The following is a 135,469-nucleotide window of genomic DNA, read 5'->3' on the forward strand; positions in this document are numbered from 1 at the left end:
TCAAGTTTATATTTTACTGTCGTTACATCACTGCTGACTGTGTGCTTCACTGTTGGAAAACAAGTAGTTTGGCTGAGTGTGGGCACACCCAATTTCCTGGAGCGTGTAGCTCCAATAATAAAGTCTTAAATTGAATCAGGTTCAGGCCCCTTCATTTATATGAGCTCCCATACTAAGCCTAGTTTGGTCCCCATACATCTTCATACTTTTTTTTCAATCCATTTCTCCGACGACGCACATCATCAAAAGAATTTTGTTCATTTCCAAAATGATTTTGTGGGTTGCAGAACAGCATAAACAACAATTACTTGAGTCAAGAGTCTTAAGAATGGTGCTTTTTCGGGAAGATATCTGAAACCAAAAGCTTTGCAGAAAATGCTGGGCTTGTGAATGAAGATCAACAAATCTATAAAAAAGCATGGGTAACACCAGGACACTCTGTTGATAGTGCAAAAGATTAAAAAGCCCTCTTTGTATTGGCTGGGTGGTACACATGTAAAACATGAGTGTATATTATCTCAACAGTTCTGTCAGGGTCACAGAACAAGGATGAAAGGAAATCAGGACATTTAGCCAGAGTACCATCAGCTGCATACACACATTCTGAGTAATAGAATGATAGAAACGGGTTAACACCAAGAGTACAAGGTCTACAGTAAAACAAAAAGGAAACAAGGTCATCAATTCAAATAAATCATACTTTTAGGGTCTTGCGCTTTTTTAATGGATGTTTTATCGTCATTCACATGCAAAGCATTACCTCCAAGGCTTTTTGTCAGTTACTTTCTGGGATAATGTACGCTCCTCTGACAAAACCATCCTCTCTACTACTACTAATACTACTGCTAGCCCACAATATTTTACATAGTTTATAAATTAGATAGTTATAAGTAAGTTCAGATCTTTTTTTTACTCATATAAATGACTTTGGCGAATAGGTGCAGAGGGAGGGCCACCACTGTGTTGTGCCATTAGTCACTGACGAGCAACACTGAATACAGTACAGTTAAAGTGCCTTGCTCATGGGCAGCTCAGTGGTATTTGGGGGAAGGGAGAGCTGTCTATCCACTTCACCCACCCAGTTTTTCCCAGCTCATCGTGGGATTTAAACCAATCACTTCTCTATCCATTAGACTAGCACCTCCCCCTACATTACAGGGACCTGGAGCATAACATAGCTGGTTGCTTCCTATAAATTTTGTTCCAGTATAAAAAAGTTCCTGTCAAAAAACATAGATTTTTCTCCTGAATAATCTAGGGCCCATTTTAATCTTTCTGCAATGCAACTTCCAACTCATACTCAGAAAACCTCTGCCTCAAACCTCTTTGTCAGCTCTTGTTTTGTTTTTAAATAAAATGTTATGTTGCTAGCCTCCTTTGATAGTCCAATGCTGATTAGACATTGGTTCAGCACAGATTATGTGGGCTTTATGTAGCTGGAGATGTTAGCTGTCCCCAGAGGCTAATGTTCCTGGGAGGAGAAAGAACATACATCGTACATTTGTACTGTAGCTATCATTACAGCCTAAACTGATCTTAGCTTTACTCCATTTAACTACCCTTTGCATTCACTGAAAAGTATCTAATTATAATTCAGCGTAATCATCTGTTTACATTCCCTACTACCTCCAACCAGCTGTTGTGTGTTCTATACAGAGCCTGTCTTTTCTTTCTTTGTCTCTGTCCCTCTCTCTTTCTCTCTCTCTTTATGCATCCCACAGTTTCTTAACATTGTTGATAAACAATCTCTCAACACCCCAGTCACACTTCATCATTTGTCATAATGGAATGCTACACATTTTACCCCCACGGTCTCTTTGCCCCAGGGCCAATTTTGACATAGCTGCAGTGTGAATGTTTCATTCTCATGGTGTGGAGCACTACTGTGTTTGTGTGTGTGTGTGTCAGAGACAGAGAGGGTATAGTTTGTGAGTCTGAGAAGGGCACAGAGCTGAGAGACAGCAGGCCAGAGAAAGGGGAGTGAGGGCACTTCCCCCAAAAGGAAATCAAAGTTAAAAGAATGATAAAAGTGGGGTTTCCTGCCAGCTGGTTTGTGTTCTGTACAGGAATCCCATTCTTCCTCTGGGTTTTTGCTGAGACAACAATCGCACCACTTCCTGTTTTGGTGACCATGACACTTAACCCTCTCTCTGGGGCAGCGTTGTTATATTTGCCATGGGCAGGTAAACTCACAGCTGCTATCAGCCAGCGTGGCAGAATGCTGCATCAAATGTTGAAATACACTGAAATGAAAGTGATCATCAGAAGAGAGGTGTTTGAATACACAATATACCTTCTACTGAAATTACCTTCCGGTTTCTGAATATGCCTTTTTTAAGTTTAGGTTAAGTCGACACTAAGTCGATCACTTGTCTCATTTCAGATGGATTTATTTCGCTTCATGAAGTCACCACCTCCTGTGATCTGATCAGTCGTTGCTTTCACTCAGAGCGATTAAGAACAGACTAAATCCACAGCTGTGCTCCACCGAAATCCTTCTTATTGTCTCAGGCAGTTATGTAGTTATCCTAGATGATTATTTTCCATTAGCTTAACTTGGAGACAGAGTTTCTCATAGGTCTGAATCCTCTTCCTGCCAAACTGCTGAGCCAGCATCGTAGGATGCAGGCAGAAGTTAATAAAAGAAAATAAACAATAATGTGTAAAGCGTGGGTTCAGTTGCTCGTCACATCGCCTTTTATAAGCTAGTAAAAGCAGCATAGGAGAAACCAGGTCACCACTCAATTTAGAAGTGATTGTACTTTTGCTCTATCTGTTTTATTGTGTTTATTTCTTACACTGCTCTAGCACTAAAAAGTGGAAGATTTTAGCTGTTTACATGATAGCACTAGTTACAGGATAACAGAATACTGATCAGAGTCATCATCAAGAATAATGGAAGCATGAGCAGCAGTTATAGTAACTCACACTTTGGCTTGTGTTCGTCAGGGATTCTCATGTACAGTGTCATTGGGGTCAGCAGTCACACACTGAGGCTTAGGGAACTAGAACAGGATGATTCAGCACACGCTGAGAGCAACACATCACCGGGGAGGGAGGGATCAGAGGGTCAGAGGTCAGATTTTCACTACAGCATGATGCCCTATTAGCGCACCAGGGCCAGCAGATTTTGTTGGCTCATAATAAACACTAAACTCCTCTCATATGGCCTCCTCAGGTACAGGTCGCACACTCCTCAAACTATACATCATCACATTAATACTGTAAATCAAATAATCCTACCTAGGTTACAATAGAGAATATCAAAAACGACATCACAATGAAATGTATCGAGGCTGTGCCGGTGGCTCAGTCTGCTAATGTGAACATTATACACCAGTGACTGCCTGGGTTTGAGTTCCAGCTCATGCTATGTTGCCATAACCTCGTCTCTCTTCACTGTAACTATTCTGGAAAACTCATAAGATAGTTGAGGAGAGTGGGCGGCCAAAAGGACTCCAAAACGGAGCACAGTTCCACTGATCAAACCACCAAACTCAGATCAACCCCCCTGTCTCTTACACCCACATCTGACTGGCAGCTATCTCTTGCTCTTATCTACAGCGGTTGAGTCGGTATGTGGTTTAACTAATTGCTCCTCGTAATGACACCAGTTCTCGTCACGTCTGAACAACAGAAATTTCTCCGCGATGTCAGACAGACTGACAGAGGAGACCGACAGACAGACAGAGACGCTGTGAAGCTGCGAGTGCTGGCACAGAGCACTGGATTTGGTGTCAAGAGATCAGGGACTGACACTGCCGGCTTTGTGTTAAGCTTGAATGGGCACCTTAGGGAGAGACTGCAGTTCTGAATGGGCACCATTGGGGAAAGCCCTAGTGGTGGGAATGGAGGCTGGTAATTAAGGCAGTCATTGTACGTCTGTAGGATCTGCTAGACAGAGAGGTCAGGAAGGCAGCCCTGTATTGTTCCCCCAGTAGGGACCTCACTGCATCACAGTGGTGCGTCAGACTGGAGTATGTTTGGATAGTGCTTTGGATCTTAGGAGGAAAAAAAAAAATTACAAAAACAAACCACAGTGATGACCGTAAAGCCTGTGTGCCTGTATGTCAACATGTGGAGTATAGTCTTTACAGTTAACATATAGGGCCACCTCTATGGTTTTCATTTGATAATTGTTTTTTTTTCTTCAAGTTCAAGCTAATTGAATTAATTCTCTGGCAAGCCACTAAGGAGCCCCAGCCCCCCTCACGAGTGTGTTAACCATATCGTTAAACTAGATCAAAACACACTTGTGGTCAATATGTGAAGTCACAGGGGACCTAGTGATGTGTTTCTGTGTGTGTGTGTGTGTGTGTGTGTGTGTGTGTGTGTGTGTGTGTGTGTGTGTGTGTGTGTGTGTGTGTGCCCAAGAGAATACTGGTGGTAAAGTTATTTATTTGAAATTCTATAGGCCTTATTTTTTTCACAGCACTCAGTTAAGCAATGCTTTTGTAACTGTTAGACAGCATCAATTGAAAACAGATTTCCATCCAAAGTCAGCGACTGCCTCTTCACTTCTTATAAAAATAACCTGTATTTCTTCTAGAAATTCTCTCTTTTGTGTGTGTGTGTGTGTGTGTGTGTGTGCGCATGTCTCTCTCTCTCTCTCTCTCTCTCTCTCTCTCTCTCGCTCTCTCACACCCTGCACTGCTCTGTTGTGTGTCGGGAAGTTTCTGGCAGGGAGGAGGGTCGGGGGGGAGGTGCACCATGGGAATGTTTTTACAGGGTGACCCCTGATCTTCCTTCCAGTCGCTGTGAAGGCTCTGAAGGCCCTGTGTCTGTCTCTGCTCTAACACACACTCAGTCAGGTTACCAGAAGGGGAGAGAGAGAGAGAGAAAGGGAGCAACAGAGAGAGTCACAGAGTGTAAGGGGCTATCATCTAAACAGATAAGGCGTATCAGGGTTGCTGGAGACATACTGTAACAGACAGCTTTTCTCTTTCACAGTGACACAGCAGACAGCCGTCTACACTGGCTATTTTGTTTTTGAGCAGTTATACAGAGAAAGGGCCTTTATAGCAAGGGCATTGAGAAACCATATAGGGCCATAGGTCCGATATAGCATAGACACAAATGTAGCAATGAATTTAGCACCACACGTGTACAGTAGATCTGAGTGATGACTTACAGAAATATACACACACACACTCAAAAATACATGCACACGCACTTGCAGGCATTATACAGTACATGCATGACGGACAACAGTAGTATTTCATTCCTGTGGTGTGTGATGAGATGTTTTGTGCACCTCTGTATGCCTCAGTCAGCCGCCCAACCTGCTCTTGTCATTCACTGGCCTGGTAACCCAACGCTGCCGTGCAGCTGCACCGCTCATTGGGGTTAGCAGGGCCATGGCTAAGGCCAAGGCTAGGAGAGGGCAGGGGGAAATTCACACCCCACAGCCCCACTGCTCTATGATCAGCATTAGCCCTTAGCGCCTAGTAAATTTGGTAAGTGTAGGGGTCTGGAAAGCTTATCCTGCGTCTGTGAAAAGAGGCAGCTCCCACATCAGGCAGGTGTGATGATGGAATTGAGCGTCTGGGTTCAACCAGGACGGATTCCAAGGCCCAGTTGGCCTGTACTGATGTGTTCTATGAATGAAGCATGAAGAGAGAGAGGATTCTGTCAAAAACATCAGATTTTTTATAATGAGAGAGTGTTATTGGTACGAACCAAAACACCCAACTGCTTATTCTCTCAAGGGTATACATCAGTCATCCAAAAACATGACATTGAGATCCGTGGCCGATTAGGGAAGCAGGGTTTTGGAAATCTAGGAATCTGGGAATCGGGTTTTGGCAAAGAGGGATCTGGCATGGTGATATGCCTCTGCAGCTGTCTTGGACACGAATGACGGGGGCCTGTTACTGCGGAGAAAACCTTCGACGTACACACACATACACACATGCACGCACGTATAAGCATACAATCACACACACATATGCACACACACATGCATGTATGCACACATGCACGTGTTGGCTGCACGCATTTTATAGCAAGACTATTCACAGAAACGGTTAGTGGGAGTAACACGAGTATTGTGGTCTGTTGGGAGAGTAGAGAAATTTCATGTTAATCGATGCATTTTTTTGTGGAATTTCCTTGGAAATAAATATCCTCTCATTATTTTGTTGGGCAAAATCAAACATGAGCGTATTAATTGTCATAACAGGGAAATCAGCTGCTTAGAACAACACATAATACGAGACCCTAACCTCAGGTTTATCATAACATCCAGAAATTAAAAGTCACCAAGTTTCATTTATAAGCAGTAACATTATTAAAGAGGACTTAGCTGAGATTTGTTTTAATCTAAAATCAACAGATCAACATATTGTCAGACTTCTACAGAAACCATGTAACTCCAATTTTGCCTTTTTTCACTTTTTTTTTTCATTGTAACTGAAAGCTGACATTGTTCCCCACAAGTAGAAAATGTTTCATGATCCTGCTACTAAGCCAAACCACTGAAAATGTATTGTGAAATCTCAAAAATGCATGGATGTCCATGGGAACAAAAGCCACTTCTATTCAATTGGTAAAAAAATTTCTTCTTGGAGATTTGAGGTATATCATGTTTTACATTGTCCTTATGCGTTTGTTATTAATTGTGAATGCTGCAGGAGTGCAGAAACTGTGCCTGTATTTCTTTGCTTTTTGGTTTATTTGAAAGGGACAAGTGCAAATAACACTGATACCATAACAATTTCAGGATCCAACATACTGTTCCTGTGTATATAGCTGAAGCAGTGTGCAACACCATTTCCTCAATGGGCATTGATGACATTTAGAAACGCAAAACACCTTTTTGATAATATTTTCTGACACAGCCTCTGCTTATCTGCAGGACTGATAGCTCTGGGTTGTCAGTTTATCTGCAATACAACTGTCATGATTCACCTTTTCGCTGTGCGATATCTCTGCACGTCTGGGAACAGACTAAACAGAAGTGATATGCCTGGTACTGTTACAAGACTTCTCTAGGATCTGAGAAAGTGTTTATTTTAGACGCTTGTGCTGTTTTAAGGTCATTACCGAAAGCAGTTTTTTTCTGTGCTGTGGCGCAATATCAGTCTCTTCCAGTAGAAAGACACATACACACACATGCACGTACACACACTGCCAGGCGGAGGCCATTTCCTAGAATGAACTATTTCGTCGTCTCCGTGGGGCTGGAAATGGACTTGTGGTTATTCTTTAAAACAGTTGGAGTGGTTGTCCTCTGAAAATCCAGCCCCTGTATCACGGTGAGATAACAAACCCATTTACAGAGACTTGTGACCTCAGCGGTTAAACCCCAAAACCCACAGCGGAAAACGTGTAACCCTGAGCAAGACTGTCTCATCAAAAATATACAGCTTCGGGTCATTTTAAATGCATTCCTGTCCACCTTATATAGACTGCAGTATCAGCTTGGAGTTATTTGTTGCACTATCTTGCCTCAGAAACTGTTTAAATTCCATGTGGATTTATGATCCTTTGATGAAATTTTGTTGTTATGATTGAGGTTTTTAAATAACTGTGGATTCGATTATATGTACTGTATGTGACAGTCTTGTGGTTTTGGATTCTTTCTTACATATCACATTTTTCACTTCTCTCTGTCTCCGTCTGATACCCTTCCTGCTGTCTCGTGTGTAAACGGCTTCCCCTCACGCAGCACATCCCAGGGAAGATATACAGTATGCAGCAAAAGACTTTATGACAGCACAAATGCCTCTTTGGCATATTTAGACTGGGAAGCAACTGGGATGTGCTATTGTGAGTAAACCGCTTTTTATAGTGTAATGAAATGCCAAGCGCACATCAATAGCTAAAATAAAGGGCTTCTAGAATATGAAACCTTTTTAAGAATAGCACCCTGACCCACATGGGTGCAGGTTCAGGCAGAGTGAGGGGTGATGGGAAACTAAGAGGGGAAAGTCATATCTGGTGGACTCACATACCTTTTTCTGACTGGGCAACTAATCTTAGAGAAAATAATGTATCTTGGTCGGTGGGCCTATTTTATTAATACATAAAGGCATTTGAATAGATTGACAGCTTACGTATTAATAACAATTCAATATATCATAATAATATATAATATCAATTTAAAGCTTTTTTAAAAAGTGTTAAAATTGTACATATACATTCCACAGAGATTTTCCCCAGCTGCAGCAGAACAGAGTGCAGCATTGCAAGTGCATATCATAGAGGTGTAAAGTGTTACTAATGGCTTCTTGAAAGTAGCACTGTTATGCCAGCTTTCTGCTTGTCACCACACTTGTATTAGGCGAGTGATTAACCTACATTTAAATGTCAGTTCAAGTTGTGACTTTTCGTCCTTAATCTAGCTCTAAAATACAGAAGGCAATGAGCAGGGATGAGACATTATGTGATAGAAACATCAAAATTTGCATTAGAGACTGTGCAGCAGTGGCGGGTTGCTGTCATAATGTACTAATCTGCTTTTGGATTATCACATTTACAAATTGTCACATTTTACTTAAATCGGTGTGTCATTTTTGAGCTGTATTTCTGAAAAGTACAAAATGTGTTTCTCTGACTAGATGTGATTGTAATGCCCATAAATCTGAAAATCTGTCTGCTTCCAGTGATTTCCTGCATGGTCTGTTACTGAACCCACAGTGTATACTGTAAATAAATACTGAGGTCTATGGGTAAGCGCAAAAGCCATTGTTATGAGCAGGGTTTTTATGTTTTTTGAGGCAGGTTTGTAGGATCATTACTTCAAATTGTATGACCTAGACGGGTTTGGAGAAGTTTCATAAACTACACCCTTTGGTAGACATTCAGTTTCTGAAGTCTGAAAGTGCCCTCTATGGCCTTTTGGCAGTGTATGTGTACGTGTCTGTGTGTAAGAGAGAGTGTGCATTCACACGTGAATGTGTGTGTATGCGGGTTCAGGTGTCTATGAGTGCACAAACCCGAAGCCTGTGTGTGACTGAGGTTATATACAGTACATGATTGTGTAATGAGTTTATATTTAGAGACAACTGTACAAGATAAGAATGCTTATCTCAGCAGATGTGGAGCAATGAAGCAAAGGGATGAATATGAGGCAGTAGAGAGCCACTAGTGGGATAATAAAATTTGACTTGACTTGACTTGACAGTGTTCACCACCACTAGGTCTCATCCACATACAGCACAGTCATGTTTGTTTGAAATATCAGCCTTTTGAGCGGACCTACATATTTTAAGCATGCTTTACTGCTAATGTGGTGTATTGCAATTTTTTAGCATCTGTCTGTTAGCTTCAGAATAAATCCCTGATATGTTGGCCTCATGGTCAGAACATTACATGCCCAGCCCATAACAGCTTGATACTGAGTGAACTGAGAATATGGTAAGCCTAATAATCACCTCTGCAAAATGAATGCACAAGCAATGTTAAACCATATCCATGCTGAAAAAATTCATGTTCATACAGATTGACTAAAACAAGTTATTTTCTACTGTATTTAACAGATTGGAGAACTGTAAAAATGGCCGCTGTCTTCACCACTGTGTTTACAACCATCACAGAGTTTGCATAAGTGTGAGATTCATACTTGAAAGTGTTTAAAAGGTCTCTGAACTACATCTTAGAGCTTTCAGCAGTGAATCAGAGAAAGACAAAACCACATGATTAATAGATATATGGTTACTGAAGCACTATTATGAAAAGTGCAGGAAATATTTCCCTGTCCTGTCTCAGAAGAGGATCAACCATGATTGATGCTTTGATCTTTTTTGATGTTTCACCGAGGAGAGCCAGTTCTCAGGTTCAAACCACATCCAGATTCCTGCCATTCCCCCTTGTAGCATTCACCAGACCGCTAAGGCTAGCACGCTAGCTGAAACCACATTAAAGCAATTAGGAGTCTTATCAGAAGTGCTACGCTTAATGAGCAAACCAAACAAAAGCTCCAAAGGACTAAAAAAGCTAACATTGTGGACTGAATCCGATCCGTGTGTCTTTGTACTATATCTGTAAATCTATCTTTTTCTGAACCGCAGCCAAACTAAATACAGATCTGGAGATGAGGAGACAAGCGCAGACACAGATATGTATGCTTACGCACGCACATACACACACACACCCACACACGCACACACACACACACACACAAACCACACACACACACACACACACACAGAAATGCAGCACACACACAGGTTTAGGTCCAGAGGGCTGGTTTGGTGTTCTTGTGTTGCTTTCTGAGTGATGTCCTGGGGGATGCGGAGAGGCAGAGAGGGGCCTGAGCTCCTCCGCTGCTCCTTTGTTTACACTGATGGTTTCCAGATGCTAGCTAGTGATCGGGGCGCTGCGGAACGCTGGGGAGCAGCCCAGCAGTTTGGGGCCCGTGCCAGCAAACCAGGATTAAGGCAACACTATCTGGGATACTTGGAAAACATGGCTTCGCTTTGTAACAACTCAAGAATACGCTCCAAAGGCCAAGAGCTGCGTTTCAGAAAGTGATTATGAATAATCACTTTGCATGTGGTGGTCTTGCACATAAGAGAAAGTGTCACAAACATTCTCCTCACTTGTCAGAGTGGCACGTTTTGTTGTGGAGAATTGCAACGTGTACTGACGTCTTTGGTTATTAGATAAGTGCAATCATTTGTCACAAAATATACACTTGGATTAATAGCATCTGATTGTAATAAACATATTTGTTTTGCTCAGTGGTTTAGCTGTATGCTTCTTTAAACAGGCCTGTACCCCAGCCAAGCCTTTGTTTTGAATGCTGATTGAAAAGATAGATATTTGGTACCCTGTATTTCCCTTAACTTTTTTCTCTATGGCAGCCTGAGTGTATTGTCTGTCTCTCAGTCCATCTACACAGCCCCGCTCAGGGGGGATTGTTTTGATAAACAGAGGTGCATTGTGCTTGAGAGAGGGCATATTTATCACTTTAACAGCACACCTGTTCCTCCCGTCACTTTCAGCCTCAGCCACTTTTCTTCACAGGCATTAGAAAGAGACAGCTGCACCAGCAAAGGAGCCATCCAGAGAGAGAGAGAGGGAGAGAGAGAGGGAGAGGGAGAGAGAGAGGGAGAGAGAGGGAGGGAGAGATGGCAGAGAAAAAGAGAGAGGGACTCGGGAAACAGTGGCCGTATTTAGAGCTTGTAGTGCATGGTGGGATTGATAAATAGCCCCCATAATGCACCTGGCTGAGGTTCTGGCACGGGATTGGGCTGTCCAGTCCAGCAGCGGAAACAGCCAATAAAAAAAATACTTGTTTAGTGGGCAGTGGGACACAGCTGAGGGGGTGACAGTGTCATTCTTGTGAGAGACTTGAAGCGGTGGCCATCTGCATGCCCTGACTTGGCCCTCAGTCCTGACTGACAGGCTGACGACTGCCTCTTCAACTTTGTAGTCTGTGGGGGTAGTGATGTCAGCCAACATGGGCACTGTGGGTCAAGTGCATGAGATGATTTTACTAACACACAGTACTGGCAAAGCAGACAACTCCTCCCTGAATCTAGTAGCTGAAGTTGGATTGCTGTGTGACCTGGGTCAGACAGTATTTGCAAATACTTTTATTGCTTCTTTCAGCCTACTTGCAGTTGCCAGATGGGTAAGGTTTGCCACGTAGGACAATATAATGAACGTTTATACAGAATTACAGGAGAGTATCTGAATTTTTTACATGTTTACATGTTTACACTATCCTAATTGCCTTGATGTGGTTAACTTAATCCATCTTGTATGCTAGGAATTGTTTGCAACTACTATTTGCCCCAAGTGAAGCAAACAATGTCTCTACTCCATCCTGTGTTGTCTGACAAAACATATCCCAGGCTCTTCCTCTGACACTTTCTTTCTCCTTGGTAAGCGGGAGGCTTATTTGTATGTTGTGTCTCAGTAAGGAGCACACTGACCTGTCTGGGGCTCAGTTATCATGTAACTCATCAGATCAGCCCCACACTGCAATGATGGGAACTGCAAAAGATGCCAAAGAATCTCGTATTATCATATTCATCAAGTCTGCGTACTGGTGATATCATAGCTAAGAGCCTTGGCTTAGTCGTGGGTCATTACTTTGTTTACTGATCTCAAGTTTACGTTAGAAAAGCCATGTAAATGAACGAATAAACAATGCAATATTAATTTCCTTTACATTGCACTTAAGGTTGTTGTTTAATTCTTTCTGCAGAATCTTCCAGACCATCATTTCTCTCTCAAGTGTTTAGGCTTATGAGAAAAATTGCAAACATTCAGAGGCCTCCTCTGCATTTTTCATCTATGGCTGAGTTGCATTTCCCAACAAAGACCCTGCTTCCCAAATTGAGACCAGAGAAGTGGTTGCATGCAATTACTACCAACCATTTTCCAAAGCCTCAAAGTTGTTTTACCCACCAAATCCCTTGTTTTCTCATAGAATCAGACAAACCACAGAATGGCATGTAACATTTGCATAAAAATTGAGCTTAAGTTCCCAAACTTTATTGTCAGCACTGTCTCCTTGTATTTGTTGTGTGTGGACTGACTGTGGGCAATGTCTGGAGCCCAAATCAAATCTAGGTAGATGTCTCCTCTAATATGGAGATAGATACTCAGAAAGTATGAAATTCCATATCCACAGCCTTGAAAGTAGCGGTCTCTGGAATTATGCCTTTAAGGTTTGGATTGGAAGGGACATCTAATATTAAACCAAGGCTAACCTATCCTGTTCCTGGAGACAGAGGATTAGGGTTCAGGGTTTGGGCGAGTGTCTGAAAGCATACAGTCTGGTGTCTGTCCACTGGTCATTACTCTTAGTCTGGAATGTAAGAACAACACAAATGTAAGATCACCTTTAGGCCTCAGACAGTGGTCTGGATCCGATTTTTCCAGTGGTCAGTAATAGACATCTTTTTTTATGATTTACATTGGAGCAGAATTTCAAATGGTTTCAAGACAAAGTGAAATTTCAATTGCTGGTGTGCTAAGCCGCTGCAATTTCAGAGTTCTGATGCCTGAGTGCGCATACCTCTTAATCAATTTTATGGTATTACCTGAATTACCCTGAAATTGAAGGACACCGGAGTGGGCGTTGTCTAGACTAGGACTGTGCGCTTAAACGTACCGCTTCCAATTAACACCAGTCTACCTGCAATAGCCCACATGCTTCAGATTCCTGGTGATGGGGAATCTAATCTCATTCTGTTTTTACAACACTCAACACATGTCTCTTTAAAATCTGCCCCCCCAGAGAAACGTCTCCACATTCCTCCACATGATAATGAGTTCAATCCACTGTAGCTGAGGCCATAGCTACAGCGGTTGGTTAACGCTATTTTATCCCCCACCCCTCTCTCTCTCTCTCTCTCTCTCTCTCTCTCTCTCTCTCTCTCTCTCTCTCTCTCTCTCTCTCTCTCCCTGAAACGTATGGCCTAATTGAAAGCAGAGCAGCGATTTTACGATGGCTCTCAGTGTTTCTCTTGTGTTCTGCCCCTATGGAGGCCATCTGCTTTGGATTTAGATTTCCTCCTCCTTCTCTCCCTCTGTTTCTCCTTCTCTTTCTCCTCCCTCCTTGCTCGGCCTGAGAGGGTTTGATTGGAGGGTCTCTCCCCAGCTGGCTCGGATGACTGTAGGCTTGTGGTATTTGTCCACTTTTATTTTTCTTTGTGTGTGTGTGTGTGTGTGTCTGTGTGTGGATGTTGGAGCCTGATTCCAGACCAGCAGGTTTCAGACCCCCTTTGCCACAGTATCCTGGGGGAGCAGCAGACTGTTTCACATCCAGCTCTTTCTCTCTCATTCTTTCTCCGTCCTAATGAGCACTCCCCTGTTGCCGTGCATCTTACTCTCTCGTGCCCTGCCTACACCTCATTTCATTTTTGTTCCTCTGTCTCTTGCTCAACCCTGTTTATTCTATTCAGTACAGTATGTGAGCTCATTAATCCTGTGATGTAAGCCATGGAATGATCTGTGTCCTTGTAGCGTGGCTAAACTCTGAGTAGGAGTAGTGCAGGAAACCGTGTGCTGAGACTTTCCAGTTGTGTCTCAGGGGTGTATGAAAACCTGTGGATGTGGAATTCGTTGTGTGTGTGTGTGTGTGTGTGTGTTTGTGTCTGGGTGTTGGCGAGGGAGAGGCGAGAGAGAGAGCGGGGGAGAGATTGTGTTAGTGTATTTGCATGTGTGTGCGTGTGTCTATGTATTGTCTAGAGATAGAGACTGTATCAGTGAATCTGCATGTGTGTGTGAGTGTATCACATGCATGTGAGTATATTTCATGTATGTGCATTAACTTGTTGTGTGTGTGTGTGTGTGATGTGATGACTCACAGCCTCCCTGCTGTGTTCTGGGCTACAGGAGGATGCGCTCTAAACACACTGACCCTTATCTCAACACCCGGGGCTCCGGCCTCAGGCACATATACAAACATTGACTTAGTGCAAGCCGGCACTGTCGAAGTGATACGACAAACACCGCTCGCCATCTCCTGGCACGGACGCCATCGACCGATTCTCTATTTCAAAGCTTTGTTTCCACTCGACGGACACCTAAAACACTCTAAATGGGACAGATATGTCCATTTAGCTCTTACCTTGGCCCGAGCTTGAATGGCTTTATTTGTGCAGAGCAAAGGAAAACAAAACACATCCTCCCGTGTCGGCTCATCCTCCAGCATGTTGTGTGGTTGCGGTGACGCAGGTCCATTAAATTGGTCATTGTACTGTGTGTGTATTGTGAATGGTTTGTAAATGTCGGTTTAAAGGAAGTTATTTTCCTGGAAATCAGGCCTAACTAAAACATTTACTTATTCATTCTAGTGTTTACAGCTGGGGGTTTTGATTTGTTATCCATTGCACCAATGTAAATGGAAAGATTATGTATGTGAAAAAACCACAGCTTTCTTCATCAGTCACTGACTGGTGTGTGCCCTGAATCTATGTTTCCCAGCCTGTCCCTGCTGGCAGTGGTAGCACAATGGTCCAGATGTTATTGTGACATTCATTCCCACTTGTTTGGGTGGCCGCTGGAATGTGCTGTGCCAACTGTGCCTGTAAAGTTTATGACTTCAGAACCGAAACCCTCTCATCATCTGAGAAGACCTCCATGAGTGGCAGTGTGTCGCAATAGCCTCACAACAACCGCCCACAACGTTAGCACTACTCTGAGATTTATAACTCCAAGTGTCCGCATAAGTGTTGCGTTGTTTTGCAGCCATGAAAACTATGTGCGCGTGTGACAGGAGTGCCATAATTTCCTCAAGAAATTGGTTCATTCAGCGCTTTCTCCCCTGCGTTCACAACCTCGTTGAATGTGTTACTGTCCACCTTAATAATGTATCATCTCCACTAATTTGATATTATTCTAAATTAACTTATATGTATATATACCTCAATTGGATTTGATAACTTAATTGGGGCTTGCTTGATTGAAACCTCCCATTGTGAATGTGATTTCCTCACTTCATCCACATAACCAGCTGCTTCAATACTGTATAGTTGTTGGTTATTAGTTGTTGTATAGTGCATCTACTTTTCATTTGGGCTGGACAGATAATCCATTTGCTGCGTGCACACAAACAGAGTCACTGTATCTTGATATTGATTGTAAAGGGGGCTTGGCTGACCTGAGAGCACTCAGCTGCAGACCACGATGTGCATCCAAGGGCCAAGGCCAGACCCCGAAACCAGCATGGAGCGGGAGTGGAATGGTCATAAGGAGGATAAGTGCTGTTTCTATCCTGCTGAGTCCTGGCAGCAGTATCAGAGAGAGATTTTTCACATTTGAACAAATAGCTGCAGTGGGAAATCATCACTGACTATGTTTACATGCAGCTTTCCAAATAAATAACTTTATTTAAAGACTCCTACAGGAGTACAGTACAGTAACGTAACTTCAAAGTGATTGTTTTTATTAGATATAAAAGCAGTTAATCCCAATGCAGCAATATGTCAGAAAGTACTGGTATTTGGGTTCATAACAGGGAAAATGGCAGCCTCTTTATAGCTGGGTTATTTTGTAGATAGATCATCTGTAGGAGAGCATCCAAGTAAAATGCTGTCATGGCATTGTCTTTGAGATTGCCTAGCGATTGCGTCAAAAAACCCATCAGTGTGTATAGAGTGGTGTGTTGCGGGCCAGCAGAAGTCAGAGTTTCCAGCCTGCACGCTGTCACAGTGGGAGATGCTATACTGACAGTGGGGTTGAGGTCATGCTGTTGAGGGGCCGGATTGCAGCACAGCCGATCGTACTTAGCGTTGGCTCGCTGGTGGTGATGCAAAGTGCTGGCGTGCATTAGGACAGCGCCAGATGCTGCTGATTAAAGTTCATATGACTCACACACAGGACAGGACGGAATACGGAAAGACCAGGGGTACACATTGTACCCCTCCTACCCTGTACCCGCTACATCCACCCTAAAATCTGGAGCCAATGCTAAAGTGATTATGAAAACAATCTCCAGTCCTGCAGGGGAATCAGGACCGGGGCAGGTTTGGTTTCATTTGGAGAGGACAGGGCATTTCCTAACCTGCTGGAAAACTGCCAACAGTTGCATGGTGTGCATCAAATTGGCTCATTCTTTCATATCAGGTAGCCAATCTGTGCATGAAAACATTTGTTATTCAGAATGAAATGGACAATTTGTTGCTACTCTGTTTACAGCACTCCTAACTGGAAGAATGTGTTTATATAAATAACCATTCCTTCATTGCTAATGACTGTAACTAGGCAGATTTGCGATTTATCCAATGTGAGTTCTGCAGTGTTTTTATTTTTTTTGATGGGTGAGGTTCAAGATTGATAATGACAGGCTCAGACAAACTTAATAATCAGAGTGCAGTTGGGTTTCTTTTGGCTGGATAGAGAAGTTTGTGATTTATCCTTCTGATGACATCAGTAGTACGTTTGTTTGTGACATGCTTTAAGGGGGAAAATGAGCCTATTCCCCCTTTGCTGTTACAGTGGCCTAAATAAAGTTGCCAGCATGAACTCATTGGAGTGGCCCCTCCCAACAATATTGCCCTCTTGTGAGTGCTCTTTCATGGCTGACTGACTGTTCGTAATCATCTCCCTCATGAGAATCAGAGGAGTAATTTAACACAGCTGTAATGGAAGTAAATGTCAATTACACAACCGCATATTGTGCCAAAATTGCGTGTAGGAGTGTGCTGTATGATGAAGTTGGATTTATATATTAGCACGACAAAGTTGTACAGCGCACACACCCTGCTGTCAAACCTCACCATCTGTTGTTGTCCAGACAAATGCAAAACGTCCTTCTGCACTCTCCATATATTCCACAGCACTAAAGGAAAAACACTTTCTGCATTCCTAAGAGTTTTATTTATCAAGGAAGTAAAAGTAATGATTTATGCATATGTGGATACATCTTTATCGTTTACTTAAGGAATGCCTGCCTTGCTCTTTACAGGCCCGACCCAAAGGAGAGGGGCTGACACCTTACCAGGGGAAGAAGAGATGCTTTGGAGAGTACAAATGCCCCAAGTGTAAGCGGAAGTGGATGAGTGGCAACTCCTGGGCCAACATGGGACAAGAATGTATCAAATGCCACATCAACGTCTACCCACACAAACAGGTACTGAAGCCTTAAAGCAGGAGATGCTCATTAACACACAGTGTGACGTTCAGTGACTGAGGTTTTGAAATTAAGTCTTCTGGTTTGGGATTTGGAAATGACGCCATAAAAACATTACTCATGCATTTTGTTTAAATGGTAGAATGGACTGTCTCAACCAAGGTTAACAGAGTCCAGACTCTGCAAGGGAAACGCAGTCACATTAGTGGTTTGTGTGGCTGCTTATTGTCTTGAGGGAGTTCAGGATTGCCTCATTAAAAAAAACAAAGACAAAAAAATCAAACAACTAAGAAATATTTGCCTCTATGGTAATAAACCAGCTATGAATAAACTAATTACATGATCTAACTGGAGAAAGTTGGGGATTATTTGTGTTTTCAAACCTTGAAAAAAATATTTCTTTATTAATGGCTCACAGACACAAACTAATTATGGGTTAATTGTGGCTTATAGCTGCAGAAAATCCCCTCACATTTAATAATATGAAAAAGGGAAATCACATTAACCAAAGATGCTGTAGAGTGTTTTTCCGACCATTGAGCACTCAGAGGGAACTTATGTGCTTGTGAGCTGTCTGTTTGGCTTAACCTCGAAAATGTTCCTCACAGCCTGTTGATGGATCGCCTGAGAAGGAATCCGCTCTGTTTTTTTCAGTTAGAGACATATTTATCCTCAACACTTCATCTTTTAATATTTATGCTTTTCCACATTCTTCCAATTCCACTTCCTGAAATACAGCTAGGCTTGTTGCTTGAGGTTCCACTCCTATTCTGAATACCGTGGCAGAACATGCTCTACTTTGTTAACACACAGCACAGGAGCCTTCCTTGACGTATTTACCTTCCATATCTGGTAAGAAATCCCCAAATTGTGAAACAACAGAAAGGTTATGGATAATTTGTTGCCTTTGTCCATTCCTTTGGATCCTCAACAATGTGAGATATTCACCTACTTAAAGGACGATACCGCTGTGTTTGCTTGTTTTAGCCCATTTACTACAATTCATGTACTTGACATTACTACCAACCATTTTCCAAAGCATACCATACTTGTTTAGATGTTTGAATACGTTTTTTCCTACCTTCCAGGCAGCCATTTGTTTCCATTCATTTCAGTACAGTACGAAAATCAACTTGCAGAGACGTGAAACTTGTTTGTGTTAGGTAATCCATCACAGTTAACATCCCGCCCAGGTTTATTTTTGTCAAAGTTACTTTGACTTTAATGCATACATTGATTTTAAAAGTCTACACAACTTCTGGTGCGTTCACATGCTGGTGGGAAGCTCTGACATCCGGGAGTTCAAAGTCGGCTGCCAAACAGTGTTGCATTCACATGCTATTTGGTCAGAAAATCAAACCCAGAAGACAAAAAATAAGCAAATATGGGCATTGTGAAAAGGATAATGTGGATTTGGCTTCTTCTTGCTTTAAAAAAAGTTATGATAGTCTGGCTAACTACCAAGAAGGAAATTAGTTTTTTCAGATTTATTGATACCACATGAATGTACCATTCCTGTCTGTTGCACTAGGAAATCAACACAACAGAATGTTTCTCTACCAGAAAATAATCCCTGATGAAAAGATTGATTTCCAAACTAAATTCAAACTAAATTCAAACCAGAGAATTGTATGGTTTATCACCTAAACGTTTAAATTTTGAAAAATAGGGCAATTGAGTAAATATTAAAAAATCCAAAAAAAAAAGTGTGGCATGCTTTGAAAAATGGTTGGTAGTAATGTAAGGTTTGCTTGCAGTTTAGTAAATGGGCTAAAACATGCAACCATACCAGAATGGTCCTTTAATGCAGTGTAGCAAATATAATGTGAGTGACGCCTGATTACCAATCCTTACTGTATTCAGCCATGGTCTATGATACACCTGATACTCATCCATTAAAAATACAGCATTTCTTCTTTCCCTAGGTAATGTGTGTGTGTGTGTGTGTGTGTGTGTGTGTGTGTGTGTGTGTGTGTGTGTGTGTGTGTGTGTGTGTGTGTATGTGTGTACTTCTCTCTCTCTGTCTCTCTCTCCCTCTCTCTCTCATTATCTGGCATATCTAGTGCGGAAATTTACTATACTGTTAAAAAAGCCGTGACTGAAAGACTGCATTCATAGTGCTAGTACTGGCACAGTATTTCTCTCACAAAAACGTTTTGTTCCACGGAGTTAACTGGTGAGAAAATCTCACTCTTCTGTCTCTGTGTCTTGTGGCTAAGCTACACACAGGCAGGCAAATTCCATGCATTTGCAATGTCACCCACTTAACATATTTCCCCTTGTCAGCGTTTGAAATGGACCACTAACCCCCATGTTCTCCAGTATCAAAGCGCTCAGCATCTCAGCATGGCTCCTTCCCTCCCAGACGATTCCCATAAATGAAATGAATATGTATTTTCCAATCCCATCTGCATGCATAAAATATTTTGAGTTTTTTTTTTTTACATGTCTTAACTGTCCCTCGTAGAAGGCAAATATAGTCCTTGAATGTCTCTTTATCCCCCTGTATTAAATAGCATCACTTCTCTAGTGCCTTTGAACTCAGACAAATCAAAAAATGTAGTTCTTTCATGTGATCGCTGCTTCTTCTCCAAAACACACATACCAAATAATGATAATCTGATACTTCATTGATCGCTGTATGGGGAAATTCTCGGTCGGACTGCAGGTCCAGCTACAGAACAGAGTGGAGCTGGTAGGGATTCAGTGTCTTGCTCAAGGACACTTCAGCAGGGCAGATGCTGGAACCCAGATCTCTCTAACCACTGATGAGGTGCCATACAAATACATCAGATTTTCCAACTTTCCACAGGAACTTAATGCATTTGACGCCGCTATCAGTAAAGTCTCAATACTTCCTGGCAGCCTCATAAGCTGAAGACTGAATTATCTCCCTGTAATGACCCATGGTAACCTGGTTTCCTTCAGTCAGACTCCTTGGAGTAAATAGCAGTGTCGTAAAAAAAAAAAAAAAAAACGGCCCAAGCAAAGGCAAGGGATGGGAATGAAAATATTGTAGAGGGATTGTTAAACCAACATCCAGAACTGTTGGCTCAGAAAGATACTCTTTGTCCTTCAGAATGATTCCAAGAAAGCCATTCCCATAGTAGTTTGCTGATATTTCCATACAGGTCTTTATGATCACATGTGTGTTGGAGCTTTTTCTTTAATACCAGGTTGTTAAAGGGTACTGTAAGTTTCCAAAGTTGCTGGTGCGTTGCCATATCTCTGCAACTAATTGTGTAAAGTACACGTCTGGTCTGAGAAGAATATGGGAATAATATTTGTGGCCAAAGCACTTGGGTATATAGCTGAATTTAGTCTGGTGCCAAATAAACTGCTGGCAGGACTCAGCAGAATATGCTGTGCGTGTTTTTGAGCATTTGTGTGCGTTTGTGTGTGTGTGTGTGTGTGTGCATGCTGCCTGTATGTTTTCTGTATCATTTAACGTGACTCATGATTGCTTCTCCGTTTGCTCTCCCCTCAGCGCCCTTTAGAGAAGCCGGATGGCCTGGATGTTTCCGACCAGAGCAAGGAGCACCCGCAGCACCTGTGTGAGAAATGCAAAGTCCTGGGCTACTACTGCCGCCGCGTGCAATAATCGTCCTTATCTCCATTGTCGTCAGAGAGCAACTTATTGCGTCCTGTCCCTCCTCCCCCACCAACGCTGTTAACTTCACCTGACAGGTCCAGGTTTTCCTCATCCCTGCCCCTCCTCCCCGTATCGCCTCCTCTCCTCCTCACTCCTCCCCCTCTATCTCGCTCTCCGAAAACCTCAAATAATATACAGTAGCTCTAAACCCTCCCTCCTCGCTCATGCCTTTCCTTCTCTACCACAGCAAATAAACCCTCTTCTGTCCCTCTTGAACTCCCGAACCTTCCCACGGAACACAGATTTTAGTCATTATGGTCCTTTTCATTGACGATGTTGAAGATTACATTCAGGAATGAGAGGAACGGGTCAGACCTGTATTTAGGATCAATCTCTATCTCTCTAAGTGCTCTTCATGAAAAGTGAAAACTTGCCAAAATCTTTGAGTCTAAACGTTCTCAATGCTAATGCAGGGCCTCATATACCAGAAACCACATAACCCCATTTATCCAAGTATGTGTGTAACAACAGCTGATCATTGCATTGATGTATTAGCAATGGGCATGTTTTTTATTGATGTCGCTGACAGTATTGCCACCGGTATTGGTCACAATAGATTACCTCACTTTGGGGTTTGTTGATTTTGTGTTTACAGAGATCTGCCTTCCATTTCCCTGCCAAGTGAAGTGTGTGGTAATGTGATGAACATTAAATCAGGGCCTCTCATGATGGTATAATGTATATGAGGCCTTTGATGTCTTGCCGTGTTAGGGCACATCTTATTAACTGTGAATTAACTGAGGGATAATGTGCCATACATCCCTGGCTTACATTTGGCCTATTTATTTTCTTGTTGTCTAGTGTGCAATTTGAATTTTAACTGGGACATAAAGAAATGTTTTTGTATGTTTGTATATCACAATATTGTGTAACTGCTTCCACGTGTCTTTAGAAACTACTGTAGGTTGAACTGCATAGAATTGTTCCTCGTCTAGATCTAGTGCATTGCTAACAGATACGGTTTCTTTTACCCTCCCTTTATATTTATGTTGCCACAAAAAGCCTTGATTACCTACAGTACATCAGATAAGTAAGTCGTGTTGATCTCAAATCACTAGCAGATCAACTGAGTTTTTGTTTTTGTCAAAAGCAGCAGTACAATAGCAGTAGTTTCTGTCATGATAGTCATGTCGTCCACACAGTTTCATGCCAGTAGTGTATGTAGAATGACAGAATTTTTTAGTATTAAAATGTTCACATGTAAAGCCTGATTAGATACCGAACCACAAATTACTGAAATACAAGAGATAATTAATGTGTTTTTTCAAAGACTTTTAGAAAGACATTTTAGATTGCACATTTTAGCCCATTGATGTCTCCAGCCTTAGGCTAGTGGAGTGGTGGAATGACAGTGAGGCTAAATGGAAACTTTTCCAAGGGCTTACACCCTTCAAACTAAACTATGTCCAACAGCTGATTGCAGTGTAAAGAATGTCCAGAGGGAGGTGAAGTATTGGAGAACTGTAATGATTTACCGGTTGGCTAAAAGAAAGATAGGTTAATACAGAAAGGCTGACTTGTGAGGCGGTCATATTTTGAAAATTCAAGGATATATTGAAAGTGATGATGAATGACGTTTACACTTATATTAGTTTTGATAGTGCCTACTATTATAAACCAATGTCTTTAATGGAAGGGAGGTACATGTCCTATCTTCTGTTTACAAATATCACAGTACATCATATTTACTTTAAGACCTAAAGTACTACACGGGAAATCCGGACTGATATGCATACTGTAAAATGTATGTAGTTTCGACTTAGAGAAAGTTCTGTCGTTCATTGAACATTGTTATCATGTGAATAGTTGAAATATTTTTCTACGTATTTCTAGACTTACAAAACCTGGTTGACTATATTTTATACTGTAATGTACGTGCCTTAAAAAAGACTTAAATCACACTGAAGTACCAAGAACAAATTGATGTGAACATTTGACAATAGGAAGAGACACGGGGTAGGCTTGGAGTTGGAGTTAAATACGTGCATGTGGTAACTGTGATGCATAGTACGTTTTCCAAGGTTTATGCAGGTTCAAGATGTGACTAAGGACAAAAAACAATACAATTCCCCCATTAACAGTGAGAGTTTGAACTGGCATGGTGGTGTTTGCCTCAACATAATTTGCTGAGTTGGAGGCATGGACTAAACCAGCATTTCCAGCTGGCAATAACAATCCCACTGTGGTCTGTTGTCATGGAATATCAACAAAGATGTTATTTTTTAGTCAATCCTCACAACAGAATGGGTTTGCACATGAAACCGTGGACCTCATTTGTGTATCTCAATTTTTATTCGCCTATTGTAGTTATGTTTATCTAAGCCACCATGGATTGCGTTAAAAAACACATGTGGTCACATGCTTTAGTGTGAGAGAGCAGTAGCTGGTAATGGTACCTTTGAATTGTGGTTAAAGTCAGTGATTTAGCAAAACTTCATATTAAATTTCAAAGAAAGGATTGGCAAAGGTGAATACATTACTGCAAGTTAACGAATTGCACAGGCTGAATGAAGGATTCTCGTTTTACCCAGACATTGTTGGGAACAATCCATTTTTAGTACTGTAATATCTTCTTTCTGTTGCTCTGTGTGATGACACTAGCCTAACAAGTGTGATCAGCGTCACATCTACTTACATCTGAAACTTATGTTCCACATCATAACATGTGGCTGTACTGAGAGGAATAGATACCAATGATGCCTTATGAACTCACTTAAGTTAATAAGCAAGTTACAATATTATTAGGATTAATAGAGTTCTAGGTCATTTAAAAATCCCATCAGAGGGGTTGTTTGATTCCGCCCAGAGACATTTATGAGGAAGCCATTTTAACTGGTAAATCGCGAGCCAATGGAAGCAGTTGATACAATGCATTTGAGAAAAAAAAAATTAAAAATACAATCTCTGCTTTCAGATGTATAGTGTCTTGAATTACATATACTTGACTTTTCTAGTACCTTTTCAGTTCAAATTTGTTATTTTCTATGAACGAGATGTGTATTTTGGAACACTTAATAGATGTTGAAAATTTTAAAGCAATTTGCAAAAACAACTCAAGAGTTATTTCCCTGACAAAGATATTTACAAATGACTGTTTTATGTATATATTTGATGGCCATCATTTTCAAGGATAGTAGCTCTTTTGAAGTGTTATGCAATATTGAAGCTTTTTTGTTGTGAAGAAGGGCCTATTGCTGAGAAATAAACAAAGCTGGGAGTTTTTTCTTTGATGTTTTACAATTATCTGAGGGCTTATCCTGCAGAAATATTTATGGAAAGATTTTTTACAACACTTTTTGTATAGAATATGCAACAAAGTTACACTAAGAAGGAAATATTGATGTCTACATAGAATATTATTAAAAAAGCTGGTACATAATTAATACCCTTTCTCAATTATAAGCCATTTGTATGTTTGTGTTTTGTTTTATGATGTTATCAGTGTTGAATAACCCACAATGATATCCAAGTGCTATATGTAACTAATTATGCCTACGAGCTGCCATTCGCATCCATACAGTAGCATGTATTCATTTTGTATACAATAATTACAATATTATGAAGATATATTGTGTTAACATGCAGAATCCTTTCTCTTAATTAGTGACGGATACTCACCACTGTATAAGCACGTTAAACTGTGAGTTGTAGTTTGCTTAAAGCAGCAATGACAAGGAACTATTATAAAATGTTATGGTGTTATTACTAGTTTAGGGAGTGTGTACTTCTGTTAAGAAAGTGTGTGTGACAAAGAACTATTTTAGAGTTTGCATGTGCATGTGTTTGGTTTTGAATGAAATATTATTTTGTGCAATGTATACTTATTTAAATTCTTCACAGTAGTTTGCTACAGTACATATTGTTTTTAACATTCTCAGCAACTTCTGATTGTTATTAGTCATGAAATATTTCATTTACTGATATTGTAGCCTCTACAAATAATACATATTTACTGAATGTAATGTGTTAACACTTATGTGGTCAATTGGAAAGTCATGTTTGTATTCTTTGATGTCTGTATCATTTGAGATAATTGTAATGCAATATTGCAATAATGTAATATTTGAATTGGACAGAACACAGACGTGAGGTTGGGAAGAAAATGATTGGGAAACAAGGACAGTCATGTTTAGAGAGCAGCCCACGGGCCTGTTTTTCTTGTCCATGAAACGGCATTCCAAAATGTGCCTTATTTGTTAGTTTGGAAAACATTTTAGTGCTTTAGTGCTGTTGGGAGTTTGATGAATAAAAGTCATATTGAATTAGAACTGCTTTGATTATGTGGTTTCATTTGTTTGGGTCCTTTGCTCAACTCTATTACCCGTTTCTGGGAGGTGTTCACTCTGGAGTTCGATTTTGGCCAAAGGCAACACTCGGTTTTCTGAACGCTCCCCAGATCCCTATCAGTACAGAAAGTGTACGTTTTCATCACTGAGTGCATCTGCAGACTTCATGTCTTACATAAGACCGAGCATATGGATTATGATGAGGAGTTTTTAATGGATTAAACATGGTGATTGTGTAATGCAGAACCAAGGGGGGAGGCTTGTAAAACCTTTCTTGCTCTGTCATCCAGGAGGTCCATTCTAGTGCTGAAAGACAACAGACACGTCTAACTGACAGGACTTGATTTCAACTTTCAATGACTCCCGCTGATATGGGTGCTGTGTCACCGCCGGACGGCATGTAGACATTTACAGCAGAAGAACCAGCTTGTACCAGTTGTTAAGATGTTATTGTTTTGCATGTGTATTAAACGTTGGCCACAGCACCAGCCTTTGTCTAGCCAAGTTTCCATGCACAATATTGGACATGCATTCCAAATAGCTAAAACTTAACCAGAGGGTGGGGACCCAAATTATATCAAGTTTGTTACAACATCTCTAGCTCAAACAGAGTGAGAACTGAAAAGTCTCTATAGCAACAATGTAATCTGAGAATTCAAACAAACGGTGGAAGGTCAGTGCGCATATGGTTTCATTTAGGAGCGGGAACTGCTTTTTCACGTCGCTTCATTATTTACTTTCATAAAGTATTAGCTCGATAAGCAGCACCACCCAGTCTCTGGCTTTCAGACATATCCTGGCCTCCCCCCTTTCTCCTGGAGACATACTGTGTTTCAAATAAAGACCTCAGAGGTACTGAGGTAAGAGCAGCCCACATACAAGCTAAAGACATTTTCAGGTCTTTTATGACAGATGAAATCATCTGCATGCACAGTATCTGATGTGGCTGTGGCCCACAAGTCTATCATCTGTCCGTGTATTTATATGATACTTCAGCCACACTGTAGGTGGATGTCACATGATGTCACATCCTGTTCTGATGGACAGGAAGCCATGCTGCAGGGCTGCTGTCTAAAAAAAGCAGCTGGATCCTTCCCAGGAAGCTTTAAAAGCAGCAGGGATGGTGGTACATGAGAGAGAATGGGCTATACTGGGACCAAACCCAGTAAAATCTGAAAACGGTCATTTATTTGGCAGTAAATGGACAGCAAATAGTACAAAATTAACATTTTACATGGTAAATTACTTTTACATAGCGAAATACTTTGGGCACAAAATAGATGGGCCAAGTTAATTAAGTGAAACTATTAAGAGATCTGTGACATCTGGTATAATAATGTCCCAATGTAGTTCTCAATCTTTCCATTTCTTATTATTATTACTTTATGAACAAATGCAACACATAAAAATGTAATGTATTAGTTTGATCATGCAATTAGAGTAAACAGTAGAAATCTGATTTTAGTATAGAAGATTAAGTGTGACAATTCCTCCTTGTCACGAGTATACAGGAAAATTGATAAATACTAAATAGCTTGCATATTGAATCATCCAACAGACAGGCCATGTGTGTGTGTGTTATTTGATCTCCCCACAGTCCGTGATGACAATTTTCTTGATCACACCACCGTCATGCAAACCAAAGGACTCCATGGTGGAGACCACCTCCATACCTTCCTTCACCTGACCAAACACCACATGTTTACCGTCCAGCCTGGGAAAAGAGGCAGAGGAGGGGGGTCACTATGGAGTAAAAGTGGCAAATCACTGCACAGTTCACATCCCTAAACTATCAAAACATATAGAAGGATTCCTTAAATTTGATTTGAACAACTGGCAGGTGATTATGGCTGGATGTGGTGTCAAAGTGAGAGAAATCATACAAAAACTGACACAGAGCTGGAATTAATCATTAAAGAATTACAGAATTATAAATGATTTACCATTCGGTTTTCATAGTACAGATGAAGAACTGGGAGCCGTTGGTGTTGGGCCCTGAATTTGCCATTGATAAGATTCCTACAGGAAACGGAAAGTGAACAAATAAAGCGATAAATGTGATGCATAGCTATGCACAGTATCAGCCAATGAGCTTTTGACCTCCCTGTGCCACTGAACCAATGAGAAAATGACCTTACTGTGGTGGAACAATCTACATCAGTGTTGAGTAACGCTTGTTTCTCTTTTCTGGATTTGACGCATGCTGTGATTATGCAACACATTAAAATGAAGTGTCCGTCTACCAACATGTGGATTAAGTTTACTCAAGAAAGAGTATTTTGATAAGTTATTTTGATAAGTGGATGTTGACTCGCTAAGAAAGTAGGTCATTCACTTGGGGATTGCAAAACCTATATAGTCAGTGGTCTTAGTGTCGCATGAGACTAGCCACTGCCATCTAGTGGATACGCATCTATGGAAGGATACAGTGAAATACAGCTGATATGCTATCTATTCAAATGATTCTGTTATGAAGGCCAGGCCAAGTGACAAATACAAGTGCTAGGTTGGCATGATATAGAGAAGATAATACAGAATACAGATAAATTCAATATGCTTTGTCTTGCACGACTGCCACTCTCAAAACAACTTAATTATAGATCTGGTAGGCCTAAACACAGAGTTGTATGAAGTGATGAATGAATCATAGAGGGATTGCTGATGTTTTTTCTGTCCTCCCAACATAAACATAGGAGACTGAAGCTCTGGATTTGTACCTGGACAAGTGTGTTTTAGTCTGAAGTTCTCATCTTTAAACTTAGTTCCGTAGATAGATTTCCCTCCTGTGCCGTTGTGATTGGTGAAATCTCCCCCCTGTAACAGAAGACTTATCAATAAATAGGCAACATGGCACACACACACACACACACACACACACACACACACACACACTGCAACTGTGTGTCATCACAGTAACTATTACCTGACACATGAACTCAGGAATAACTCTGTGAAACACCGACCCCTTATATCCAAAGCCATGTTCTCCAGTACACAAAGCTCTGAAGTTTTCTGTTGAAACATTTTTTTATTTAATTAACATCAATACAATTCAAGGACTGTGTTTGAGAGTTGCTCATGTACACACATTTAGGTCACATTTTTTTGAATAGTCCAATGCTGATACTCAAGTTACTATCAAGTGACTATAATGTGGCACTAAAAAGTCTTCTGGTGATACAATATTGTGAGAAACAGTCTGCAGATATTCAGTGTCCAGGATAGGATCAGTTTTAGGGTTGAACATGGGGTCAGGGTTTGGGATAGGATCGCGGTTAGGCTAAGGTTAAGGTTACATAGCCTATTCATAGTATTAGTATTAGTATAGTATATAGTATTCATAGTAGCTTTACTATATACGCAGCTCACTGAATGTGGCTGTCATTTGATTATAATCATCTGTTAATTTATTACAATCACCTGTTATTTTCCTACCAAGATGGCCACGTGGTGATGTAACAGAATACTATGGATAGAGATGCAGCAAATAGTCAACTAACACTTTGTTGAACATCTACTTTTTGTCACCTAGTTGGCTGAGCATCAGCATTGTTTAAAATCCACTTTTGATATTCAACAATTATGCTTATAAAATAAAATATGCATACCTGCAGTCCTTGGTACTACATCTGCATTCAACTGCAAGACAATACAAATCAGATTCATGCATCAAATTCTTCTGACAAGTTATGCAATGCATAATTATTTGGTTGACTATGAAACTTCATGAGCAGGCACTGACTGAACACCCTGCCAAGTGAGACCAAGGTCCTCTGAAGAAGCTAACGTTAGCTAGCTAGTTTACCTCAATGATGATTCTTCCAAGAGGCTCGTTGTCAGCCTCGACGTCCAGATACACGACTGGGTTCCTGACAGGTCCATTGGAAAACAACCGTGCAGCGGCGATGGACAGCGAGCAGTATTTAATACGGTTTTTCATTTGCAACATCGCTGCATAGCTGTCAGGATCCGCAGGCCAGCGGCAGGGAAGACATGGATGCTTCTGTTTACATGTGACGTCACGTGGTTTGACAGCCCGCTTCCCCTTTGATGAACCGAACAGCGACACCATGTGGGTCCTGTAGGAAGTAAACCACTTTAGACCTTATCACTGAGATTTATGGAGAGCAAAAATTCTGGTGATGAGAGACTTTGATCTTGTGCTAGACCCCTAGATTAAGCACTTTTTTTTTTTTTTTAACAAAAAAAACCCTTCCCTTTTAATATCCGTATTTATTTATCTTTTACACTGGAGTTATCTCTTGCATTGTTCTAAATTGAATGATGACTTTTGTACTTTTGTGAGATTGTTTTTATAATTCCATAATAAAACTGAAATGAATAAAAACTTGCATTGGGCCTGATCAGAGTTTAGCATGTGTGGCAATGACATAGAGCCATAATTAGTTAGCAGTTAATTTGAATGTGATGTCAAATGTTAGAAATGTTAGGCTATTGTGATCACTAAACAATGTTAGTAAAGTTTATAACGCTTTTTCTTCAGTCAGTCATATTAGATAAATATGTCAAGGGATGGACACCAGTATGGACTTTTCCATATATTTATATATTTTCCTCATATAATTTGCACTTTTCCAGGAATGTCGATAAAACAGTTTGTGATAACAGCTATTTGGCCTATAGGTGCACTGATTTGTCTATGGCTGGTTTCTTTCTGTAAACTATTGACTGTCATAGCAAAGAATTATACTTTTCAACAGGTGCTCATTAATCAAGACCAAGGGTGACTTTCATTCCAAAGGAGTCAATCCTAAATCCTACTTCTGTTGGGTTTGTTTAGGTACAGGGGGCAGACTCAGTGATTTAGGCCCCTCTCTTCCTATTTGACTGAAGTCCCTTGTGTCTATTGATGGCTATGTGTCTTCACAGTCCTCAGTCACATGTGGTGTGCCGCAAGGCTCAGTTCTTGGGCTAATTGTGTTCTCCTGGCTTCCTCTGGGTCACTTAATTAGGTGGCATAATATCTCCTTCCATTGTTATGCCAATGATACCCAACTGTACCTCTCAGTCAAGCCAAGTGAATCAAATAAATCGGCCTCTTTGCACAACTGCTTAGCGGATGTCAAGAATTGGATGGCAAATTGTTATTGTTATCGGCCCTGAGCATGTTTCCATTCAAATTCAACCTGCTCTTGGTCTTGTAAATCAACATATAAAACCTGCCAAGTACTTATGAGTCATATTCCACCTGAGCCTAAATTTGGAGCAACCTAATGATAAGCTTGTCCAGTCATGCCTTTTCCATTTCAGGAACAGAAAAAAATTAGATCCATCCTGAATTTCAGTGATACAGAGAGGATTATACATGCTTTAATTTATTTAATCTCGCCTTGACAACTACAATGCCCTGTTTACTTGCCTATAACCATAAAACAGTTAGAACGCCTCCAATGTAATGTGTGCAAAATGCTGCAGCTGCAGCTTTTAACTAAAACTAAGAGACAGGACCATAGACATAGAGACAGGACCATATCTCCCCCATTTTAGAGTCTCTTCACTGGTTGCCAGTTCATTTTAAAATTGATTTTATTACTTTCTTTAATTTACGTGTCTTTATCTCTCTGAACTTCTGATCATAAGGCCTTTTTATAATCTTTTGCTCTTATTGATTGCTTTATTTTTATTCTTGTTGCCTTGTCTGTTACTTTATTCTATCGGCCCATTCTGTTATTTATTCTATTTGTTGTATCCTTGTGGCTAGAACCATTTATTCATTCTATTTTATTTCAATATTTTTTATAACTACTTTACCTCATTGTGCTTGTTGTATTGATCTATGTCATCTGCTCTGTCTTTTGTCTTGTGATGCAACTTTTTTTGAAAACTGGTATATAAATAAAGGTTATTATTACTATTTTTATTATTATTATCATTATTATTAATATTATTAATCTAGGAATGGTTTGGCACAAAATTAGCCATGGATCCATTTTTGATGATTGTGGAATATGTAATGGTTGAACCAAGTATGTCAAAAGACACAGGGCGCACTGAATGTGTTTCATCTGAATACATATTTATTAGATAAATATTAGGATGTCACGTCATCTAACTACATACAGATTTGCAAGACTAAAAATCACAATATGTTTTTCTGACCAGTTTAGAATATGAAATGATTGTACATAGTGATGTACAAAACCAAAGAGACAACTGCCACCTGTTGTGCCAATCACTTCAGATTGTACCTTTATAGCATATTTTGCCAAATTGCATAAAAATTATAAATTTGACAAAATTGTACAAACCGTAAATTTGGAAACAACCCTTAGGAACCGCTGAAGGCTCCGCGTCTCCAAGTCCCAATTATACCTCAAAAGGTTCTTATCATTTTGTAGCACCTTTATAAAGTACACAGGTAATAGAGAAATACACAGAAGTTTAATATTACACAAAGGAAAAAATGTGTCTTTTTTTTCTTCGAGACCCCATGTGGAGGGGTACATAAAGTATCTTACATAAATGAACAGGCGTGGTTAGAGAGGTCTGCACAGACGCTATCAAACACGGACTCATTTTCCCAATTCAATGTCTGACAGGAGGATGCAAGCTTTACAAATTCTAAATACACTATGCACATTCCCCCTGGAGAAAATGAATACATTTCTGTTAACGTGTCTCTATTTGTCATTTACATTATGTACACGTATCCCTTGCACCCCCCCGCTCCCTGCCACCCGCCCTCTGCCACATCCTTCCCTTGCATGTCCAACAGGAGGAGGGGAGCTCTCCCGGCTCTAACTTCACTTTACAATATTACTCGCATTTTCTTTTGATTCCTCGACCCAATTTCCAACGTCTACAACCAAACTGTACAATTTGTGACAGGGCAGGCCGCCCCGAAGATCACCCAAATTTCTTTGTGATTTTGTGAAGGGTTAAACTAACAGTTACCGTAACACACTGTGTAGGGAAACAAAATATCCCAATGCGGCAGTGCATTGTCTTTAACAAACATATAAACAAACAAAAGGAACATCTAATGCTTCGACTGTGTTATATGCAGGTGCTCTGATCAACTTTGAAGACCAGTGTAGCCATATTTAGTTCTTCAAATCGGATTAGAAATCTATCTCAAATGGGGAGCATTTACTCTACAACATATACTTCAAATTCACTTACTGCATAAAATTATGGAAAACCAAATTATACCTATCATAAAAACACTGGACAAAAAATAATAACTTAAAACAAATATAAAATGTGATGAAAATACACAATAATGCTCACACATATTTTTGCAACGTATGGTTATCAAAAGCTCATATCAGGCCTCAAAAACAATCCAGAGGACATTTTGCACATTCTCACTTTAAATAAAGATGATGAGGTCACTTGTTCCAATAATAGCAAACAAATAATTTTTGGAGAATTTTGGACCTCTAAGCTGCATTAACAATCTTTTAGACAGAAAAAACAGCTCACAAAAAGCTGACAGATGTGTATATAAAAAGAGGAAAATAAAAATAAACAACTCTCACTTTTAACTTGCTTGAGTATTTCAAATATTCTTTTTCACTGATGCATTGTCACAGGGAAATGGGAATTTGGAAACAGTACACCAATACACAGGTAATTAATACAAGGCCAGTGAGAGTGTATTTGGATTAATTCATTACGATAATGGGCTATTTATCAGGGATTGTGTTTGTGTGTGTGTGTTTGTGTGTGTGTGTGTGTGTAGTCCTTGATAGACATACAGTACCGTGTAGTTGCCAATAACAGTTAGGTACAGTACTGTACAGTCACAAAGTATTCACAAAGGGTATATACAACAGCTCTAGAAACATTGTCGGATCATGCATGATGTTCTTCCAAAAAAGATGACTAATGTAGTTCGACAGTAACAAAATGAGAAAAGAAAATCCAATACAATCACACAGATGCTTATAAAATACAGTGATTTCAAAACTTTACGTCTGTAGGATGTTATAATCCTGTTCTTATACCAACAAAATATCCAGGCCAACCCCTTACAAAAAGCATAGGACAACTTTGGTGATGTGTGTCTGATTAATTTCAAAGTGGGACAAAGATAAAAGAGACAATAAAGGACAACAATATAAAAAAAAAAAAACATACATACATGAATTTGCAATAAAATAATAAATATGAATCAGACAAGAAAGAAAAAAAGAATTTGATCAAGCATGTTGAGTCTAGACAAAGATAACAGGAGCTATTGGCACACATGCACTTCTGAACAAAATGGTTTGATGAGGGAGAGCAAAACATTACAATAAATACCACCAGCACTACTGTAGACTGGGTGGATGAACAGAGCGAAGGGACAGATGCACTGAGACAGCAGACTTCTGAGGGTGGATGGATTTCTCTCTCTTCCATTCAGTATCTTTCTCTCTTTCTCTGCCTCTTACACTGATTTAAACTCGTATTTCTCTCCCTGCTGTCGTTCACATACGGTCACAGGCAAACAGAAGTCACACACACACACACACACACACACACACACACACACACACACACACACACGAACACACACTACATTGCACAATGTGCGCTCATTCCTCTGTTGACACTCGAGGACATTTAAGCTCGTCCTTTCAGTGCTCTGATTCTGGTGAGGTCGGTTTGAGTTCCAGCTAGTCAACTGTCTATGAGAAAGCTAATGTCCAACTGGAAACAAAAACACTAGGAAGTAGGGGTCAAAGGGCATGGCAAATGCCAAAGTCTTGGAAGAACACATTTCAAATAGGATAAAAACACTCTTACAAGACAACGTTTTTCCCTCTAACTCTTTGTCTTTTTTCACAAAAGGAAAATCAGAATTAAAAAAGCTACAACACTTTTCCTAAAGCCCACAAAGGCTCCTGTCTCCCCTGTGTTGTGTACACATGAACTGATTATAGCTGCACAGTTTTCAGTTGAATAGTCACAGATATCATATATGTATATATAATATCACTTTAGTGCCAGCCAACATGGCTGTAGATGGTGTGTTGAGAGTCAGAGGTGGTGCAACTGGTGTGTGGAATCTTTACACCAGGAAAAGGGAGTGAGGATATGAGTGGCTTTCCTGCCTTCTCCCTTGCAATTCCCACTGAGTTCCTAAACAGGCATCGCTGCCTCTTTGAGCCGCGTTTCCTATGCCACACATTATCCGTTGTTCGTTCGTGTGTGTGTATGTGTGTGTGTGCGCGCATAGAGAGCTGCTTGAACTGTCCGTCGGAGGTCAGTGAAGTGTCTGTGGACAGACAGTCAAACACATCACGCCCCCTGTATGTGCAGGAGGGTTTTAGGGGAAATGAGGGGCTAGTTGTTCTCAAAGAGGGAGAGAAGGTCGTCATTGCTGTTGGTGGGAAGGTCAGGGGGGTCCAGGTAGGATAGTAAGTCATCTGGGTTGGCCAGCTCCGGAAGCAGCTGTGGAGGAAGGCAGAGAGAGACTGTGAGTGGTAAAGGCTCAGATAGTTTTATCTAAATTTATCTTTCTGACACTGGAAGGGGCTTGAATTGAATTGGAGGGTTTGTTGAAGTCATATGTTGCACATTGGGAACACTGTACACTAGGGATGGGACAATATATTCAAAATCAATATATAACAATACAAAAATGTGACAATACATATTGTCCGGCAGAAAAATGAATTGCGTTATTCGCTCCATTTTATTCTGCTGTAGTATTCACAAATGAGACGGCTTGCCCATCACAATTTCCCAAGCTCTACATCCAAATTTTATTATTTGCACTTTGCATTTTTTTTAAGTTGCTGTTTACATTCTTGTAAGCCAGTGCCATTGCTAGAAAGATTTGTGGCTCAGAAATAAACATAATTCTGCACAGTCATATTTTGTTGTCATTCAACTTTTCTATATTACATTATGTTGTGGTTGTATCAAATTGTGAACCCCATATTGTGTATCAAATCGTATCGTGAGATAAGCATATCGTCCCATCGCTACTGTACACAACAACGCAGTTACCACTGCCCAGAAGCAATTCAAGAGTCCACACACATAGCACACAGCAAGAGATGAGAGGAGCTGCAGCAGACAATGTTAACGCTAGCTGATACCATGAGTAACGGGTAGCTTGGGGGCGCCCGAAGCACCGTGACGCCACACAGGCACACTTACATCCAGGGAGGGTTCAGGCATATCCTGGGCTCCCTGACCCATCTGCCCATCTGAGGAAGGGTTAAAGTTCAGATCGCTGTGGGGATGACTGTTCTGCCCAGGCTGCTGAGGCGGCGGCTGAGGCTGCGGCTGGCGAGGCGGCTGCGATGATTGGCCACTGTGATGCAAGGGCTGCCCTGACTGGCCGCTGTGATGTAAGGGCTGCCCTGATTGGTTGCCAGGGTGTGGAGACGCATGCAAGCTCTGCTGCATGGAATTATGGGACTGATCGGGATGGGACATCTGGAGGTGCGGGAGGGAGAGAGAGAAAGAGAGCGAGACAGCGAGAGGGTGAGTGAGATAGAGAGAGATGAAGGAGGGGGGATGCGTGGGAAGAAAGAGAGGAAAAGCGAATGAGTCCCGGCGTGAATAATATGGAACAGGCCTTCTAAATGGAGAGCTGTGACCAGCAGACATGTACAGCTGCAACATTATACGGTGACATGAGCATGTGAGCATGACTGAGCACACATGCTGGCTAGGAGTATAGGCTTCACCTTGTTCAGATAACAAATCTGAACAAGGAGTCGTCTTTTCAGTATGACACAGATTCGTTGCAGATTTATCCTCTAGACTGAACTATTAAAGAGACAAAATTAACCCAGCAGTTGATATTTTACTGAAGACATAAGCCTTAAAAGCGAGACCAGACGTATCCTAGTTCAAGCCAACTGGATGGTATAATGGCATAGTATAACGGCAGAGTAAAGTGAACAGCCGTGGAAGTATACCCCACTTACTGTGTCCGTCATGCCATGGTTGAGCGGCTTGTCCTGGGAGAGGAGACCACCAGGTGCGTCTGGGGGGTGGGAGAGCTGGGGGCCGTGCATGAAGTCATTCATAGGGGGGCCGCCTGTTCCCCCTCCTCCTCCGCCTCCACCACCAGAGGGGTTACCGTGAGGGAAGTCAAAGTTCCCATGGTAACTGTTGCCTAGAAGGACAAAAACACTTCTTGTTAAAAGGTGGACTGCACTGATGACATGGGTGATAAATCGTTGCAAAAAATTATCTTTTCAAAAGAAAGTGGTTAAAACAGAGAGACAGAAAACATAAAGTGGTTACATAACTGGATACACAAGTTCCGCTTTTTCAGATTGTTGCAAAACATTTATCACAGCAATGAGCTTGTCACATTTTAAAGCAGGTTCAAGTTAACACTCTCCTTAGGGCACTTTCCTTTGTATAATGCATTAGAGCCACATCGATAGATCCTGCTATAGAATACAAAATAGCTCACAGCTCCACATATTTATCTACAGGCTGGGGATCCTGGTTGTTTTTCATTACCTGCTCCTGGGTAGTCTCCCCCGGTGCCACCAGCGTGTTGAGCAGGGTGTGATGGGTAGGGGCTGGGGCCTGGGCCAGGGCCAGGTCCTGGGCCAGTGACAGGACCAGGCCCCAGCTGGGCGATCATCTCCATTACATTGGGCATGGTCATCTGGCTGGGGCTCATGGTCTTGAAGCGCTTGGCCAGCGGTCCATCAGGGTCTTCTTTGATGTGTAGATCAGACTTAATGGGGACAGGTCGCCAACTACATGTTGGGTCAATGGTGACCTCCTCGAACTCCGAACTAAAGCAAGAGAAAGCAGAACGAGTGTTACTTGAAGTTCAAAGCTATGAATATTAAGATTTAACAGAAGAAAGAGGAGAAACTTACTTCTGGATGGCATTGAGGATTCCCCACATGTACTGGTCCACCTCCAGACCTTCTAATAATGCCGTTTTACTGAAGGGAGAAACAAATAGATGTGATCCATTAGAGAAATTCTCCGCTAGTCACTTCTTCTAAACATACAAAAAAGAATGACAATTGTTTGGAACCTTTTTTTCCACTTACTTGCATACAGGACACCTCCAGGTCCCTCTCTCACAGTTGAGCTGCAGGTACGACTCCAGATCAAAGCACTGTGGAGAATAACATCACATACGTTCATCACAATCATGTTCTCAGCTACTTTTATTCGCAGGGACATGAGACACCATCGTCTCATCCACCACAAACTTGACCACCCACTCGAATCTGAACAAACCTGGACATGTTTGCAGTCATGCCCTCGTGCAGGTAGTTGGATGCGTCGGAAGGTGATGGGACATTTCAGTGAGACTTTAATGGCCGTCTGCTCCACTCCGTCTTCCCCGTTCAGAGTGGTGTTGCCCGCCGACGCCGCTACGCTGCTGAAGTTCCTCTTGACTGGGAAGAGAGACAAAGATTATTTCAAGGCATTCAATAAACAGAAGCGGGTGCAATCTCATGTAATTAAGTTCTAACAATACACATGAAGTAATACATAACAATAGTAAGAGACAACATAAGTCGTACTCTTGGTGATGCAGTGCTCTGCAGGCAGGAGTCTCTTCTTCAGGAGCCCCTGGAGGACGGATCGCACAGATGGCCTGTGGACCAGCTGCAGCACGAACAGGTGGGACTGCACAACAACAACAGAAGAACAAACAGGATTAGAACAGACAGCTGAGGCAAAAGTCAATTCAGTCGATACATAGACTACGTTGAATAATCTACGTGAAAATCATCCAGACTGATCTTTTTGTTTTGTAAAATAATTGTAGTTCTCGTATTGCAGTTAGTTCTACATCATACAGATAGTGCACACTCACACAGCAGCAGGCAGTGACAGTAATCTGGATAGTGTTCCTCCCAGGCTGGCACACGTGCTTCAGGTGCAGGGGTTTGTGGGAGGTTTTGTTGTCCCCTCTCTCGATGGTGAGGGGCGTGGCGTTGACGCTGACCTGGACGGAGGCGGGCCAGTTGGTGTTCATCTGCCTGTCCTCATGGTGGTAGCACTTAAACTGCAGCTCCAGGTCTGACCTGTATGGGTCAGAGGGCAAAGGAAAAAAGCAGTTAGCCGTAATATTCATTCAGTACAGATTCTGTACAGCTAGCTAGCTAAAAACAACCTCAAAATGTATTGTAAAAGAGCAAATATCAGCCATTATCCATGTCAGACAGGGACGTGAATCATGACCTGAACATCCTAAGCTTTTGGTATGTATTTCCAATAGCATACATTCAAAAGAAAAAAGAAAGATTATTTTCTCTACATATAGTTGGAGTAGTTCTTTCTGAATGTGAGAGGAAGATTGTGGGAGTTGTGAGAGTTACATCTACGGTGCAAAGATTCATAGGGTTAAATTTTCACAAAAATATAACTTCTATCATTTTTCAAAGTAGATACTGCTCAATAAACAGACATAATTTGTGCTGTAAAGGACACTGAAGTTTGATAACATGCAGGTATAGAGGAGAACCCTGACTGACTGACCTGGAGGGCCTCTCACTGACCACAGCACTGTGCTAACAGCGGCGTGCATAAATATATCTCCATCATTTACAGCAAGCCGACTGATTGCAGCAATTGCTTGATAGACAACAGGTGATTGTGCTGCAGATTGTGCACTGATAGGTGATTATCAGCAGGTAAACAAATGAAATAAAAGTGGAGGTTTGCGTGCTGGTCCTACCTCCACATGAGGGTCTGGTGGACGGAGGGTCGAAGGTGGAAGACGTGGTTACTGACGGCCAGGTTGTGCTCCAAGCGGAACGGTTCCAGCACCACCCCGTCCCGGACTGGGAACGTCAGCCGCAGCTCCTCATTGGGGTTGTCTGGGAGAGAAAAACAACAGGGGAGGTCAACTTTCAAAGTAATATTGTAAGAGTTACACAGTTTATTCATCAAACATACACTAAAACACACAGAGGGCAGTGACTGGAACACCACGGTTACTATTGGTTTTCTGTGAAACAACAAGCACAAGGAGAAAAGCAAACAAATATCCCTCTGTTGCTGTGTTTGTTTAATATAGCGAAAGTCTCCCATGTCTTCAGTTGTTTCAACTGACTGTTTAAGAGTGCTGACTGTTGAAGTACTCACTCGGAGGGGGAGGAAGCGCTGTCATATTTGGTTTCATGTCTGGCGGAAACGGGGGCTTGACATCCTGGTTGGGCGACAGGTACGGAGGAATACTACTGCCTGGAGTCATGGGGGGGGTGGGGTTGCCAGGGACAGGAGAGTGGGGGTAGTTACCGGGCCTAGGGGGCTGTGGACAGGGGAGACAGAAAGAGTACAATGATGAAAAACCTGTATAACCCACTTCACGTACTTGACAGGGTCCAATTTAGCAGGAAGGAGATCTTCTTAACACACTACAGTTAACAAGTGAAAATTATTCCTAGTAAATGATAATTAAAAGAGGAGAACACATACCCCATTGCCTTGGCCGTAGGAGTATCCACCCCCAGAGAAGTTGGTGCTCTGACCGTTGAATGGCTCTTGCTGCAAAAGACAGAATGCAATAATGATTTTTCGATACAGTTCCTCATTCCTCCTCAGGAGACATATGCCATGCCAATAATTCTTGTCAGGGTGTCAAAGTGTGAAGGGGGGGGGGCAGACCTTGTAGTACTGGCTCATGGGCATGCCAGGCGGGTACTGCCCTTGGCCCTGCTGCCCCGGCATCCTCTGGCCGGGGTAGTTAGGAGAGGGCAGCGGCCTGGAGGCATTAGATGTAGGATACTGCCCCTGCTGTGGCGGGAACTGACCATTCGGCCCGTACTGCTGACCCCCGTAACTTGCCTGGAAGGAGAATGTGAAAGGAAAGAATATTACAGATGTTTGTGTGTGTTTGTGCTGGGTAAGAAAATGGACATAACATAAGGCTTCTCAGGTGCGTCGATTTCAAATAGGCTTAATTCAAGAACCAAAAGAAAGGAAATCTGCACTCTCAAAAAGATATCTTGATTGATTTATTTTACATGTTTCAAATAAAAAATGTACATGTAAAAAATATATAGCCAAGCTGGATATTTTTCATTTGAAACATGTAAAATAAATCAATCAAGATATCTTTGTGAGAGTGTGGATTTCCCCTTTTTTTGTTTTTTGAAAGAAAGAAAGAAGAGAAAAGTGGAGCAAAAGTGAAGTGCAGTATGACATTAACAACCATAAAATGCTTTTCTAGATCATCAGAGCTTCCCACTCACCTCCCCGGGGTATGGCCTCTTCATCCCCTGCATGGGCATGGCCTGTCTGGGCCCTCCGGGATAGCCTTGCTGGGGCATCCTTTGGCCATGAGCCACAAAAGGGCCCATGCCCGGGGTTCGGGTTTGGTTCATGCCCATGGGAGACCCACTCATGTTAGGGTTGTTCATGGGTGATCCCATGCTGGCTGGGTTCATACCTCCGGGGGGGCCTCGTGGGCCCGGCTGGTTCATGAACTGACTATTGTAGGCCTGAGCGGGGCCCATCTGGAACGATGAACACATCTGGAGGGAACAGGAGATTCAAGTATTTAATAGAGAAAGACAGGCGGAGATGAAGCAACGTATTGGTCAGACAGGGTCATGTCTTTATTTTGGGTCTCCAGCAGGGCTGATAGCGGTTGAATAATAGTTTTAGTTTTCTGTGTATTTTTGGCCCATTTGGTAACCGGTTACAGCTGTGAATCCATGTATGCAGGTATGTGTCTGTACCTGTCCATACTGGTTCATGTCTTTATTCTGGGTCTCCTGCAGGGCAGCCACGGTGGCCGTTGCCGTGGCCGTTGCCGTAGCAGCGGCGGCGGCGACAGCAGCGGCGGCGGCGGCGGCAGCTGGTTGGGTGAAGTCACCAGGAGGGCGCGTGTGAGGCGTCATACCCATACCTCCGGGAGGGGCGTTCGGGCCCGCGGAATAACTGCAGACAACACAGAGCACACATTTTAATCATTAGAGGCACATTTAAATGCTCTCATTTGTTTGTAAAGAGTGTCTTACTAAGTCTCTTACCTCCCACTGTATATCCCCCAGGACCTCCGGGGTAGCCAGGTCGGCCGTACATGCCCTGCTGCATGTAAGCTTGGTTGGAACCTCCTTTAGAAGGGAACTGTTGCTGCTGACTGCTGAACTGGGGCGAGTTGAGCCCCGCCCCGCTGCCAGACATACCCGATGCCATAGGGTTACCCCCAGGATTCATAGGGTTATTGCTGTTGACCATAGGGTTACCCAGCACCTGGATATAACAGCATCAGGTAGGAAGATGTTACATCCATTTAGTTTAAGTAAACAAAGCACATAAACCATTTGATTGCGTATATTAATTGATGTAACTACAGATTGGATGTGGTTAATGCATGGCCTACCTGACTCTGTGATGTATTGGTCACGCCCCACACTGTCGTAACCACAGACAACGACCCAGGGGGCTGGTTGCTGTTTTGTTGCCAGGGGACTGAGTCGTAGGGAAAGGATCCATCACTAGAAAGCAGATCCAAACACAAACATGTACCCAGCGTCACTCGAGGTTTCATTTGGCCATGAAAATAGCCAACAGAGAGCCAACAGGTTGCATATCCATCCAAAAATTGTGAATCATTTGGGAATACTTCTTGCCAAAAGGTTAGGCAATTGGAAATGTTTGGCTTTCGATTTCAAAACACATTTCCAGCCAGGATAACAGTTAATGACTGCACAGTGAAACGAGTCAAAAGCTCTAAATGAGTTGATAAGCGGTTGCATGCCCACACACACACACACACACACACACACACACACACAAACACACACCCCAAAAATCATTAAATGCGATGAAACTTTTGCTTGGTATTGCAGTAAATCTTTGGCTATGGATTGGTAGAGTGCAGTTGGAATGTTTGGCATTCAGATTCAAAACAAATCTCGGGGCAAAATATGAGAATCTGTGAAAAATAATAAACAAGCTGAGCCCTCATGGGGAGAGGCGAGCGGCCAGTCGAGTGGGAAGGAACTGCTGTTTTTGGAGAGCGGTTTGTTTTCTCTCAGAGGTTAGCTCTTGGAATGGACGACATGTTCAATATTTCCTCATAAAGGCACAACATATCCCAAGATCCTCAGCAGAAGGCGAGAGGACTCTTGGCAGCCAACCCCAGGCTTTCTTCGAAAGAGAGAGAGAGAGGCATCTGAGCAAGCACAGAATGTTCTCCAAAACATTACTTCACAGCTCTCTTCCCTGTCAGTTTGTCCCTCGACCCCGAATCACCTCTACTCTCTCCAAAGTTGTTTTGGCTCTCTTTCAAACAACAGGAAAACTCTGTTTAGTCCTGTGCACATTACATAAAGGCTGCATTCAAGATAAAACCTTAATGAAGATGACCCCACCCCACCTTGAACAGCGCTCTCTCAAACATACCCAAGTCTCAGTGAACAATCACTCTGGAACAATTTGAGAGACTGCATCACCTACAATATTTCTGGGGAATAGCGGAAAAATTAAATGATGAAGGTGTTATGTTGTCTTTGATCCCACTTACATTTCAAGTGGGATCAAACATGCTCTTTAGAATATTGATCTTTGGAGATAATTGTCAATACAAAAATGGCTCAGTTTTAAGTATTATTGGCAATGATCCAGGTTACATCATTGGTCAGTTTCTAATCATCAATAATGTACTTAAATTAAAATAATTTGTTAACAATAGTTTAGTTCCCTCTTTACATTCACACATACAGTACATGCATGATATTTTTATGGCCCCGAGTAAGATGAATCTAAAAATATAATCCCATTATAGCCAGTCACTCCACATTTATCTAAAATAACAGGATAAAAAAGGATAAAAGGATGGATGGAAAAAGTTGCATGTATCTTCAGCTATTAAGTCTTTTGCACTATGATTTTGTATTTTGTTTTGTTTGTTCACCTAGCCTAAAAATGATCTTGTGTCGTGCGTAGATTTGGGTAAGCGTGTTTTCAAGACCTATACTGTTAAACTCAGTGTTCGCTTACTCGAGTTTGACTGTTCACAGTAAAAGATGACACAGGCAGGCATGTATCAGCATAAGGGACTACAGTGCTGGTATTTAAACTGAATGTGTATTTTATGTGCAGGTTTAATGGATTATGTGAAAGAACCAGGGCCAGCTGGTTAACTTAAGGCACCACAGAGGTAGGAAAATGCAGTAACGTTAGCCTTCAGAGCCTACTTTATGCAAAATTGTCACCTACTGTACATTTGTAAAATAAGATGACTCAGATGTGTTGAGGATTATGTTAAAAAGGTCCATGGCAATAGCTCAATAACCATGGCCCATTGCGCCCTGATTTGACCTACCATTTACACTCTAGCACTTTGTTGTCTTTTTGTACCGTTTTGTTTTTGTACTGTCCATGCTGCTCTTGTTTTTTCTCTCATTTGGAATGTGCTGTGACCGCAGGAAAAAAGGTTTTTCCTATCACGTTGGACATGTTTGAGGTGGAAAGACAATAAATTTGAACTGAATTGAAAACATGGGTGTCAGATAAGCGTGGTCGTGGGTTAAAATGACAGCAGACGTCATAGAGAGACAGCAGGAGGCCCACAGAGTCCCCACTGACCTGTGTGTGAGGCCGGGCTTTCATGCTGTTTCATGCTGGGCTGCATGGGGACTTTTGCCCTGCGGTTCGTTCTGCCTGTTCTTCTGATGACGCAGCAGGAGGAGACGACCCAGCTCCTCGCACCACGACGACAGCAGGGCTGCAAGGGAAACACACACACACACACACATACATTTACACGTGTTAGCCTTCCCCCACACACACGTATGCATGCACACACACACACACACACACACACACACACACACACACACACAGTCCATCCTCTTCCCTCAAACATGGGTCTGCATTGTGTATTCACTTGAGTGCGCACTGTGCATTTACTATCACATGGTTAAGGTCAGGCATGTGAATGGTCACACAAAAAACAATTTGCGATTTCATTGTTCTTGTTTGCAACTTTAGATGAAACAGATTTTTACACGCCTACCTCAAATGAAATCTTTGATTATGCCACATTAAGCTTACTCAACAGTGATTTTGACTTTGATGGACTACTGTACGCTGTGTCATTTAGTGCCGTTCAGCCTGAAGATATTGCTAAAGCCTCCAGGGGGCAGCCTAGCCCAATAAACCTTTGGCTATGCTGATTATTGCCTGTGTGGATTTCACAGACATACAGAAACACACCTTCTCTATCTGCAGTGTAATCTGTAAACTGGGATCTAGCTACTGTAAAAAAGGATCTCCCAGTCTTTCTGCAGGGGAGACGGAAAAGGCTGAAATGGAGAGTGTGAGACTGACAGAGAAAGACGGGGCGGCGTTGTAGATATAATCTATGTAGGAAGTAAGACACAGTGGTGAATGGTGATATGCTTCAGAGATCATTCTCCTCTCCTCCACTTTCTCTCCTCTGTTCTCCACACTACCACTCTATTCTTCTCCTATTCTTCGCCACGCTCTCCATGTCATCTCTTATCTTGTCTCCTCTCTCCCTCACTCCTTTAGCGTAATGACTAATCAGACTGTTCAGCATTCTCAGTCTCTCGGTGCAGCAGACAGTTGAGCAGAGCAGAAACACTGGGAGGAAACATTTTTTTCTAAAAACAAGTGACAGATTTGTCAGTGCGATGAGATAATTTCACTTGTTTCCTATGCCGACTTCCTATGCCAAGAATTTTCTTGAATCAAGTGACATCTTGATACTTGTGGAGTGATCTGGCTTAATTTCAACACATTGCCACTTGAATGGAGAAAAATATTGAAACAAAAGTCAAACTGCATTGGAAATAGTTAAAATGATCCAATTCCAATGGCAGATTTTATACTTGTTTCTAGTTTTAAGAAATAGAAGATTTTAGGGCTCAATACTAGACTAAATAACTTATTAAGGTGATATGTTTTTGCAGTCTTGGTCTGCGTCTGGTGTCGGTAACATTTTTGAGGTTTCAAGATTTAGAGCTTTGATAATGTTGCTGACCTGAGAAAACCTTGTGTCTGAGTTTTGAACTGTGGATGACATTGATATTGTACTGCATTGTAAGTTTTATGAACAAATGCTTGTCAAAATGCCTTGGAAATTAATCATAAAAACATGGGTGTGAATGAAAAAATGAATCCATTCCTCTTCTGAAAAGTAGACCCTGACAATGTTATCAGTCTGCGCTGTGTTGTGCCGACTGTAGCCTGTACAGTATATTATGATGTACAATGCTTAAGCTATTAATGCATGAGACTTTTTTGATTCGTTCAGATCTAATCTGACAGGTAACTGTATTTACAAAGACAAGTGAGGGAAGCAGAGAAGAGAAGAGAGGAGATGAGAGAAGGAGGAGAGGAGAAGGGGAGAGGAAAGGAAAACAGCAGTGACATTTTTTTTTCTAGAGGGTGGAGAGAGCCAAGCCTCCTAGTTAAAGAGGAATTATTCCACCCTGCCATTACAGAGAGCTTATCTCCCCACTAAATCACCACCTCCACACGAGGGGCTGTCTCTTCAACTGGCAACCCACCATTTAGACCTAAAGATCAGCTCCAAGCACAAGTGATGGAGTCGCTCTGAGAGAGAGAGAGAGAGAGAGAGAGAGAGAGAGAGAGAGGGAGAGAAAGAGAGAGAGAGAGAGAGGCAGAGGAGAAAAAGGGAGCAGTGGTGACTTATCATATCAGTATGACCATGGGCCATTGAGTCTAACAAGCTGCCAAGGCCAGAAGTCATTCATAATAGAGCGAGGGTCTGCTCAGGGCGCCCTGCATATTTAGAGAGCTTAGTAAAGTGTACATGACCTTGTTTTCACCCCACAGTCCCCAGTGTCAAAAACACTGCCAACACACCATCAAGCCAGCTACTACCACACTATTCTCCCTCTATCTCTTTGTCTGCATAGAAGCCCTTCGCATGCGCACACCTACATTCCCTCAGTCGTTCTTTTTAATGTCTCTCTAAAACTTTAACCTTAATTTTGATCCATCCGTCTAAACTTTGCGCACTTTAAACAGTGTTAATTAAGATGTTTTGTTATCTTCGCTAATGGTGAACAAAGAGGAGTTGTTGCCAAGGGCAGCGGCAATCTAGCCAAAAGTAAGATGAGAAACGGCTGCAAGAATATAAAAGCAAGGTCTCTCCCCTCGTCATATCTCTCTCTCCCCCCCCCACTCTTTCCTCTTTCCATTTATTCCCATTTCATTTAAATCACAGAAAAGCTCTGTAATTAAATCATAGTCTTTCTAGTAAAGGTTTCCAGTAAAGGTTCTATCAGCTACCTGGTGAAGACAAGGCAAGGTCAACTACTTAAAGGCTCTTTGTTATGACCTTATTCACTCAGTAATGACAGTGGCTTCCACAGTCATAGAAAAGGTGCTGAGATCCACAATGCTTATTACATATTCAATTAAAACTCTGCAGAATGTAGAGTGGCAGTTGAATTAAGAATTTACGAGGTAAATGAAGCTCAGCTGAATCTCTGCCCGCATGTTACCTAGAAACAAAGATATGAACCAAATCCTGCAAGTTACTATTCTAAGATTGATTTACAGTCCAAACATTGGTTTATGATGAGTAAGTTGTGAAATGTTTGTTAAATACTAAAAGAATTGTTACTGCTCTGGATGACAAATGCCTACAGAAAATATACTACACTGACACCCCAGCCTCCATAGTTCAATCTGAGGCTGCTGATGCCTTTAGTGGACTATCTATAATGAGTCTTGACAGAGCGACCCCTTCCTAACAACTGTTCCATTCTGTCTATGACCAGCAGGAATCTCCCAGAGAGAGCAGAGCGTAAGCTGATTTTGCAGAAAACTCCTTTAAACCTACTCCGAGTGGCTTCTCTCCTCAGAGGCTGCGGCTATTAATTGAGTAATGCCTAGAGACATATGGGACTTCTTGATCCAGGCTGTATTTAATGCTGTATGGCTTACTGTTAGCAGAAGCCCTGGCTCATTCTCACCTCACCTCAGCCCCTCTGGGAGCAGCAGGTAGGGAGAATAAGCCCTGGTAACAGGCTGCAAGGCCCATTAACTAATGACAGAGTGTGTACAACTCCTCTTTTACAACGAAACCCCAATGCTAATTACTGTGAACTCTGACTGTGCTGTGTGTGTGGTAAAAGCCGTCAGCTACAGAGCGTATCATTTATCAGTTAAAGCATGCCTAAGTGCTAACTAACTCATTCTAGGATAGAGTTTAAATGTGTGCACCCCTACATAATTGGTCAGTTAGTTGCATGATCCCAGCCTGCTTTGTTAAGTTCTTGACACATTCTGAATATGAAGCCCTAGACCTGCCACATGTACATGCCATGCAGCTACTGCCTGGGAACAGTGGGATGGAAAGTGACTGAGACACACTCTCAGCTGTTGAGATGCCCTATTTCAGTGGAGATGCTGAATGGCCAACAGTAGAGGACTTTGGTTTTACTGGGTGGCTCCCAGATAAGGTATTTATAACTGATTGCGTCTAAAGCAGGGCACTGCTGAAAAAGAGCATGTGTGCTCAACAAACCTTCCCTGGGAGAATAAAGGTTACCAAAACATATACACGGTGTGTGTTATGTGAATGCACAGAACTGCGTATTGAACATATTATCAATCAGCTGCACATGATGGAGTATAATTTCTTAGCACTGAGGCAAAAGAACAGTTGTCTGTGGTTTACCGAGCAAAAAGAAAATAACACAACAGAGAGCTTAAGGGCCCTAATTTCGTGCCAGTGCAGATCAAGAGCAGTGACCTTGAAGTGGCAATTTCACTGGGTGCAAGCAGATTTTTTCCCGCCTGCGCCCGTTCGGTAATTTCGTGGCTCGCCATGACATTGCGCTGAAATGGGCGGGGGAGCGCAGTAGAGGGGAGTGTCAACAGAAATTGGGCGGCACACTGCAATCCTGCTCACACCATGTCTTAGTGCAAGCGCTGGTGTCCTGTGCTGTTTTCATGGCTTTGGTTGGCGAAGGCACACATGCAGACAGACGTGCACTCCAAAGTCACACAAGTCCCTTGTATGCATGTTATATTTGCCTGTATTTCACTTTGATATAAATTCTTCAACCATTGACTAACTGAATGCAACTTGTTTCCTGTCCTGCCACTATCAAATTTTACCAAAACAATAACAGCTATGATTCTGCACTACCGCATTATGATGTTCACCCCAGCCACAGGCCTAGCGCTATTGCAATTACAAAATGCCATGCTCCAGGTGCTGCTTTTGAAACCTGATGGAAAGAAGGACATGATGCATGCAACTGTTGCACCCCGATGGTTCAGGGAGTTCAGTGATGTAGAGTGGAGAACTTTAAAATGGAGCTGAGTGAACTACTGAGTCCAATGCTTCCCCTGGATGTCACTGTCCATGCTCCTGTACCCCTGATGATAAGAGTGGCAATTGCACTATATAAAATGAATCTATGTATCTGTAAAGAAGTTTGTGTACCTATTTTGGAAGAGTGTGGCCCACATTGGATAAAGTGTGTGCAATTGCGCAGTGCTTTGAAAATGCACGCCACATCCCTCATATATAACCTGCAGATGGAGCATGCATATCTGTCCTGCTGCTTTTGGACGGCTATAGGGATTTTGTCAACCAAATCGGAAGACTCATACCTTTGTAGCGCCTGTGGTCACGAAATTACCAAAAATGTGTTGGTCACAACCAGGTACGCTAGCACTGCGAACTTGTGCCAGTGTCTGTGCTTGCACCTCATGAAAATAGGGCCCTATGCCTTCAATACAAATGTATATTTCACTGCACAGGCCACACTAGCACACCAAGCTTTGATAGAGACACGTTATACTGTGCATGCAGCTCTACTTCTGGTGGTAAGAACACAGACAATAGAGAAAATACTACATGAAAAATTACACTTTCTCTGAACATGAACACTGCAGCACTACACATAGAAGCCTACTGAGACAATGTGTGGGATGACAAAAAAAGAAGCAATTTATAATATATATAGATATCATAGGAGGAGGTCTGTAAAACAGTGGCAGGTAGGTCTATGCTGTGTAGGAAGAAAATATTATGCAAAAGACGGATATGGAGGGGATATAAAATCCTGTGAAATAAAAAGTCATGCTTTTGCAGGAGTGTAATGGAAGCCATTTAGCAGCCAATGATATCCCCCATCCTGCCCCCCTCTCTGTTCAGCCAACTTCTTCCAAGAGAAGAGCATATCAAATGGGCTTTAGTCTCAACGGCTTGGAGGCAGAACAACTCAAACATGCCCTGGAGGAAGCCAGCACTGTGTCAAAAATCACACTGAACCAAAACCAGGCCTATAACTAACTATTCATATGTTTCAGAATATTCAAAATCTAAAACTTTTTTTAAAAAATTTTTTTATTACAAGATGTTTTATTGAACGTGCCTTTATTGTTTTGTTTATTTGCATTGATGACACAATGCAGGTTTCCCACAGTGCTGGTTTGGCAGAACTGCAACCGTGACCTCTGGCAGGACACCAGAAGTGAGCGGAAAGAGGGGGAGAGAGGATGGATGGAAGGATGCTGGACAGAGGACAGGTGGAGATGGAGGGAGTGGGTAGATCCCCTCCTCCCCGGGATGTGAGTGGGTCACAAGCCAAGGGATGCTGCAGCCCAGAAGGGAGGGTAGCTCTACCTGAGTCACTCTGACATCTCCTGCAGGTGTTGGTTTCTGTGGGGTTCAAATTACACATTTTTAAACTGGGGACCGTCATAAGAATCAGCATGAACACCAAACATAATGCAGTAAAACAGCTAGGGCTAACTAAAGGTGCTAAATGTGGGATCTCCACATCCCCTGTGGCCACAGAAAACAAAAAGAAAATCTAAGCTTATTATATAAAACACAAACTATGATAGTCTTAATGCATTGTGGGGTGTGTCTAGTCAGAACGCTGTGAGCTTGCACATGGCCCGCTGCTAAGAATAACAGCTCTTAGCCTAGTACTTAGCTTTCAGTTTATCTGTCATTCTCATTCATATGTCTTCACACATGGGCATAGTCTGTTACATTAACAGCCCAAATCAGTTATACAACACTCCAGGCTGCTCCAGGTGGATTTGTTGTGACTAAAGAGTCATCGCATTAAAATTTGACCTGCATTCCGATTAGAATGTAAAATTTTCTTTCAGCTGCATCTGCGTCAGACGCTCCGTCGGCATGCTGGCATGTCCTGGTCAGATTACTAACCCTGGGGTCACGACCTTCCACATCTGTACCAGAAGACTGTCATAAAACGAATAAATAGTAATGCTAATATAATGCTAGATACTATAGATCATCACACACTCATCTCCACAACTGAGTCACACATATTGTGCAGTAAGTGTGAATACTCAGACATACACATAAACTCACTCATCGACATTCACAGGCAAATACACACACATACACACACACGCAGAAAAAATGTAATGTAAGTATAGCAACTGAGGTCTATTTTAAAAAGTGAGTAAACAAACAAAGAGTCAGTGGCAGGGTTTTGTGAGGATGTGCTTATACAGTAAAGCACCTCACACTGAGAGAAAGAACATCAGAGAGTGGCAAGCTGTGAATGAACTGCTCTTATCAGCCATGCACAGCTCCCCGCCACTGGAGGGGAACTAGTGAATATCACATGCCTAATTATAACCAGACACGCTACTTTTCTCAACTTCCATAATATGTCTTTCATCTCACTCTGTTGTTCCTTCAATGAAATCATTAGGGTGGAAAACACAATCAAGGATTCTGAGATTTCCCGGGGCTGATGTTTCATAATGTAAGACAATGATTAAAAAGTGATGAAACTCCAGCAGTAGGCCTATTACAGGTGAATGAGTTATGGCAGAAAGCACTGAGGAGGTGACCATGAGGAGATGTCAAAAGACCTTGAATGAAACACTTAAGTGTTATGGACGTGATTAAGAAGACTATTAGCCTGCTGTAGGTGTTAAGAGTGAAGAATGTTTCTAGTGTTTTCTACAACACATCCCGCAAAAATATGTATATGCCTCAGGCACTAAGAGCTCCACCCTCACTGTTATCAATACTTGACATCAGTTTGTCTTACTGGTCATTCCTCTATGAATTCTCAAACAAAGAATATAGCTAGTACAACTTTACTTGGCCACTTGCTTTCAGTGGGTGGAGGCATGGCAAGCGTTGTGATGATTCACAAACAAAGCAAAAACGGCAAATAGAAATGTAGGCTGCATGAGTACAGTTCATAGTCAAATGTCATGAGTGAGTCACTAAACAGCCTGATGAGAAGTAGTCAGAGTGCAGACATGAGAGGTCACTGAACTGTGTAGAGAAACTGACACACAACGCCTTGGAGCCGGAGAGAAAGGAGGAAGCCCGGGGGGAGAGTGGCTGCATGTGGCTGCGAGGTGAGGATGCAGGAGGTTTCAGTGGTTTACAATCTGCTCAGGCTGACAGGAAGCGCTGCAGCTCCGCACAGTTCACTGGAAGTTGTACTATTATACTTTTGTCTGCATAGGTCATTGGAGAAGTATATTATTCTCTGAGTAGTTACAGTGACACACCGAAATCTATTTATCTGAATGTCCAATAGGCTGTTTAATAATCAATGGTGTAAATTTCAAGTTTAGATTCAACGCTGACAGAATAGGCTGACAGAATATAAACAGTTTGTCATTTTCATTGTCTGACTGACTTTAATTTATTAATGTTGTGTTTGTAAAGCACTTCGACTGACGATTGTTGTTCCCCTTCATGAGAGATAAACCTTCACTCCAGAAGAAGGTGATTTCCATCATCTTGCTGACATAAATTCTTTAATGCTTGTAAATGCAATCAAAGACGGGATGATGAAATACAGAGGCAGGCCTTTCTGTGCGCTGATATAACTGCATTGTCCTTCCATGACTAGACTCTCGCCCCTAATGACTGGACAGGCAGACAGGCTCTGGCTCCAAGCACAGGTCAACAACTTAAAAAGAACCAACCCACACTGGAAAAGTGGGTCATCTTCTGCTGCCACAGAAGCACATGCACTAACACACATGCACTGACACAAGCACGTGCACTGACAAAAGCACATTCATACACACACACACACACACACACACACACACACAGAATGACCCCATGACAGAACAGAACAGCATGTAGGTCAAGCTGTGGTCAGCTGATCTGTCCTGATCCTGTCATGTGCGAGCGGCCAGTGCTTTGGACTACAGTCGTACTAGCAGACCAGACAGAGTAGACGCCCATAGTATTTAAGGTTCAATTTACAGTTGCAATGGACCAAACAATGTCAAAGCACTGTTGGAGTTGACATTTCTGCATTTAGACATATTAAGCGTATATGAGAGAACAATTTGACCTAAGAGAAAACCTCTGCCAAACTAATACAGTGTCAATTATGGCGAGTGTAATTGCATCTTCTTAGATCCAACAGACCTAAATCAACTGCTTAATTGGCCTCTATTAACCCCTGATCCTGCTCCCTTAGTACACATGCATGCATACGCACTCACTCACATAAATAATTTACTAAATAGTTCTGGGCAAAGATACACATGTGGACAGCACACACACATACACACACACACACACACACACATACACACACACACACACACACACGTACCTGCACTTACCCAGAGCCAAGCAAAGTCCCTGCACGTCTCATCTCATTCCCTTCATAGTGCAGAGAAAAGTGTCACAAATACTCCTGTTCCCGCAGAGGCCAGTGGCAACTCTCAAAGCTTTTGCTTCTTCCAAGCCTCCTGCCTGTGCCTTATCACTCTCACTCTCTGTACATATCCCTTACTCTCCTCACTCTTTCTTTCTTACTTCTTTTCTCCCCCTCCTCCTCTCTTTTACTCTCTCTCTCTCTCTCTATGTCTCTCTCTCTCTTCCCTTGCTCTCTGATCTGTCTTCTTCCCTTGTCCAGCGTCTGCACAATGCGCATCAATTATTCAGAGGCAGTCTCCCGGTTTCTCTGGCTTATCCAATCAGAGCCGGGCTCTGCACTAATGGGCTCCTGCTGTACCTGCTACCGGCTCCAACACACTCTGGAGACAGCAGGAGGGAGGGAGGGAGGGAGAGAAATAGACAGAGGGAGCAGAAAAGACAGCCGAGGAGGAGGGAGGATGAGAAAGAGAGATAAAGACAGAGAGCCGATGCAGACAAACAGGAGTAGAGATAGAGAAGGCAAGATATTCCAGTGCTTCTCACCTCTGTCGGGAGGTGCTGCTATTGATGTGTTCAGTCTTTCTGTCTAGTGCTCCATTGCCCTGTTCCTGGAAGCTGCCATCACACACTTAGACAATACACAGACACACACACACACACACACGCATAACCCAGCAGTACTAGCACCATTTGTCAGGAAGGGCAAAAAAAGAAGAAAAAAAAATGCTGCCAGATCAGATTGCAAACTTGCAGAAATGGGTGGAGCTTAACATGCTAGGCAGGCTGTGACCTGGCTGGAAGCCAATGCAAGAGAGAGAGAGAGAGAGAGAGAGAGAGAGAGAGAGAGAGAGAGAGAGAGAGAGAGAGAGACAGTGAGAGAGAGAGAGAGAGAGAGAGAGAGATGAAGCTCAATCTATTCAAAGGCAGGCAAGTAGTAAGTCATTAGTGCTATCAGAGGGGGGATTCCCGCCTATCAGACAATCTAACCTGACAACGTCCCCCTGTCTTCATCAGAGGCCACTTTGTAAATCCAACAAACAAGCCAGATCAGGGGAAGGGACTAGCAGCAGGATCTCTGAGTGCCGCTGTATCAAAAGGGGGGAGGCAGGTGGAGGGGCACACTGTGGGTGAATCTCATTAGATTATACTGACTTCATCTTCTCTTCGCCCGCCCCTGACCTAACCTCAACTTGTCTGGCAAAACAATCAAGACAAATGAACAGGAAAGACCTTGCCTGTTATTATTCTCTTTCCTTAGCTAGATGTTCTGATCCGCTGTGCAGCTAAAGAGGCGAAAGCCCTCTTGCCTCATGGCAGCAGTGGAAAGCTGTGTGACGGACTGACTCAATCTTCAACACCGCTTCACAAATATCCAACACTAAATTCAAACACACACAACAGAGGTATTGTTGGGCAGAAACACAACGTGGAAAGGGTGTGTCGAGGCCCTCAGGGTGGGGAATGAGCCCTGAGGTGTGGGTGCTAGATAACTCATATCCCTGCAGAAAGGAGGATTTAAATAATTCGCTCATCCGGTTTGGACGAGTACAAACTCTGCTGTGTTTGGAGTAGAACTGCATTGCTGGCTCAGCTGGGATATTACCAAAATGAATTTACTTTCCACTGTCTAAACCAAACCAATTAACTAGCGAGTGATAGAAGACCCAATCAGCCAGAAGCTGAAAACACAGCTACCCTAATAAGTATTTCCCTATGTGCTTTATTTCTATAAACTTAATAGTGAAGTTTTTAAAGGTAGTTTTGGGTTGCAAAGGGGTTTCATCATCTAAGGCAAACCACAGGAGAGTGTCAGAGGAGAGGCCCGCCTGCTAAAAATAAACCCTGTATCCTGTTAATAATTCAACGCGCTGCTCTTACTCAGCAGTAATTAAATATAAAAGTCTGTAAGGTTGATTGGGTCAGTAACAAAGGATGCCTACACCTTCCTCTAGTTCTACACGCACAACTCGCAGATGGAAAGGAAAGAAGGAGGGAGGGAGGGAGTGAGTCAACGAGAGAGAGAAAGACAACGGGGTGAGAAAATCAATCAACTCAAAGTAAATTGAGATAGATAAGTGGAAAACATGTCAGATTGTTGTAGGCCAAAAGGAAGAGAGAGGGGGTATGTGTGAACACCAGAGACGGATGAAAGCTTACATCCTGCACACTGAGTCTACACGGAGTCTGTGGGGAGTGCCCACTTATTTTCAGCTGTTCATTCTCCTGCGCTGCTTGGTGAATTATGGGAGTTATGAGTTGGTGAAATGCTTTTTGTGGGCTGTGTGTGTGTGTGTGTGTGTGTGTGTGTGTGTGTGCCTCTGTTTTTCACAGGACACGGTGTGAGTTACGGCCACACCCTGGAAGTTATCTGTCACTGTTGACACAGCGGATTGGTTGCTTTCCTGACGTGAAACACCAGATTGCCCTGCGAGCACGCTCTGTTGATTTACAGAGCGCTGACAGCATTCCACTGTTCTGCCGGGACATTTTTTTTTTTTATGTCGGAGGCGAGAGGAGGGGGACATTTATTTCTCTTGTTCCAACAATCCAGAGCCAAGTTCAGCTCTTTTCATCATATTCTCCAACATTTTTTTACACTCCCTCTTACTCAGTAGGCAAACCACTCTAATACAATGTCGTATTTGATGATAAAACAAGAGAGGGACCGAGTGATCTTTCAAACCATGTGCTGTTTTACCACAATAATAAGTATTTGCTGTTACAACTTCCTGTATGAGGTCTAGTCCTTCCTGTCTTTAGTAAGCCTGATGCGAGTTGATGACATGTGATATCGACACAAATGACTGAATCATTATTTTCTATGAGCAGGGAAGAGGAACAACAAGCAGGAACCTGTGTCTGTCTTTAACATTACAGAGGGATGCTAAAACATTGCTATCATTCCAGCAGTAGCTGCCTTTTATCTGGGACATGCCAAGCCATGTTGAAAACATAATACTTAAACATTCAAAACAATCACTGAGTCACACCTTCGATTCACGTTCACCCAATTAAAACTCAACAGGGGGATGCCTTGAAGGAACAGACAGTAAGTATGGAAGGCGTGTGGAAATCAGGGAACTTTACAGAGTTGACAGCAAAAGTGGATAACTTGTCATTATGACAGAGTCTAATTGTTTAGGCCTATTATTGAATACCAGAGAGCTTATGCTCCAAAACAAAGGACAACAAATTGATCTGAGACAGCTTGGTGACAGACTGACAGATTCACTGAGGCAAAACTCTAAAACCATTGATAGATTACATGGCTAATCTGATTTGTTGTCTGCTAAACTTGACAGTGGCCCAGCAGCTCAGAGTGTATTAGGGTTGTGTGTCTTTGTAGGACAGCAGCATACCTATTATCAAATGAAGCTCTCAGTTGGAAGCCGGCTTGTAGCAGACTGCAGATCATTACAGGTAAAATATTAACAACACTAAGATTTATAAATGGAATATGAATGTAAAAACTCATAAATTCATAATGTTCAATGAGAATGAATACATAATGTTCCAAGCTTGGATACTTTCGGACTGGCTAAAAAATCTTATGTCTACAAAATGCAGGCTAACTGATTATTTATACATACAGCATAGCACTGTTCGCTTGTATGCTATCTCAAGTCATTTTGCTCCCTCAGACTGATTAAAAAATTTAGCTGAATCAAACAGAGAATTTCATTTTCAGCCTGATATGTTAGCACTGAAGAACAAAATCTGCTTTCTTCCCAAGTCAAGAATATTGATCACTGATCAAGATCAGGGATGGAAGAGTAGTGAATAGAGACTGTCCCGTGACTAAAACACACCAGATTCAATCCCCACAGCATCCTTTGTGTCCATCAACAGCCATGTGACCTGTTGAAGTGTCCTTGAACTTGCTCACCGATTCTAAGGCGCTCCCTATAAGAGCACCATCTAAATCTCTGAAATGTAAAATGTAAATGACACATCAATCAAGACCTAACAGGGATAATTGCTAGCTGCTAGCATGCCAGTGTTAATGCTGTGTAGTCCCATTGGAACAAAGAGGTAACAGTGCTAATGCTAGCTAGCCTAACAGGAGATAAGTCTCTTCCCTGGTTGATTCCAGATTAGAGCAACACACTAATCCCCCAGGCTACACTGCAGGGTCACAATCTGCAGACAGCTCATCACCACCAGCCTGCTGCTGCTGAAAATCTCTCCACTTGACAGGTCACACCAGACACTTTTAAATAGGGAAAAGTGCAAATTAGGGCATTTATAGTTTCTTTATAGGTTCTCTTGGCTGTAAGAGTACCTTGTACCTTGTACCTTCAAGCCACATGGGGTAAGGTTTTGGAATAATTTTTGTCCCATTTTTGTCATTCATAGGCTTTTTTATGGCTCTATCTTGAGAATATGTTGGTGCATGGACATACAGAGACACACACACACACAAAAGACATCTCCACAATTGCAAGACAGAAAAATGTTCCTTTTAGATCTGTTTATTTTCTAGTACCCACTCTGAGCCATCTTCTCCAAAAAGCATTCTCTAGAATTTTAAGTGTAACCAAACCATCAGACGAAATAAGATGCTTATTTTTTGAGTCATCACAAGGTGACTAAGTGGTGGTGAATTTTTTTTATTTTTACCAATGATTACTAAGCGTCAGTATCTGTCTGATCACCAAGAGAGTATCAAGTCTTTGCACGTACTCCACAATGAGACCACTTTGTAGGTGTAGTGAGAAATACATACGTCAACTCAAGTTGTCTGCCTGTAAAAAAAAAAAAATTTGATAGCAATAATTGCTTTATCAATTTCCTCTTTAACTGATGCTCTGTAAGAAAGCTTCAGTGTGATTGATCAGCAGTCTTGAGAGTCTGGCTCTTCCCCTGAGGAGCCCGCAGAGAGCATCCCAGACTCCTGCCCCCCGTCTGGGCTCTCAGGTGTCAGATGTGCGGCCCTCTGTCGCCATGCTGGCTGTCAGAAGATTGTGCTGGGGCTGCACATTTACACATACACACACACACACACACACACACACACACACACAGATACACTATAGAATCAAGGTCTTTAATGGGCAGAGCTGACAGAGCAGTAAAAGCCACATGCTCCTTCTGTGTCTTTGTTAATGCATTTGTATGAGCGCATGTATGTGGTTCTGAGTTACAGCGGGCGTCACGTCTCCTCCGCCGCCCTCCCGTCTGCTTCCTCAGACAGACGTCCTTGTGAGGGAGGTAAGACGGATGCTCGGTGAGTAAGATCTGCCCTGAGTCACATCTGCCTCCCACCCTTACTGCCTGCCTGCCTTGTTTGATGGCTGGCTGCATCATATCTCTCTTCCCCTCCCTCCCCCAGCATAATTACACTACAGTTCCCATTTGTCCACCGTGCATAAACAGCCCTTCCTGAAACCCAGTGCTTTCTTCTATTAGATCCCAGAACCATCAGCGGCCCTGGAGATGATTCTGACTGTCAGTCGGCCCAGACAGCCAGCCTGAGCCATGCCTGGACAACAATCACATTACCCCAACACAGGAAAACAGACAGAGAGAGAAATACGGCAATCAATATTGTTCGCTGACGTCTGTCTGCCCACCAAAGTTCCTCCCAACAAGACGCTTCCCACCACAACTGAAAGCAGATATTCATTGTGAGCAAACGTTCATATATAGGACTAAGTGAACAAGAAACAACTGCAGCAACTGATACATTTCTGTCTATGCACTTCTGCATATTCAGTTGCAACACGTAACAGCTTGTATGAGGAATTATGGGATAAAATTTCAGAGCTTTTACTGTCAGTCCTGTCACTGCAGTTCCTGTTATGAAACTGTGACATATTTGCCTTGTCAGAAAAACAAAGAAATCAGACAGTTTAATCAAAATATTTGACGGTAACCACTGTCGCTAACGTAACTGCCGAACAAAGGTTTATCTGTGTTCTGACTGGCTGGCTATGGCTTTGTCAGGTCTCTGTCAGGCAGAGTGAGTGGTCCAACACACATCAGCGACACCTCTCCAGCCATCCATCTCTCTCTCCCCTCCAGCCTGTGCACATTTCACTTTGACAAATGTACAAGAACAGGCCGCTCCAGCAGCACTGGAGGAGGCTGAGCGAAGGTATGGATTGGGGGAAATTGGATTTGATAGGTAAATGTCTGAGGATAGCATTACTGCTTTCTCTCTCTCTCTGTCTCTCTCTCTCTCTCTATGTGTGTGTGTGTGTGTGCATACGGGTGTGTGCACAATTGTGTGTACATGTGTGGAGAGAAAGACTGTTGACTAGACTGTTTTTGTGAGGCTACCACCCGGACAGCTCATCTCAATGGCACATTAATGTTTAATGGGAACTAAAAATATCTGACATTATAATGCTCTGTGGGCATATGTGTGATGTCTGTGGTCCCGGCAATTTGTAGAAATTAAAAATGAGCAAAACCACAGATACATAATAAATACAACACAGACCAAATGTCCTTTTCCAAAGTGTTGAGGAACAACAAAAAAACATAAATCTAAATCTGAAACTCTCAGTAAATATAATAACAAGATTCTCCTCATATACCTTATAAACTGCTTAAAGCATAATAGGCACCTTTGGGCAATCATGGCCTGGGCATAATAATGAAATGGGATGATGAACTTAAGCCGTACAGTGATTTGTTTTGTTTGTTTTCTTTCAGTATAACATGGATAATGAAGGCGTGAAAGAACAATGCGCTCTGTATCGTCCATTGTAAACAGCAGTAAATGAGATGAGGTATGTCCATGCTACTGCTGGCACCTTAGCAACCTGTTGGGTCTTACCTGCGGACTTGGGAGTGAACTTGTCCCTGTTGGCAGCGCACACAGCCAGCAACCTGTAGCCCAGGTCCAAGTCAAACCCCTGCTGAGCAGCTACGCGACTCACCACCTGGAGAAAGAGCGATGGGTCATTATTATTACTGGTGTCCTTTTAGGCTCTGATAAGATGATCATTATCTGAATTGTTTATTAATGAGTCATTCTCTTTGAAAGTGCCAAAGTATTTCTTACAGATGTAGCCCATTCTGAATTTCAGGGAGAACGACAGATAGGGGATGAGAGGAGAAATCATTGAGTTTTCATATTCATTGAAAGCCCAAGTATAGGGGATATATTTGAGGATATCTTTCTTTCTTTCTTTCTTTCTTTCTTTCTTTCTCTATCTATCTATCTATCTATCTATCTATCTATCTATCTATCTATCGACATGGCTAATTGGGGAGCATTTCACTTTTTCTCGCAATACTATAAAATATTCATCTTTTCAAATGAATAATGAATGCTAAGAAAACAATAAGCCATAGTTAAGGCCTCTTGATCCTTTAGCTATCTTAATGGTGTTGATATTATAAGTCATTGCTAACTGTTATTGAGCTTCATTTAGGTATTGGTATGCGCACATATGTGTACACAAACACACATACACACAGACACAGACAGACACAGACACAGACACAGACACAGACACACACACACACACACACACACACACACACACACACACACACACACACAGAGAGACACAGTGAGATTAATGTGGAGTCTGGAGTCTGGATTGCACCAGTGATCCACAGTCAGGAAGAGTTTGATGACTGCATCAGCCTCCAAGAGTGGAAAGAGAGCCAAACCTCAGTCACTCTGCACAGAGAGCAGAGCGGATGACAAAGCCAGTCCTGAGTGGAGAGACAGGTTAACAACCTCGCAAGGGTGGCTGTGGCCTGGATTTTACTGGGTTAGTCTTGTGACCAAAGGTTGCTGGTTCAATTCCCCAGACATGCTAGGAAAATGAAGGTGGAGGAAATAATGGGCATCGCTCCCTACCTTTGATGTGAGCTATAGGTCAAGCAGTTTAACTGTGTGAGTGTACAGGAGGGCAGTGTTGGAGAAGAGCATGCTCGCTCAGTGGATCCTACCCAGGGTGGACAAAGGTTAAAAATTAAGTCCTCTTTCCCCCTCCTCTTTTTGAGAAGGACCAGGCCCCGGCTATACGGTTTCAATAATGCTTTTGTGTTAATGACTTCAAACAGTGGTTGAACATTTATGGGACATGAACCAGGAGCCTCCCGGACTCTGATGTAATGTTTAAGGGGGTGCTGAGTGAGAGTAAACAGGACTCAGGAGACAGGAGTAAATCATTATTAAAGGGGAAACCCCTTTGCTTTTATCTGCCAACAGATGACAACTCTTCTGTTCCCTCTGACCCCAAAACACACATTACCGTTAACAAGGTCAGCTGGGGTGCCTTTTAGAGAGACAACATTACAGCTAACAGTGATCGTAAAGCTATCTCTGTCACAGACAATATGGCTGCATATCTGTGGTCTGTTTAATTTCCTTGAAGCTGTCATATTTATTTTCTCGGGCTTTATGTTGCAAAACCCCTCACACTCAGGACGGGAGGACATGAGGACAGTCATTCCAGGGACGAAGTAACTTCACAACTGCATCTATTCAACTCGACCATCTGATGTAACTGACGTTTTTGACAGTCAGTCAAATCATGTTCTTGTCAATCGTTTAATTTCTTGCCTGACTGGGTCCGCCCCACAGTTTGCGCAAGGCAGGCAGCCAGCTACTGGGGCTAGCATAGATTCAACAGGGATTTAACAGTGTTTCACCTCATAAGCCTTTTTCAGCATAATCTCCTTCTGAGGACGTACATCCAGGCCCATATTTCAGTCAATATGAACATGCCAGAATAGGAGGGGTGGGAGGGTTAGTGGGCCATTCATATCCTTGTTTATCTATTTGTTGGAAAAAAAAAAACTTGCTTGCTGTTGATGTGGCTGTACAGGGCAGACAGCTGCAGTAGCATATCTAGTGAACTAGGCGGGTGACATAAAACAAAATCAACGGGACTAGTGGCAGAAATAATATAGGCTGCTGTAGGCATCGGTTTTGTGCTAAAAATACATCAAAATAAAAATGTCACAACACTGACATAACTCACACTTCGCTATACGGTGAAGTATGCATGAGGAGAAACAAAAAACACAGATCGTCAAGAGACAGATAGAGGTATCAGCGGAGCGCTGACAGCTCAGTCATGTCATCTTTTATTGGTGTCAGAGCTGATACTCCACCAGGGAGAATCCACCGATGGCTGAGCTCCACATGTACAGAAGGCTAGAAGGAGCAGGCGCAGCCACATGAGGCATACATGCAATGCGTGTATGCTGTGTGTGTGCGTGCACGTGTGTATCTATGCACACCGAACTGAGAGCAAAGAGCTACGAAGTCTTTCATATATTTCAATTTAGCATTCTGGTATGCATAACCAGAGAGGTAACGGCATGATGACAAAACCCTTGAAAGAATGCATGGTCTTGTAGTGCACACTGTAATTCTCCAGATAAGAAGTCATTTTGCTCTCTCAGACTGATTAAACAATTTAGCTGATGAAAACGGCCACATGCTAAGAGGGATCTCAGTGGGGGGGCTCCACTGTATAGCTCTTTATCAGCCTTTAAGAAGCTTTTATTGTGATTTACACATTAATGAGCATTTATCTGTTTGCTCACGCTACCACTTCAGCTGGGGACAATGTTCCTTCATTCTGTCAAAGACTAATCTTGGTGATACACACCTCACATTGTATACTCTCTGCTTTAAGGCCTCTTGGAAGTGTGTGTGTGTGTGTGCGTGTGTGTGTGTGTGTTCCCTCACACACCTGGTGCAGATCTGCAGGCCAGGCCCTGTGCCCAGATCGATGAGCAGTAGCTGGTGAACTGAGAGGGGTTAGCCAGAGGTGACTGGCTACCCACAGTCTTGTTTAAGCCTGTGTGTGTGTGTGTGGGTGGGTGTCAGGCACAAAGTGGACAGGGACAGCAGCGGGTGACTAGGACTTTAACCTCTGTCACCGGCCCCTGACGGCCTGAGCAGCTGCCTTGGATAGCTGTTGGATACAACAAAGAAGACCTGCAACTACAGCCTGCTACTAACTGCTAACACTAAAACGTATGACTTGTGGAAAAAAAAAAAGAAATGCAAATGTAAAATTTGAATGTGGACACTAGATTTGAATGTTTTGAGCTTCATGTCAAAACAGGATCACCTACCTCTGAAAAATACATGTGCTCTTGCAAAAGAATTGCTGACATGCAAAAAACGTCAAATGTCAATATGAATATGTAGCGTTTTGACATGAATCTGTCAGATTTTTATTAACGTTTGAGCTACTTAAGGGACAGTTGAGGTTCATTTGCATGCTTTATCCTAACAGACAGTTTAAACATTTTAATAGCCTCAAAAGTGGACACATCACATGGGAGGTTAGATAAGCAAAGTCTTTTCTTCAAGTATCCAAAAATGCATTTAATTACTGTTTTGCTCACGTCGGCTAAAAAGTACCTGAAAAACCCAATGAAAACCATAATTAGTGTTTGCGTACCGTCAGACATCCCATGAGGCTTTGCTCGAAAGGTCGCTGGAAGGCCCGGGGATCTCCACACCAGTCCAGCAGCTCTGTGGCTGCCGTCTGGAAGTTGGCCGGGTTCTGTAAGTGCTGTGCAAACAAGGGAGGGAGACTGCCGTTAGAAACAAGGGGAAATAATGAGTGTTTTTTGTTCACATTCAGTACAAATTGGAAAAACATTGAAACCAAATAGTTTTGTAGCCTGTCCGCTCCCACCAAACTGGCTTGATTTAACGTCTTGTGCTTCTGCACAACCCTGTGAGGACCCCGACTCCCTCCAATATACGCCCACTCGGGGCTCTGCTGCATTGTGGGAAGAAGATCACACCCATATCAACAATGATGCCAGTGTTTCTTGTTAATCTCTCTTGGCAACACCCTCCCTCACTCTAACCCTCACCCCCATGACCCACACAGCAACCAAATCCTACCCTCCAATCCTCCTTCTCTCTCTTCCCCTCATTCATGGCCTGTTCTCAGAATGTAACAGAGCCTCTGCTCCAGGAGTCCATTGCCTGGCTTGGCTATGCACAAAGAAAACAACCTTGGTCCTGGCAGCTATGTGTGCAGACTCAATACACACCGTTGGTGTGTTGTCTAATCTCTTTCTGTCTCTCTCTCCCTGTCTCTCTCTCTCTTGTTCATTGAGGCCTGAAACAGTTGAGTCTTTTCTTCCCTGTGTCTGAAGGCTACTCAGGCTGGCAGGACACAATGAGCGGTTTTAAAATTGGGCTCCCTTTCTTCACGGCTCAGGAGGTTAATAGCTCTGAAATGGCGGAGAGCTGCAGCTTGTTCAGTCGGCGAGATTGAGCCCACTTAAAAGCATTTATTATTCTCATCTGGGCTGAAGCGTCTTGTTTTGTGCCTCCTCACAGAGAAGGTAGAACTATTGTCTTTAGGGGGCAGCAGAGGTGAGCGTTTTGAAAGGAGAGCTTTTGGCGGTGCCTGACAAAAGGGCTTCAGAGCGAACACGGCCTAACGCGCAAGGCTTGGTGTCCGCCCACAGAGAAAATCCCTGGGAGCACCAATGATATTATGAGTTTCAAGAGGAGGCCTTGAATGACTCATCTTTTGTGATGTGAAGATTAGCCATTATGGAGGTAGCTGTGGACTCCAGCTCTCACAGAGGATTGATTGATGAAGAGAAGCAGAGGGTGCGAGAGAAAGGGAGAGATGTTCTCGTTGAGTGAGAGGGAGGAGAAGAGCCTGTTCTAGATGAGTGATATAATCTGGCATTATTGCTGCTTGATGGGAGGCGTATCAGCCTCCGGCGCGAGAGGAATCAGAACTGGCACAGCAGGGTCTGTCTGTCTAGATCTGAATTCACAGCTCCTCCTGCTGCAGTGTTTGCCACTGACTCTGCCTGACAACCTCAACTCTGGTGCGAGGAGGACGACAGCGGAGTAAAATAGCTCGATTGAGTTTGGGGAGGACTAGGGAGGACGAGGCTGAAGCTGTTCTAGTTGTTGCCGTTCAGGGTTGGACGAGGACAAGAACAGCGGGGAGGGGGTAGAGAGAGCAGCAGCAGCAGCAGCAGTGTTGAGGTTTCAGCAGACAAAGAGCCAGACGTCTGACAGACTTCAAAGTCCCCTGTCCTCTGCGAGGTGATGGACTGTCCTCGTTTACCCCTGGTCAGGCCAGCCAGGGATCAGGCTGTTCAGTACCTGCCTGGCTGCCTGAAAAACATCTCAACACTTGGCTCTCCGCCAGCGGCTTTCCCCAAACCAAAACAACATCCTGCTGGCAGTGCGGGCACAAGCTCCGAGTTCACTGACTAACTCAGTGCCTTTGAAGTCTGGTTTACTATGAGTTCTATTACAGCCAAGGCTGAGGAGCGTATAAACCTTGCTACAATGAGTGCATTTATTTAGCCAGAAGTGCAAACTGAGACTATTTAAAGCACATCAATGACGCCTGGGACTAAGAAAATAATTGAGAATGCTTGGTGGGATGCATGGGTGTCAATTCCATCTCCTCAGTTTCTCCTCCATTTCTGAAAAGCTGAGCTCATCTTGGGAGATGGAAGGTTTTCCAAGACTCTGATGATAGACATTGTTGCATCCAATCACAGTGAGAGCACAGTGGCAATCAGAGCTTCCTTATCTGTGCGGATAAAGGGCATGATGGTGGGTGCTCATGAGAAAAGGTGGGGGTGAGGGGGTCGACACACAGCGAGCACAGGAAAAAAGAAAAATGTCACCTGATAATCACACACCCAAAGCCCTATCATTCACCGATTCACTGTAACGCATGGTGTCGTATGGCTGTTGGGAGATATAAAGGCTCACACCCACACACACATACAGTGCAAACAAATAAACCCACAGCCAGCCTGCCAGCCAGCAAGCCAGCCAGTTCTCCTAGACTATTAATCAGAGGCAGAGGCGGTAGCCCTGGGTTATGTCTGTCTGTCTGTCTCTCTGTCTGTGTCTCTCTGTCTGTATCTGTCTGCGCAGTCTCTCCTTAAAGCTGGCAGTCAAGGAAGCATTTAAGCCAAACCACAACAAGGGCCTGCATACGTCAAGAGTCAGGAAAGTGATGTAAGAGAACATAGGACTGGAAGAGAAGTTGAGTCTGTAATGTTTTTAGTCTCTTATGGAGCACTCTTTGAAGTCTCTTCTGGTGCTCACTAACAGATTTCCCTCTCCATCTCTCTCTCTCTCTCTCTCTCTCTCTCTCTCTCTGTCTCTCTGTTACTCTCTCTCTGACCCTGTGCAACATGATCTGTGAGACTGGAGCTAATGGCCAGACTAACCGATGCCCATATAAGGTGCTGAGAGGAGAAAGGAGCAGAGAGGGGTGAGGAGAGGAGAGGAGAGGAAAGGAGAAGATAAAGGATGAGAGGAGCAGTTAGGAAAGGAGAGGAAAAGGCAGGCAAAGGAGAGGAGAGGAGAGGAGAGGAGAGGAGAGACTGAGAGAGGAAGCCTCTTGTACAGCCTCTTGTAGAACCCGTGTCTGCACACTAGGCTGCTACACACAGGTCAAGACACAGGAAGGATGCACTTATTGTACATATTGTGCGCACACAGTTCACACACATAGACACACACACACACCTGTTTGATGCACTGCAGCCTGTCATTGGTCTGCTGGATGTGCCGGTCCATTGATGGTAACGTGTTCATCTTGATGGCTCTACCGGGACGCCATTAAGGTTCTTTACTCTGGAAAACAAGAGAAGAGGCGCCTCTGTTAGAACAAGTGCTTGTCAGGTTACCCATGTGAAAAGTTTGTAGCTTATGAAGTTCAAACAACGTTTTACACGCTTGACAGTTTTGTGACAATGACATGACATCTCAAAGAGCGGAGCGTGTTTGTTTGTGTGCGGTCTCCTCGAAGGGCATGGTACGCCTCAAGCGTGTTTTCTTGGCGAATGCATGAAATTCTGCAGCTCAGAGTTTTTCCACAGCAGCACCATTAACGACAACACCAACAAACTGAATGAAAGTGAGAGGAAAACTTTATTGCTATATGTTACCTATGTGGAAAATCTTACACACCCTGCAAGATCCTCCACAGCCGACCTCAGCTGTTATCTCTCTTTAAAAGAAGCACACCTCACAGTCAAGGTTATCAGCGTGGCATAGACAACTAATTTATGCCCACATCTAACAGCAGATAAGGCTCTGCTTTACAGCATCTCTCTCTTTCTCACTATCTCTTGTCCCGATCCAACACTGAGCAGCGACAACAAGAACAGTTTTGGTCCCATGCTCCCACTAGCCCCACCCATCTCTCAGTGATGAGGTGAGGGTGGATTAATAGGTATCTCTTGCTGGCTAGCCAGTGAGGCCTCCATCCCTCACCATCCCTCCATGTTTATCTCCATCAGTGTTGGTCTGCTACGCATTCCTCCACACAATAGGGGAACTGAGAAACCCCCATGCTGCACTGGGGGGGGGAGCCAGGGCTCTAGAAGGCTGCTCAGTACTGATAAAGGGTCCCCCAAGACCCCCCGCTGACAGAGAGAGAGAGAGAGAGAGAGAGAGGGAGGTATAGAGGAAATACAGTGCTCAGCCAGGGAGTTTTCATGGATAATGCTCAGTGTGGTGTGCTGTCTTAGAAGGAGGATTGCAGGCAAGTGTGAATGGTCTCTCTCTCTCTCTCTCTCTCTCTCTCTCGCTCACACACACACACACACACATACACACATGACTAAGAGCATGTAAACACAAAAGCTCGAATTCTTCACTTTGATTAAGCGTAAAGGTAAAACTTCAAAGGAACACTTTGAGAATAAGAGTGTATTACTAATCCTCTGAGCTTAAGCATTACCAGACTAGAATTACCTGGAGTGCACTTATGAAGTCTTAAACGTCGGCTAATACATTGCTCTCATGAGTAAGGGGGGAATTCTGAGGCAAAGAGAGTTGAATGTGGTCAAACGGTAGGAAGCAGAAAGTCAAATAAGGGCCTTTGGGTTGCTTTGGCTGTGGTGCTGAAGTGGTTGCTGACTGTCTGTGAAAAGCAGAACAGAAGCTAACTTGACATTTTTACACGAAAATGAAGCCGGTCTGACCTCAGATAAATATGACCTTAACAGTTCTTACGGCCAACTTATTCCACTGTGCTGCGGTGTCACCCGGCGCCCAGCAGATGTCTCCCTCTCCTGCTGCTAACCAGGCCGGCTCGTCCGCGCAGCCAGTGGTCCAGAGAAGGCTCCTTTAAGCCCTGACAAGTGCTACAAATCCCCTTCGGCGGCCAGGCAGCTCCACGGACCACTAACAGGGCACACTCCAGCCCGGCGCTGGCCGTCTGACCTTGTGGCTATTGATTAACTGTTTCCCCTCCAGCCTCCCCCCCCCCACCCCCCCCCCCCCCACCCCCCCCTTGCTGTCCCATCACAAGACCAAAGAGTGAGGAAGGGAGGGGGGTAGGGGGGGTGGAGATGGCTTGCCTCTTTCACCCTCCGCTCTGTCATTCCGCCCAGCAAAACCCCCGGTGAGCAGCGCTTTTGTTTGGTGTTCAAAAGACTGGCCCTCTGGGTTCTGAGAGGAAAAACAAGTGAGGTGGAAATGCGGGTGGGTGGCTGCGTTCAGGACGTGTTCAGTCGGTGACGTTGTAACTGAGGTAAGAAGTTCATCCATCTGACTGACTGTCCAGGCTAACAAACACACTGACGCACCCGACCCCCGCCCCCTCTTTCCCCCTTAACTCCTCTCTGTCCTGTCCTCTTCTTCCCTTGCCTCGCACAGGGAAAAAAAAACATGTGTTGCGTAACAGATGATACCTCAGTGGAAACACGGCTGACAACACAACCCCCCCCCCCACCCCAACCCCGCCTGTTTACTATCAACATAATACACAGGAATCTGTCATCTGATCTTAGAGACAATATCTGAAGCAGAGTTGAACATTTTTTAAATGTTTTAACAGCAAGATGCAGTCATCTCTGTCTCTTCTTCTCTGTAAAATGACTGATTACGGCTGGACTGAAAAACCATTACAAGTATGGTAGTTTTGTCTGATTTATTTTTTATTCCTTTTTGCAGAATATTATGTTCTTTTTTAAAAGACTTTTTGCTGCTGCCGTTGTTGTTCTAGCATGCATCCGCTGAGGACGGGCGTGCTGAATCTTTATTGTCTTGCAAACATCTTAATCAGCTCCACTCAGCACTGCTTACCAGAGGTGCAAAGCAAAGGATTACACATCCAATTATGCTGTGCATATTACAACCCCCCCTTTAAACAGCAGTGGGAGGATGCTATGAATCATAGCAGAGTAACAAACCACAAATAATACTAACATCCGAGGAAGGCTCTCTTTCACACACACACACACACACACACACACACACACACACACACTCACACTCTCTCTCTCTTTCTGTTTCCCTCCTTCTCTCTTCTCTCTTTCCTGAGCAAAACAAGCCGGGGGAAGTGGGGCAAGAAATAAGTGCTCAGAAACAAAAGCACAGTAATATGAAAAGCACTGGAGTATGGCAGGGAGGGGGCAAGAAGGGCCAGAGAAAAAGAGAGAGAGAGAGAGAGAGAGAGAGAGAGAGAGAGACTGCTGAAATTATCTCTTCATAATCAGAGTCAGCACCCCACCCACCCCCACCAACACACACACACATACATACATGCACACACACAGCGTATGATCACTCATAGCATGAGTGATTTCTCATTTCAGGAGACAAATGACTACCTTTGTCAAGTGGAGCTTGCTTTGTGAATGTGATCAGTCAGTGGAGTGGGGGGTTGCATGAAGCCGGTTATACAGGAGCCCATGATACAGTGCAATTGTGCGCACTGCATAGGACTGCATTGAAAAGACCTTGCACCCACATGAAAACCTTGCATCTCCAGGGTAACACGGTTATTTTCTTAAAATTTACCAGTGCATTTTTGAAATTCTTGTGTGGTTTGAATGGGTTTCCCAGGCCCTTTAGGAAAGAAACACACTCTGTGCATAAAGGCTAGTGAGACCTTCAATTCACGTAAAATAATATCACTAAAATTGGGATTATAGGGTTTTTAGGGTTTTCACGCAATAGCAGCAAAAATAAGTCCTTGAGTGCTGCTTTAATGCAAAATCCCTGCTCTATCCTGTATGTGTAGAGGGCAGTGCTGAACAGTGAGAAGAGCAACTGGGTGAAGCCTGGCCAGAGATCATCTTCATTATTCAACAACAGTGTGAAAAGGAGACAGGAAAAAAAAGAGTGTATCACTCCTGCTCTCTAGACACAGTGGGGGATCTTCTCTCCTCCTCTTTAGATTTGTGGGCATAGCTTTTCTTTCCTTCACTGATACTGTCTGTGTGCTTTTTGCCCCCTTTTCTTTAGCCCTCAGACATCATTACAGCCACCCAGCATGCGGCTCCTTTTCACCACCTTCCATTTTCCTTTCCATCATTTTCTTCTTCGCTCCGTCCCTCATATCTGAACCCTCCTGCCACTCTTCCTCCCTCCCTCCCTTCCTCCCTCCCTCCTTCCCGAGGCCCTGTGCGGGAGCTGCCATAACAGGAGGTGGAATGGATTCATTTGCTCTAATGTGGTTTGGGCTGCAGCGTGGCACGGCACAGCGCGACACTCTCTCCCAGCACACAGAGTCTCTCTCTCTCTCTCTCCCTCGCTTTCTCCTCTCTCTCTCTCCGCTGCTCTCTCTCTCCCTCTGCAGTTCATGTGTTTTCAAACAGGCCAATCAACACCACTCAGCTGTGCTGGCCTCTCTCTCTCTCTCTCTCCCTCCCTTTCTCCCTCCCTCCCACAATCTCTGCTCTCAGTGTGTCTGTAAAAGCCACCAGCCCTCTCTCACACACACTATTATCTCTAGTGGCAAACTCACACAGCCAGACGGTCGCTTTTCCTCTCATTCCCTTTATTTTCTCTGGTCCACTCCACTCCGCTCTCAGCTACCATTTCTTCATTTTACAAGCCTTCTTCCATCATCGTCTCTCTTTCTCTCTCTCACACTGCCTTCATTCATTTTGTTCATTGCATTATTTCGTAGACTCCCTGCTAATCCTCTCCTCTGCTAATCTCTCCCCCTCTCCTTTTCACTGTGTTTTCCCTCTTAGCAAAGCCCACTATTAGTCATATCGGTCCCTCTAGCCTTTATAAAACTCAACCCTCTACACAACACACACACCCCGCCAACACAGACACACACACACACAAAAGAAAAATGTGAAATGACTCCCGAGGGTGAAAAAATAAAACAAGCACAGCAACTTGTGACCAATGTAAACTCTCAATGTTCCTGTTTGTTTATCTTCTGTTTTAATGTGACAACCACAGGAGCACCGGGCAGCTATGTGACACCCAACACTGCAATGCAAACAGCTGTGATGTGGCGATATGTGAGCTGCTCTGTTGCCGTCTATAAATATGGAGCTTCAGTTGTGGAGTATTGCAGGTATGTGCCACCAGATACTCCCGGGACTAGGCGATCATTCCACCACTCAATGTGTGAGATCAAAAAAGAGCACCGTGTACTAAGTGAGCGTAGAGGTGCCCTCTCTTAGCCAATACACTGTCTTCACTTGGATGTTAGTGGACTAAGTCTTTCTTAGTTGATTACCTACTTCTATTTTTCTATGCATCTGTATATGTGTGTGTGTCCATATCAGTGCACATGCGTCCATGCTTTTGCGTTTATTCCACCCCCTGTAAATCAACAGGGAAAGGCCATCTATCTAACCATGAGATAGAAAATCAGGTCATCCATGAGCAGAGCAGAGCTTGAGCATCACATGATGAATGAATAAACTCCTTATTCCATAGAATGTTCCAGTTGCTGAGGACTATAAATACCAGCTGGAGAAGATTGTATGTCCTGGCTGCCACATACGATTTTCCACTGTCACGAAAGGCAAGATTCTATCACTCATGTGATGCACAAGAGATGAGGCAGGCTGTGGGTGTGTGTGTAAGTGTGTGTGTACAGCACAGTGTCGGCCCATGCTGTGTAGCCTTCATCCCTTAACCAGGCCATCACAGGACAGCAAGTCTCTGACCGCCAAAGTACTAAGAGACAGAGGCATTCTCAGTTCTCAGTGTCCGATGGAAAGTAGCTTTTCCAGTGATGTAAAATGTCTAAATCTTATAAGCTATATTAAGCGGAAGAAGACTGCATTTTTTAAGGAGAATATGTGACAGGAGATGATAGGGTATCAGAGAGGAGAGGAGAGGAGAGGAGAGGAGAGGGAAGACAAGGTAAGACAAGTAGAGGCAAGGAGGGACAAGAAAAGCAGATGAGACGAGAGGAGGAAAGGCAAGTGATTGACAGCGCAGGCTGACAGGCTTGTGTAAAGCTAACCTTATGGGCCTGACTCCAGCAGAGCTGTTAGCTCACACACCACCCCCTGTGATTGCTGAATGGGTAAACTGACAAATTCCATGTCCTTCGGTTTCAGCACCAGCAAACTGCTGACCCAAACGCAATTACACAACATCCACAGGGGTGAGTCTAACACATCGATGTATGGTAGCATATGAATGTGCATGTGATAGTGTGTGTGAGGAGAGAGTGAGAGAGCGAGAGAAAAGGAGAGAGAGATTTACTAAGTGTGAGTGTGATTCCATCCTTGCAACAAGCTGTGAAATGGTAATGGTGGCATTAGGGAAAGCTAAAATATATCTGTGCCCAACTCCCCTCCACTCCCTGTGTCTTTGATACCCAAAAAGTATAAGAACACAACTTCATGAAAATGCAATATATACAAATGCAGCCCAGCCCCTCTTCTCTTGCTGGAACACAAGTCCTGCTGCGCAGCAACTCCTGCCGAGCAACTTTTATTTCTTCCTCTGATCTTTTATAGGACAAATCCAATTAACCATAAAAAAATGATTCTGAAGCATTTCCAATTAGAAATCACGCTGAAATCTGTGTGAAATACATACACACACAATGTAGTCAACTCTCTATTTCCCTTTCATACACTCAATGAAAGCACATCGCATACATGTGGTTAATTTGCAAGGCCCTCAGTAAAAAGGTTAGCAGACAGCTGTGCAATGCCTGCCTTATAAAAACAGACACACTTAACACATTTTAAATGTATTAAGTGGTAACTAAAAACACTATGGCCTTGCTCATTATATTCTAAAAACCTGATCAATAGTACAGAGTAAACCCAATGACTTTCTACAAGCAGTGAGCAAAGAGACTGGACGTAAATAGTCTAATGACCGAGGAGACTAAAGTATCAAAAATACACCATAGAAACAAGACATTAACTGCTGCTCGACTGACAGTGAATGGGAAGCCGACTTTGTGTACACAGTGACATTACCCAGTGTGATTTTCCGGGTATGCGGGCACATTTTCTGGTTCACATTACAGTTAACACGACAATGAAATACAGCTCATTTGGATGGAAAAGCTCAAATAAACATTAACAACATGTACAAAGTCAGTCTCCACTGTCAGTGAAGCAACTCCAAATGGTTTTATCCCAAGATGACATCACAGGTTTGTTGTTCTCTTGTTTTGAACTTTGGAAAAAAGGAGAGTTGTTCCTGATCACAACAACTACATCAACTTTCCAACATTATTATGTAATGATGTAATACTTCATCAAGAGCACAGTGTCACCGACAGACAGTGACTGAAAGTAACTTTTTGGTTCACCTGCCAAGGGCTGGCAAACAAAAAAAAGGTCAAACCTATTTTTACTGGCCAAAATAAATAATATGCATTTAAATATGTCACCGTAGTCTTTTTCAATGCTATTTCATGTATATTCATGTATCAGTTACTGTGTCAAACATTCAATATAGAGACAAAACTTCAACAATCATGTGCTTGCTATGTGTCGCCAAATGGGAATAACATGACTAACGGTAGGCTAGTGAACCATCCAGGCAGCGGAGAAACACAAGTTTCAACACTACTGCTTTGTGCAGAGCCAGTGCAGCAGACAGCCAATCAAGAGTGTGGTTGATACAGAGTCATTGTTTTGCTTTGATTTGGTTGGCTCACGGTCAGAGAGAGTGTACGGTGGTCGACCAAGTTATTCAAATTTTTTTCTTACATACAGAAGGGCACCTCCTAGAGCTGGCAGAGAATAAATGTCTTGCTCAGGGGACACTTAAGCATCGCAAATATTTGTCAGCACATGGGCTTGAACCCAGCTCCTCTGGTTGAAGGACAGTCTCTAACCACTCATGCAGATAAATACTGGAAGTTTTCAAACTTTCCAGAGGAACTCCTCCAAGTGAACTCTCTTTTACAGTGGAACTAAAGAATCTTAGAGAGGGAGAGACACCTGGATGAAGGGAAGTGCTGTACTCATTCATCTGGGTTTATTATCCAGAATCCCTCTCCATCTTGCTCTCTTTTCTGTGTGTGTGTGTGTGTGTGTTCACATCCCCACCACTGTGTCAGAGTGAGGGTATGTGTAGCAAAGAAACACAAAACCTCCCCTTGCTGTGAAAATGAAACAGCCTAATGGTTTACACAGAGCACCAGTTTCACTCACTGAAGGGACAATCCACACAGGTGCTATTTGGCACAGTGGGCATGCAAACCAGTGTTGAAAGGCTAATGTGCTTCACTGCAGCTTTCCTAAGAGAGAGCCACTTATACACTTAGTGATACAATGCGCTCTACCAGCATATGTGCATGTGTTCGCGCGTGTTTATTTGTGATCGCAAGTATCGGCAGACAAAGTCCATACTGCCTGCTTATCTTCACACATGCATGTTGAGCGTAACACAGCTGCCACCTTGCAGAGAGACACAGAAACACACGCCTGCAAGCCCAGAGAGGCTTTAACACATGTGAATGTGCGAGTCCATGTCTGATATGTATTCTCCCTCGTATTTTCTCCACCATCGCCTTGCTTGTGAGATTCTAGGGATGGAGAGGCGAGGGGAGGGAAGGAGGCAGAAGGTGAGGGAGATAGACAGGTAGATAGATGGGGAGAGAGAGAGACACAGGGAGAGGGAGAGGGAAAAACACTCATACAACATATTACATGTAGAGGGAGGCAGGGAGGAGTGGCAGAGAGAGACATGCGGAGGGAGATAGGGGAAATGGTTGGAGAGCAGGAGAGGGAGATGGCGAGAGGTCATCCCTGGGTAATTTGTTTTGCTCCTCTCAGAACCCAGACACACAGGGAGCAGGTAAACCAATTACAGTGTGACATGAATCACTAAGACCTACAGGCAGCCACGCAGCCAGCCGGCGCAGCCAAACAGCCAACCGAGTGCGGGATGTCTCTCTCCTGAGTGCTGGTCAATCACAAGCCACAGCCCTCTTCCCTCCCTTGACCATGATTGCACATCTGGAAGGAACAGGCTGGAGGAAAAACAACCATAATTCCCCCCACTTCTTCGGCGTTGAGAGATCCCGTGAAGATGTGACGGGTATTTACATTTATTTTGAACGGATTTGGATGTTGCTCTGAAGAAAACACTTTATACTGCTGGCAGCCATCGTGGAGCAACCCCTGACACAAAAACTGAATCAGCACTGCAGGATTTTTTTCCCCCCAAACAATGCTCCTTGGAGGATAGAGCAACAGTGCAGCAACCATTGAAAAAACACTGGGACTTCTATGATAGTTGCATTTGTAATAAGTCAAATCCAATCTGACGTTATGTGTTTTGGTTCTTAACTACTTTCAGTAACATTAGCTGCTAAACAGGAGCTTCCTAACCACGCAAAATGTGGACGATAATGACACTGGGTGAGGTCGGGTGTTTGAAACCCAAAGGATGTCAAAGCGCAGCCAACTACTGGTGGGGGAGGTGCCAAGTATTAACACGACAAAGACTTAAGCAATTACTGTAATTTCTTTAATCGCCCGCCAGCTGTCAAAAAGATGCAGTGTCGGGCCTCAGTCACATCAGTGCCACTGGCTATATAACTGAGTAGCGGGAAACAACTTGTAAATAAACAATCAGCTAGGTCTCTTTCTCTCCGGCAACAGCCCTAATCCTCGAGTTGATGCTAAACTGACAGGAGCGTCATGAAAATCCGCCCCGGCATCAGAGAGGGAAGAGAATGAAGTTGACAAGGAGAGGGATTGGACTGGATTAGATATCGCCTTGGCACTTGGCTTTATTTGATGTGGCCTTGGTGCACGTTGTAGATTCGCGAGGGGTAAATATTTGATGAAGGGCGTTATGGTGTTGGGCTTGCTGCTGCCAGGGGCTGTTCAGAGGGACCGACTAATAAAGACAGTGGCAGGCAGGGTGTTGATCATTACTGGGGCTCTGGGGTGGAGGAACTGGCTGCTCGGACTGGAGAGTGGAGTGGAGCCAGTCGCCCTAAATGTGTTTACCAAAGCGCCGAGCCTTCCAACGCTAGCTTAGTGGGCAGAGATAGCTGCTCCCTTGACTGTACATCAGTATGCACTCTCATGCATTTGCACAAGCACACATGCTCATGCTCACACGCACGCACGCACGCACACACACACGCAGGACACCAGAGGGGTTGCAGCGAAACAGTCAGAAGTGATGTTCTAAGATGTTAAATCTACCATCTTGCTGCCCCTTGAAATTAATAAGGAGCCTCTGAACTGCTCTCTGAGAGCCACTAACTGGCCATTTGCACTGTCTGGCTCCACTGGAAAAGGCACTCCCTGCTCGCTCTCATGCACCCTTCACTCTCTCTCTATCTCGGTCTCTCTCTCTCCTTCTTCTCTGCTCTTCCTCCATCACCCCCACCGCTCTCTCCTCTCCCTGCTTCACCCCACAATTTCCTATTTTTCTTCCCTCCATCTCTATTGTCTTCCTACCATCTCCACCCTCTTCACCTCAGTCCCCTTTCCTCTCTTTCCACTCCCCCCCCCCCCCCCCCACTCTCCTTGTTCCTTCCCTCCCTCCCTCCCTCCCACCTCCTCCTCCTCTCCTCTCTCTCTCTCCATTCCTCTGGCCCTAAAACCAGCCCCTCGGCCGCCCGCTCGCGCTCACTCAGATGGCTGTTACCATGACAACCCTGTTCTTTCAGCTCTCGCAAAATAATGAAGACAATGTGTTTTCCATTTAGATGAGTTTTCTGGCGCAGCGGGGAGATATGGAGTGTCCATCTTGCCTCCTCTTTCACTGTGGAGGAAATGTAATAAAAAAAAGGGTTTCTAACCTCCCTCTCCCTCCCTCTCTCTCTCTGACACTCCTTCGCTCTGCCTCTCTCCCTCTCTACACACTCGCACACACACTTGCCCATGCACAGGTTAGGGTGCTGTGTAAGCCAACTGGGTGGTAGAGTGAGCTCATGTTTGAGAACAGTGTTTTCATCGTCTCTGTCTGCCACAGCGGAGAGAATAGCAGTGAAAGGCAAGGTCTGGCTTGTGTTGTAACAAAGTGCATCGTCTACAGCAACACACAGACACACACACATGCACACACACACTCCCCGCGAGTGTCATCTAAATGCATTAAATGGAGTGACAGGTAGAGATGGGGCCTTGCTGATAAAAAAACAAACTGCATTCAAATCACAGTGGCCAACTTGTCTGGAGATAGCAGAAGCCAGTCTAATGTGATAGATTACAGAGTGCTGCTCCCTGTTGTCAAAACCAAGCTCTGACAATGATAAACTGTGAACATTTCAAGTCTTATTTGGGTGTTTGGGGCTTAGAGATGATATTTTCACAGCATAATGCTCCAGTGCGGGAATAAATGCCATGACAACGAAATTGATGGAAAGTGCATTTTTTTTTTGCTGTTGCGGATTTATTAACTTCTACAGTACACGAGGGGAACAGCAATCCAAACATTTCTGAAGTAGTGAACAAGCACTGTAACATTTACACTTAAGGGTCTGCTTTAACTGCTTTCCCAAGAGTTCAGTGAAAATAAGTGAATAGGAATAGTCAACACTGTCTCACATAGCCAGAAAGAAGAATTTGTTCCACTCTATGATCTGTCCTGTCACACTGATGTACTGATCCATATCTAATGACAGTGGTGTTATAATAAAAAGCTTTGGATGTGAAAGTGGAGGCAAACCGTGCATGAGTCTAGAAAGTCTGTCTCCCAATCTATTGTATTTTAAAGGTGAAGCACCAGGCTGTTTGGACTTTGCTATGCTATAAAAATAACACACGTAAATTCATAAGCTGTGCGCTATTCCTGTTTAACAGTTGATCCACACAGGTCATGTCTTGGCTTTCTAGATCATACACTGTGGCATACTGTATGTTCCTTTGGGGAAATATATAGCCAGCTGTGTGCTGAGAGAGAGAGGAGAGAAGAGACAGAGAGAGAGACAGAGAGAGAGAGAGCAGTATAATATGTGTATGTCTGTGTGTTTACAGTGGAAATAGTGAGTCTGGGACATTTTCTTTGGGTCTCTTTTCCACTGTTTATGGAGAGCGGTGAGGAACAACACTTCCTGAGAGGAAAGCCAGCTTTCCGAGCCCAAACCCTCTTCCAAGCCCCGCAGACGGGGAACGCTCTGTCTCCAATTTATGTTTTCCACCCAGTACCCTGTAAACACATGTGTAGAAACTAGTGCGTGCATGTGTGTGTGTGCATGTAGTATACATGTACGCGTGTACACTGTTGTGATATGCAAAAACAGAGGCATGCAGGCAGACTGATCATGGACATACAGTATGAGCCGAAACATCTCTGAACAAAGTCTGATAGCCCAGTGCTCCCAGTATTTACCAGCTATAATGGGCCTTTCTCATGCAAAAGCTCTTGAGAGATGATGACATAAGAGGGTCAATATCACCCAGCTTCATCTAACCCCCTCTCCACTGCCCTTCTCCTCCTTTCTCCCCCTCTCCCCCAGCCTGTCACTAGCAGTGGTGGAGGGATTGAAAAAGAAAGCTGGGAGGAGATCTCTCCCTCTCCTTCTCACTTTCTCCCTCCCTGCATCCCTCCTCTCATTCTTAATTACATCCAGATCAGACTATTAATGAAGCCAGTCTGATTTTAACAACACCTACAGGGAGTAAAGGAGGGCTTTCCTCAGCTAGCGAACATATCAAATCAAACCTGGCCCCTGGCCCTGACAGATTCTACTGTTGTGGCCAATTAAAAATGCACACTAAATCTAAGTAGATGGTCGGGCGTTATGTGACGGATATCGCCACACTTCAGAACCTGCTGAGCAGGTTTCCTAGCTGTTTGCGTAGAGGTGTTAGGGGAGGATGTATCATCCATCAGCATACTGTCGTTTGAAGTGCAGGGAAGCAGTGACAATTCACCATGCATGCAACTGTAAGTCTAATTGTAGGCAACAGAAACACCATCATATCGCATTCGATTTGTATGCTGTTTATTTGCCTGCTGTGTGGTAAAACTACCTGTGTTTGATCCTCAAACTGCACAACGTCATGCACATACAAATACAAGGTGGGAGGTGTATATTATATAGTTCCGTATGTATACAGTGATGGCAGTCTTTTGATGTGCAGGTTGCCCGTATGGGGGCTTTAAAGTGCTCCAGTGATGCCGTTGCTTCCCACACACATCCATATTTGATGCACAGCATGTGGCGGGAAACAGTCTCTGTGCTCCAGGCACTCTGATCTTCTCAAGACATCGCTGTCACAAGGCATGATGTACACTGTGTGCTATAACAGTCTCATCTGTATGTTTGTGCGTGTGAGCCTGTGTGTGCGCCACAAGGTGTGTATGTGTGTGTGTGTGTGTGTGTGTGTGTACAAATGTCTGTCTCTCTCGGTAATACCATTGCCCACTGCCACCTGCAGAGCACAGCAGCTTGCATTAGAGAACACACACACACACAAATCCCAACAGATCAAAACGCTGCACTCCATCAAATCCAGTGAAAAGCCTGTTTACTGATGATCTGGTGTGAAGACAACAGGCTGCTGGAGTGGGAGGCGGGGGGAGGGAGAGAGAGAGAGAGAGAGAGATAGAGAGAGAGAGAGAGAGAGGGGAGGGGGTGAGGGTTGAAGCACTGAAGCAACCGGGAGTGGCCGACTGCAGGGGCTTTTATTATCAGCCATTGTAAAGGAGCTAGGTGGGATAATTGGTCTCCTAAGCTCAATGCGCAGCATGCATTTTTAATGAGCCCACACTGTTGCTCATTTAATATATAGGCAAGAGATTGCAGATAGGGAAAAAATGCTGGCCATTTATTGAAGAGAGGGGGGGCAAGACAATGAGAGAAAGAAGGAGAGAAAGAGATACACTACACTATGCAGATACAAACATATACAGTTACAATAGCTGACTGAAACAGCTGATAAATATGTAAAACAAAATATATGATTCTCTCAAGACATTGCTGTCATGAGCATGATGGTACACTTGTGATATATACAGTATATATATAGATATTTATACAGATATATACAGCTATGCTTTTGTGTATTTTTCCATGTTTCACTGTGTTTCTCTCTTGTGAAAAGAGAGCGGATTATATCAGTAATTCTTCTGATAAACCTAAAAATCCAACTTTTCATTATCTAAAGAGAGGCAGAGAGGAGGGATTAGCCACCATGGACTTAAGAGGGTGATTGGATCTGGCCAGCGGCTGGCCAACTCGCTCGGTGGCACACCCAGAACCATGACCATGATCTGCAAACCCCTGTCCAAATTCACTGCCGGTGAGCCGGCAAAACAGAGAGGCCAACCCTCCTCAGCCAGACACAGTGGGGGAGGCTAGTTAGCGAGCAACACACACCAGCTCCAGCCAAGACTTCTGACCCTTCAAAGCACCTCGTAATGTTCTTACTGACCTCACAGCAACAAAAAGAGCAACCCCTAGCATTACAGCGGTCTCAGGCGGGCATTAGAGGGCCTCGCCGACCAGGAAGTTAAGAGGCTGGTGGCGGGGAGCACAAGCACGGCAGGTTAAGTGAATTAAGAAAACTAAGTCGAGTTTAGCCCCGGCATGAGTCCATCTCTCCTTGTTGGAGGGCATAGTGCCTGGGCTGCCACCTCGTAATAGCATTAAACACCTCCCAATGTGATGTTTGGGAGTGAGTAAACTGCGACCCAAAGGCTGTGAAAGGGCCGCTTAGAATGGAGGACTGCACTTGGGACTTAGAACAGAGAGAGGTTAGGAAGAAGGGAGGAGAATAAAAGAGGGGTGGCAGGATGGATAAAGAGAGGACGGGAGGCCGAGAGGAGAGGTGGCAGGTGGAGGGGGTTTGATTAATGACAGGTCTCTCTGCCTTTCTCCCTCTCTCTCTCACACACACTCTCTCTCTCTCTCCCTTCCTCCCTCCCTCCCTCCCTCCGGGACCCCACAGACCTCTTCCAGCATCCTGCTATGAAGCCCTCCATGAGATCTCCAGTCCGGGTCCATCCATCAACCCCCCTCCCACCATGAACGCATGAAGCAGCCAGCCACAACGGAAGACCCCACTCCCGTCCAAACTAACCCCAACACACCCCGTTAACACAGCCCAGCTCTCTGCTCTCTCCATATACGCTCCAGACCCACATAGATTATAATAAAGCCTAACCAATTTTCTGCTCTTGCCCCGACCAAAACTCAGGCAATTTACCCCCCTTCCCTTAAAGGGAAATGACTGGAGCTCATCGCTGCAAAACTTATCCTTCCTATACAGAATGGAGGTCCCATTTCCACTGGATGTGTTTTGGGAAGCGCTTTTAAGATTAATTTACAATAAAAACCCCTTTGATCATATTTGTGTTGTGTAGGTAGAAATTGTATGAAATTCTGGGTCGACTGATGTTTAGACCGATGCGTGGAGATGCTTATAGCTTTTATCAAATTGCAGTGTGAAAATGAATGGCTATAGCACTTCCTGGAAGCACGTTGGGGGCGGGACCTCGGCCGTTCTGTACATATTTTGGTGCGTTTGTGTTTGTATACTGTACTCTGTGAGGGCAGCGACACAGGCTGCGTAGCTACCAGGGCAAGGCCAGTCTCTTTGATGCGAGTACAAAAGCTGCCTAGAGGACATGAGCTGCTAAAAGCCCCCTGTATTCCCCCCCCCCCCCCCCCCCACCTCACCAGCAGCCAATCCTCTCCTCTGACCGAGCAACACACAAACAGAGACGCAGAGAGCTGAGCAGAAGCATCTGGATCGCACAAAATGAATTCTATTTTCTGACGGCAGACAGACGGACCCACCGGACGGCCGCCACTAATCTACCTCCTTCCCTCCCTCCTCCCACCACCACCTATAATCCCCGTCAGAGAGAGAGAGAGAGAGAGAGAGTTTGGAACAGTGGGTGTTAGAGGGAGGAACACTTGCATAATGGTGAAAATAGGCTTGATCTTATCCCCCATGCCCGAAATGAAATGGACTGCCCACTGGCTAAATAAACACTCGGTGGCCACTTTGCTAATGCTACTCAACATAATGGAAGACGGATGATGTTTCATTCACACTCTCTGTTCTCTCCTTTGACTTGCTGGCGCAGCAAAGCATAGTGTAGAAGAAATAATAAACCTTTGCAGTCCAGCGGAAGCTGCGGCACCGTGGGTCTCACTCAAGTCTCATTAACTAGGCTGCATGTTCTTTGAAATACCTACAGTATACAAAACATGCCCCGAATGAGAAAACTCTACAGGCAAGCGCCATATTTCTTCCAATTAAATTGAACTGACTTGTAATTTACCCCGATTTCCAGAGGGTCCCCAACCTGCCATAGTTGTGGGTGGGAGTGGACGTTGTTGTGGGGGGGTGGAGGTGGTGTTTGGGGGAGGGGGATGAGGGGCAGTAAAGATGAGGTGCATGAATGTGTGTCTTGTGTGCTACACTACGTTTTGTATTCATTGCAGATAACAGGAGCCCGTTGGAGGAGGGAAAACAGCGTCCATTGATTTTGTGTGCTGGGCAGGCGTTTCTCCATTCCAGAGTCTGGTCGATACACACACCAAGAGCAGGGAGCACCGGGGGGTGAGGGGGTTATACACCGCTCTGGACACCACATACAAACACACACACACACACACACACACACACACATCGACACCATATCTGCAGTGAGTGGACACAAGGCCTGTCAGGTAATCACGGCTATCTTATTACCCCCCAGCACCCAGCACACACACATAATCAAAGGCAAATACCACCACTTAACTTTGCACATACAGGCCTGAATGAAAGTAAAATGAACAAATGAACTCAATAAGGCAATTTCTTTACTGTGAGTAGGGGGGGAGAGGGAGGGGGAATGTTTCAGCATTAAATCCTTCATCAAGTAGCCGGCAAATCAAACATTGATTTTCGTGAGCCACTGTGCCGGGGGCAATAAGGATCTCCCTCATCAACTGAGGCAGCGCTGGCCACACACACAACAACCATTACAAGTACACAAACACACAGACACCAGACGCAAAATTAATTTCATGTCAAATAGTAATTGCCGCAATCTGAATAGGAAAAACGCTTGCCGGCCTATTCTGTTTGTTGTCTGTCCTGTTTTGGAGCCAGGGGAGAAAGCTGGTCAGCTTTGATCAAAGACGGACTGCCTTGGCTGGCCAACTGGCCATTAGAGGGACACGCTGACAAATATAGCAGTGATCAAAGTTCAACTTCTGCTTATGTTTAATGAGGCACACACAAAAAATACGCTTTCACTACAGTAGCTGTTAACCAGCGCTCTGTTGCACAGTGTTTGTCATACAGATCCATTATCGTATTGTCAGCATCCAACAAAAACCTTGCAATCCATGAAGTCAAACTGTGCAATCCTCCAAAAAGTCGCACTCTCGGGTACTGAGAAAAAACGGTTGATATTCTTATTAATACCCCTGTCAAAATTGGAGATGTAAGGGTTCTGCAGCCCATCAACAAAATGCTTACTCAACATGCAAAAAAACACATTTTGATTTCAGAGGATTGAGCTGAAAAAGTCGTTCCCCAACTCCCCTCGAACTCCACTTAGTACACTAGCACATTCACAAACCCGCTCGCCCCTGGGGAATTAAACTGTTGTGACATTTTCAGCCGTTAGCTGAGAGCTAGTAAGAGACGGGGGATGACGAACAGACACACGCAGAGAAACACAGTATCACACACACATATGCAGAAGATACGCACAGGGAAAAGCAAAATGGAAAAACACGCTCAGGAAATTGTCCAGTTCCTGTTTAAGAGAGGTAGAGCAGGAAAGAGGAGGAGGGGGGTCAAACGAAAGAAGAAAAAAAACAGAGCGAGAGAGTGAGACTGACAGAGAGAGAGAGAGCAGACATGGTGCATTACATAACAGTAGTGTCACTATTCATTTCTTTTCAGACGCACCAACATGTCAGACTGTCAAGAGCCTCTGCTAATTATTAAAGCCGCCAACTCTGTTTCTGAGGAAATGAAGTCACTCGTTACATTGAGTTTCTCCTATGACTAAGGATGCAGCAGCTATGTGTAAGTAAGCTTACAAATTTACACATATTGAGTGGGTGACCTGTCCTGGGTGTTTCCCCGCCTTCCACCCAATGTATGCTGGGATAGGCTTCAGCCCCCCGTGGCCCAGAATGAATGAATGAATGAATGAATGAATGAATACAATCTATAGCTCTTTTAATAAAATTTACAGCCACTTTCAGTAATTTGCGCTCTGTGTGTGTGTGTGTGTGTGTGTGTGTGTGTGTGTGTTTGTGTAGGTGTGTGTGTAGGTGTGTGTGTGTGTTTGTGTGTGTGTGAAGCAGCCTAGCCAGACCAGTCCTTCCTCCAGCATACCTCGACAGTGTGAACTTTAACCTCTAGCAGAGGCCCATGGAGCAGGGCAGATGGCCCAGGATGAAATCTGAGCCTTTGGGTTTCCACTCCAACCTGAAACCAGGCAGACAACTGACCCTGGCTGACACGTGTGGGCACAGACACAGACACATAAAAACACAGACACAGACATAGAGAGACAGACAGACATAGATGAAACACAGACAACACGTGCAAAGTACACAGACATGCACAAAAGTACACACACAATGTGCGCAGACACAGAGATGTGTGTACATACAAACAGGTACAAAAAGGTGCTTTCACTGTATACATGTCAGTCTCTTGAGTGTGAGTCTTGTGTGACATTATCATCTGACACACACAAACAGGTTCTCACTTCAAACAACCGTTTCTCAACAGGACCAGCAGATATTACTATCGCTCTGTCTATTGTATCTGCTACAGTGGGCGAGTGTGTGTGTGTGTGTGTGTGTGTGGGGGGGGGGGGGGGGGGGGGGGGAGTAAAGAGGCACAGTAAGTCTGCAGTGCTCGTGTTTCTACAGCAGACTTGTTGAGTCTTTGTTAGAGGATGGACAGAGTCATAAAGAAAGAGGAGAAAAGAGGGGGAGGCGGAGGAGGAGCAAGCAGTGACAGTAGTGTGTGTTTCCAGCACTGGATTCATTAAAAAAGTGACTCATTGAGCACACGTATGTGCGTGCGTATACATACCTGTGTTCATGCGTCTATGTGTGTGTGTGTGCGTGCGTGTGTGTGAGAGATACGCTCAATGTCAGCTCTAAGAGGCAGCCGTCCGCAGAACAAAGAGGCGGTGGAGGAGTCTGCTAATGATCTGCGAGCCTGCACAATGTCTGGAGATGGGCAGACACATCACACACAAACACACACGCTGCACGCTCACAAGCTAACACAGACAGACACACGACGACACCTAGCTGCATGGGCTCTGAACAGAAGTTAGCGTAAATAATCTGTCCAAAGGAAAAAAGGGAAGAGGACAAAAGAGGAGAGAAACAGGATCAGATGGACAGATCAGGTGGAGGTAACAGTTAAAGACTGCAGCTCTAACAGCACAGACTTTCTATATCATCAGATGAATGGGCTTAAGTTTATAGCAGAGAGATTGACCTACAAACCGTCTGTGCATGTGTGTGCTTGGGTGTGTGTGTGTATATATATGTATGCATTTCCTTTCCCTTTTTGCAGTTCATTGAGACGAGCCTCTTCACCAGTGGCTGTTGTGAATGGGGGAGCAGCAGCAGCAGCTTCGGGCTCATTGTGGATCCACTAATCCTTCACTTAGCTGAACCACGTCAATACCGCCCTGCCTTCACCGGACCCCCACCTTTCACTCCATTCTCTGCTTTTCTCTTTCCTTCCCTTCAATTTTCTCCCTCAATTCCCCCGCTCTCCTTATCCTCAGCCCCCCCCCCCCTCCCTCCTCCCTGTAGCTCTCGTCCTGGCCTTGCCCCCCGGTGTTGTTTGAAATCCATCCTATCTCTTTTCCTTCCTCTGGACAAAACAGAAAGGGTGTTGGGAGTAATAAGACAGAGCAGCAGGGGTTGGATGGCCCTAGCAAGGTTATTAAGCCTCACACACAAACACACGGTCTGCCACAGGGACACCGAGGTGAGGCCCCAGGGGGCCACAGGCCATTTCTGTGCGTGTGTGTGTGTATGTGTGTTGGGGGGCACTTATGTGTGTATGCTGAGAGGGATGAATGATGTGGCCACCCACTTTTTCTGGAACAAACAAGCCTGGGTTTCCATGATATCCGTTTTTGAAGGCTAATACTGATACTGATATTTTTGGATTGAAGCTGCCAATACCTTGTATTTTTGCGCTGTTATTCAATTTTAATTGGACCATTCATGCCGAAAAAACAAATTACAAGGATTCAGTGGGTTGTCCACAGTTGTATTTTCAGCAAGGAGGAAAGTCCTCTGAAACAGCATTTAGACCATCATGTAATACTAAAACTTTCCATTGAAACCCATTGAAATTCTTTCAAGTGCTCCTTAAGCTCCTGAAGACAGGGTGAGGCAGGTTTCACTGCAGGTTTTACAGATTGCAACCCTTTAAACTTGTTAATACACCCACACCACACTGGAATTAATTCTCTGGTTAGCCATCTTAAATAAAATAATAATAATAAAAACATATTCATTCATAATTGTGTGGAATCAAAATGCTGTATTAAAGTTAGGGCTAGATATACTGACTTGCACTAGCTGTGGTCAGGGAGAAACCTCCATCATATCAAAGGTGGATGACAGTGACTGGCCGATATCTGGCCTAATATATCAGCAAATAAACCCACATACCTAGGCAGCTGTCATACAGTGACTGATGTCAGTTTGGCACATTTCAAATATGTGAGGAAAAGTGAGCAGCGCTTGATCTGAGTTTTGTATTTTCAGAGAGAGGAGGAGAGGAGAGGAGAGGAGAGGAGAGGAGAGGAGAGGAGAGGAGAGGAGAGGAGAGGAGAGGAGAGGAGAGGAAAGGAAAGGAAAGGAGAGGAGAGGAGAGGTCCAGTTGTAGCTGGACCTATCTGTACAGCAATAAGGATAAAGGCTCTTTAAACAGGATTTGGCCTGACCCACCACTCTATAGCTGGGAGCTGATACAGCATTGCATGGCCAGTGGCGGATCATTTTTCATCTCCAAATCTGCTTTGGCATGGTCAGGAATGTGTGTGTGTGTGTGCGTGTGTGTGTGTGTGTGTGCGCAAGTGTGTGTGTGTGGCTAGGGGGAAAGCATGGCACATACACAAAACATGGAGGGATTCAGAAAAGGAGGGGGGTGCCAGCCAGGGTGCATTGTGGTCCCTCTCCTCTGGTTTTTATTGGTGCTACTCTGACAACACAGGGCTGGGTCTTCCCTCACTGCTCAGCTGAGCAATCAGGTCACCTCATCTTGACAGACACACACACACACACACATACAAAGAGACACGCATGCATAGACACACAGTTCATGCAGCCTGCAGCTGTTGCCAATGATGTCAGTCCTGATTTGGCCAAACTAGCCTTTTGTTTCACAGCATGAACACAGAGCAGAGGAGGAGGCTACATCCAGAGCAAGAGTTTGTATGTCTCTCTATGATTGTTTGGATTAAGGATTACCCACTGCTTGCTGACATGAAAGTTAGAAAGTAAAAATTTATTTTTGCAAATGGCATGTATGATTGACTGTATACATTTACTGTATGTACACACACATTATATATACACAGATATAGATATAAAATGGTCCAGACCGAGCTATATAGACATCATAACTGAATAGAACCAACACAAATACAGTGTGTGTTTTTTATACCAACTCCAGCGTTACAGCAGTGCACTAATCCAACAAAACACACTCCTCCAAACCAATATCACAAACTACAAGACACTTGCTAATTGCCAGCTTCCTCAGCAGGCCACTGACACCTCGTAATAATGAGGAAAGGTACAAAACCCTGTTGCAGTATGACCCAGAGTTAGAGATGTTAGACATCTACTTGAGTCAAATGCAGCTTTAGAACAAGTATGACCCCCCCACACCCCCCCACACACACACACACACACACACACACACACACACACTCTCTCTGTCTCCACCTACCAACCCCCTGATGTAGTGTTGGCAGCACTGTCTGAGGAGCTTAATTGGTGCTTTCTCTTTTTTTTTTCTCACTCTCTCTCTTTCTCTCTAACGATCTCACTCTGTCATTCTCCTGTGTGTGTGTGTGTGTGCGTGTGTGCGTGTGTGTGTGTGTGTATGTGGTGTGTGTGCGTGTGTGTGTGTGTGTGTGTGTGTATGACAGAGGAGAGGGGGATGAGTGGCTGTGTGTTTTTATGGCAAGACGACAAGAGTGTGGGTGCCACTATATGAAACAGAGGCCGAAGCAACTGCACACTCTGTGGCGTTGCGATAGGCCGAGCCAACTCTGTTAACCAAATCTTGGAAGGAGCTGAGTCTGGCTTGGGCGCACTCCACACACACACACACACAAACACACATAAACACGCACACATGCATGCACATAAACACACGCGTGCACACACACACCAGTTGTCCCAGTGCCCAGACAGCTTTCCTACTGCCGATAATGAGGAGGTTTGGAGATGCGTGTTTGTTTGTGCAGATCTAAAACATACACTTTAATGGCTAACTCCACGCCTTGCTCTCTCTGCCAATCACACAACAGTCTCTGTCAATAGAAGCAGGGTTCTGCCCCTCGCTTGCTTTCACATTTGTGTAAAGTGGCTTTCAATATTACACACACACACACACACACACACACACACACACACACACTCACTCACTCAACACACCTGCTGACATGAGATACAAACATAGCATGAGGCACCCTTCTACCAAGCTATTATGTTGACAGTGACATTTAGAAAAATATCCAACTTCGCCTGACATTTCATGCAGTGCCTGGTTACTGCTGTACAAGCTGCCTGCCTCTTGATCTGAGATGTGTTAGTGGAGGCCGAGCAGCCAGGGCTGCTTGTTGGAGCAATGATTTGATTAGGTTTGCACTGATTACAGTCTTGTTGGTTACAATATATGGCTGTATCAAAGAGAGAGAGAGAGAGAGCGAGAGAGGGAGAAAGAGAGGGAGGGAGTAGGAATGACTGAGAGTGGGATTGTCAGTTTGTCAAACTGTCAAGCACAATGCTATTGTATTGCTGTGTTTAGCAGAGGTGTGAGTGAGCAGCCAAGCAGAGAATCAAAACGAATCAAATGATATCAAAGAGTACCAGTGAAGATATTAATACGCATCTGTTATCAGCTATCAGTACTCAGGAGAACGATACTACACTGCACATGAACTGGCCCCTTTGAATCTGATCATGGCAAAGGAAAAGGACCAGTGTACATCTGAACTGCTCCCCTTTCACAAACAACGCTATCACATACAAACACTCCTAATAGCAAGTGCCTTGTCTTGGGATTGTGTTTAAGGGCTGTAGGCTTTGCATCACAGTGGCAAGGCATTATGGGCATTGGTCATATGTAATAGTGGCTGAGAACAAATAATCTGGAAAGCCTCAAATGCACTCTGCCTTTGTAAGCTTTGTGAAATATTAACCAAATTAATCTACGGTCATTTTCCAGAGAACATACTGTACTGCCAGCGACTCCCTGTAAACCCACAATAGTTATAGAGATTAATCCAAAACGAAACAGCTACATTATATTTCTTTGAAAAGCAGGGACAGAGTATAATCACCCTCTTGTTTTATCTTGTTCCATACATTACGTTTTCTATTAATTAGGTCTGTCCCATGTGAACACTCATCTGCTGGTTGCAGTGACCGCTGAAGAAACACAAGCATCGCAATACAGCTTTATTCCTGACAGCAAGAGTACTGGGTGGAACACACTGTTATAACATTATCAGGATTAACAGCCAGCATTACAGTATCTGATTGGAGGTCAGATTCATGTTCTGTTCCGACCAAGATATTTTTAAAGACTGATCTGATACTCTATCTGTTTATTAAAGCCATTTCTAGGGGCCTAAAGTCAGAACAAAAGGGCAGAGTTCACCGAGGGCAGAGAGAGCTCCACTCCAAATATGTGACCAGAAAATGGGGGACATAAAGTAAAATAGAAAATCATTTGGAGGGATTTTATAGATTGCAGATTTAATGTCCGTCCACTGGAAAAAAAGAGAGAGATCAGAATTAATCCTCTTAGCTGTTTGTTTGGTAATCTGATTTAGTCTGATTTTTAGGCTGCTATCTCTGGTTGTGGTTACTGATGCTGTCTGTGGACTGACCATGGCCATTTTCACCTTCAATCCCACCCCCCCTTTTCCCCCTGGTATATTAGGGTTTGGACTTAACATACTATAAACAAAATATTGGCATATGCAAATCCCCAGCGCAGTTCATCAAATCCAGTGCTGTGTCTGGTTATGAAATGATTCCCCACTCTGACATCGCTCCAGAGAGGCACACCATGGCTGTCCCTGTTCCAAATAAATGACCTACTTTGCACATTAACACACATTTACATGCAGGCAAGATTCAGGGCAGCTTCATAGTTTCTGCTCCCAGCTCTGCCACTTCTCGCTTTAAGTGCAATGTGGCTCTCGTCCAATTCTTAGAAAATGCTGCCCTTTTCTAACTCTCCTGCCATCTTTGAGGGAATCACTCCAGCAGCACAGCTCAACAGAGACAGGTTAAACCATATTTCCTTTTGAACTAACCGAAGATAGGTGCATAATATACAGTATGTCTGGTTGTCTGACAGAATTGTACCTTTGTCGTGTGAGGGTATTAAGGAAGGTGAAGTTGGCACAGAGGCCCACCTAAGGTGCTCTCAACCCAGGCAGAGCTATTTCCAGACACCACCGCCCCCTCCCCCTTCCCCCATACCTACACCTCTGGTGGGGAAACCACACCACTGCACAGGCCCCAGTCACAGACATGACTCAAGAATGGATCCATTATTCACACAGGCTGTTAGGGGACTGGCACATAAGGGTGGGGTGCGGTGGTGGGACACGCACACTCACTCTCACTTACCTAGCATTGCACAAACGGGCAAAATACCTAATGAAATCATACCTTTTAGAGAAAAACAAATCAGGCAGCTCAGTGTCCTGTGTATCATTGCATATCCAATTTCATGTAAATCTCCTCACTTTCATTTGTGCAATGCAAAGTAATGGGAGTAGCTGCTAACAGAACAGGGCTGCCACTGTGTCCATGTGCATGCTTAGTGTTGTAATGGTGTGTAAACTATCCCGGGCCATATGACTGTAGACACACACTGGGACACACAACGCAAAGCAATGCAGCACAATACAGTGCAATGCAAGTCAGTTCATCTTAAGACAACACAAGTCAACTCAGCTCAAGACAACACATGACAAAACAACACAACTCCACACAACACAACATGGAAGAATGTGTGATTGAGAGTGCTCTCTCTATATCTCTCTCTCTCACACACACATGGAAGCGCATGCACACACACACACACACACACACACACACACACATACACACACACACACATACACACACACACACACAGAGGCCAGATTGTGTACGAGTTTGCTCATGGACCATGATAAGAAAATGTGGTAAATGCGTAATCTGATATGCATGACTTGAGGTTTCTCTCTGCCTTTCTCGTTTCTTTTCCTCTTGGAAATCGCAGGTTGCATCCATAATTTACACCAGCCTCCGTCTGTTTCTCTCTTTTCCACTCTGCTCCCTCCCTCTTTTTCTCTCTCGATCTCCCCTTCTCTCTCCTGGCAATCTGGCTTTTGCAGCTTTGCTCATTAGCATATTGCAGAATGTGCAGATGCCACCAAAAATTATTCACCTTCCAGCGCTTTGATGCTGCTTCACATGTATACAAACTACACTGTCGACATTTTGCACAGCCTCCCAAACAAAGGGAGAGGGACAACAACGCCTTTCTACCTAATGTGTTACTGACCTGATGGGATGACCTCAGGACTGAGATTTCTTCTCATCCTCATTCACCTCTATTACATTATCCATCACATCAGTCAAAGGTTTGGGTTGTTTGATAATGTGATGAGTATTGATGGTGTGTTGCTTCTATGCCATTCAAGAGATAATTGAACACATAATATCCATGCCATTCAAGGGATAATTGAGCCCTGTCTTCCAGGTTATGCAGGAGAAGGCAAACGATTGGAGGATGGGGATATGGGGATTAGCAGTTGTCCTCCTCCTGGAGATTGATATCGGTATTGATAGAGACCGATCAATAGCCATAGATGCTAACTCACCATTGGCTCAACATTGCTAAACCACGAGGCTGTTCCGGTTTCACACCCCAGGGAGAGCCTCAAAGCAAAGCATCAAGCCTGGGAGAGAAGGTATCAACAATGTAGTATGAAATACAAGGACATTCTTGTCAACATCCTCAATATGGACCCTTTTCAATTCGACCACAACAGAGGAATGACAATGATGTATAGCACAGAAAGGCTTAGAATCGCAACTGGTTGGGGTTCTTGTGACTGACTGCCCTGTTCCCTGACAAGCAACAGCTGTCCGCCACGCAAAGAGGAAACTCCATCACACACCAAATCATAATCCTGATCATGTAAATCATCGCACAGCCATATGCTTTCAGACAAAACACTGACAGTCAACCACTGACGGCGATTAATTCAGTATGCACTGAGGTGTTTGTGGTCCAATATTCTTCTCTGAGAGCATTTGGACAATGGGACACAGCACAATATCAGCTTCAATACGACAAAAGAAAAATTACTTGCCACTATTCTTTCCAGATGATTTGTGTTAGAGAGACTTTTGATGTGCCCCCAAAACACCAAAAAGTCTATATGTCCTTTCACATTATGTTCTTAATCTATTCCTGAGAGCACTGTCCATTTTCTACTAACAGTTACTGGACATAACATGATCACCAATGCTCACCAAGTCTATCCTCAGGCTAAAGCCTGTGTGTGGTGTGACACAACAGAAGACAATATCCAGACTACAGCGTTCTTATCTTTCTCTGTGAGATTACGATCAGATTTGTTTCAGTCAAAGGCCTTTATAATGTATAGCCACGCTGCAGCATGTATGTATCAATGTATTGGTGAGCTGACGTAGCTGAACTGAAAACACAGGTGATAAATCAGGATCCTTACCAGTGGATGACGAGGTTCCTGTGTTTACTATAAGGCAAAATCCGTTTCTTAATCCTCATCAATCACAGAGTGAGTCTAAAACGAAACAACACAGAACACAATACACATTAGGGACCTTGACAAAACGCAATCTGCTTTTTAGCGTTGGCACAACAAGATTTGGGTAGAGTTGTTTATCGAGATGTAATAATACATCCTGTCTTGCATCTGACAGATTGGAAGCACATAACAAGAACTGAGAGAGAATGTACCTCCCTAATCCTTGCCAAATATGAAGCATAAAATACTTGATGACAAAAGCAATTTGATTTTTCTTTTTTTTCTCCTTGTGAGTGTTTGGCCCCCATCTAGTTGGAGAAGCAGCTGTCTTTGAACTCTCCAGGCTCTAATCATGGAGGAATATTTCTTCTCTGCTTCTGGTCCTGCTCTAACTGCGATGTAAAGATCTCCTAATGGGCCGACTGCTCGCTGACTATTAATGCACTACTTTACAGGACTGCATCTTTAACTCGCTTATTTCTGTTTGAAACCCCCACGTCATTACATTAATATTCTGCTAGGCTGCTTCCCGAAAATGTCTGCCTTTCATTTTTCCACATGTGTACTCGTACAGTAGGAGGAAAGAAAAGACTTGAGCTATCTTCACAGGCTACAGATTGCCCCATATTTAATTACTGTTAACACCAGCGCTAGCAAGCTAAATACGCCTCCATGATTTATTCATTTTTCCCCCCATATTTGAGTCAAATTAAATTAGTCATATGGGTTTAATTAACTAAATATGATCTGATATTGTAATTTCACACTTGGATATGGGATACAGAGAAGGGTACTTGAGCACAAAGAAACATGGTAAATCAGTGCTCATTAGAGGCTCTTATGTGGAGTCATACGTTGGCATTACCAACAGCAGCATTAGCTGAATGATTGCTGCTAATCAGCAGGTTTACACACTAGGAGGTTACCTTTATTCCTAAAGAACTGAGCTCATTCTGCTCAGACCATTATTCGCTGTTCCTATTAGTCACTGAACCATAGCTAATGCAAGTAACTCCCCTCATATTTTCCGGGAACAGTGTTCTGCTCATTATTGTTACTGCAGACCATAGAGCTTCAATTAGAGGAAATAGTTGATTTGTCCAGTTCAAGTTCAAGATTTTATTGTCCCTAATAGGAAAAATGGCTTGCAGCAAGGTACGCAACAAAAAACACAATGCGCATTAAAATGCAGGAAAAAATGCTTGCAAAAATATTGCATGCAAACTCACAAATGCGTAAAATATTGTATTCACCTACACAAAGGTATGATATTTCATATTCATACAATTATTAGCGCTAGGTCAAGGAAGGTCATCCTTTTGCAGCAAATCAATGACACTCTCAAGCTCACACAGATGGAGACACATTCAATACGGGACATGCTGGGGTCACAGACCAGCTGATGGGTTTTGCTATTCAAGAACACATTTCATCCTTTTCATCTGCCCCAGGTATTTTCTACACCTTTGTGTGTTTAGTTGACTCTGAGTAGTTTTAATACACAATATTCAATGCTGGTGTTATTTCCCGCTCACACAAAGGCTCCATCATGGTGCTAAATGAGCCTCAGTGAGTGATATAAAAACCAAACGGTAATTTACTGATCCACCGTAATGAAACATGAGGCCGGTGTGGCATGTTTTCTCACTCTCACTAAGAGGAAATATGGCTGCTGAGAGCTCTGCCTGCTTGGAAAACACTGTCACGCCGCCTCACGACACGGGCAGAATTATCAGAGAAAAAACAAATGGAGGCATTGATTCACTAGTTGTTTATTTACAGCCCTCTCCGGAGAAGAAATAAATTCCCCTGTTGAGGCTTTGTTTCCCCATCACACGGCACAACGGGATGCATGAGAAGAGGGGTGAGCGGGCCACACACACACAGACAGACACAGGCACACGTACAAATATAAGCACACACACACCGACACACACACACCGACACACACAAACATCTTACATCTGGATTAATCTCCATTGGGCGTCATCACAGATGCCATTAAATGTAGCAGAAGGCGAGAATCACGCAGGAAAGAGGCTGCCATCTGAATAATTTATTCAGAGGCTCATCTCGTCTCACACCAGGGGGATTTCTGCTTTCAGTTTACACTGTTTTCCTCCCCATATTCAAATCAGAGAGCAGATTTGTTGTGATTGGCACACGGAAGGTCAACGTTAGCGAGCTAGCATCGACGGCGTCCTCAGCGGGTTGGTGTGCTGGTCTATTAGCACGCTAGGTTAGTGTGTGTGTGTCTGTGTGTGCCTGCGTGTGTGTGTGTGGCGGTCTTTGTTTACCTCAGTGTGTGCTGGGTGACACTGGAGAATAGGCCTGTGGAGCGCAGAGACAGCAGTGTGTGTCTGAGCTTATTAGGCTGCTTTCCAAGGACACAGGAGGCTCTAGACATTACACTGGCTGGGGAAAAAAATACACCATCACTAATCATAGGAGGGAGATGTTAGCACTGCAGACAGAGAGCAGAGGATAGGGGAGAAAGACAAAAAGGACAAGAGAGAAAGGGGAGCAAGTGAGAGGGAGAGAAAGTGATGGGGAGAGTCAAGGATGAGAAAGTGAGGGCTGTGAGTGCTGAGACAGCAGTGGGAGGGAGAAAGTGAGGAAGTAATTCAAAGACAGGCAGAGAGAGAGAGAGAGAGAGAGAGAGAGAGAGAGAGAGAGACAGGAAAAGAGATGGAGCAAGGAGGGAGAAAGCAGAATGAAGCCATGGCTCTCATGCTTGTCCTCAGTCTGTGTGTCACAGTGGGACTGTGTGAGCAGAGGGAGAATGGTTCAGTAAGGCACAGGTCATCTGTGACAGGAGGAGTTGCTATTAGCCAAAGGCACACAGCGCAACTGACAGGAAAAAAAGAAAAGAAACTCAGAGTGACAAACTGTATTTGAAAGTTCTCTGTTTGAAATTCTAAGCATTCAAGGCAGCAAAAAAAAAAAGGATCTTGTTTGTGTGTGGTGCTGTTGTTGCACGATTCCTTGGGGAACGGATCAGTCTATTTCAGTTTACACTCAATGTAGGCGGCATACATACTACAGAGACAGAGCACATATTTGAGCTGAATATAAAGACGTGAACACTGGGTTTGTCTAAAGACGTACGCACCGTTTGAGAAGAGCTTGTCATTCTCTGAAATGCAATCAAAACTTCCAAAAACGTGTTACGCTGGCGGCTTCGGGGGGGGGGGGGGGGGAGCTGTCCTTACCGAGCAAAGCGGCATTGTCATTTTCACTAGTAAATTGGTATGTGCTAGCTAGCGCTGATGACAGGACTTGGCTGTTTGTGCCGTTACAGGCATGAATGGCCCCGTAGTAGCCGGGCACAGCGCAGCGGCTCAACAAGGCCTCTTTAACCGACTGAATGACAGGCAAGCAGACGGGCGCTGAGCCAACCACAGACATTCAGCTCTGGCTGCGGTAATGATGCCAACTCCACCAGACCACAGAGGCCATGTGACGAGGGCAGGAGAGAGGGAGAGAGAGAGAGAAAGAGAGAGAGAGAGAGGGGGGAAAAGTCTATCTACTGTCGGGTCACCAGGCAGTATCTCTCTCCTCCGACAGCGGCGCTCCACTCTCCGTTCAGCCCGCCTCCATATGTCTCCAATTTATCCCCATTGTTTTGCGGTCCTCTTGTCCCAACTCTTAAAACGTGTTGTTGTCCTTTTGTTACCGCGGGGAGTCTGTGACTGTGCGGCTTGTTGCGTCGTTAAACTTTAAATGGCGGCGTCCGCCGTCATGAGTGTTGCGTCAGTGGCCCTTGTTACGCCCTCCGCCTTGTGGAGATGTCTGTGCAAACTGAGGGGAAACTCGGCACCAGTATGACACAGCATGGAGGAATGCACCAGCGGATGTGGTTCTCTCTCTCTCTCTCTCTCTCTCTCTCTCTCCTTCTCAGTCTACCCCCTTTTCTCCCCCCTCCCCCCCCTCCCTCTCGCTGTGGGCAGGTCCATATGCACCCAGTAATTATCAAGGTTATTTTCTCCAGAGGGCCAAATCCCTGTTTATGGGCATGAGCGTGTGTCATAGGGCCCTGGCTGTCAACCCACAGGACGCTGACTCCATAGACAACCCCAGAGAAAACCGGAGCTTCAGCGCTTACAAGGCTAACACACCGCGCTTCCCGGACACTACAGTTACTCCGCCTCTGCTCCCTTTTAAAACTGTTTGAAACTTTCGGTAGCGGTGTCACGACCTCCAGTGAGGCAGCAAAAAAAAATTATGTTTCGTGTGAGCTCTGACCTCGGCTCTTGCCAAAACCCAGGAGGTATTTCTGGAAACCGCCAACTAAACAGAGGGTATCTGACAGCAAAGAGAAGAATTAATATTGAGAAATAGAACCCAAAGAAATATGTGAGCTGGACATACATTTCTTTGATTTAAATCGCTGTTACTTATTTACTGCAGATGTGCAGGCAAAGAGTATGCATTTCATATTTCCAGTTCCATTGAACTGCAAAAAAGGAGATGATTTTCTATTATTATTGGTTCTATTGAATCCCTTCCCACAGCCAGACACTCTGGAGAATTGTGACCTGGGTTACGGCGCACATTTCCTGTGGCAACGGCTACAGAGGAAGTAGGACTGTGAAAAGCCAGTGGTTAACAAGCCCTGTAAAAAAAAGCACTAACCTATCCAACAAGCAAGGTATTATATCAGTTAATTAGAGGGAAACAGGAGGCAACTGTCTTCTGAATGGGAGACACAGTAGGTTTGTTCTTGTGGTACAGTAGGCTTGTCAGCAAACAAGGGCCTGCGACAAACTGAATTGTGAGCTCAAAAGTAAATTTGCATGTAGCAAACTGTTAGCCAGGGTCAGCAGTGCACACACACCGAAATTGGCTGCTCCCTTCACAAAAGCTGCTTCCTCTCCGTTTCATCACGCAGGCCGGGCTTTGTTAGTGTGCGGAAATGCCTGGAGAGGGAATGAAAATACTGGCAAGTCCCTGCAGCTCTTTCTGGAGAAAGAGAGAGAGAGAGAGAGAGAGAGAGAGAGAGAGAGAGAGAGACGGGTCCTGCAGCTGCAAGATCACACACACGCAACCACACACACACATGTGCCAAGTGCCCATGTAGGTTGAGGGCTCAGGTTACGTACAGAGATAACCGTGTTAACCTAAAGAACATAAACACCGGTGTATGGTTACAGGGCTGTCAGGGCACCGGAGGAGCCAGAGGAAGCCAACATTGACAGTACAGGATCTAAAGTCGACTAATGTTGTCACGGGTGCCATAAAATTATAGACAATATCACTGTGAAAGCGCATACCACAACTAAGATCAGATAAACTTTTCCAGCCTGGAAATTACATTGACTGAATTAACTGACTCTGTTTCCAAGGCTCATTAAACCAAACTAGTATTGTTGTCATGTAGAAAGATGCATCCAAAAATTAGATCCTGAGCCATAGAAGAAGAAACACTAGCATCGATTAATAAACAGTGCAGAGCGTTCAAAGAAAAGCTGAGAAATACGAGTAACTTTAAATCAGGAGTGCCGTCTGAGCTGTGGTACCTACTAATGCTCCTCAATTTTTTAATATTCCATTACCTCAGCTCACGGCCATCTTGGTTGGTGAAAAACACGTGTTTGTAATCAAACGACAGTGCTCAAACAACAGATGATTGCAATCAAACAGTCAATGGCCAGCACTTAAGGCAAAATACACCATATTGCTAAGACAAACAAAGGAACTCATGATTTAAAGGAATACACCACGTTTTCCAGAGAGTGGCCCATTGGTCAAATCACCCATGTGGTAGATCGTTTGCTCTGGTGCTCCATGCGAATTCTTTTTAGCATAATACACTACATTGAATGATAGTAGGTGACTTGCATCATCCAAAGTAAGAGTTGTCAGGGGTTTTCATTATATGGCCTGTAATTTCATAAACTGTACAAATTAAATATCTTTAAGTCCATATAGCTGATTTATGATCATAGCCAGGTTAATTTTTGGAACTATTTCAGGTGAGCAACCAAATATTCATCCACTGCGCTGTGATTTTGCTGCACACAGTCTCCCAATGCCCACCATATTAATTTCCTATGGAAACAAGAAAAGCAGTCACTTGTAATTCAAAACAGTGGGCTATTTGTGTTTAATATTTCATGTACATTTTAACTCCTAATGAATTAATGTAAATTGTAAATGAATGGGATACATGGATGATTATAATGTCTATGTTCTCATCACATAATGGGTAAGATGACCGTTAAATGTAACAACAGAAAGGTAGGCTTCTGACCAATCCGTTGAATGAAAGACTGGCTAAATGGGAGACACCGGGGAGAAAGCAGATTCAAGATTTAATGACAGAGTGGAGGAGCTTTCAAGACAGCTGCTAGAGTTTCTTTCTCTGTCTCTGTCGCTCTCTCTCTCTCTCACAGACACACACACACGCGCACGCACGCACACACACTCTCCACTGCCTCTCTCCTTTTTAGCCAGTGACAGCAGGCAGCCAGTGATGACATGAGGAGTGTCTCTGGCAGCCAGTAGGGCAGCACTAAACAGACAGAAATATCTGCTCTGACAGACGGACAGACCGTCACCCACCACGACATGCGTGCAGCTGTCACTGGGCTTACCGCTCCTTTCCCCACTCGCTGGTTTGCTTTTCCTCCATCTTTTCCTTTTCACGTATCCAATTCTCCGCTCCGGATAATATCTCGCGCTCTCCTTTTTCCTTCCCTACCGCTATCATATACTATATTGAAACACCACTCCTGCATTAAGCACACTTGTGCTTTGCTCCGGTTGGCTCGCAGCCAGGGAGCAGGAGAGGGAGAGGGGTGGGGGTGGTGGGGGGGATTCATCTTTCATGGGGCCAACTGTTGAGCACACAGCCTTCCTCCACTTGACCAGATTTGGTCTGCACAGGTCTAGTTCCTTGCTCCTTTCATTTGTTCATTCTTTTGTTCTTACTTTCTTTCATTCTCACACAAGAAATTGCTCTCTTTCCCTCTCTCTGCCTGTCTCTCTGCCTGTCTGTCTCTCTCTCTCTCTCTCTCTCTCTCTCTCTCTCTCTCTCTCTCTCTCTCTCTTTCTCAGCCACAGCCGTTCTCAATTAGGAGGGTCAGGGAGCGGAGCAGAGAATAACTCAGGCTCTGGTATCTGGAGCTGGAAGGAACCAAAGATCAGCGGCAACAAGAAACCACTGCCGCAATGTGCTGCACCAAAAACTGGGCTGTGGCCCTGTGTGTGTGTTGCATGTATAAATCTGCGCTGTGTCAACAGGTTGTCAGTGACCTCTGACCCCTGTATTTCAACAGAAATTAATATGACAAAACTGCTAATGTTGTGATTGGCACTGAACTCTCCACTTCTCCAGCGGAGTGTAGATTGAATGGGACTCTCTTTGCTGTTCAATTCAAGGATACGGACCCTTTCTGCTTTAAAACAATGGAAAAAATCACGCACACACATACGCACGTGTACAGGCAGACACACCCACATACACACACCAAATCTACGCCCCATGCAGAGAGCTACTTTAATTGCTTTGTTTCAGTGGTCCCCTCTGAATGGGAGAGAAGCTGGAGGCTGCAGTTTACAAGACACATCTGCAGGTGTTGTATTTCAAACTGAGAAACTCAAGCTGTGAGAAAAACACATACACTCACACAGGCACACAGATAAAGGGATATACAGACAGACTCTCTCTCTCTCTCACACACACACACACACACACGCTGCAGGTGCAGCACTGTTCAGTACTTTCCTACTGCATCGAGCCTCAAAACGCTGGCACATCTGAGCGAGGTGAAATTGAAAACCTCTTAACATCTGTGTCTCTTCATATAAAAGTACTAATTTTAACGCGAGACAACGCAAAATATACGACAGACAAAGCTGAGGCGCAGTATATTGAGCACAGTCCTGTCAAATCAAGAGAAAGAATGTGCTTATCAATGGGGCTCCTGCAACGAGGCTGACGCTTCCCAGTAGGCATTACACAGTAAAGTCTGACAGAGCCATAAATACCCCATCTAATGTGGCTTAGGGTCATGGTAGTTTTAGCTCTCAATGGCCAATGTACTTTGTGAAAAACTGCTTTACTTTCTTGCCATACAGCCACTGGTAAATACTCCCTATAGACTCTCCAGAAAATAGCTCATTCAGAACAATTTCCAACAGTGTAATTCTAACCCCCTCAGAGCAACGTCTCTATGAGAATCAAATCTGTTTGTTACAGTTGAGAGTCAAGTAGTTTAGAGGATCTTGGTGGCATGTCTTCTAATTCAGTGAAAGAAAGAGCAATCAGCCAAGCTTCAGATGGCATCCGAACGAGATTCAATCTCCTCTCTTCAAGCATCTCTATTGTATTGTTCTCACATATTGGCGTGCATGCCGCATTGCACACATTTTTGATTATCTATGCAAATAGGCCACAGATGGACAAGTACGTATCTAATCGAAAAACATGTGTGTCGCACTTAAAAAAAACTTAATTCTTATCGTCTCTCCTTTTGTTTTGTTTTCTCTCATCCTATTTCTCTGTCACCCGTCCTTCATTCAGGAAGAGCTAAGCGTGACTGTGACACTGGCATCTTGCCACATCATTTGTGAAATTATTCAAATGAGGACACTATTTTTTTTTGTTTACTGTCTTGAATGGCGACATGGAAACAAGGTTGGCGTATTCATGAACACTCTCTATCGCTCATTCTCATTCTCTCCCTCTCGTTACCCCTACCAACCCCTTCTCTCTCTCTCTCTCTCTCTCTCTCTCTCTCTCTCTCTCTCTCTCTCTCTCTCTCTCTCTCTCTCTCTCTCTCTCTCTCTCTCTCTGTGTGAATTGTGCCGTAGCGGCGGAGGAACGTCCCGGGCATTATGAGAAGCCATTAATGAGTGTGTGGCGTGGCGTGTTGTGATGCGCGGCATATTACAGCCATTCATCAGAGCTGGGAGACACTTGACAGGCGGACAGCCAACAGGTTGTGTAATCATATAACACAGCCATGTCAGGCCTGCCACGGCTCTGTGTCCCATTCAGGCCTCTAATGTTGTTTTCCTCTGGGTAATTGACGACGCCAGACAGAGAGACCCGGTGATGGATAACATCACGGACCGACCGGGCTCGTAAAGATGGCGGCCTGCCGGACTGATGTCATTTGAGATGATATCAACATTTCGAGGAATGACATAGAAGCAGCATTTCCAAACTTGACAGAGCGGATGTTTGCATTTGAACGCATCATGGGACGGGTATGGAAAAGCAACAACACAGAACCAGGATATTGCCTTCTTGATGCACCCTGCTCCATTTCGGTTACACACTTATATTAGCATCTTTAAATCCATGCAGGTATATTACACAATGTAATGATTCATAGTTGAATCTTTTACTTGTGTGAAGAAAAAACATAAGGACACATTAAAGGGAACTATTACAAGGCGTTAATCTATGTTGGAACATTTACTGTGTCAAAACAAGTTGAAGAAATAATGTTACTCTGTTAATTAGGGTGTACCAGGAGTGCTATCTGATGCTGAGGAATGTGTTGCAAAATACTCTTGCTCCCCTGCACAGCTCTAGTCTCAGCTGTATCAGAGGAGTACAGGTGGCCCTAAGGCAGTGTTAGAAGTTGTTAAGGATAGTGAGTATCCTTACACAACCTGTTCTGCTCTGTCCCTGAGCTGGAAAAAAGAAGACAATGTTCTCTCTCATCCTCCCACTCTTACTACTTTATACTCCTGCTTGCTTGTGAGATGCCTCTTGCAGCGCACTATCAAAACAGGCCAGTTTGTGTATATGTGAAAACGGGCTGCGAGAAGATAACCGCAGAACACAATGGATATTACCAGCAAGAATAAAAACACATTCCCGTCTTTTGAATATCATCACAGTCTCTCGTGCTGCAGCGCCTTCAGGTGAAACACCTAAGAGAATGAGAGTGTCGATTAGACACATATTCTCTCTTTCACTCTTCATATCTCTTTCTCTGTCTCTCTCTCACACACAAACACACGCACATCACGTGTACATAGATGACAGAGGAGAAACACAGGGGCTTTTGTGTGCACTGCCCCTCTATACATCACATGAATGCATTTTCCTCAAACAAACTTTACTCTGGAGAAAAAGAGAGGGAGAGAGATAAAGAGAGAGACAGGAACAAAGAGCGGGAGAGGGTGCAGGACAGAAGATGGAAGGAAAGAGAAACAGAAATGAAAATGAAAAAGGAGGCTGGGAACGGGATGCTAATTCCCTTGGTGTGAGCTAATCCCTAGGAGCTCTGACATCCTTTCCTTTATCTAGGAATGCCATGTGGCACTGAAGCACAAACGCACCGGAGAAACCCAACCCCAACACACACACACACACACACACACACACTGCCTCTCTCCTCTCCTCCCACTGTCAAAGTCAGCTTCAAACTCCTCATATCGGTCACACAGTCGACAGTGGTCACACTATTCTGTGTTAACGGAAAATGCATCCAATTAAAGAGGCAGAGGAAAATACCCCGCTGTAAACGGCAACAGTCTGTAACATGTTTGCATTCATGGCGGGATGACAAGCCTTCTCGACAAATTAATCCAGAGAAGCCAAGATGCTCTACATTACTCATCCTGACTGTCTGGCCAAATTCTGCCTCAATTGCATGCTTGTTTGATCAACTGCTCCTACGTTGTGCATGTGCTAATGCAAGAGAGGAAGCGGGGAGAGAAAGTGGCAGACTTCAGTTCACGGATACTAGAGGAAAGTTTAGAGGATGACAGCGGCAGAGAAACTGAGTAGAAGTTGTCTTCCTATACTTTCATGTGTCTGCAGTCATGTGCTGTCAAATTCTGCAGCTCTATTCTGTCGGCTGGCACCATCTCTCTTTCTTTCTCTGTGCGTTGCTTGTCACTCTGCTGTTGGTCTGTGTGTGCGTATTGTGTGTGTGTGTGTGTGTGTGTGTGTGTGTGTGAGTGTCTGCGCTAAACCTGTCGCTTTCTGTGCTCTGACGTCCGTGTGCTAATCGCTTTGGCTGATCCCTGCTAGTCGCGCGTGTGTGTGTCTGTGTCGGTGTGTGTGTGTGTGTGTGTGTGTGTGTGTGTGTGTGTGTGTGTATGTGTGTGAGGCAGATGTTCCCCGGGCGGTGGCATTGCTCAGCGTTCACACACACCGCACTAAGGAAGATTAACCAGCACTTTATTTATTTATTTGCTTCCTGGATCTGCCCCCCACCCCCACCCCCCACCCCCACCCCTACCCCTCCTCCACCCCCCGTCCTCATTCTTAATCCCTGGTAGGAATGAATACCAGGGGAAAGGCAAAAGTGACAGTGTAAAATGGGAGCTAGGTGGCAGAGCTGCTCAGGAGGTGCAAAGAAGCGCTTTACACCAGGGGAAACCACTATGGGAAGCCGTGGAGACACTTTCTGAACAATCAGCTCTTAAAAGTAGCATTTGAAATCGAGGTGATCACATGAACAATAGTTTTCCCTATTCACCAGTCATGCATCTACCACCCCCGTGCCCCTCTCTCACTATCTAAGCCATCGTAAGAGTCTTGCTGAAATCTCACCAGTGCCACCATTTTTCCCTTTGACTGACAGGTGACATTTGGAAAAGGTTTCATCGTCTTTGGACCAACCAAACTACTAATAATGCATTGTAAAATTTGGACTTTTTGGAGACAAATGGTTCTTGAAGGATGGCACCATGGTTTTGTTCCATTCTCCAAGTACTGACACAGCCACAGGCATCTTGGTGGGGGCTGGCTGGTTTCTGGACAGAGTCAAACGGGATCCTGCACAGCTCCTCATAAACAGCAGCAGCAGACGGGCCCGCTCCATTCCCAGTTCCTCCCCGGCCGCCAGCCCAGGAGAGTCCAATCAAAACCAGCCGCATTGCTCCCTCACTACGCCTTTGCATGCCAAGTCTACTCCATATTGGAAAAAGGCTTGGACTAAACCAAACAGAATGCGCTCACGTCTCACAAGCTGATGGGGAATACACAATCACAGAGCTGTGGATTAAAAGAAAGAGCTGTTTACCTGTGTGAACTTTGACCCCGGAGTGCTGCTGCTGCTGCTGCTCCTGCTGCTGCTGTGGTCGCCGCCCCCTCCCCCACCCCTCCCTTCATGTATTCGTCGCGCGCGGTCCCTCGCTGACCCCTCCTCGAGAAGCGCTCTGAGGGGACAGAAAGCCAAAGAAAGAGCTGGTAAATTTCTATAATGGAACGACAGGGAAAGCCTGGTTCAGACAGAGGACAAATGCATCAGAGAAAAATGGTGCTGAAAAATGTATGCAGGAAGCCATGAGGGAGTTTTGCTATACTGCCCCATTTACTCTACCTCCTAACCTTGCCTGAGAGCCAACGAACCGGTGAACTACTGCGCCACCCATCACACTGCCGCGCTTGTATACTGCAGCAGTCCTGTATACCCCCCCCTCCACACCCCACCCCACCCCCCACTGCACAGGAACAATGTCCTTCCTAAAGGTTATCAGCAGCCCGGCGCTTGGTCAGCCCTCATCCTGAGTCCATTACACACGGAGCAGCTAGATTCACTGCCTTAATACACCTCTCTTAGTCTCTCCTCACTGCTTCGCTGGGGCCCTTCACAGGCCAACACAAACCCAAAGCGTAGGCCCAGCACAGACTCACACATTTGGGGCTTAGTCTACCAATGCCACTCTCTCTCTCTCTTTCTCTCTCTCTTACATCTACACCATATATCTTAACACCTGCCCATTCGTTTAATCCATAAGAAGGAGGGGGCGAGGCCGTACTGTGGGAAGAGGGGTTGATTTTGGACCACGGCCAAAAAGAAGAGGACAGGGTGGAGGAGAGAGCCATAAATACGGAGGGAGTCGAGCAGGTGTCGCAGACAAATGTGATTTACAGGACCCATGTCCCATACTGCGCTGACAGGTAAGCCTATTAGGTTGCTATTACCCAGCTATAACACGCATCGATGGACCCTCTTAAAATTGTGTGTGTGGTGAGTGTGTAAGGGTGATTTTTTAAGATGTATGAACAGAAAATTTTTGGGTTCATTTGGAATGGTAAACCTGAACAAATCAAATGAACATATATGTATATTTCTCATGCAAGTGGTGGTTTAGGTTTGTTAAGCCTTTTCATCCAAGCTTCTTCAGTCTGTATGTACTCCATATATTAGAACCTTTTTCCCTTTTCTTCAGTTAAGTCAATCCTTTGTGAAGCATATATTCCCATTTCTATCTAATATTATTTTTTTTCAAATAATATATTTTCAAAATTCATTGACTTCATGGCTTCATTTTCAGTTTCTTCCACCAAAAAATTCAACGGAGGTTCTGCAGGAGTTGTTATGGTTAAATGAAAACATTTGCATAACATACATGCAGCTAGTGTCTGCTGTTCCATTATCTTGGAGATCATTGCTCAGGAAAACACAAGAAAATGTAAATGTTTGCCGCCCTTGCATTAGAAATTACACTTGGTTGGTGAATTGTAAAATCAATCGTGATGTGTATCACTTTGCTCTGAGCTCTGAAAGCATTATTTCCATTCCAAACCGTTTTCAATCATACTGGGGAAATGTGTTTGATATGCCACTTCCTTGGTTTAGAATCTTTAACTCCTTTTATAGCACATCCTTTTCCACCCATTTATGGGGTTTTCAGTTGAAAATGTTTTATAAGATATTACCTACAAGGAGAATGCTTAAGTTGTGGAAGATAATTGATGAAAGCTTTTGTAGATTTTGCTCTGATGAGGAGGATGCCATGCATTTATTTTGGTACTGTCCACTTGTTGCATCGTTTTGGCAGCAGGTGGCGGATTGGTTACTTCCACAAGCCATTTTCTTGCCTTTGACCCCTCTCACAATTATGTGGGGAGTTCATGACGACCAAAATACTTTATTGAATACAATTGTATTGCTTGGCAAACTTTACATATTTAATACTCCAAATAAACAGTTATCATTGGCTTCATTTATTTCCTTCCTCAAACATCACTATTTGTTGGAAAGGCTAATTATGAGAGGGAAAGGTAAGGGACTTGCTTTTACTGGTAAATGGGAAAAAAACTATCAGTTATAAAGGCATGGGATTTTGAGCTTTGATATGTCCTGTTTTGTATTCGTCTTTTCCTGTTTTTCACTTTTTTTTTGCCTTTTGTATTGGCTTTATTTATAAAAACTGTAAATGGAGTGTATAATACTTTATTATGTTCTGTTCTTTTATGTAACTTTATACGTTTTATTTATGTATAAGCTTATATGACTATACCTGCATTTGTTTATATCAGTTAGACTTTTTCTACCTTTTTTTTTCATAACTGGGCTGTGATCTCCATTCTGTCTAGTTAATATAGCCTACTTTGTTTTACATTTGTTATGTTTACAGTATTTTTCTTCTCTTTTCTGATATCTGTACATGTTTGTTTTTTTCTGTCGTTTCTGTGTGTTTTGTGTTGTATTGTTATTTTTGTTAAGTAAATAAAAATAAAAAAAAATTAAAAAAAAGGCGATGGGGGAGCTGGATTTAGTAGGGAGAGATTACAATATCATGTTGTTAACTTGCCCATATGTTGAGCTCTGAAAACACAGTAATTATATTTTAATGGAGTTGATTTTTTTAATTGCTCACAACATCTCTGGTTCAAAAGCAAAGTCTTCCATTCCAGAGTGACATCATTCAGCAGCACAAGTAAACTAAACTCGGCTGACTTCATGTTGGAGTAATATTAAGCAAACTTTTTTTTCTTTCATACTCTGAAATGAGATCAGGCTTCATTGCCAGAGAGTGGGAGAGAGAGAGATAGTGGGAGGGTGTTGCATTTCTGCATATTGGAAACTGCCGGGGAGCAATCACTGAAAAACGCAAACGTTTATGAGAAAATAAATGCACTAGAACATCAAGCGGAGATCTGCAATCGAGTTTCACTTGTAATACTGCATGGGAGACACGAAACTACAAGGAAATTGCTACCACTTGAGCAGCACACTACATATGGTGTTGAGAGCAACACAGCACAAAGCAATGTGTTCCTTGATAATGTGGAGAATATTGCAGTCAAAAGTTGAGTGGTTCATAGCTTCTGCAGACTCCAGTCGCTTTCCTGTCAGGAGTGTGAACTCTTTCATCCCAGATATAAGAGGCTGCGGTAAAATCCTCAAAGAAACTAATCGTGTTAAATGAGGTTTGTGTCTGTATCCATGACTTTTGAGTGCTATGCGTGTCTGTGTGTGTATGTCTGTGTGTGTGTGTGTGTTGGATATAGGTGCCTCCCAGAGACTAAAATTCCTGTCACCTTTAAATCTAAACACTCTGTCAACTCTCTGCTAGAGCCAGCCGTCTCCTCTTTCATAATCTTGCTTGGTATACTCTCTTAACACTTCAATCCTGGTAATCGTATCTGATGATGGGCTTGTTCATTTACTGAGATAAACCAATTTTCTGCACAAAGTCTTTACAGTGATTCAAATGCTAGAGATGACAAAGCCCAAGCTTCCCAGTTAAAAGCCCTTAACACCACAACGTTTACTTTAGCTTCCTGGGGGGAATCCTAGTCTCAAGCGGCTGCTCTGCTCACACAGATAGATTCGCTCACACGTGTACATACACACGCATGTACACGCACACACACACACACACACTTATCATCCAAGGCTGAGGAAGCAGGAGGGCTATAAAAGCCAACCTCATCTCCTTAAAACAGGCAGGGCTGTCCCTGGGCGTCTTAACACAACTCATCAACTGTTAAACCAGAGAGAGAGGGAGAGCAGTAAAAATCAATGCCCCCCAACACTGCAAACAGCAGTCAATGATGTAAGGTGGAAGAGGAAAGAGCGAGAATTTGCAGCAGTGTCTGGAGAGAGGCAGAGAAAGAAGAAAGTCCATGTTAAGCTAAAAGAGGTAGGCTAATATATGTAATTGATTATCTCTATGCAAATAGAAGAACTCCAAAACCAGAGAATGCAATTTAAAGCAGGAGAGTCTCTGAAATCGATTGGCACTGTGAGCAAGAGAAGCCATTTCCCTCTAGCCAAGATAAAACACTTTACTATGAGCTGTCAGATACTTATCAGGAGGAAATTAGCAGAGGAATACCATTTTCCCCAAACAAACAGGTCAAGTGTTTCTCCTCCTCGAGTGGTCTCTCTCTCTTTCACTCTCTCTCTCTCTCTCACTCTCTGATATCATCATCTGTTATTTCCTCCACCTTAAATGCCAGCAGTGAGGAGCTGGGGCTGCATTTCATTCAAACAGATCATTTGTAATAAAAACCCATGCAGGCAGGCGGTGTGCGCCGGCAGCAGCAGGCTGTTGTTTGAAATGGAGAAGATGAGGTCTCTGGTTCGCCTCTGCTCCCGGGACCAGCTCCAGAGCTTGCCAGCGTCTGCACGTACACGCTGACGTAAGTCCATCCTGAATCTCCGACCCAGATCTCACCAAAACAATATTTGTGTTTTTGGCCTGCAGTCTCTGTTCCCAGCTGGCCCCCGAACCCCCCTCCCCACCCAACCCCAGCCCGAAAAACGTACCGAACGGAGCACAAAGAGATGTTGAAGCAGGCAGCAGCCCACACAAGACAGCCTTGTTGGAGAAAGAAGAGGGCGGCCACGCAACAACATCAACACCGGTTCTGCAGTCATCGCTCTGCAGGTAATTATGATAACAACGTGTTCCCTAGGCAGCCTCTCTCTGATTTAGTTTTCGAGCACTTACCCTTCCTAAAATCTCCTCCCGATAACATCTGATATGATTACAAAGTCAAGATCCTTTTCGAGGAGCGCCCACTTATGTGCCTCTAATTTGGTGTATAGTAACCCTCCCTCTTGTGAGTGCTCAACGATGCTTCTCATCTTATTGTGTATGCTTAGTTATGATGTTGCACCCTAATGATTTCCATAACATTTTGGAAAATGCCATGAGATAAATGAGCCTCACCTTCCAACACCGTCTGTCATTGAGAGCTTCACTGCCTACCATTACCTTCGATGGTAAACACAGCCTCGCCACATGGGGAAATATGTCATTTCAACATGTCTGTTATCATCTCATTCAAACAGCAGGGGGTTTGGCCTGATAGGAGTCAGTGGAGTTGACCCTATGATTACCTGTGGAGCAACGTCTTCCTTGGCTGTCATTACAGCCGACCCCTTAAACAACCAGCGCTGCTGAAACAGGGCTAGGCTGTTGACATACTGAAGACATTTAAGATAATCCCGGAGATGTCTCTGTGTTTTCCAAGATTATATCTTCAAAGGGGAAACGCGGCCGGCAGCCTCTACTTGAAAGGAAGCGAGATGCGGAGAGCTCATGTTCTGAAGGAGGGGGGTGGAATAGCTCAAGAATGCAATCATGGTTTTGGAGTGGAGGAAGGCCTGTCCTGGCTAGCTGGGTTGGAGGGAGGGTGAGAGGATAGGAGGGGCAGAGGAATCAGAGCTGAGAGAGAAAACACACCTGTTGGATGGGAAAGAACAGAGGTGAGGTAAAGAGAGGACTCTCACCTGTGTGACCTGACAAAGCCTGTAAATCACACAGTGCATCTCTGGCCCAACCCATCCTTTTATGATGTTTGGTATGTTGTAACGTTAAGGTTAAACGGTCAAGCTTGGAGGGTAAAAAAAATACTTAAGCAATAATACACAAACGGGACTGGGTGATAATAATCTACAGTCAATACTTGCTCAATACTTCTTCATCTTTTGAAAAGGATGATGAAGTGTGTGTAAGCATCATCCTTTGAAAAGTAATTAAGTGATATCTTTGAGAAATGTATCGCTAAATAAATAAATAAATGAAAGTGATTTGAGGTGTTATTTTTGCCAAGTTACAACATTGTCATGAAATACTGGCACTCAATTTAATGCCTCTCAGCCAATCATAAGACATGATAATGACTAACTCTTGCATAATAGCCTATAGGCAGCACTGTCCCCACAGTGTGCTTAACATATCATCACAACGCATTTCTAGATACTTCACTTGACGTCTGTGAGGGGCTGTGAGCGGCTGCCAGGCTACCGTAAGTCTCCCAGTGGACGCTAGGCATTAGACACGCTAAATGAAATGTGTCACACACAAATTGCTGAGGAAATAATAAATAAAAGCAAGAAACTGTGACTCATATCACCAACAAATGTCAGCAGTGACGTCCTGTGTGAGTGAGGCCACTTCTTCATGACTCACGAAGAAGTGTTCTCCGCTGTGTCTCTGACGGGAATAGAAATCGCTAGTATCCTTTCCGTTTAACAAGGAGTCAAACACCGGCATTGTGATAAGATTGGTGCTGTTTATCTGTTTTTATCTGGGGGATAAGAGCATTCCAATACAGAACAGAGCAGAACAGAGAAGAAGAGGACACAAAAGAACAGAACAGAACTGATATTCAATAATAACAATCATCTCTACAGTGGCGAGTAGAAGTAGCAACTCAAAAACAGACTCTTCATGCTTCCTGTCCAGTCCTCCTTCTTGGCCGCCTTGGTGACATCATCAGTGAGTCAGCGACCAGAGCCCAGTGTTGGGATCAAACGGCACAGAGTGTGGTCTGCCTATTATCAGCCACACATATTGTACAGCATGAGAAGGCAGAAACGCCCCGACAAAGAGGCAGGAGTCACACAACCACCAGAAGGCTATTTCAGAGCCACGGGAGAGGAGGAGGAAAAACAAATATGTCATCAGCAGGAGGCTGGGACCGAGCTGCTGTCGGTACTTACTCAGATTCGAACTGTAATTGCGTCTTGGGGAAATGCATATACTTCAGCATGAGGAGCAGTACTGTATGTCTAGTAGGCAGACAAAGCAGCAGCTCTAGGTACAGTACGGTTCCTCTGAGCAAGCTCTGCGGTGGGCCCCTCCTCTGTCCCCCCGGTCTCGCTGGCCGCGGTTGAAAAATTAATGCAGCAAACTGACAACGCTTAGGGCCTCTCTCTCTCCCTCTCTCTCTCTCTCCGTCTCTCTCTCCCCTATGTACCAAACAGGATCAATTACCAAAGCAGTGCTCCACTCGGTAGCGCTAGAGAAACAAGAGGCACTCTCTATCACAGCCGCACGCCTGTGTGTGTGCGAGTGTGCACGTGCATGTATGCGTGTTTGTGTGTGTGCGTGTATGTGTGTGTTTGAGGGTCAGGCAGGCTTTATGATGAGCGGCGAGAGGAGGAGGTGGTAATAGTCTGTTTGCTTCTCTCTAATGACAGCAGCAGAGTGGATTAGTGAGCCTCCTAACCCATCAGCATCACTCCTCCCAGTAAGTGACAGAGCATGTAAATAACCAGTTGTGGCCATTAGTCTGTGGAGAGCAGGAGGGAAGAAAAGAGGGAGAGAGGGAGGCTAAGAAACAGAGAAAGTCTAAATGTGCGTCTTAAACCTTATGTGTGTGAATGTGTGCGGACGCCTCCGCGAGTAAGCGCAAGGGTATGTGTGAGTGTGTGTGCGCGCTTATGTGTGTGCACCTCCCGTTTGTATGCAGGTGGAGATTTCGAGGAGTTCCATTTCTACAACATCAGCCAAGTTATTCAAATGCAGCACGTCTGACTGGAGAGGATAACATAAAGAAAGGCATCAGCAGAAATGGCAGCAGGCAGTAATCCCCCGGCCAGGCCACTTGTGTTTGCCACGCAGGCAGCGCTGTCAGTGGCAGCACCCATACAGGCCTTATCAGTGGCAGCCATAGGGCTCTTCTAATAACCCTGCTGATGCTCTGCAGTGCATGGACGGACAGGCAGACAGACAAACAGGTTTCACTTCCCACTTTCAGAAAGAGGCCGTGCGCCAGGTATCAGCGTGCTGTGCTCTGCGCTGTGTGTGTTTAAGTGTGTGTATTCATTCATTCCCTTCATTTCGTAGTGTGTAATGTTGTGACAGCTTCATACACGCTATCCTTAGACAAGGCCTTTCATCTAAAATGAACTGCGGTGTTGACCGCTCCACCTATTACCGCTTGGTTCCCAACACACACTCGTACACGCACGCAAACTGTCCATTTATGACAGCTTTGTCTATACTTAGGCACGTCGGCACTGCAGCCCCAGTAGGAGTGTATCTGACTCCAGCATCATTATCACCATTCAAAAGGTCAAGCACAGTGCCTCCAGCCTCGTCCTCGTGATTTATGCCTTTGTGCCATTACCTCTGTTCGCATTAATCTCCATCTGTAAATCTAATCACACCGCCTCACCACTGCTGCTCCTGGTGCTCTCAGCACAGAAGCCATGGCCAACGGGGAAACAGCTTATGTAAATACATCACTGTTGACACAAGACGGGCAGCGCACGGTGCTTTGCTGCCATGATGAGACACGCCGATCGCTGCGGAGATAACCGGAGATGAGGAAGAACGGCCCTCACTTTGTTGTTTCTTTTCATTTAATGTCACCTTTTATATCTTGAATCACTGCTATCTTTACACCCTACCACTTTGATCTACTTTCCAATTCTTTATGGGCATTTGATATTTCTTTCTGCTCATCTCAAGGGACTGCGGTTGTTGTATAATACTGAAAGGAAAAAACGCATACACACAGGTCAGCAGGGCTCCATTTGTAGTCAATGAGTAACTCGAATATTGACACCAGTAAATGAGGGTGTCACTCAGATGACGCATAAACAGAACAGCGCCGTCAAATGGAAGCACTGGCAGGCATTCTTTGTGCTAATGGCAGCCAATAATCATTACATTCGAGACGGTTCCGCAACCACTTGAAATGTCAAGAGAACATCTACCGCCGCGTGCCTTCAAGCAGCCTTGGAGCACTTTGAGCAGAATAGCCGACCGCTCTGCTCCGCGGCTGCCACACGCAGCATAAAGACTTAATCAGGTCTCCGGTGTGGAAGTACAGCGGTGCTTTCCGAGAGAATTCCCTCTGCAAGGACTGATGGGAACCTTGGCTGTGACACAGAGAACCCTGCAGGCCTGTCAGCTCATCTCGATGCAACTTAAATCACCACTCAGCCCCACAGAACTTCTACTGCACTCTCCGCTCCACTGACACGCACTCACACCGCCTGACACGAAGCTCCGGCATCACTCGAGACATCCACTCAGTCCCTCAACCTTATACTCGACATGCACCGCGTGTACGTGACTCTAATATTCAACACGGATGTAGGGAGAAGTGACGCATTCCAGCTATGAAGTTATCGCTATCATGTTGGCGCACAGACATCTCAAGGTAAAGCCCAGATATCTAGTAGAATAGCAATGTTTTATATGTTTCTGTCTTGGCATAAAGCCAGCTGGCCCGGAAGCTGCTGGGAGGGGGAACTGGACAAGAGACATCATTTAGAAAAGTTTCTCAAGCACAAATTTTCTGCTGACGATCATATTCAAGCCTAAGTCATGATATGAAAATTCCTCAAATTTTCTGTGATATATCAAAACCTTAATCTAACCTAATTTCTATTATTACCCACAGTATGCAAGCTATAGACATCTTTTGTTCATATTCTTTGAAATGATGGAATAAAAACCTAAAAAGTGAAGGAGCATTTTGTAAATGAGGTCTAGAGAAAGGCCTAGAAACACTTTCCTTTGATAATGAGAGCAGCTACGAGAGACAAACTGTTGCCAACAGTTGCAAGCTGTTGCAAGCATCCCCTTTAAAATGCGCACCAGACATGCCATGGGTGAAGAGACTTTTAAGAGGGGGAACAAATCAATACAAAACCCTAATTCCTTTGACAGATATTATCAAATCAAGATTTCAAGATGGTGACTGATATTTTATGTGCCACCAAAATACAAGGAGAGAGCTTTGAATAATTGATGGTGCTGGAGCAGGGAGATTTTTAACCGCTCTCCTCCTGTTATCAATCATTCATGGGGTTTCCATCAAAAACACTTCAGCCCCTCAAGTATCAAATCTCTCTTGAAGGTGGAGGGCCCACATTCAACATCCCACTTAATCAAAGGGCACACAATGCGCTCTCCCTTTCTCTCATTTTCTCTCGTGCAAATTAGGATAATAACGGCTCAAATTGCAAAATTGTTCACAGCGCAAGTGTAAAAGTAGGCATTTTAGCTGAGGTCTTGTTGTGAGTGATGAGGGTTAATGGGAAAATTCTAAATGTTTAAATCATAGGGGGGAGAAAACATCCTGCCTTCCTCGGTTTTTAGTCTCTCTCTCTGCTGTTTTAAGCTCTATCTCTCTGTCCCTCTGTCTCTGCTCTTTAAGCTGCAAGGCCTAGCTGGTCAAAGTCATACAGGACACGATGCGCATCAGCAACACTCACAAAGAGTCATAACACTGCTGCCACCCTTTAAACAACCACAAGGTTACACACTGCACTGTATGTGCATTTGTACACACACACACACACACACACAAACACACACACACACCAGAGTCAGCTAGTTGAGTTTGTGCATTATTTTTGGTAGCTTTGGACTGACTTCAAGGGATCAGCTAAGATCCCTCTATCTCAAAGTCCACCCAGCTGGGGCCACATTGTGTGAAATGTACTTATTTACAGTATCACTCCCTCTTCCCCAACAATCCCGCAGTCACAGCCCTGCAGGTCACACACACACACACACACACACACACACACACACACACACTAGCCAACATGGGGCGGCGCGGCTAAGTGATAGCAGAAATGATAGAGTATTCCTAATTACCCATCAAGATGGTTTTGACAGCGTTCTGTGTGCCAGTGATCAGTGTCATGGCGCAGCGCCAGTAGCTACTCAGTTCTATTTGATTTGTAGCTGCAACCAAGTAGCGGGTGGCACACCGGTAGAGCTGCAGTGGCAGTCTCTCTCTTTCACTTTCTCTCTCTCTCTCCCCTTCACTCCTTCTGCCCCCACCCTCCTCCCCTTACTCCCCTTACTCCCCCACTCCCTCTGTCCTGTTTCATTGGCCCGACCTTGCCTGTCATCGGTAAAAAACACCTTTTCCAGGCGGCTGGAACGGGCGCATGAACACAGAGAGGACACACAGAGGATCCTGTTGGGAGAAAGGTGCAAAACTAAGTGGGCTGCATCTGGATTTAGGACACAAGCCTCTGCTTTTAATAAAAACATCAAAACTTTGACAGAGACATGCTCGAATAAGAAAAATAAACACAGGCTGTAACTATAATGGATGTTCTGACAAGCTGCAGGCAATTTTGACGGTCTGTCACTGAAAAGCCTGAGCTTCATTTTCAGCTTTGATAGAAAGGCATGTGTGGAAGATACGCACTTCCCTGGTGATATAATGAGATACATACAAATAATCATTAGCCAGAGGTTGAATGGATGTCATCGAGCACCACCAGGAACCTATGAAAGAGTGATTTATCATGGCACACTGTAAGCACTGGCCGTGGTAAGTGAAGAAAATTAATGTACAGAGCCAGCCAGCTAATATTTGCTCAGTGAATGTTATCTGAATTTTGCAGAGTAGCTAGTTTTTTTTTATGTCTATAAAGTTTACACTGGCCACGGGTCTGTCTGGTCATATAAGGTGAGCTGTTCTAATCTTGAACCAGTGATGCCTCACACCTCCACCGAAAAATAAAAATACACCAGTAGTGCTATTGAAGGATGGACTATACAACAGGCTGTGTATATTCACTCGCTCATTCTGACCTCTTTGTAATGATCAAACATTCAATATTGATCTTCCTGTTACTTGTACTTAAAATGCTATCTTCATTCAGACTATGGAGCCATCATAGGCTCAGGCTCCAGCCAACTAAGTGTCACAGCTCAATTAGCTTTGAAAAGATAACAAACGTGGCTGCCATGTATCTAATCTAGCCCTGATTTCCATCTCAGTGAGTTACAATAAGTAAACAAAATGTTAAGATATTCATTTTGAAAGGGGACAGGCGTCATACAGGGGACTAATCTGCTCGTCACACGTGCGCTAACCTTTTCCTTTGATATGCTGTTGACTCATGTCAGACGAGCTGAATCGCATCTTCAGATTCAGTCAGTCAAGAGCTTTGTGCGGAGCCAAATATCCCCGGGGCTTTGAGTTAATGAGACGGGCTACTATTTTATCTTAATGATGACAATCCTTCTTCAGCATTTAACATTTTCCCACGAACATACGATACGCTGCTGAGTATCACCTTACATGCGATATGAATTGCATTTATCAGACCCCACACATTTGATCATCTATCATTGGCATGAACTCACCTGATGTGAGTTGCAACCCCAAATAACTGTCAAAAACTGAGAAGAATCAATGTGCAGGCCTTAACCTCGCTCCAGAGAGTGTGAGGTATCAAACTTGGCAGACACAGTGCATGTCAAACCACTCCTCTCTCTCTAACAATCTTACAACCACAATTAAAATTCTTTTATTCAAATTTGTCACTCCTTTTGGCATCAATGGTATTGCCCCAAGCACAAAGTTCCAGTTTAACTGTCAAAATTCGCCTTTTAGATCAACTGCACATCATCACAGCTGAGTAACAGCCTGATAAAACTGCCATTTCAGTCGGCACCCTGCACCTGTGAGTCTGAGAGAGAGCTTTATCAGGAAGAGATGGGACACTGCCAGCCAGGTCTTAGTGCCACATAGTCCACACGACAGACGCTCCACATAGAGACAGCAAACAGCTTAATACCCTGGTGTGTGTGGCTGCTTGCAACGTGAATTTTAATGAGACTGAGAGAGACATCGAGAAAGAGGGGAAGAGACACAGAGAGACAGTAAGAGACAGAGGGAGAACCAAGAGACAGAGACAGGGACCGAGCTCTTGAATTCTCTCCCACTGTGTCTGTGCTGGCTGCTGCTACTCTTCGTGACCCCGATGCTTCGAGCCACAGATCAGATCAGGGACACTGTGCGACAGATGTCTGCCCTGGCGCTCTGTTCCAGGCATGAGTGCTGCTGGCACACACACCAAAGAAGAAGAAGAAAAAAAAAAAAAGCAGAGGGAGAGAGAGGAGAGAGGCGGGGGATGCATGAGCACAGAAGAGAAGATGGATGGCATGAAAAGGAGAGGAGGAAAAAGAAAAACACAGGGACAGAAGAAGAGAGAGAAAAAGAGGAGGAGGAAAATATGGAGGGAGGAGGAGGAGGGGTTTAGGCAAGTTGTCCTAGGCTGTGCGTTGATCACACGTCATGCCGCGCAGGACGAGATGTACCCTGTCATGTTTCTGTCAAGACGACAACCGGTTTGGTCAGAAAGTGACACTACGAGTTTAGGCATACCTCAAGCAGTGCATCTCACCCTGGCTGACCCGGGGGGAAGGAACAGGAGACCTTACATGCACTAAATCACCATTAGTGCTCCTTTAAATCAGTTTAGCACAAGCGGAGCTGTTACACGCTGAATAATGAACTTCTGTACCAGGCAGAAAAACGCACGAGCCTTATTTCCACAGCGCGCTCCGAGTCGACAGTAGAAAGGCAGATGAAACAGAAGCAGAGAGTCTTCAGAAAGCATTGATGCCTCCACACTCATCTGTGAGGCAAAACTCAACATATGACCTCCGCACAAAGACTCTCCCACTCTACTTCCCCTTTGAGGAGCAACATGCAAAAAGAGATGAGAAGAGAGAAGAAGGGAGCTAATTATAGCCTCACAGCAGGATGGCCAGAAACAAACTTGATTATCATCATCGTCGAGGCACAAAGGAAACCTGCTGCCTCCCCCCTTCCTCCACAATCCAATAGAGAGGCTTTTAGCCTTCGTAATGATTTACAAAGTGACAAGTCAAACAGATTTACTGTGACAGCCTGAAAGGAGACCAGCACGAACACAATTATTGCTCACGTGATCAGTCTTCCTCCTCCTTCTCCTCCTCCTCCTCCTCTGCCACCTCCTTTACCTCCTCTCGCCTCGGCCCCCCTCCTGTCTGTTCCAGGGGACAGCAAAGAATGAAGTTGGCTCAATAGAGGCAGGCAACAAGCCTATTCAATTCCCCCTCGCTCAACACGAGCCCCCTTCAAACGAGAGGGAAAAGCTCTCCTTTGTGGAAGTTAGTTACTTAAAGCGACAGCCCCCAGATAAGGATCTGGTCACGGAAAACCAAACAGCAGCGGTGGCACAGAGTAAATGGAGATACTTTTGTACAAATTTAACACCATTACCCAAAGTTTATCAGATTCAATGAGCCATGAATATGAGGTGAAATTTGTGTGACTGCTTTTGAGTTTGCAGGAGCAGCTAACAACAACGTTAAAGCAGCCACCTTCAAATGGCCATGAAACAGTTGTTAACCTACTTAGGAGTATTATTAGAGATGGAAAACATTAGGCAATCATTCCACTACAATCCTTTTATCACTTTATTTTTATCAGTGTATTCAAATAAGATATGTGAGTGTGTGTGTGTGTGTGTTTGTGTGTGTGCTCTTTTCTGTTTGCGTATGTGGGGTTAAGAGGAGAGAAGTGTTCTCCATTCATATTCATAGGAAGATAGCCTTTCCTTCTTGAGTGACAGCATCTATCTTCAACTTTCATTTCAGCGGCCCTGAAATATACAGCAAATTTATGTTTGAGTAGCATCAGTCTCTCCTGAACTGAAACTCTTTGCCTGGTGCAGTCGTCAATTTTTTTTCTTTCTTTTTTTCTTCTTTCTGGAAGGTGAAAAACACCTTGGCTGTTCCCGGCTTTGAAAACAGAGCCACCCCTAAAACCATCAGAGCTGGCGGCAGAGAGATGTGTGCAGAGAATTCTCAAGGAGCAGAGACCCTCGGGCTACGCAGATTCAGTTTCCCCCTTTCTGGCTTCCAAAAACAAAGGAATTCCAGAGAAAATCAGGGCAGGAACTCACCCCAAGCCACCACCACTCACCTCCCACCCCCCTCTTTCTCTCTCTCCTTCCCTCTCTCTCTCACTCACTCACGCACACACATTACACAGCAACATGCACACACACAAACACACAGCTAGACCAAAGGTGATTTCATGCAGACCGCCGTCAGCACACACCTCCTCTCTTGTTATACAATCATGCTGATTTGATATCCAGGGGAGACATGGTCGCAGAGACTTGACAAGCAGGGATGGATGGAGAGGGGCGGGTGTAGAGGGAGGGGGTGGGGGGGGGTACGGTAACAGACCGTCTGGCCCTAATTCATATTTCAGAGCCACGTCTGTCTGCTGCTGTTGTTGACCATCAGCAGCAACCGCACTCACAACACAGACTTAGACATCGGCTCGCTCCATTCAGGTCACAGCCGCACTTATTAGTGGGTAGGGAGGCACAGGGAGATTGAGCAACAGCCTCAAGATGTTGTTGGCCAGGCTCTGGAATGGCCGCCACCCCCCTCCTCCCCCCCCCCCCTCACCCCCCCCCCCCCCCTCCCAAATACATGACTCAGACATGAAACGTGTGATCTCCTCACGTGTATCTTTAACAATGTCAACACATGCCATTCAGTTTCCACTCAGCTCCCACAAGCCAGCCAAGTGGAGGTTATGGGATGGCTGTGAAAGCAATATGGCTGAGATTGTAATAATTCTATTAGATGCTGCTAATGTATGTAATCTGGAGTAATAGCAGCAGACATAGGGGAGATCTTAACAGAAGATTTTCATACCAGTATCCATTTAAAAACCCGTACATTTTTCTAACTCAGTAGTGCACAGGAGTGGGAAGAATACCAAAATATAATACTCCAGTAGAAGTTCTGTTAACTTTGCTGTACTTGAGTAGAAGTAAACTCTATTGAGGAAAAGGTAAATAGCTCATTTAAAGTGTTTTCAAAATAAAAGTTACTGAGTCACACAAACTCAAAACACAGCATTTTTTCACATGATCAGTTATTACATATGATCTTGGCCATGCAGTGCTAAAAGGATGAAAGGACGGGTCAAACTAGGTTCTTTTAATTAGAAAATATGAATCAGCAACAATTTAGAGATGAGTTAGAGGTGGTTTCTGCACAGACCATCGCTCTTCTCCTCACTAACATACTCCACAGTCAGTGCTTTCAGAACTGCAAATATAAATGGGCCAAAGCCATGTGTGAGGGCCAGGGAGGTGATCTGGATCTGATGACATTCACTGACTTTCCGTTACCTTGTTTCCCTCACTCATCTCTCATAAATTAGCCAGTTTCTGGTGCATGAAGAGCCTACAAAAATTATACTCTGTGACAGATGTGATTTAAAATGCAGCAAAGTATAAAACTTACGTCAACACATACTTAAGTAAAAGCAACATTACTTCTTTCCAAATAAATACTCCAAAGAACACCAAAAAGCTACTTAATTACAGTAGTAATTGAAAAAAAATCTCAATTTCCTTTTCTTGCTGTGGCACCCTTACTTGTGAACGGTATCCAAGAATCTTTTAAATCATAAAATACAGAGACCCTTGCTGTTTTGCCAATAACGTTTGCCAGATAATTAAAGAGCCCTGGGAGACAATGATAAACATTGTTTAGAGGCTGATCCCTGGCAAGCGCCATGCAGTGTATCATTGCTGTCTCCGGAATACACACGATTAGCCTGGACTCATTACTGATATGATAAACGATGGCTTCCACCATGGCTTTGGTTTGCTAGGAGGACGTACTTGTAATAGGGGAGATTAGAAAAAAGTGGTGAAACACATTGCCCCTCTAATAGACCAGGGATAAACAAGGGAGATGGTAGGTTATCTGCTGTGCGATTGCAGATAACATTAGCAATTTCTGTTGTGTTGTTAAAAAACTCTAACGTAGGTCTTCAGACAGCTATACTACTTCTTTCTTTTTTTCTTTCATTCTTTCTTTCTTCCTGATCCATAGATTGCAAAGCGATTACATACGTAGATTGTTGTTTTGCATGCCTAACCTGCTTTAAGTAACTGCTAATGAAGTGGATTTTTACATTCACATTCCTTCCTTCCTTACTTGCTTCCTTCCTCATCACCCCCAATATCCGCCCCCTTCTTCTCCGTTCCACTCTCTCTCTGTCTGTGGAGTTAGTGCTGTAACTCTGCCCCAGCCCACCGGCCCGTCTCTCTTTACAGTCGGTGTATCCACACGGAGGTTTAAAATATGCCCCTTTATCTGAGCTGCCCAGGCGGGGAAATGAAAGGGATGTCAGCCCTTAGAACCCTGGGAAAGCGCCTGGCTCAACCGCCAGTGTCAAAACGAGGGGAGGGCACCGAATGGGCGTGCGCACGCACACACACATACACACACACACATACACACAGTAATAGACTTTCTCTGTCATTGGGCAATGTGGGAAAAGGGGTGAGACTAGGGTAGAAGAGCACAGATTATATGTCAATATGATTTTGGGCTGCCCATAACAACCAAAACTGGCTTCATTAACAGAGCAAATGCACAACTGGAAATCAGCGTCTATTACATATTACATCCACAAAAATAAATGTTTTTTATATGGATGTCATACAGGTCTATTTAAAAAAAAAATCCAAATGGACCACACTCCAGCTTTTGTACTATTTGTAGGGCAGGTTTCGCATTATTTGAGAGAAGACATTGCACAACTCCCACTCCTCCTCATAACTGACATTGCAGGCAAAGAATAAATACTGTCCCTGTGCGTTAGTAAATCCTAGTTAATTTACTTTGTCAGAAAACAAGGAAGTATGTATCCCCGGAGGCCATATTGGAGACAATTCTACCGCCTTCAGAGAGTCTCTGCCATCACTCTCCATCTCCCACGCAAACCTCCACTAGAAAAATCAGCACCACAGTACAGACGCAGAGACTACAGCACCGGCTAGACAAGAGTCTGCTTATGAAGCACATACGCTATTATAAACAGAGCATGCAGCATATTCCCTTTTATTAAGATTCATTACAGGCTAGAAAGGCTCACAGTGTGCTATGTAGAGTGTAACTAAACAGTGTAGCATTACGTTATAGTGTAGGACACACCGTTCACTTGGATCTGTTTCAACTTAAAACACGATTAATTGCTGTTGTCTGAAAACATAACAGGTTTTAGCTTATTGACTCAACTCAACAGGCTCGGCTCTTTGCTGGACTGGTTAGTCTAATGCCTGGCAAGAACTCAAGCACTACGCAAATAGTGCGTTTCACAGAGAGCCCAAGCGGCGTCCTGAGTGGCTGGCTGGCAAGTCGACCCATGGGACTCTCTGGAAGGTGTGGAGACCTCTTGAAGGAGGCTGCAGTGTGCACTGACTTGCCGGCGCTCTCCGGTATCAGGAGAGACAAGGCAAACACAACAGTTCAGTGCTGAAACCATAAACCCACTGACCCAGCATGAAGAGGGAGAGGGGACTAATTAGTGACTGTACTTACAACTCAAAGGAGTGAGAGAGAGAAGAGAGAGAGAGAGAGAGAGAGAGAGAGAGAGAAAGGAAAAGAGGGAGGGGAAGAGCACACAACACACACAGCAGCACCCAGTTGGAGGATGAGGACAATGAGTTTGTTTAGCTTAAACAGGATTTACAAGCCAAACAGACACACGCCAATGCCACTCACTCAGACACATACTATCTCTTTTTCTCTTTTCTCTCCCACTCCCCCTTTCTCTCTCTCTCTCTCTTACAGACACAGACATGCACACAGACACACACACAAATGCAGCTGAGACAGGCTCTGTGAGGATTTCATCAGCAGTAAAAAAAAAGTGAGGGTAATTGCTTGCGATGGTGAGAAGTCTTGAGTGCAGGCGGCAGCGGTGGGCGGATGGATGGATGGATAGAGGGAACATTTTGTTCTCCCTGTGCGGGCTCTGACTCTCATATTGTTCCTGGTGAGGCTGGGTGTCATTTATGATTCAAGGGCCCCAGCCTCTCTACGGATGGGAACAGGACATGGCCATTGTGACGTCCCCTGCACTCGTTTCTCAAAGAACATCAAATCAAACATGCATGAGCCAGTGACAGGGTAGGCCAGCGAGTTCTCTCTTCACTCTCCCTCCCTGCACTCCGCTTCTCTCTCGCTCTCTCATCTCAGAAAAAGCACTTTTAGAGGACCGGGCCCCCTGACACCGGGGCGAGCTCCAGGTTGAAGCGAGGCTCTTAAGACAAGGGAGTTCGGTTGATGTTGTCCCGACCTCCTACCAGCTAGTCAGGTGTATGTCATCACCACAACAAATCACACACAACACCGCGCCGCAGCACTTTACTACTGATTTCAAGGCAAAATCATGTAACATCAGACAGTGCACGGACCTTTTCCAAAGACTGTGGCAGCTAGAGAGGTTTAACATATGCAAAATCTTTTTTTTAACCTTTATTTATTCAGGGAAGGGTTTTGCTGAGTGCAAGCGTTCTCTTACAGCACCGCCCTGTTTCACATTCAAACAGTTAAACATATTCACACCTGGGAGCCGCTCGGTGCAACCGCAGTCTTCTACGGTTGGCCGCTGAGCCGCACCGTTGTGCCAGTGGAGGTTAAATAACGTGCTCAAGGACTCAAACAACTGCAGCAACATCATTCACGATCATCATCCTGACTTTCTTGGCCACTCCAGGGATTTGAACCAGCAGTGTCCCGGTCACAAGCCCACTTCTCTAACTTCTCTGTAGGCAACCACTATCCAACTTTTGTTGGGCGTCCTGGTGACTCAGTGGTCTAAGGTGCGTACCATGTAAACGCAACGTCCTGGGTTCAAATCCGGCCCAGGACATTGTCGCACGTCATCCCCCTCTCTCCCAGTATTTCCAGTCTCTCTCGACTTTAAAACTGTCTAATAAAGGTGAAAATGCCAAAAAAAATAATCTGCTGCACAAAGGGCAGCAGAGGCAGACAGAAAAGATGTGTCATTATAGTCAGCAGGATGAGTTTACATCTGGGGTGGTTCATTTTCTGTGCATTAGGTGTATAATTAGGCTGCTATTACAAAATCTCAACTTGAAGACAGCTTGACTGTAGACTTGCTGATAGAATTACAACAAGATTTAGGAGGAGTTAACTGTTTGACATGAGGTTACAACCACAGTTCAGACTGAACACTTCAAACAGTCACTCTGGAGTCTCCCTCCAAGCCCTTCTTCTCAAAATTAGCCCTAAAATGCACCGTGGCAACAAAACTTTTTTTCCTTATTAAAAGACCAAAATAGGCACAACCAAAACAAAGACTCCATCGAGATGAAAGATGCTGGCATGCCGAACCACAAGTGATACAGAGAGAGAGAGAGAGACAGAGAGAGAGAGAGAGAGAGAGAGAGAGAGAGAGAGAGAGAGAGAGAGAGAAAGAGACAGAAACAAAGGCTGACTTCTGCTCGGGACAGGAGTGGGTGAGTGGGTGGGTGGGTTGAGGCCGATGGCGAGACACCAGACTGCAAGAATCTGTGTCGAGTGAACAGCCGCCAAGTATTTCACAACACTCCACAATACAACGCGAACAGTTAGGCGAAATGTCAGGCTGTCAAAACATTGATTAGCGTTCGCCAGGTTTTAAGTACTTAGCAGGCTGCAGTGACTGCTGCTGTGACGATACACAGTAAACACAACGGCAGGGAGAAATGTGGAACTTGCTAAACTGTTGAGTAACAGAAAAATCTAATTTCTTCAGAAATGGGAGACACAAGCAATTAACCCTTCTAATCTCCCTTATCTTGTTGCTTCTACAAAGTTCAACGATGCAGAGGAAGGTGCACTAGAATGCTGTTTTCTGTTAATGCTTATGATGTGCTGCAAATTGAGAAATTGCTGCAGTCGTTTGAGGCAGATACTTGAATATGTAATGGAACTTGTTGCAGCCTGATCTATTTTAACATGATTGAATGACGACGGAGAGATGTTGTTACAAATGACATTACTGTTTCAGCGGGGATGTTTTAAGTGAATCCTTTCTACGGAGTAACAGGCTTCAGAAGAGTCCACAGAACCATAACAGCACAATAAACTCTTCCTCTTCTGTCTCACCTCTCAAATTTCTTGAGCAAAAAGACAAAAAAAAAAAAAAAAAAAATCAGTGTTTCTGGCTGAACCAGCTGCTGTGTTTCACATTACTGTGAGCGTGTGTCCGTGAGTGTGTCAGTGTCGCGCCGTCCTCAGACCCAACACAGAGGGAGCAGGACAGCCAGTGTGTGTTAGCCTGTTTAGTGAATCAGACACTCTCCTGTCTTGTCTCACAGGCTGGCTGGCTGGCTGCAGAGAGGCCCCAGGAGGGACAACAGAAGGAGACAAAACTCACACACACACACACACACAAACACAAGTTTCCAACAGTTGCAGATGGCTTTAATTCCTTGCCCTCTTTCTTTCACAATCTATCAGGTAACCTACTCTGATTAAACGTACCTTCTTTCCATGCTTTGCTGAGATGACTAACGCTGCTTCGGTTTGCCAAAAGATAAAAGACAGAGAACACTCGTCAATGTGGTTCTGACGAGTGCTGCTGCTGCTGAAACAATTTCATTACATGATAACCAAGGTGGAAGTAAACCCACCTAAAATCAGTTTACACAACAGGCCAATATAAATCTTTATGACCTGAATCCTTAGGCTATACATTATCAAGTTGTATCAAACTGATGTAAGTTATAGCGTACTGTATGAAGATGGGGGTCTTTTAAGTAGGCCTAAAGGGGGCTTATAAGGTTTTCAAGGGTGGAAAGGCATAAATCAACGTTTTTCTGAAAACATAACTTTTTTGACATTTAAGATTGTCTGCTATATAATGATCACCAACTGGAAGTAATCGTTTACACACCTTTTTTATTATTTACCACGACATTACTGATGATAATAGGCTTCCACTACAGTCCATATAGACTAGACTAGTATTCCTATACATTTTGATGCAAAAATCAACAACAGTATATCACACAAAAGGCTGTGATATTGCTGTGATATAACGTTATAACGGTTATCCCTCCCGCCTCCTGGTCTGCCTCTGCTCCAAATCGTGTTTCCTTCAACTTCCGCGCCTTACTAACGAGAGGAAAGTGGTCTTCTCTCTCTCTGTCCTGTAGCAGGGTGCACAGTAATGAAAGAGCAGCAGTCTCCTCCTCCTCCCGTCGGGAGCCCCCTCTCCTCTCCTCTCCTCTCCTCTCCTCTGCCCCGGCTGGCCTCACATCCAGACGGAGGAATTTAACGGGGAGGGTCCGCCAGACTGGCAGAGGGCTGCGCTCAAGTCAAGCTCATTCAGACTCCGCTGAAACGGTTTGCAAAATGTGCTGGAAGTCACCTCTATCAGGAGGGCTTCAAATGGTTTCATGTCATGGATCGCCTAAAATAGACACACACGGACCCCCAAATGATAGGGTTTTTTCCAGGGACTCCCACATGGGAAGGTTTCTGATGTTGATTTAGTATTGAATTATATAACTGTCTACACTGTACGTGGGGAGGTAATAGTGGAGAAAGTGAAGCCTGTGATTACCTCAGTCATTCTTAGACATTCTCTAATTGGGATCATTTCTAGTCTAGTGGATTAAATAATAGTGAAATTAAACTCTTCCTCAATTTGCTGGAAGCCCCTTAAGGACCCCTGAGGGTCCCCTGACCCCACTTTGAGAACCACTGATCTATACATGTCCTGCGAGGATCCAATCAACCCTACCAGTGTAAGTTATCAATGTAAACACGTGCACTTCAGGGTGGCAAATAATTACATTGAAGCTGCATAGCATCGACCGTGCGGGAGTGTTACAAACAGATCCGACAATATCACAAAGTAACATACGGATCTGTTTGCTAATTGCATTACAACAGGTAGCCGATAATAGCCTTGAAGGGAGTCAACAAGCGTCTCTGGACTATTAGCTAAGTGACATACATTCCCAGTTTAGCATCAACCAAGCCATCAGCTTATCAACCGAGACTACACATTCACCGACACACAGCACCGTACGCGCAGTTACAGCCAAAACCGATCAACTGTCTTGACAAAATGCATGCACCTACCCTCGCTGCGCGGTTCTCCAAATAATCCTGCAGACATAGTGACTTTGGCTATTTGTCTCCAGCGCAACCCGCACTCGTTTACACAAGCCAGCAGCGGAGGATATAGCCCACAAGCCTGGAAATTAACGTTACGCTGCGTAAATGCGCACCATTACCGTTCCAGGCATTCACGCAAAATAAACCAAAATCTGCCCCATGACACGAGTTCATCTGTGGCTATTAAAGGTTTCTGGGAGGTCACCCTATTGTTAGCAGGTTGTCTGTCCAGCGAGAGGCAAACCCCATCTTGAGCAATCCACACACACACATTCAAACCCCCCTTTGCAAAAATAACCAGGCGCGAAACTTACTTTCAGGTTGGACCTCAGTGGGAAATCCGCTTTTGTTTTTCCAAACCTCGTGTTTACTGTGCTCCTCTCCACTTCACAAAGACGACATGAGAGCCCAGAGACGGTGTGAGTGAGTGACTGAATCAACTACCGTAGAGCACGGCAAGTTGAAGTGTCAGATTACACTGGCTATTCAGTTACCAGAGAGCCATGCTTGGTGGTTGCCGTCAAAATGTGTCCCAGATTCCGCAGGAATAAGACCGAGCGCGAGCCGTTGTAGCGGTGTAACTACAGACGGATAGCCTATATTACACTGGAGCGGACTGCACTTCAGATCTCCAGCTATTGTCTGGTTTTGTTTTATTACAGCGGTTTTGCCTCAGTGCAGCCTCTTGTTAACAAAGTAGCCTGTTGGTCATCAAGAGTGCAAACAGTGATTATATGATTATGTTGTAATAATTCAATAAAAAATAAATAGAAAAAGAAAAAAATAGGATCAAAATTTAAATAAAATGATAAAGAGCCTAACAATAAAATAATAACAAACAAATAAAATACAATAACAATAATAATAGGATAACAATAACATAAAAACAACGATATTATTATAGTAATTATAATATAATATTCTATAATTATATATTATTATATTAATTATCTATTATTATTATTTATGTATTTTATTTGTTCAATATTATTATTATTGTTATTATTATTATTATTATTATTATTATTACTATGATTGTTATTATTATTATTATTATTATTATCATCATTATTGTTATTGTTGTATAACAATAGAAATAGTACAATTAGTAGTAGTAGTAATAGTGATAGCAGTAACTATAACTGTCACCTTTGTTGTCCTGAATTGCCATGTTGTCAATTATTACATTTTATTATACTGAACTTTACTTACATCATATCCCCCCACTACACACATTCTCTATCTCTCTCTCTCTCTCTCTCTCTCTCTCTCTCTTACACACACACACACACACACACACACACTGTTCTCCCTCGGTGCCCCTGCTCCAGGAGGTTTCAGATCAGGCTCCGTATTTTGCGGATCACCGGTCTCTGGTGGAAGCCTCGGAATAACAAAGACATGTTTGAGAGCAGCGGCAGGCTGGGCTGAGCGGTGACGTCAAGGAACAATGTCTCTCCTCCCGACAAACACACACACACACTCGCACGCGCGGCTCTTCCCTCTTCCTAGTCAAGCAAGGCTGAACTGCCCAGAGGGAGGGCCGCGCAGCTCGCAGTGCATCAGATAGAATCACTCACTCCTCATGCTGTGCCTGCTCTCTCTCTCTCTCTCTCTCTCTCTCTCTCTCTCTCTCTCTCTCTCTCTCTCTCTCTCTCTCTCTCTGACACAGGATTTCTTCAGTGGTTTGGCCAAAAACAATAAAAAAGAGCAGTGGTGTTGCAGATCACACGCTGCAAAAAGAACATCAAGAAAAACACCAAGATTGTAATGCCTGAAGTAACACCTCACCAATGAAATTAACCACAAATGTAGGCCTATTAAAACACTGTGTTTTGTGTGGCTTTTACATGTAGGTGAAAGATTATCAATAAAGGTGACAATACTTGGCCAGCTGAAATCTAAACCACAATTTCCCTTTACATAATGCCATCAGTGCAGGCTCAAATTCCTGTAAGTGGCTCCTTCCAGCTCTCTCAGGCCCAGGTTCCTCTCTTTTAAGGGAATGATACTCCTCCACAAGGGGCTGACTGGCTGCCATCCTTAGCTTCCTGCCTGCAGGGCTTCTGACACTGATGCAGCGGGGGCCAGAACAGGGGTGGGGGGGTGGGGGAGCGGTGGGGGTGCAGTGGGAGTCCGGCCCTCCCGTCTCTATAGCAGTACAGCATGTCTCAAGGACGCCCCGGCCCCCTGGTCGAAGCAGCTATCCGCACTGATGGGGACAAATGTGGCCAGTGACATCACCGGCTCCGGCAGTCACTCATTTTTATTTCGGGGGCTGTTTCTTAGAAGGAGATTGTGTTCGTTTTAAAGACAGAGAGCAAATAGAGAGAGGGGGGGACAGAGAGAGAGAGAGAGAGAGAGAGAGAGAGAGAGAGGAACAGGCAGCAATCAATGTCACACTGCTCTAGCTGTGAACTCATGATCTGATTTTTCTCTGGAAATGGGCTCTGTCTAAATGACCCATGTCTTTGTTCTGAGACTGTTTCTATTGGTAATGTTTTTCACCTGTCATGTCGCATCAATGATACAAAAGTTGACACTGTGATCCACGTAAGACACATCTATGCAAGCGTTTCTGCTGAAATCCTCGAGGCTTCTTGTTGTCAGACAATTCAAGCCTTTGCAATTTACTAGAAGACAAGAGATCAAGACTAGTATGAGTTTCGCTGTAACCATACGCTGAGAGCTTGCGATCAACAACTGGCAGGTCTATTGTTGGCCATTGTCATATAGATTTCAGCCAGATCATAATATTATCTGTTCTGGGTCATCCATCAAGTTTTTGTTTAATCCCATCTTTAGGCGACAAGGCCTGTTACGGGTGTCAGGGGGCCTGCAGCCGGTCACTCAGCGACACTCTCCAGTTCAAAGAATGGCTTGTTGTCAGAAGTCCTCGCTTTCATAGCGAGGCGCGCAGCTCAGCCTCTCCAAAACAATATGGCCAGATGGCTGCCAACAAGATGGATGGATTATAGGTGGGGTGACTTCAGCTCGACTTGGCTCTGTGTATAATTTCATACGCGCAGTGATTCAAGGGGCTGAGTGAATGCATCAAAAGAGAACAAAGGAAACGCTCTCTGTGAAGTGTGCTCCGACAAGGTTAATACATATTGCATTGTGTTGGAGTGTATCAAATTAACATATGAAAACTGTTTAGACCTTAGAACGTTAGAGACGATCAAGGCGAGACTCGCTTTCCAGCTCTCGTTCAAACATGAAATTAGGAACGTTTCTCTTGGCCACTTTGCTGTAGGCTTTCTGCTGGTGGCAAGGCTTCTGTCTGAGTGTGTGGACCTCTGACAGAGGCAGGGGGGGAGTGATGGATGCTGCCGGGGCTTCACATAGCTATATGATGGAGGGAGACTCTCAGTTGTGCTGACATCAGCTCTCTCATTCACACAGAGGTGTGATGGTTGTTTACAGTGCCACCCTGCTGTCTCAACCATCAGGCTCCTGCTGCTGAAAACACTACAGTGAAATACTAATAAACACGCTTCCACTGTCAAGGTTTTGGTTACTGTATCCTGTACCGAATACATACTATCAGCAGAGAGTGAGTGAGTGAGTGAGTGAGTGAGTGAGTGAGTGAGTGACTGACTGACTGACTGATCAAGTGACTGAGTGAGGGAAGGAGCAGGAAGAGGAGGAACAGGAGGCATCCATGTTCAGGACAGGTCAAGCTAGAGAAGGTGCAGCGCAGTAAATGGATCATCTCCTGCAGAGAAAAGGCAGAGGAGCACAATTTAAAAACAAGGCAAGAGAAATCTGGTTGGGTACACTATTGATTGTCTCCCAGGCTGCGAGAAGAACAAGAGGTTGAGAGAGAGAGGAAGAGGGACAGAAAACAGATGATACAACTGCCGGCTTCGTGAAGTTCAGACAGCCTCTCTCTCTCTCTCTCTCTCTCTCTCTCCCTCCCTCTCTCTCCCCCTCGTTCTTTTCTATCCAGTGTATGTCGACTGAGCAGTGGCAGATAAGGCAGACAGCCCGGGCCCCATGCTGACTGGCCCGACTGGCTGTTGGGAGCAGAGAGGCAATCAATGAGCGCTCACAATAGAGCGCCAGCATCCAGATAGCTAACAGCTCCCTCAGGCCATGGGAAGGAGGTGGAGAAGAGGGGGATGATAGAGCGGGGGAAAGAAAGCAGAGGAAATGAAGAGGAAGGTGGAGGGAGGCGGGTGAAGAAAGGCTTGCGCTTTAACACGTGGGTGTCATAGGTTATTTGCCTCCATAAGCACAACATGGAACAAAACGCTGAAGCATGTGTTCTTTTATTGTTTTTACGGTGTATATCCACTAAAGCATACCTAACTTGAGGTTAAGGGAACAAACACTTAGCTGCATTTGAAGCAGGATTCTTCAATTATGGGATCTGAAGTGAAGAGTGGTGGTCCTTTAGCCAGTGCTTGCGGTGATGGCTGCAGTGATAGTGCTATTTTTAGTTGGCTTCTTCTTCCCCTCATTGTGGCAGCGTTGCGTGTTTGCCCCATGTGTGCATGCATGCGTATGTGCAAGCCTTGTTCGGAGCCTCTTTTTTTTTTTTTTTTTTTACATTATTATGCAATGCAGTATCTGACCTTGGAGAGAACATGTACCAGAGGGAGAAGGGAGAGCGCTGAGTAAATGTGTGACCACTTCAACCTCTGTGTCATCCTTGACTGCACAACTAGCTACCTCACTAGTCGCAGAGCTGCTCTCATGAGGACTGAGAACATCATTAATTCAACTTGTTCAGTTTCATAGGTTACCTGCTCATAATGTTACATTGATATTGAGGTCTTGCGCAAGTGTGAGAAGAAGGGATGGGGGATGCTGTTTGTGTTATTTAAATGTAGTCACTGATCCATAATTTAGCATGCCATATTAAAAACATTACTCTTTTTTCGAGAGCCAAAAAAAAAGGTGAAATTCACAGCCAAAATGTCAGTCATAATCTGTCATTTAGAATAGCTTTCGGTAGCAAACCTTGCATTGTAACTGGGATCCTGTGACTGGAGTTAAAAAGGAAAACAGGCTGGCAGACAAGCCACCTAAGCTAGTGCCTATTCCTCAGGATGACATTAATATAATAGCTCTGGTGCCCAAAACAACTTTGTATTGATTCGCATAACCTTTTAAGCCAATCGATTGCTGCACTCTAACTCAGAATGCTTCAGCATGGGCATGTTTTCAAGCTAGGATTAGTTGCAGTGTTGCATGTTAAATAATGTTTCATGCGGTGTCTTTTGTGCTGATGTGTAAGTAATTAATCTTCATTCAGTTGTTGTTGTTTTTTTACTTTCTCTTTTAGATGAAGCTAGGTTGACTCAGTAAATGCCTGAAAGTTAACAGAATTTTCTCTTCTTCAACTGATAATCTCTGTTTTATTTTGACAGTCTTTATCATCTATTGCTCTGTTGGTATCAAGAACCCCCCTCAAGAGTTTGAATAGTTTTATTTTAAATACTTTGTGGCAGCGTCTGTTGTAACATGCTTTTATCTTTGCCATGCTGACTCATGCTCCCCTGGTTTTCAGTGGTCCTATTGCTTCCTTAACAGACTGGTCATTGTGACTCATCCTCAAACGCACATTCTTGAGACCTATTTGGTATTTGCTGATCCTCGAGGCAGCTCATGAAAAACAGATAGCTGTTTGCAATTTCCATGTGAATATAGCTGCAGGTGTCAAGGCAATTTGAAGATTCTCTAGTAGTGATATTCAGTAGTTTCAAGAGTTAAGCCCCTCATCAGTACCTCCAACTAAAACATTTGCAGTGTTCATTGGAAACGAAGCCTATTGTGACAATAAGAAGGCGATGGCCTACCTGGCGACTTCGTTTTTGTCTTGCACTTCTACCTCATTTGATCATGAACTATGAGTCCTTTCAGCCCATCTCAGAAAACTTAACTCTGCGTTGTGGCTGTTGAGATTTTGGAGGCAGATGTTGGCTGAAAGCCATTTCCCTGGTTTTCACATTTAGTCATCCTATTGCAGTTGACTATACTGTGCAAGGGGGTCATTCAGAGCATTAGTACTGCTAACAAATGCTAACAATCAGGTGGTGCTTTGTCAGTGGACTGAAATGACACCTTATTCTTGATTAACCAGATAACTTGCTTAACAGCCTCAGCTATCCCTTTGAACAAACCACTGTGATTATATACATGTACATCGCCTAATCATGTTGTACAACCTACCACTCTCCAATCCCCCAAATTACTCTCTGACTGAGCTCACAACCTCTCTTGTGTCTCTAGAGGGCAAGTGTTTTGTGCCTCAGAGTTCAGGATGAGGCTCGGAGCCACAGAGCAGCGGGAGGAGGTATTGAATCTCCTCCAGAAAAAATAAATAACGCCCTTGTCTGCAAGTGACCGGTGCTCACTCCCAGACTTTCAAGGCGGCTCGAGTTACTGTGGCCCCTGACAGGAGCAGACAGGTTGTGTCTGAGAGAAATACCTTCCCACAGATGACATCATTGTGCAGGAGAGTGAGGCACAGAGAGAGCCAGCGATGGCTCAGCCACAAAGGCTCAATACTCAATCAGAACCTGAGATCAAGTCATGATCTTTTTTCCTTGAAACAAATTTTGTTGCATGATGTTATCCATGAGAACATTCTGTCCTCTGTCTGAATGTTTGTCTGAATCTCTGACCGATCGGGGCCTGAGTGAGACTGTTATGTGTCCGTGAAGAGGAAAGCTTCAATCTTTAGTTATTAGCATTCAAGAGGCATGAAAACATGGCCTTAATCCCCCAGAGGGTGGCAATGCTCAGACAGTAGAGTTCTCTATTCAATACGTGCGCGCACACTCAGAGACACAGACACACACACACACACACACACACACACACACACGGTTCTTTAGAGCAGAATCAGAGGAAAAATAGTAGGATCTAACAAGTGAGTCTTAGAGATGAGTCTATTGTGTGGGTTGAAATTAGCTCCCACCACCCTGCTCCCAATGAGGGTGGTCTCCCCTGGGCGCTCTGGATGACATTAAAGGGATTTGTCCGTGAAGATCTGACTCCATTACCGGAGATAATACTCTAGTAGACAGCCACTGAGATCAGAGAGAAAAGCATGTTGCTCACAACTTGTTACCCGGTGCATCTCAATTATCTAAAATGGCCTCATCTCCTCATCTACTTCATCTTCACTGACTGAAGAGCATGGAATCATGGGATTTTGCTGAGAGCAACATGGGAGATGTGAAAAAGGGTGTTTACATTTAAAATCTCCACTTCACCACAGATGAATGGGTGGACAGAGAGCAAGGTGCCCACTATGGGTTCATTTTAGAGAATAAAAAAAAAAAAATTAAGAAACAATTACATTTTTAAATTTAGGAAACATGGTGATACCACAGAAGACAGCACCACCTGCTGGTTGTGTCGGGTCAGTGGTGTGGGGTCAGGGGGTTGGGGGGTTGAAGAGTTGGGAGTTATCCATACTGTACGCATAGAGATCAGTTAACAGGATTAGTTATGGAATGAGACCAGGCCCATCCATGACAATCTCATCCAGATGTTGCGCAGCACTATCTGCACCAAACTCACACTCACAGTCTGAAGCTGG

The 135,469-nt window shown here is 44.1% G+C and overlaps 3 protein-coding genes across 3 annotated transcripts; 1 reads left to right on the forward strand and 2 right to left on the reverse strand.

Moving 5' to 3' along the window:
* Window positions 1–17,371: 17,371 nt before the first annotated feature.
* On the forward strand, window positions 17,372–21,137 carry zcchc24 (zinc finger, CCHC domain containing 24; the record flags this gene model as incomplete). The annotated part of the gene is made up of 2 exons (XM_071533404.1): window positions 17,372–17,536; window positions 21,024–21,137. Coding segments are annotated over 2 exons (279 nt in total), but the record flags the coding sequence as incomplete, so codon positions are not given.
* Window positions 21,138–26,908: 5,771 nt separating this feature from the next.
* On the reverse strand, window positions 26,909–29,471 carry ppifa (peptidylprolyl isomerase Fa). Its single transcript, XM_071533388.1, has 6 exons — window positions 29,280–29,471; window positions 29,083–29,113; window positions 28,398–28,486; window positions 28,192–28,288; window positions 27,418–27,493; window positions 26,909–27,188 (listed from the first exon to the last, which is right to left on the reverse strand). The coding sequence occupies exons 1-6, from the start codon at window positions 29,421–29,423 to the stop codon at window positions 27,053–27,055; spliced, it is 573 nt and encodes a 190-aa protein (XP_071389489.1). The 5' UTR covers window positions 29,424–29,471; the 3' UTR covers window positions 26,909–27,052.
* A 2,064-nt stretch (window positions 29,472–31,535) lies between these two features.
* zmiz1a (zinc finger, MIZ-type containing 1a) lies at window positions 31,536–66,614 on the reverse strand. The gene is given in 21 exon segments (XM_071533396.1): window positions 31,536–34,876; window positions 35,591–35,872; window positions 36,370–36,560; window positions 36,917–37,200; window positions 37,288–37,356; window positions 37,468–37,535; window positions 37,661–37,821; window positions 37,951–38,056; window positions 38,247–38,457; window positions 39,111–39,252; window positions 39,521–39,686; window positions 39,848–39,922; window positions 40,043–40,222; window positions 40,630–40,893; window positions 41,119–41,330; window positions 41,425–41,635; window positions 41,766–41,880; window positions 43,976–44,114; window positions 59,824–59,929; window positions 63,431–63,544; window positions 66,511–66,614. Coding segments are annotated over 21 exon segments (3,273 nt in total). The 5' UTR covers window positions 66,580–66,614; the 3' UTR covers window positions 31,536–34,768.
* Between the last annotated feature and the right edge of the window lie 68,855 nt (window positions 66,615–135,469).

The sequence above is a fragment of the Centroberyx affinis genome, unplaced genomic scaffold, assembly GCF_046629955.1.
Source record: "Centroberyx affinis isolate AG114_WGS23_722 - 3 ecotype Tasmania unplaced genomic scaffold, CSIRO-AGI_Caff_v1 ptg002363l_1, whole genome shotgun sequence".
Lineage (NCBI taxonomy): Eukaryota > Metazoa > Chordata > Actinopteri > Beryciformes > Berycidae > Centroberyx > Centroberyx affinis.

Coding starts and splice junctions, on each gene's coding strand:
- ppifa (XM_071533388.1), bottom strand. CDS start 29,423: ATGTTGCAAATGAAAAACCGTATTAAATACTGCTCGCTGTCCATCGCC. Junction 28,487..29,082: donor TGTAGTACCAAGGACTGCAG/GTATGCATATTT, acceptor ATGTTTCAACAG/AAAACTTCAGAGCTTTGTGT. Junction 27,189..27,417: donor TGTACTATGAAAACCGAATG/GTAAATCATTTA, acceptor CTCTTTTCCCAG/GCTGGACGGTAAACATGTGG.